General features: G+C 36.4%; 2 pseudogenes; both read right to left on the bottom strand.

Moving 5' to 3' along the window:
• Positions 1–36,931: 36,931 nt before the first annotated feature.
• On the bottom strand, positions 36,932–115,401 carry LOC140507895 (F-box/WD repeat-containing protein 2 pseudogene; annotated as a pseudogene).
• Positions 115,402–120,627: 5,226 nt separating this feature from the next.
• On the bottom strand, positions 120,628–122,391 carry LOC140509211 (solute carrier family 52, riboflavin transporter, member 3 pseudogene; annotated as a pseudogene).
• Positions 122,392–144,179: the final 21,788 nt, after the last annotated feature.

Here is a 144,179-nt window from a genome sequence, read left to right as displayed (position 1 = left end):
TCATGAGATTGCACTTATACACCCTCATAAAATATATATTTTATGAGATTGTACTTACATAACCTATATCAAAGTGTTTTTCATCTTAGAAAGGAGGAAGACAAGGGAGGGAGGAAGAAATTTTGGAACTCAAATTTAAAAATAAGAATTTTTGCTAGCTTCTTCCCACTCTAATAGTAGTTTCCAGGACTAGGATTTCTAGTCTCAATGGAGGAGGAGCTAGGGATTTTCACACAAGACTGGGCTTTGCCTAGTCATTGATAGCCCTCCATTGTTTTAGTTGAGTCAAAGTTGTCTCCCCTGACAGCTTTTCTCACATATGACCCTCAAAATATGCTGCCTCTTGAAATGACAGGAGGCATTGATGTAAAAATGGTTCTATGGTTCAGTACTCTTATGTCATGCTTTCTCTCTTGAAAGAAGGATTGAAAAGGGACTTTCAGGATTGAAAGGTTGAAAGAAACTTCAAATTTGCAGATCCTGTTGATGTCTCAGTGGTCTTGGGGATTAAAGTAGTAACAGCTACTGTTGCCTGTTGAGGATCCCAGTCACCACAGCAATTTACTCTAACAACTTTTCAGGCTGCTCAGTGAGAATAATTTAAATGTATTGGGCACTGGTGGCTTCTGCTCAGTTTGCTAATCTGAAAGACCTACACACCAGGCTGGCCTCAAAAGACCTGAGAATAGTGATGGAAGGGAGTCCAGGCCTCAAAAGACCCACAGACCAGGGTGGGGAGAATCAGGGCCTTGAGGGCCCGAGAACAAAGACAAGGGGTTATGGTGGTCTAGGTCCCAACCTGGAAGGGCCCAAGGACCCATCTACATCCTGCGGCATTTTGAAGGCTTGTAAAAATTAAAACAATCCTGAGATACCACCTCATGCCTATTAGAAATGCTTAATACTGGAGGGGATGAGGGAAATAGGCATATTAAGGAACTCTTAATGAAATAGAATTGATTCAAATATTCTGAAGAACTATTTGGAAATATGTACAAAGGACTATAAAACTGTGAGACACTTTGACCTAGCAATACCTCTACCAAGTCTATATTCTAAAGAGATAAAAAAGGAAAAAAGATCTATATGTACAAAAAATATTTATAATAGCTTTTTTTATGTTGTCAGAGAATTGAAAACTGAGAGAATGCTCATCAATTGGGGAATGGCTGAACAAGTTGTGGCATATGATTGTGATAGATTAATAATGTGCTATAAGAAATGAAGGATGTGATTCAAGAAAAACAAAAACACAAACATGGCAAGACCAAAGTCAAAAGGTTCAAAGTGAAGTAAAAAGACTAGGAGATCCTTGAGTACAGTAACAGCAATGTAATGAAAATCAACTGTTCAAGACTTGGTTACTCTGATCAGTTCAATTATCCAATATAATTCCAAGGGACTCATGCTGAAAAAATGCTATCCACATCCAAAGAGAGAGAACTAATGAACTCTGAGAACAAATTGAAGTATAATTTTCTAGCTTTCTTTTTTTTGTTATTGCCTTTTTGCAATGTAGCTTTTATGAAAATGTGTTTAATAAATTTACTTTTTAAAACATCCATCTTTATTTTTTTTAAATTAATGGCTAGGATCAGATTTGCATTGTGTGTCACCTTTGGATACATACTGAACTCCTTAGTCTTTTGGACACATTATACATTCTGTGGTTTCTATAGGTACAAAATAGTACTGAGTTATTTTAATTTCCTTTATATTTGAAGGTTTTTGTTCTCACTTGCATAATTTGTTGTAATTTTGAATTGTTAAATTGAACCATGATGCATATTGAAGTTTTTAGCATAGGATTTTCTCCCCTGGAGATGAATTATGGATACTTTCAATTAGCACATTTTTTTTCCTTCAAAGTTCTCACTGGTTTTCTTATTTCTTTTATTATGTTGCTCAAGTTTTTTTGACTTGTCATGTTCTTTTGAGAACTCTATAATCCTTAAACTGTTTCTATGAATTGTTTTGTAGAATAATATGTTTTACTTATATAGAAATCATACTTTCTTTTAACACTATTGCCTTTTCCTTATCTTCTTCTAGATTGTCCTTTATGTACATGTATTTGCACTCCCAATGAGTTTTCTCTTTTCTTACTCCGAAGAAAGCTGAAGTTTGCCACTATACATTCAAGTTTTTCTATTCTACCAATTATTTCTTCTTTCTAGTCTACAAATACTCCTCCACAATTTTTATTTATTTTTTAAACCATTCAGAAACATCCTGCAATAGTTTTATGCTTTCTTGGAATCCTCTGCTTCATCAGGTATTGATTTATTTTCCTTTATCTTGTAATATTTATTCATATATGTCTGGCTTCTTTTAGCTTATCTAGAGGCCAGATTCCTTTTTCTTATTAATATGTTTCCCCATAGATGATCTGTTTTTGCTCAAGGTTTTAAAAAATTTTTTTTCTCCTCAAATCTTTGGTAATTGCAGTACTTTTCTTTGTGATCCCCCATTGCTCATTTTCTGACTTCTCCTTTGATGGTAGTTTTTCCAGGGGTTGAACCTGAAAGTTCTCTGAGCCTTTTCCCCTGCTAGGCAATTCCTTCATTAATCTCAGTCTGTGCTCAAAGTACCCTATAGGATGACAGAAGTGGCCTGAACTAGATGACAGTATCATTTCCCTGAGACTTATTGGAAAAGCAAGCATGCATACATGTCCCAGTTCCCTTGTTCCTCAGTTCTCCAGCTAACGTTTGTTGAAGCACAGAACACTGCCATAATATTTCCCTAGCCATGGCTAGTTTCTGCCTTGCCTGAGGTTTTACTTGTGTATCCTTACTAGAGAATAGTGGCAACTAGAAAAAGAGATACTAAGTGATATTTTTAGGAGTTAGGATTTAGATTTATCCAAGGCAAGTTATTGGTTTGTTAACGTGTCAGAGTTGTGTTTTATACAGGTTTGAGCAGCTGTGAGTATTGGAGGGTGTGTCTATTCTTCTATCTTGTTGGTCACGTGACACCAGATATGGGTTAATTTATGTTCTCTGACTTCAGAGTTAGTGATCTTTTCACAAACTGAAAAAAAAAACCTATTGAATTTTTATTCAGAGGACATGTATTCAAATGTTTACTATGCTAATGTGACTTTTTCAAGTCATATTGATTTGTACCTCTCTGTATCTCAGTCTTATCACCTGTATGCATGTATAGCAGGAAATAGGGTGGATGGTAGACTTGATGAGCTATAAGATTCTCTCTACTCCGAAATCAGAGTTTATATTAAGTAAGTCATGTTGCTTTTTATATATGGATCAACTAAGGCTCATAGAGAAGTGATATCATGCTCAATGTCACATAGTAGTTAGGCAACTTTGTCTTAATAGTCCTGATAGTATTAACATGTTATACATAGTAAATGCTTATACATTTTCTCAATTAATGAAAACATGATTCTTTTGACAGCTGTGGGAAAGGGATAGTTTCCTCATTTACATGTTTGTCTGGCCAATAAACTATATATGTATTAATCATTAGTTGGTATTTTTTCTCTTTCCACAAATAATTATATTTTTACTTATGTGTTTAACTACTACATCTTCAGGGGAAAACAAAGATCTAATGTTTGTCTCTATACTCACTTTCCCACACCTCACATAGTTCCTTGTAATTAATTGGTACTTAAGAAATGAATGAATGAATGATGTCTAAATGAAAGAATTGATGATTAATGCTTAAGATAATTTTCTCTTATTACCCTCTATAAACTATTTGTTCCTTTCCTGGGTCTCCCATCTTCTCATTTCTAAAAATGAGAGTACATGCTCATAGAAAAGACCAGAAAGATTCAATGTTATCCATTAGTCTTTAGACAGTAATACTAGGATTTAATGACTTGTTGGAATGTGTTCAGATTTCTCTCAACATCCACAAAATTTTCATGATAAACTCTCAATGACTGAGAAACAAAACATGCATTTCTACACTGATGGAACATTCTGCTCTAGAGTAGGGATTGCCTTATTCCCAAACTTCTGCACATTCTTTTCTTTTTCCCAGCAGATGCTCTTCCATACTGGCCACAATTAAGTGAAAACATTGATTTAGGATCCTAAACAAGCCAAACAACTGGATAAGTAGGAGAATATCTGAATTAGGAATGGCAAATGCTTAAGCAGCATAATAATGAGGGCTATATGATATAGCTAATGACCATTCATAGTCAGAAAATTAGAAGCCTGTAAAAATCTACATATTATACAGATATTTTGTTTACCTAATCAATTCTGTATCTGCTTGGCTTTTTGAAATAGATTGCCATTTTCACCTCTCCTAGTCTTTCCCTACTTAGGACCAGACACAGAAGAATCCATCTTGTTTTAAAGTCTTTTCCCCTGTACTGTCTGTGGCCACTTGCTTCAACCGAAAAAAATAACCTATTTGGCAGATCCTGCCATTGCAAAGCTGACCAGGAAGCCCTGGGTGGTCTAAAGCAACAGCAACACTGCAAAATCTCAAGCAAATCAGCCCAGGATGGGAGTTTAGTGGAACTGAGAAAGAGAGAACTGCAGATCTCAAGGTAACTGCAGCAGCTTCTCCTGAGACTATCAGCCTACAAATTGAATATCTGCAAGTCACCTACTTGAACTTCTGGGAGTCAAGAAGATGGAGTGATTGGTAAATGTCATCCCCCTCCCCTTGTTGACCTTGAAAAACCCAGAGAATATTTCCCTAGGAAAAATCAAGGAACAGTGAGATCAGCCAAAGGAGTAAACAGTCTCTTAACCTGTGAGGCTAGATAAAATCACAAAGGGGGCTCCCCCTTGCTGTGGCTGAAGGGGATCAGTGCAAGATTGAGCTTTCCCAGACAATCCTACCTCAGTAACTGGGAGTAGATCCTGAGCCCCGGGAGATAGAGCCATAATCATCAACATCAGGACTCCAGACCTGCCCCAGCACAACCAGGGAAATTGGGAGACACTAGTGCAAATGGGGTTCATCAACCACTGATTCTATCTGTGCTTAGGAGAGGACAACTTCTGAGGCTGGACAATCCCTCCCCAAGAGCTAATAAAGCTAGCTCCAGGGTAACTCCAGGGAAACTTAAAAAGACTTCATCTGGACTCTGCTTTGACACACCAGCCAACTCAGCACCAGTTTAGCTACAGCATTCTAGCTTCTAGCTGAAAGAACCAGAGGCCACAATACACAAAGCCCCAAGTCCTAAGCCCAAGATCCATGGGACAGAGCCCTCTGTACCTCAGAAGCAGAGATCCACTTTAAAAGCCAGGAAAAGGGTGATCATCATGAGTAAGAAGAAAACCAGAAAAGGTAAGACCATAGAATCTTGCTGTGGGGACAAGGACCAAAAAAGAATACCAAAGAGGTCAGCATTGAGACTGTACTCCCATCTGAAACTTCAGAATGAAATATAAACTGGTCTCAAACCCAAATAGCATTCTTGGAAGAACTCAAAAAGGTTTTTAAAAGCCAAATTAGGGAAGTAGTAGAAAACTAGCTGATGATTTTAAAAATATGAAAAAAAGACATCATAGGAGAATTAAAAAGGAAAATTGGACAAATGGAAAAGGAAGCACAAAGCCTAACTAGGAAAACTGGACAAATGGGAAGGAAGTACAAAAATTAATGGGAGCAAAAAATTGGAAAAAAACTGACCTGGAAAAGAGATCCAGGAGAGAAAATCTCAGAATTATTGGTCTACCAGAAAGTCATGGTGAAAAAAAAAAAAGCCTGGACAAAATCATCAAGAAATCATCAAGAAAACTGCCCAGAGGTCCTAGATCCATGCATAATAATCATCAAAAAAAACCACTGTTCACATCCTGAAAGGGATCCCAAACTGGAAACACCAAGGAATATTGTTGCCAAATTCCAGAAGTATCAAGTGAAGGAGAAAGTATTACAGGCAGCCAGAAAGAAGTAATTCAAATATCGAGGAGCTACAGTAAGGATCACATTGGATCTCGCAGCTTCTACATTAAAAGATCAGAGGTATTGGAATGTGATATTCCATAAGGCAAATGAACTGGGACTGCAACCAAGGATCAATTACTCAGCAAAATTGAGCTCAATGTTTCAGGAAAGCAGATGGACATTCAATGAAATAAGGGATTTCTAGAACTTCCTGATGAAAAGACCAGTGCTCAAGAGAAAATTCAGTCTTCAAACACAAGTTTCAAGAGAGACATAGAAAGATAAACCGGGGAAAAAACTTGTAATCCAATATGGACAAGCTGTTTACATCCCCATAAGGGAAGATGATACTTGTTAATCTTGAGAACTGTATATTTATTATGATATATAAAAGTGATAAACATAGATAGAGGGACTGGGTATAAATTTAATTATGTGATGATGAAAATGTGATTTAAGGGTGCAAAGGTACTGTAATGGGGAAATGTGAAAAGGAAGAGGCGGAAAATGTAAATTACATCATAGAAAGAGGCACAAAACATATTACAGTAGATAGAAGGGGTAGGGAGATGAGCATTGTTTGAGATTTATGCTCATCTGATTTGGTTTAAGGAGGGAACAGCAAACTCAGTTAAATATACAAATCTAACTAGCTCTATAGGTAGTATGAGGGGAAGGAGAAAGAAAAGGGAGGGAAGTATAAAAAGGAGGGAAGAAATAATAAGGGAAAAAGGGAGTAAAAGGAAGGGGGCCAAAAAAGGGGAGGGAAGACTGAGGGAGATGGTGGCCAAAAATTAAATGTCCATTGTGGAAGAGAAGGGAAAAGGGAGAAATAAAAGCATAAATGGGGGAAAAGAGGATGGAGGGAAAGACACAGATAGTAATCATAACTGTGAATGTGAATGGGATGAACTCTCTCATAAAGCAAAGATGGATAATACAATGGATTAAAAACCATAATCCAACAATATGCTGTTTGCAAGAATGTCATTTGAAATGGGGGGACACACACGGGGTAAAGGTAAAATGTTGGAGTAGAATATATTGTGCTTTAGCTGATGTAAAAAAAAGAAGGAGTAGCAATCCTAATCTCGGACAAAGCAAAAACAAAAATAGAACTAATCAAAAGAGATAAGGAAAGAAACTATATCCTGCTTAAAGGCACCAAAGACAATGAAGCAATATCATTGCTAAACATATGCTCTAAATGGTATAGCATCCAAATTCTAAGAGGAGAAGTAAAGGGAGTTACAGGAAGAAATAGACAACAAAACTATACTAGTGGGGGACCTCAACCTCCCCCTTTCTGAACTTGATAAATCTAACCTCAAAATAAACAAGAAAGAACTTAAGGAGGTAAACTCTCTGGAAAAAATTGAATGGGGATAGAAAGGAATATAGTTTTTTCTCAGTGGTATATGGCACATATGCAAACACTGACCATATATTAGGGCATAAAAACCTCATAATCCAGTGCAGAGAGGCAGAGAAACTGAATGTGTCCTTCTCAGATCACAATACAATAAAAAACTATATGTAAAAAAAGGCCATGGGGAGATAAACCAAAAATTATTTGTAAATTAAATAATCTAATCCTAAAGAATGAGTGAGTTAAACAACAAATGATAAAAACAATCAACAACTTCATTTGAGAGAATGCCTATAATAAGACAACCTATCAAAACTTATGGGGTACTACAAAAAGCAGTTCTTAGGGGAAGTATTATATCATTGAATGCCTACATGAAAAAAATTGAGAAAGAGGAGATCAATGAATTGGGCAAGCAGCTGAAAAAGCTAGAAAAAGAACAAATTGAAAATTCCCAGGTAAATGCCAGGTTAGAAATACTGAAAACCAAAGGAAAGATTAATGTAATTGAAATTAAGAAAACTCTTGAACTGATCAATAAAACTAAGTTGATTTTATGAAAAAAAACAATAACATTGATAATCTTTTGGTCAATTTGATTTAAAAAAAAAAGAAAACCAAATTACCAATATAAAAAATGAAAAGGGTGAACTCATCTCCAATGAGGAGAAAATTAAAACTATAATTAGAAATTACTTTGCCCAACTGAATGTCCATAAATTTAACAATCTAAATGAGATGAATGAATATTTAAAAACATGAATTTCCCAGATTTGCTGTAAAGGAGGTTGAATACTTAAATAACCCCATCTCAGAAAAAGAAATTGAACAAGACATCAATGAACTCCTTAGGAAAAAGTCTCCAGGACCAGATGAATTTGCACTTGAATTCTATCAAACATTTAAAAAACTGTTAATTCCAATACTATATATAATATTTTAGAAAATTGGTGAAAAAGGAGTCCTACCAAATTCTTTTTAAGATACAAATATGGTTCTGATACCTGAACTAGGAAGAGGCAACACAGAGAAAGAAAATTATAAACCAATTTCTCTAATGAAGATAGATACAAAAATTTTAAATACAATATTACAAAAAGAATACAGAAACTTATGATCAAGTAGAATTTATACCAGGAATGCAGGGCTGGCTCAGTTTTAGGAAAACTATCAGCATTATTGATCATATCCACAACAAAACTAACAGAAACCATATGATTATCTCAATTGATGCAGAAAATGCCTTTGACAAAATACAACACACATTCCTATTGAAAACACTGGAGAGCATAGGAATAAATGGAGCCTTCCATAAAATAATAAACAATATCTACCTAAAACCATCAGCAAGCATTATATTTAATGGGGATAAGTTACATGCACTTCTAATAAGATCAGGGATGAAACAAGGATATCCATTATCACCACTGTTATTCAATGTGGTACTAGAAATGTTAGCTTTAGCAATAAGAGAAGAAAAAGAAATTGAAGAAATAACAACAGGCAAAGAAGAAACTAAGTTATCTGTCTTTGTGGATGATATGATAATATACTTAGAGGATCCCAGAGAATCAAGTAAAAAACTACTTGAAATAATAAACAAACTTTGGCAAAGTTTCAGGGTACAAAATAAACCCGCACAATACATCTTCATTTCTGTATATTACTAACAAAGCCCATAAGTAAGAGATAGAAAGAGAAATCCCATTTAAAGCTACAGTACTCACTATAAAATGACTGGGGTTCTACCTGCCAAAATAAACCCAGGGACTATATGAACACAATTGCAAAATACTTTTCATAAAAATGAAGTGAAATCTAAGTAAGTGGAAAAACATCAGTTCCTCTTGAGGAAGCTGAGCTAATATAATAAAAATGACAAACCTACCTAAATTAATTTGCCTTTTTAGTGCCATACTAATCAACCTACCAGAGAATTATTTTCTAGAGCTAGAAAAAAAATCAAAATTCATCTGAAAGAACAAAAGATCCAGAATGTCAAGGGAACTAATGAAAAGAAATGATAGGGAAGGTGTCCTAGACCTACCAGATCTCAAATTGTATGATAAAATAGCAATCATCAAAACCACTTGGTACTGGCTAAGAAATAGAGGGATAGACCAGTGGAATAGATTAGGTACACAAGACACAGTAGTTAATGAATTTAACATTCTACCATTTGATAAACCCAAGGACACCAACTTCTGCAATAAGAACTCACTGTTTGACAAAAATTGCTGGAAAAACTGGATAATAGTATGACTGAAACTGGGCATAGACCAATGCCTGACACCATATACAAGAATAAAGTCCAAATGGATACATGATCTAGCTATAAGGATGGATTCTATAAATAAATTAGGGGAGCAAGTAATAGTGTATTTGTCAGACTTATGGAAAATGGAGAAATTTTTGACTAAACAAGAGATAGAGAACATTATGAAGTGCAAAATGGATAGTTTTGTTTTTGTTATAAAATAGTTTTAATTCAATTCTTTTCACATTACAAACATTCTCTGAAATAGGCAATGGAATTTGTTTGTGGTCACCCTCCCCCATGAAAATGGATAATTTTGATTACATTAAATTGAAAAGTTTTTGCACAAACAAACCCAATACAACTAATATTAGGAGGGAAGCAGAAAACTGGGAAAGAGGTTTTGCAATTAGTGTCCATGATAAGGTCTCATTTCTAAAATATATAGTGAGCTAAGTCAAATATACCAGAATACAAGTCATTCCCTAATTGATAAATGCTCAAAAGATATATACCTGGAGTTTTCAGAGGAAGAAATTAAAGCTATCTCTAGTCACATGAAAAAATACTTTACATCACTATTAATTAGAGAGATGCAAATCAAAACAACTGTGAGGTACCACATCACACCTATCACATTGGCTAACATGACAAAACTAGTAGATGATAAATATTGGAGAAGATGTAGGAGAGTTGGAACACTAATTCATTGATGGTGGAGCTGTGAGCAAATCCAGCCATTCTGAGGAGCAATTTGAAACTATGTCCAAAAGGCTACAAAAATATGCATACCCTTGGACTTAGCAATATCACTTCTAGGTCTGTATCCCAAAGAGGTCATAAAAATGGAAAAGGGTTCCACATGTACAAAAATGTTTATGTCAGCTCTCTTTGTGGTGGCCAAGAACTGGAAATAAAGGCGTTGCCCATCAATTGGGGAATGGCTGAACAAGTTGTGATATATGAATGTAATGGAATACAATTGTGCCATAAGGAATGATGAACAGGAAGACTTCAGAGTGGTCTGAAAGAACCTATGTGCGCTGATGCTGAATGAAATGAGCAGAACCAGGAGAACTTTGTGCACAGCAACAACCACAGTGTGCAAAGAATTTTTCTGGTAAACTTAGCCTTTCACAGCAATGCAAGGACCTACGGACCTAAAAAATTCCCAATGGACTCTTGAAGCAAAATGCCTGCAGCATCCAGAGAAAGAACTGTGGAACAGGATTGCAGAATGAAGCAGATCATTTTCTCTTGTGTTATTTTTTGTTTTGTTTTGTTTTCATGGTTTCTCCCATTCATTTTAATTCTTCTACGTGACATGAGTAAGATGAAAATGTATTTAATAATAATGTTTGTATAGAACCTATATAAGATTGCACGCCATCATGGGGAGGAAGGGGGCAAGGTACAGGAGAGAGGGGCAAAAATCTAAGATACATTGAAGTGATTGTAGAAAATGGAAACAAATAAATTAATTAAAAACAAACAAACAAACAAACAAAATCACCTATTCTTTTTCTCCCTTTCCTGAAAACCCGGGCATTGGCTAGGCCAAACTTAATCAGAGAGGCATAGAGCTAGAAATCTTTATCACTAGTATATGCCTTCTCATCCCTGAATTCTAATCTGTCTTCCCCATTTGCTTGCTGAATTCTTCCTCAGAAATCCGATATTGCAATGGGGAATAAGTCCAAAGATCCTTCTCCCTATCTTTTCTTCAACTATTGACTTCTGAAAAGTCACTCTTGTTTTATGTCCTTTACCTGTAAAATAAAGAGTTTCATCTATATCAAAAGGTGACAAACATGGTATTCTAAGTCCATTATAGCTGCAACCCTCTCAAGTCTGGCCCAAACCAGATTAAAATGCAATAGGGACGTAGTTGACAAAATGAATAAATTAATAAACACTGATAAAGTAATGTGCAGTTTTTTCAATATTCCTGTGGGATCATTATTTATATTTTATTGCCCCCCTCCATTTGAATTTGATACCCCTGGTACCGATAATTTATAAAATTTCCCCTGGTTGTAAAAAAATACTATATGATTCCATATGACTTAATTGCTTTGAAGTTAGATATAAAGACTGAATCTATGATTTCATAGCTATAGGGAAATCCTAGATTAGAAAAAGCCTCTCTACAATTGAAAGTTAACATCTTCTTGCGCATAGTCTTACAAAGTTGCTTAGGGTATTGAGAGGTTAAATGACTTGCCCAGAGCCAGACAACTAGTATCTTCAAATATGGAACTTGCTCTATAACTATCATTCAACATTGTGTCCTTCAAACTTTAATATTTTCAATTATACCACCCACTCTGGATCCTTGTTATTGATATCAACCTAAATTTAGAGTATACCACCAGGATTAAAGACTTCCTCTCTCCTCTTCTCTCTAGTATTTTCCTTGAAAACATTGGAAGACATCACATTGATGATATCTAAGTTTCTGACCTTTCAACTCCTTCATCTCATTAATTCCTCTCATCTTCATCTTGACTGTGCCTTTGCCATTCACACAGATATAGTTTCACCTTAGACCTCAACATCACTCAAAACTGATCAGCTACTAAGATACTGAACTAAACTCCCTCCTCCTTCTTTCTTATCACCGTATCTTTTTCTTTCTTTTCTTCTACCTCCTCATTTCTCTTTTAGCTGTGTCTAACCATCAGTGTAATCTCTGATCCTACCATTCTTCTCTGCTTTAGCACAATGATCCTGGTTACAGTTGAGTCAGATATTTCAGCAATATTCTGCTTCTGAAACCCTTTGTTTTTTCCTTTGCAATTTGAAACTCTGACAAACCTTAATCATTTGCTTTTGCTCATACTCACACAAAACTATTGAAGGAATTCACAAAGCCATATTTACAGGATTTATGACAAATATATGTATGGATATATGTATGCATATATACATATATACACATAAATACATATGTATGTGTATGTATACATGTATATGTGTATATGTGCACATGTGCATACATGTGTGTGCATATATGTTTGTTTATACATATATACATATACATGTATGTATGCACATATATAGATATCTATATCTATATCGATATCGATATCTATATCTATATATCTTACCTGGACCCTAGTGTTGTTTCATAATACTTATTCACCTTTACTGCTTTCCTGTAACATTCCTAATAACATTTTGAAACATCCTCATTCTCCTTAATCCCCCACTACTCTTCCTATTTTATCTCAGAGGATGACCTTGACTCCTTTCTTGAGGCTATTTATCACAAGCTCTGACAACTCCACTCCTCTGCAACTCAAAACTTGTTCTTTTCATCCATCTCTGTCTTTTCCCATCCTGTCCTCCTTCCTTCCAGGTACATAGGAAAAGATGCTCCTTCTCCTTTCTAAAGCTATGGAGTCTAAATACTCAATCTCATTCTCGCATACCTTGTCTACTTCCCTTGTTATTCCCCATAGCTCACTTTCAAATTCTCTCTCCCCTGATTCCTTCCCCTTTGCCCTATGAACTTCTGCATTTGGAAAATACTTTTCTATGATTCGATTATTTCCCAGACTATTGCCTCAAATCTCTTTTCTTCACTGTTAAAATTTTAGGAAAATTAAATTACACTTGCTACCTCTGTTTCCTTATCATACGCTCAGTCCCTGGTGATCAGACTTCCTTCCTCTATATCATATTCAACTGCTTTTTGCAAGGTCACCACTGGTCTCCCACATGTAAAGATTCATGACCTCCTCTTAGTCCTAAACCTCTTTAATCTTCCAATAGCATTTGACACTGATAATTACTGTCTTGGATTTTTTTGTTGATGTTGCTTTTCACTGACTCTCAACTTAACCTCTCTGACTGATTCTTCTTAGAGTTCTTTACTGATTTCTCTTTTCAAACGAAGAAAACAACTGTTTTTCTCAACCTGACAGCTTGGAAAGGCAAAGTCAGAAATGTCTTTGAAACGAGCGTTGGCTCCAGTTCACACGCGTGTATGTGTTTGTGAACAAGACAGATTATGAAGGATAAACCAAAAAACTGCTGGAATTGATAGAGATTATTCTTTCTCTTAATTGGAATGATTTCTCCTCCTTCTGCTTCCTAATTGTGGGTTTTCCCGTAGGATCTATTTTTTGTGCTTTCTCTCCAGTTTTGTGAACAGCCAATCAAAAAGCATTTATTAATTACCTGCTGAGTGTCAAGCAATGAAGAATTTCATCTGTTCCCATAGATTTAATCATCACCTCTGCAGATCATTTGTATTCACAAAGTTTAAAAAACATCTAAGTTGAGCTTCTTCACCAAATGAAGAAGGTCTAGGATGGAACTTTAGAGAATATCCAGGGTGTTCTTTATTTTCACTTCCTATTAAGCTTTAACAAAATGCATCTAAAACACTAATAAGCATTTGTTAAACAAATTATTAAATAATTAAACAAATAAAAGAAATATTAATAAACATCAAAATGATCAAAGTACAAGACGCTTATTTATATAAGTCAATCACACAAATGTTTATCCATGACCTGCTATAGCAATTATGCTAGAAGAGAGAGATACCAGAACAACAATAAAAGGTAGCCTTCCCTCAAGGAGTTTACATTATGTTGGAGGATACAGCATATAGGCAGATAAGTAAATACAAGATTATATAAGAAATGAGAGAGCACTGATATTATGAGGGAAGAGAAAGGCTTCTCATAGATCCCAGTAGCTGAACTGAACCTTGAAGGAACTAAGAGAAAGAGTTGAAGTACATCCCAGACATGGGAAACAGTTTGTGCAAAGGCCCAGAGTCAGAAGATGGAATTTCTAGGGAATTGCAGGTAAGTTAGTTCAGTATGTGTACACACACACATACATCAAGGGTTACATGCACACACCTACACTCTCCACCCCACACACATATCACTGTTCTTCACATGACTTGATTGTAGGACCCCTTGCTACTTTTCCACTTTGGTGTGCTATACGATCTCATCAACTACCCAGTAACCTATATTTGAAACAACTGGGATTTGATCAAATTTTTTCTAGACATTTTTTCCAATCCTGAAAGCATCAAAAGAACAGAAGAACATGTGACCCATATAGCCTCATGAGACTAAAATGTATATTGTCAAAAGTGTCATGTACTATTGTGTTTCAGGGGTACATTTAAAAATAAAGCAGTGTTTGCTATAGAGCAGACATGCCAAATATGGCAGAGAATGATAGAATGGACAGTGAACTTGACATATGGTATATGGTGAGTTTTGTCCTGATTTTTAAATAAGAACTTTAATAAATGTTTATTGATTGATTGAATATCAGTGATTTGGAGCTGGGAACTTTTCAGCTGAACATGGCTTTCTGGGTGGGGACCTTGATGGACAATGCCTAGAGGGGAAGGCACATACAACATATCTAAGATACAACATGGACAATGAGAATTCAGAATGAAGTTGTGGAAATCTAGATGTGCTAGGTATGTGAGGTATGTCTAACACTATCTGTCTACTGATCTCCCTGGCTTCTTTTAAGTCCCAAATAAGTTCCCATCTTTTTCATTGGAAGCCTTCCCAAACCCTTCTTAATTCTAGTGCCTTCCTTTGTTAATTATTTCTTACTTATCTAATATATAACTTCATTTATTTGTTTGCATATTCTGTCCCCCATTAGATTATAAACTTTTTGAGGGCAGAGAGAGTGTTTTGTCTCTTTTTGCATCCCCATACCTTAACAAAATGTCTGGCACATTTTTTTTGGTTGTTCAGTATTTTGTGTCTGATTCTTTGAGACCCTATTTGGGGTTTTCTTGACAAAGACATGAGTGGTTTGCTATTTCCTTCTCTAAGTACATAGTAGGTACATAATACCTGAAAAGGTCAACCTAAAAAGGCCAAGGTCTCCCACTGCATCCTGCGCCAACTCCTGTCATCCTGATGAGTATCTGGTCACTGAACCCAGATGACTCAGGAGGAGAAAGTGAGGTTGGTGACCTTGCACAGCCCTCCCTCACTCAAAACAAAATCAAGTGCAAATCATGTCATCATTTCTCTGATATCATGGTCTTCTTTGGAAACAAAGGATGAACACAGACAGGCAGATAGACAGACTGTGGAAAAACTGGATCAAGGGCTAGAGTATGGTGATGTACAAAAGATTCCTTGCTAACTATGGGTCTCCAATATTCAGCCAGGAAGAGGCTTCTGTCTTCACAACAGCTGGAAAATGACTCAGTCATGTCACATAGTGAATCTGGTTCATTCTTTTCTTTGCAACTCTAATATTGGGGAAATGCCTGAACAGCCCCTTCTACAAATGACCTCTGAACACATCTGTTCCCTTGGAAGAAGTGTAATTGAGACCTTAGACCAAGGGACTGAGTGCCATGTAGTAGATTTTTATTGTATCTTTTAAGTTTTTATTGTATTCAATAAGCTTATTTTATTTTTTAATGCATAAAAATTTAGAAACAGATTAGAGTAGTAATGGCACAGGGACTGAACTATTTTTAATTGTTATGAAAAAAGTTATTATAATTGTCTCATTTTCAGCCTTAGATTCTAGGAGCAGAGGTAGAGTCTGGTAGCACCTGGTAATTTATGTACAGATCATAATCTGAATATCTATTTTATCTTTGTACGCAAAAGTATGTGGGCCTTTTCTGCTTACCTACCTCCCTTTCTATTCTCAGTGGAAAGGTAAGGACCAGGTGAATTTGTCAAGAAAACCTCATAAGGTTCCATAAAATCTTGTCCTAATTACCAATAATGCCAGATCATGCAAATGACACATACATGGACCATACAAGCAAAGATACTGTTTAGTTAAAACAGATGACAAGAAATTGATTTAAGTAATAAATATTCTCTGTACCCATGCACAAAAAGTTGCCAACTTCCATGTCTCTAGAGGCTTAATATCAAGTTTCTCTTTATCTCTGTTTCCCACAGGACTTAAGCAGTTTAGATTCACAATTGCCATGGATCCAAGACTGACTGGTCATCTCTTGTGTTTCTTTCCCTCCATTTTCAGTGGAACAGGATAGCACCTTAAGATTGAAAGCTCTTACTGCTACTCTGATCCCCTCTCTACTATGAAGTTTTCTTCCTCTTGAAGAAATCCATGGATCACAACTGTAAATCAGTGCTTCAAGCAGTCATTTGACCATTTTCAGATTTCCACTGAGTGCTCTTCTCTTCTACCATGAAACTGCTTTTTCCTTAGAGAAATCTGGTAGCAGAGTGGGTAAAACTCTGGGTCTACCGTCAGGAAGACCTCATTTCAAATTGAACCTCACTGGTTTTTTGACTTTAGATAAATCACTTACCCTCTATTTTCCTCAGCTTCCTCAGTTATGAAATAGGGATAATAATAGCACCTACCTTACATGGTTTTTGTAAGAATCACGTAAGATAATATTTGTAAAAAGCACTTAGCATAGTGCCTGGAACAAAGTAGGCACTGTACAAATGTTTATTCTTTCCCTTCCCTTCCCTTCCCTTCCCTTCCCTTCCCTTCCCTTCCCTTCCCTTCCCTTCCCTTCCCTTCCCTGCCTACCTATTCTTCTTTTGCATAAAACTGCTATCTCCATTGTGGTTCAAATTGCCATCCACCTGATGAAATTCTATATTTGAGAGCAAAGTGCCCCAGGAGTCATATGTCTCAGAGTTCTCTCCAATGAGCCGAACAACTACTCATTTCAGAATTGTGGGCAAAATGAAACTTCTGGAAAATTTATTGGAGGTAGATTGTGAAGGACTTTAAATGCCAGACTGAGAAGTTTGTATTCTACCCTAGAGGCACAGAGGATGACAACTGACTGAAGATATGTGAGCAGAGGAGTGACATGGTCAGACCTGTGCCTTAGGAAGATTAATTTGGTAGTTTCATGGGGAGGATATATGTACTGGAGAAGAGAAAAACTGTAGGGTACATTTGAGCAAGGGGTAGAACTACCTATTCTTCTTAGATGAGCTCAAAAGATTGAAACAATGACTGGGAGTAAGATCTGGAGTCCAGCTATATCCCCAAATTAACTTGATACCTGACTTTGCCTAAGTAACAGTGCTTCTGTACCTCATTTTTCTCATGTATAAAATGAGTTGGTTAAATGACATAGAAGTTTCCCTCTTCATCTTAAATTCTCAGTCTATGGTTTTAAGATCATTTATTTGTAACATTTTATTTATAATGTCTCTGCCTCTTTTTGAGACCATATTATTTCCAGTTCTGTTTATTTATCACTGTTGGCTATTAATTGGAGTGTCACCTTTCATGCAACGCAATATTCAACTTGTAAAACTGTGGACCACGGAAATTAGCTATGGTAGTTAGCATTTAATATTCTCCTCTTTTGCAGAGCAATTAGCTTGCACTAATGCAATTTAATCAGTTTGTCGCATTTCTAGAAAATCATAGTGGTAGACAAGATTTGAAATGAAGTTACATTACTTGAACTTTTCCTTAAGTTAATTTAAAATGCCAGCAGGGCACCCACTGCTGTGAAAATTAATGAATGAGCCATGGCAGTCTGTCTCAGTTTCATGTTTGAGTGATTTCACATGTAGAGAACATATGTGAAAAACAAATATACTCAACACCAGAGAAACAAGAATATATCTGCTATTTGCCTAAGCATTCAGGCCAACACTTCCTTCTCCTTTCCAGAATATTATTCCAATTCCTTCTTGAATTTGGCAAGGGAATGGCTTATGCCTCTGTACACTGGAGAGCATTCATCTCTTTCCTGGGAAATTCTTTTTCTTTCTTTTGGTGCTGGGTGTGCATTTGGCAAATTGCTAATATTTTAACTTGCAGCTTTTCCATTTCAGGAGCCCACACTTGCTCTCTACAACCAAGCTACCATGGCCCCAAATCATTCTGATGATGAAAGAAAGATGCCATGCTATCAGACCGTGAAAAACCAAGGGAAAAGCTACCGGGAACTCAGTAGGCATTGGTTAAGCTGAATCTCAATTGTGCTGCTTTACTTTTGCAGACAGTAAAAGAAAGATGCCTGCAGTTATTGCATTTAAAGCATCCCTGCTGCATTTAAATTCTAGATGTGTAATGGTAAAGGGCATTCAAGGTGCATGTTAAGGAAAATGGTATTCAAAATGTTTTCATTCTTTTTTTTAATTAGGAGGTGCTTTTTTTAGATAAGTTTTATTGATGCTTTTTGTTTGTTTGACATACCTAGTCTCTAATGCCCTCCCTCAAACTGACTCCTTTCAAGTAACCACCCCCCACCCCCAGCACAATTAAGTAAAAAAAAAAAAAAACTGATTCAGTGATCTAATCTGACAATGTACTTCTCTTTCTGCCCTTTATGGGTTAATAGTTCTAGGCTTTGTGTTTTGTTTTTCATCTCTACTGACCCAAGGGAAAAGGATATAGGTGATTTTATTAAGTCAAAATGGTTACTTCAAACAGAGGAACATTAATTTGAGGATGCATCTCCCCCTGTTTTTCTTTTACAAGAAAGGCACATTCCTCCTCTTTTTTCCTTTTCCCTAATCTCCCAAAAACTAGGTGAGTGTAAACCTTGACTTCTCCAAGGTCACATTTGAAGTAATTCATAGAGGCAAGATTTGGATTGCTATCTTGTGACTCCAAAGGTCCTTTTCATTACACCATAGTAAGGGAATTTGAATAGAGATGAGGTGACAAGGTTTTGTATAGGTCTGGGATATTGGAAAGGTGTGGAGGGAACAGAGCAGAAGAACAAGAATTTTAGAGACCAGGAGACAGGCAGGATGGGATTATGATAGTAAGAGAGTCAGTGTAATAGAGAGAAAAGAGCATGAGATTGGAAATTAAATGATTTGAGTTTGAATTCTGACTTTACTAACTGCATTATATTAGGTAAGTCACTTAACATGTCTGGGTCCCAGTTTCCTCATCTGTAAAATGGTAGGACAGAATTGGACTAGATAAATTCCAAGGTCCATTCTGGCTCTAAATTCTATGAAGTCAGAGAGATTGAATGGAGATAGAATATCAACCTCCAATGAAATTTAATACAACATTTATGTCATTGATTTTTTTTCATGTTCTTCTTAGTCTTTTCAGCCATTCATTTTTACCTCTCAAACCCTCTTTAAATTAGTGTTTCCAAACTTTCTAACTCAGCTCCTCCAGGAAACCTCCAATTGCTTCTCCTTATAGAGGTGGCAGGATATAGATTCAGAATGATGCATGCATTGTTAGACTTGGACAATAGATCGATTTGTTCTAATTAAATCATGCTGTGTTAAAAAGAAATGTTCCTTTGAGTATATAGACAGAATCATAAGTGGCAGCAATTTAAGAAATAATATCAATAAAATATTTAAAAATTATTCTTTGTATTTTTAGATGAGTGTTCAGTGTGTTTGTCCCTTATGAGTCCCTCAAGGGAAGGAACAAGGACGAAGTTTTCAATATTTTAGGACTCTTCCCCCACCCTCATCCCCAGCACGTACACAGTGACCAGCTCAGAGCTCTGTATAAAATAGGTGTTCAATCAATGTTGCTGTCTGACAAAAAATAACAGAAAAAATAAGAATCCATTTCTGTTGCAAATATTAGCAGTGTGTAGAAACAGCCACCCTGGTGTAAACGAATATTGAAATCTATATAGACATGTCATTTTGAGTTTGGAATCCCAGCATACCAATTCAGAGGTTGGTTAAGTTCTCCATCCATGATAATATGATTCTGTCCTTCTGGCCATTTTTAGCAGATTCCCATCACAGGTACTTTCCAGCCAAGCATCCCCATTCCATTCACAATGCAAGCAAAGGGGAAACAAGATTCTACACTTTTCAAAATTGCTGCTCATTAGAGAGAGGATACAGTGCATAGATTTGCACAAGTCGATCTGGCAATTGTTTCTTTCAGTAAAGCATTAGACATTCTACATGATTTGGTTACTGTTCCCAATATATTAAAACATGAAGATTATAACACTGAAAGCTCTGAAATCAATGGGAACAAAGTTTCAGCAATATTTCCTGATTATACACAGACAGACATACACATATATATGAGTATGTATACACCTTCAATCTTTATATTTTAGCGACTTAATCTCAGTTACATATTTTTGAATTCCTGAGTATCCATCCTAGAGAAGGATAGCTTTTAGCTGAATACTATCTTGAGCAATTTTAATTTTAAAAATTGCATCACAGAATAATACTCTATAATCTCCATGAAAAAAAGATATTAAGAAGTGAATTATCTTTCTTCTCTTGGTCAACTGATGTGTGACTTGGAGGTTCATATGCTGCATTTGGAGTCAAAATAAATGAAAAATAATTTATTAAATACTTATTTTGTATCAGGAATTATGTTAAAGGCTGGGGACACAAAAATAAAAAAAAGGCAGGCTCTTCCCTCAAGAAGATGACGTTTTAATCTGGGAGGAACCAGATATATAGGTAAGTTGATTGATTATTGCCCTTCATTCATGAAGAGGACCAAAATGACAACACAATGATAAAGTGAAATTTCAGTGTGTCTGACTGACTGATCACACCAATATGAGTTCGGAATGCTCCACCTTAGGTCCATGTGAATATTTGGGTTGGATAACCCAAATTTGTGCATCCTACATTTACTTTGTGCTGTCTCAATTCTGCTTTGCTCAAAGAGCACAGCACCCTTTCTCATGTGGACATGCCATGCTGAGCAGTCATGTGCCAGTGTCTCCCATATTGCATAGTCAAATCCAAAGTTCTTGAGAGAGACCTTGAAAGATGTCCTTGTATTGCTTCTTCTGACCACCAGGTGATCACCAGCTCCATGTGAGTTCTTCATAAAATAGTCTTTTTGGCAAGCATACATTTTACATTCTAACAATATGGCCAGTCCATTGAAGTTGCACTCTCTGAAGCATATTTTCAATGCTTAGCAGTTAAACTTGAGCAAGGACTTCAGTGTCTGGTACCTTATCATGCCAGAGGATCTTCAGAATCTTCCTAAAATAGTTCAAATGGAAGCAATTCAATTTCCTGGCATGCTGTTGATAGGCCATCCATATTTCACAGGCATGCACCAATGAGGTCAGCACAACAACTCTGTAGACCTTCAGTTTGGTAGTCAGTCTAACACTTCTTCTCTCCCAAACTTTTCTTCGAATTCTCCCAAATACTGAGCTAGATGTGGCAATGCATACATCAACCTCATTGCCAATGTGTACATCTCTGGAAAGTAAACTATCAAGGTATCCACAGCATTCAGAACTTCTCCATTTCTTGTAACCAATGGTTCCATGTATGCATGGTGTGGTGGCGGCTGATGGAACACCTGTGTTTTCTTGATGTTAATTATCAGACCAAAATTAGCACAGGCAGCAGAGAATTGATCCTGAGTTTGTTGCATCTCAGTTTCAGAGGCTGCATTGAGTGCGCAATCATCTGCAAACAGAAAATCATACACCAACACTCCCTCTACTTTGGCTCATAGCCTTTTCAAATTGAAGAACTTACCATCTGTACAGCAGTTGACCTTGATGCTATGTTCATCCTCATGGAAAGCATTTGTCAACATGGCTGAAAACTTCATGCTAAAAAGCATGAAAGCAAGCATACAGCCCTGTTTCACTCCATTGTTGACTGGAAAGGCATGAGAGCTTTGTCCACTATCCAGAACCCAGGCAAACATGCCATCATGAAATTGACATACAATAATGATGAACTTCTCCAGGTAACCAAATTTTGACATAATTTTCCATAAGCCCTCATGACTAACAGTCCCAAAGGCCTTGGTCAGATCTTGGTCAGATACAAATGCTGTGAACAGACCTCTGTTCTGCTCCTGGCATTTCTCCTGAAGTTGTTGGGTAGCAAACACCATATCGACTGTTTCTCGACCCTTTCTGAAGCCACACTGGTTCTCAGGTAGATGATCATCTTCCAGGTGAAGGATCAGCCTATTAAGGAGGACTCTAGCAAGAACTTTGGCATCAGTAACTAAGAGAGAGACCCCTTTGTGATTGTCTCAGGACAATCTATTCCCTTTACCTTTACAGAGATGGACAATGGAGGCATCCTTGAACTTCTGGGAGATAGCCTTCTCTTGTCATATAACCTGGAAATTTTCAGTCAGCTTTAGTATGAGCAGTGTTCTTCCTACCTTTTAAATCTCAGCTGGAATGGAATCAGCCCCAGGTGCTTTACCACATGAAAGGAGCCTAATGGCCCTCAAAATCTCTTCTTCAGTTGGAAGTCCAGTTAAGGAGGGATTGACTTCAACCTGAAGTAAATAGTCAGTGACCTCAGCATTGACTGATTGATGGTCTGTTGAGAACACTATGGAAGTGCTCAGCTCATCTCTCTAGGATCATGTCTTTATCACGAATCATTGTGGCTTCATCAGCACTGAGTATGATATGATATACCATAGGTTTTTGGCCCATAAATAGCTTTCAGGGAATCATGACAGTACTTTGGCTTGTTACTATAGGTATAAAACTGAATTTCATCTGCCTTCTTACTAAGCCAGGAATTCTGAATCTCTCTAAGCTTTGCTTGTATTTTGCTTTTGATGGAATTAAATGTTGCCTTCTTAGAGGTGGATGAACTATTCTGCTGGTATATCCTGTGGAGTTTTCGTTTTTCATTTATCAGCTTCTCTGAATTTGCCCATCATTTTTATCAAACCAGTCTTGGTGTTTGTGAGTGTTCTGACCCAGATGAGCAAATGCAGTGCTGTACACCAAATCTAGCTCCACTGTTGCCAACTATGTGCTGGCTCAACTTTTCCTCCAAGTTAGCAACAAACTGTTCACACTCAGAGAAGAGCTCTAATTTGCTGACATTAATTTTTCTGGTAGTCATTTTGCCTTGGGGGGTGGCACTTTTGATGAATGCGTATATTTAGCTTGGAAAGGATGTCTACACTCAGTCCAGCACTCTGCAGCACACATTGTCTTTGTCACTCTCACATCTTGTCTGTCTCTTCTCCTTACAATCACATAGTCTATCAGATGCCAGTGTTTGCTGGGAGGGTGCATCCATGAAGTTTTATTGCACTTAGGTAAAGGAAAAGCAGTGTTGATGATGAGAAGGTCATGTGATGCACCAATCTTCAGCAATAAATGACCATTGGTGTTGTGGTTTCCAACTCCATTCCTCACTAGGACTCCCTGCCAACTCTGGTAGTCATGTTTTGTCTTTGCTCATTAGAATTGTCCAGTGAATCAGCATGCTGTGGAGATGAATCTTGGTTCCAAAAGGATACGTTAAATAGAGAATAACCTGGCAGCTCATCTCAAACAGGAAAAGTTTGGGGTATAGGACCAATAATGATCTATAGCTACACCCTAATAAGTTTAAATAATGAATTTCATGAAATATCTGCATTATCTGAATTTACACTATTGAAAGTTACATGTGAAATATGGTAATTTGTTCCAGTCCAGTGGAAAAATGCAGTATGAATTTGAAAAATGTGACCAGTTTATCGGATTCATCACTCTCCCTAAATGGAGTCTAGGTGTACATCTTCCATCTCTTTCAACTAAAGGCTAGTGAACCTTAACTTAGACTTGTTAATCATGAGTTAGCTGGTCACTAGGTGATAAGTTGGTCAATATTGTCATTTTGCTCCAGCAATTCTTCTATCTCCTTTACTGAGATGTGAAGGAAAATTACCTCTGTTAGAGATCTCCAGCCCAACTGAATCAAATATCCTTAAAATAATAAAGTTAAAGTTTTAGTATTTAAATGACTAACTATACACAGTTGACAAATCCATTTTAAAAAGAGTTAACACATCTCACTTTTAATGTGTCAACATTACTGACTTTCTAAATATTTTTTTGCATCTGTTATCCAAACTGATCCTCAAAATAACTCTTTCAGGTACGTAGAGTAGCTGTAAGGTCTTTATGCTCTAGAGGTAGAAATGGAGGCCCAAAGAGGATAAGTGATGGAATAATAAAATAATAAAAAAGATAAATAATAAAATAGTTAAAAAAAAAAGTGATGAAGAGAATGGTATCAGAGAAACCTGAGACTTGTACGAATTGAAGTAGAGTGAAGTGAACAGAATCAGTACATTTTAATCCCATGATGTAAAAACCATAAAGGGCACACAGCATTGAAAGACACAGGAAATTTGCTGACCAATCATGGATCCATAGGATTTTGCTACTCCCTTCTTTCTAGAGAGGTAAAGGACTCTGAGTGTAGATTGAGGTTTTTTTTTCACCTGGCGGATGTGGAAGTGTTTTCCTCAGTTATACATGTTCATAAGGCATTTTCTTTTTCTTTTTTTTTCCTCAATTAGGGGAGGGGTAAGAGAAAGAAAAAGCAGATATTTTTGTTGATTAAAAAGGAAATTTAGTTTTAAAATATATATATACAATTATATATTTGTATATAATTATACATATGATATATATATATATATATATATATATACACATATATAATAATTCAGAATAAGAAGCTACTGATTGGGCAGTAAACTCAGTGCTAATAGTTGGGTCTCGTCATTGCTGACAGGGGCATGCCAGCAGAATCATTCAAAACATATCCTCCTTTGGGAACTCTGAGGCTACATTTTTCCTGATAACCCACTGTGAGAGAATAAAATGCCCAGGCTCCAAGAGCACAGGACTGCTTTCCCCCTGGAGACAGTTTCAATGCTGGAGGTACATGGGGAAAAGATTCCTTACATTTTAGTGGGAATGAATGCTCTCTGTCTTCCTATGTGAACCACCAACCACTTCATCCCCTCCTCCTGATTACTGCTAATATAAGTTTATTTATCTGCACCACTGTGCTTTGGGCTCGTCTGCCCAGTCATTTCTCTTCCAGGTACTCCCTTTGCAATGTTAATAAAGAGTTGTGGTAGTTGGCGGCAATTGGCATTCAGTGTCCCTCTTTCCTGGAGGAATTGAAACCCAGGGAGACTAGCTTACTTTCTCCCTCACCTTGGACAACACTAAGAGAGCTCTTCCTTGTCTTTCCAGTGCCTGTAGCCTCCCAATCAGAAGCTTTGTGATAAAATAGAGGACTCTACCTGCTTCCTCCACTGGGTTCTCTCCTAGACTTTACCTTATATACATGCCCACATGCATAAACTGAATTGTCATGAGTGTCAAAACTGCTGCTTTAGTTATGTTGCTTAGTCTAGACTTTGGAACTATTCTGGGGTAGAATGAAAAGAGAGAGGGATTGCAGAGTGATACTATTTATTAATGAACTCCAAACACTTCCTACATTAACTGACAATCATTTCACTACACTATGGCTATGAGCTGGAATGTATTCTTTGGCCAAAGAAATTTCATGCTTACAACAGGTTGTTGCTACTGTCCTTTTGCCAATGTGCTTCCTGGATTCTCAGAAGGAAGTGGACAAAAGAAGGCAGATAGTCAATGGAACTCATCCCCATTACTAGAAATACAATTCACAAATCACATTTTATTTGTTAGAAGTGATGTCATTTATGAGAGAATATTGTGGAGAGAAGTAGAGACCATATAGCTAGGGTCATGCTGATGAACGTTTTATACTCAGCTCTCTGAGAACACTTGATACCTTAAAGTTTTTTCTTCTTTATTAACTTTTCTCCATTACTATCTTAAATCTAGATAATCACTAAAACAGTGGTCAAGCCTTGATTTGTAGGTTTGCCTGTTTCAAAGGTGTAAATGCTTACTCTGAAAACTTAGCAATCAGCTCTTGGTTTAAACTGGCTCTAGCCATATTACTGCTATAGCCCTTCAAGTCATTCAGAGTGTACAATGTCAGAGATTCTTTCAAGAGACTGGATTCAGTGATAACACATAGAGATCCAGATGCATTCTGAGTCATGGTTAAGTCAAGGTATTTCATTATTAGATGAAAAAGGGGATTTATATATGCAACAGTTTGTTCTTCTTTAGTTCTGGCCTCCCTCTGAAGCTCTGGCTACTTATGGCCTGCCATTTTGATAAAAGGCCTACTTCCCAGTTAATCATGTCTCTGACCTTCTGACCCAGAATCCTTAAATATGATAATATGATCTTCATACTATAGTCAAATGAAGGTACAATTTTGGAAGTGTCTTTACTTCTCTTTCTGAAATCTCTCCTGTACCTGTGGGGTGATACCTTGCTATTGCTTGACATTTATTCTTTTGGCTTAAGAGCTTTGTCCTAATTTTAGTTTTGGACCAGATTTGTGATTTCATTGGTATAGGAAACTACCAAAGTCTGTTAGTACTTTATATACAATTATAATCGCAGAGGATTTTCTGGGATTTTCAGGGCATTGAGAGGTTAAATGAGTTGACCAGAGTCACCTGGCCAATATACTTCCAAGGCAGAACTTGAACTCAGTTCTTCCTTACTTGGAGGCCATCTCTTTATCCAAAGACTCTAAGACTTCTTATAACTTATTAAAGGCCAAACACCCAATTATTAAAACTCTTTTCATAAACATATGCCTCTTCAACATATATTCCATATGTTTTGTGAACTTGGAATCTTTTTAATTATGGTAATAATGTGACTTGGCAGAATGCACCCAATAATTCACACCCTCCTGGGTCCTTTCCTTGAAAACTAGAGTGTAAAATGATGAAGCACACAATTAAAATATTTATTGACCAGAATGAGGGAATTTTACCTTACAGATAATTGCTCATCACAATGAGAATTAGCTCTATAAAATGGCTGCTTTTTATTAAGAACAGTGCTTTAATAAATTCTGGAAAATCATACATCATAGTGCTAAGCTCATTGATTTAGAGCTGGGAGAGACATTTGAGACCCTTCAGTTCTTTTTCCCTTATCTTAGAAAAAGGAAATTGAAAATTAAGGAACTTAAAGTGACTTGTTGAGTTCCACACAATGAACAAACATCCTAGGCAACTTCTGAATCTAAGTCTTCTTGATTCTAGGGTCTAGGCCTTTATTTACTATGCCATACTGACTCAGAGGCAGAAAAAGATATATACATAGAAAAGAGATACACAAGGCTAAGGTTCATGAAAGAGAGAAGACAGACACACAACAAGCTAGAGTATTTGGGACAATAGCAGTGGGGGCAGCAACTTGTAGTACTTATATTGATAATATATCTGGGAAGATTAGATCGGTATAGATACTGCTCCCTCAGTTACATCAGACCACTGTTGGATCAGATAGAGAAAAAGGAGAAAATTCATTAGCCACGTAAGCCCCTGAAAGGACACAAAGGTGGTTGTCTTTTGAGTTACTCTCTAAGTTAGAGAGAGAAAAAACCAAAAACACAGAAAATGACACCTCCTCAAAACAGGACACAACTGCAGTAAGAGCCTACTCCTTCCTATTTTTTTCCTCCATTTTTCAATTCTAAGCATTCTTTTCAGTATATATGTACTTTGTGTGGACTATAAAATTCTTGGAGGCCATTGATAGTTCTTTCATTGTCATGGTAAGAATGTATAGGAGAGGGGGCGGAGCCAAGATGGCGAAGTAGAAAGACGCACATACACATAGCTCCGAACCCACAAATCACAGAATGGCTACAGGGGACCAAGCAAGGGCGAATTCTGCACCCAGAGACTACGGAGTATTGGAGCGTGGAGCGAGGGAGATTTCTGCTCCGGAGAGACCTGCGGACCCCTTGCGGGGGGTCCTTCGCGCCACGGACTGGGCGCCGGGCCGGGGAACGGAGTGCGGCCCTGCCGCGGCCGCGACACTGAGGGGAGGATATCCGAAAGGGCTACGGGGACGGGATCTCCAGCGGCCACGCGGGTCCCCCCACCCACAGAGGGACCTGCAAACCTCTCGCAAAAGGTCCGTCGTGCTGCAGAGGTGGAACCCAGCCCGGACCTGTGGCGGCGGCAGCGGCGGCCGCGGCTCCGAGAGGCACAGATCTGAAAGGGCTCTGGAGGCGGGATCTTCAGCGGTGGCACGGGCCCCCCCACCAACAGGTGACTGACGGGGGGGGGGTGAGAGAGTCTCTTTGGAGGGTTGAGAGGGGAGTGGGGTGCCCCCTGGCTCGGGCCCCCCTGGGAGGTGGGGGCTGAGAGGCGGCTGCGGACGGGGGCTCCCCAAATGGGCAGGAGCCTGGATCCATTGTGGAAGGTCTGTGCATAAACCCCCTGAGGGAACTGGGCCTTAGAGGCGGCCCTGCCCCGACCTGACCACCTGAACTTAATTCTCACACTGAATAGCAGCCCTGCCCCCGCCAAAAATCCTAAGGCAGGAAGCAGCACTTGAATCTCAGTCCCCAAATGCTGGCTGGGAGGACCAGGAGGCGAGGTGGGTGTGAGGAGAACATTCAGAGCTTCAGCCCACTGGTTGGAGAAAATGCCAAGAAAAGGGAAAAGAAATAAAACTATTGAAGGGTACTTTATCGGAGAAAAGACACTTCCTCCCTTCCTTTCTGATGGGGAGGAACAATGCTTGCCATCAGGCAAAGACACAGAAATCGAGGATTCTGTGTCCCAGCCCACCCAATGGGCTCGGGCCATGGAAGAGCTCAAGAGGAATTTTGAAAATCAAGTTAGAGAGGTGGAGGAAAGACTGGGAAGGGAAATGAGAGGGATGAGGGAGAAGCATGAAAAGCAGATCAGCTCCCTGCTAAAGGAGAACCAAAAAAATCTTGAAGAAATTGGCACCTTGAGAACTAGCCCAACTCAGCTGGCAAGGGAGGTGCAAGGGGCCAATGAGGAGAAGAATGCTTTCAAAAGCAGAATTAACCAAATGGAAAAAGAGATTCAAAAGCTCACTGAAGAAAATAGATCTTTCAAAACTGGAATGGTACGGATGGACGCTAAGGACTTTTCGAGAAAGACAGATATCTCAGAACATACCGCGCAGATTCGAAAAATGGAAGATAATGTGAAATATCTTATTGGAAAAACAACTGACCTGGAAAATAGAATCAGGAGAGACAATGTAAAAATTCTGGGACTACCTGAAAACCATGATCAAAAGAAGAGCCTAGACATCATCTTCCATGAAATTATCAAGGAAAACTGCTCTGAGATTCTAGAACCAGAAGGCAAAATAAATATTCAAGGAATCCGCAGAACACCGCCTGAAAGAGATCCAAAAAGAGAAACTCCTAGGAGCATTGTGGCCAAATTCCAGAATTCCCAGGTGAAAGAGAAAATATTGCAAGCAGCTAGAAAGAAACAATTCAAGTATTGTGGAAATACAATCAGGATAGCACAAGATCTGGCACCCTCTACATTGAGGGGTAGAAGGGAATGGAATAGGATATTCCAGAAGTCAAAGGAACTAGGACTGAAGCCAAGAATCACCTACCCAGCAAAACTGAGTATAATACTTCAGGAGAAAAAATGGTCTTTCAATGAAATAGAAGACTTTCAAATTTTCCTGATGAAAAGACCAGAGCTGGAAAGAAAATTTGACTTTCTAACACAAGAATGAAGAGAACCATGAAAAGGCGAACAGCAAAGAGAAATCATAAGGGACTTACTAAAGTTGAACTGTTTACATTCCTACATGGAAAGACAATATTTATAACTCTTGAAACATTTCAATATCTGGGCACTGGGTGGGAGTACACACACACACACACATGCACACAAGCACACATACATAGAGACAGAGTGCACAGAGTGAATCGAAGAGGATGGGATCATATATTAAAAAAAAAATTAAATCAAGCAGTGAGAGAGAAATATTGGGAGGAGAAAGGGAAAAGTTATATGGGGCAAATTATCTCTCATAAAAGAGGCAAGCAAAAGACTTATTAGTGGTGGGATAAAGAGGGGAGGCAAGAGAAAAACATGAGGTCTTCTCTCATCACATTCCACTAAAGGAAAGAATATAATGCACACTCATTTTGATAGGAAAACCTATCTCATAATACAGGAGAGTGGGGGACAGGGGCACAAACAGGGTGGGGGGGAGGATGGAGGGGAGGGCATGGGGAGGAGAATGCAATACGAGGTCGACACTCATGGGGAGGGAAAGGACCATAAGAAAATAGAAGTAAAGGGGGACAGGATAGGATGGAGGGAAATATAGTTAGTCCTATACAACACAACTAGTATGGAAATCATTCGCAAAACTAAACAGATATGGCCTATATTGAATTGCCTGTCTTTCAAGGGGAAGGGGTGGAGAGGGAGGGAGCTAAGGAAGTTGGAACTCAAAGTGTTAGGACCAAATGTAATGTTCTTACCACTGGGTAATAAGAAATACAGGTTAAGGGGTCAAGAAAGCTATCTGGTCCTACAGGACAAAAGAGAAGACGGAGAGAAGGGCAGGGGCAATTAGAAAGCTCGGGTTTGGGGGGGGAGGGGATAAAAGGGGAGAAAATTTGTAACCCAAAATTGTGTGAAAATAAATAAAAAAAAAAAAGAGAGGCACTTATAAAAAAAAAAAAAAAAGAATGTATAGGAGTTCTTTGTTCCAGGGTATATCTTCCTATTTAAGTCTTACCTTGAAAACAAACACAAGTTAGAAAGGTAAACAAAGCGTTACTGTAGAACACTTAAATATCTTCTTCAAGGACCATTATAATTTACTGTGGAAGATGGGGAGAGGGTTTTTGTTCGTATTTCTGTTTGTTTCTTTTCAGTCTTGAGAGGACACTTGTGACAACCTACAGTAGATTATTCTTTGCCAAGTTTTTGATCTAAAAACTACAGACTGACCTTGAATGGTTTTTCTTGGCAGTACTGTATTGTAGCACTGTTTTAATTCAGGGTAAAGTCTGGTAATCCATGTAAAATATCTTTGTTTTGATCAAGGAGCACAGCTAAGGAGTATTCCCACTTTAACCTGTCCTTCCCACTCACTTCTCCTAACTGTCCACCTATATTGATTCAAATGTAGCATACAGAATCATTGTTATTGTTTTATCATCTTCTTTGCCATTTGATAACCCTTCCCCAGCAAAGCCTCAATGTCAATGAGTTTAATAGTATTTTCTCAAGAACAGTTTTTGATAAAATGGATAAGAAAGAAAGCAAACAGGTCCTAGTGTAGGACTGAAGAGGATAGGCAAGGTATGAGAAAGGGAGAAGCAAGATATGAAGAATGAAGGGGAACATGATGCTAAAGAGACAGATTTACTGTGCTCAAAGCAAATGTTACCCACTTTACCAATTGGCATAGAGAAGGAAGTATTGCTCATGTATATGAAAACCCTTTAGAAAATCTTCTGTACAAAGAGGCTAGGCAATTTATTTAAAGTTACATTGCTATTTAGTGGCAGGTTTCCTGACTCCCAATATTTTATTTTCTGTACCCAATAATTTTAATGGATTTGAAAATTCTTAATTTGGTTGTTTTAAATTTCATTGTTCAAAGCAAAGTATTGTTGGAACAGCTCCTCTTATCTCCATGGGTACAAAAATGGTTTCTCTTCTGTCTAGCCAGGAGGCATCACAAACACATTTCTGGAAGTAGTAGTAAGAGACCTGTACTTTCAATTAAGGGTGCCACATATCAATTATTTACAAATTCTAAATGACAACTATCTCAGAGAAGGATCCCGTAAATTGTCCCAAAAAGGTGGCCATTTTTCTATGAGCTGACTGCAGATATTTTTCATCTTAAATCGCTTTTGAATAGATTGCAAAATGAAAGAAAAATGAATGTCCTCATGTTTTCTGGGAAATGCCGATGGACAAATTAGTAGCTGGCAGTGACAAGATATGATGTTACATTTGTCTACGGCTGCAAAGGCAGATGGGAGGACATAATAGACACACTATCATCCACACACACACATATATATGCATACATATATATGTCTGCTGTATGAACACTAATGATGAATGTTCTCTGAAACAACACATTAATGTGATTCCATTCAAAATATTCTCTTAAATGCCTTCAGTTTATTTTTTCATTAAATGAAGTTCTCAGAGTGGTGGCTGTGACTTTGTTGGGCTAATGATAGTGGAACACGAAAAAAAATAAACCAGTCTTTGAGGAGATGAAAAGACAGGAGCCTGGAAGATAAAACTGTGAATGAACAATCATTTCTAATAACACATCCCCCCTGGAAAGCTGAAAAAAGTTTCATTTTTGCCAAAAAAAAATGGTTTTTAAAAATCATTCTTTTTTTCTTTTAGTTTTTTTTCTGATCTATGCAGAGCTCACTCCCAAAGGGAAAGTTGAGTTCAATCTTTCGTATACCAGGCTTTCATGAAAAAATATACGAGAGATTTCGCTTCAACTTTGGGGGCAGCCAAGTTTCCTCATTATCATGCCAGCATGTTCCCAGGGGTGGGTGGGTTGAAGTGTTTCTTGGTTCAAGAGACTTTTCAAACCAACCCTGCTGCCAAAGTGCCAGTGATCTCCTTAGGAACCTCTTGCCTTCCCCCGTTATTGCCTTGCCATGGTTAGCAAGGGTAGAATAAAGGACACATCATAATAGACTAGAGCAGTTTTTTGGAATGTGAGTTTCTACGGGATGGAGAAACTGTTCTTAAAAAAATCTCTTGCCTCTCATGAGCTTTCCAAAGAAAAATACCATTAGGAAATAACCCAACCCCCAGAGCTGGCTGCTGGGGAAGAAGAGATAGAAAACTGACAAGTTGACAAAATGTTTAATACTCTGATTTGTAGTATAATTGTTCCTCCGACCTTGAAAATGTAGAAATGAAGACAGGATGGCTCCATTTGCTAACAGAAGGTACTTACCAGAAGACTAGATTCTCTTTGAAGACAAATATACTGAATGTGAAAAAAAAGATTCAGAGAAACCCAACGATCATGTACTAATTAGGTTCCTCTAACTAGACTGGAAACTATTTGAGGGCAGGAAAATAGGATTCTGGGAGATATAAAAAATTGTTAAATACAGTCCCTCCTCCTCAGCTTAAAGTTAGTAAGAAGGACAATATATTCATACTGTTCAAAATGGTAATGGAGCATGTGAGGCAGTATGTGACACAGCTTAATGGATAGAGAACTGGCCTTAGAACCAGAAAAACCTGGGTTCATGTTTTGCTTCTGTGACATACTGGTTGTATGACCCTGGCAGATCTCTTAGCCTTTTAATGATATAAAATTGTAGGCAATTCTTTAAAGTTACAATTTGCAGAGAAGATGCCATTCAAGAATTCTCTATACCCATGAAATTCCAGCTATAGTCTTTATTCCTGTCCCTTACGTCCTTCATTATTGACCATATCTACTGATGAACATTGAACTTAGGTATCATCACTAACTTACCTTGAGCAGCACACTTAACTTCTTTATTTCTCAGTTTCCCCAGCTTTGTAATAGAGATAATCTTCTTTGCTAACCCTTTCTCAGAAGGTTGCTATCAGTAACAAATGAACATTTCCTATGAATATGTTACCTGCTAAACTGCAGTCCATATGCCCATTGGAAGGAGGAAAGGGAAATCCTGCAGGAAATGTTGGCACATTTTAAACAAGCATGCAGAGATGACAATGACAGTATGGTATGAGCACAAGCTGTGCAGATCTTGGTTGAGAAAGAAAAATTGGAAGAGCAACGACTGGAGGAAGAGCTCCAACTATGGGTATTCAGCTTGTCTGCCCCTAGTTAAGGGCATGGTGAGGGTCAGTCCTTAACTATAGATAGAAAATTTGAAGTAGAAAGAAAAGAGAGAAATTCTGGAAAATGGACCTATCATGGAAAGGGAAGGTGAGGGTGGTGAGGGACAAAGGAAGCATAAGAAGAAAGAAGAGGGAAAAAGAAAGAAAGTAGATAGACGATTTTTTTCCTTCCAGTAAAGTAAAGAGGGAAAGGATGCTGTATGAAAGAAAACAAAAAGATGAAGGAAAAGATCTGGGTTTCAGTTCTGATTTGGCTATGTATTAGCTGCATGATCTTCTAAAAGTCACTTAGCTTCATTCAAGTCAGGCTTGCTAACTGTACATTTTCCCTAAGTCTCTGTCCTCAGTCCTTTTCTCCTTCTACACATTTCGCCTGATGATCTCAGCCCCCATAAAGCCCATTATCATCCCCTTGAAGATTGTTCTCAGATTTATCTAGCTCTAACCTCTCTTCTGACATCCAGTTTTAGATCTCTATCTGCCTGTTATTCATCTTGAAATGAGCATACTTTGACATCTCAAATTCAAATGTCCAAAACTGAAATCATGATCTCTTTTTTTCCAAGCCCTCTTTTCTTCCTAGCTTCCTTATTATTGATCTCAATTAGAGGTCATCCTCTACTTCATACTCTTATCTCACTTCCCATACCCCAAACAATTTGTTGCCAAGACCTCTGGATTCTCCATTTGTAGCGTGTCTCACAAATACCTCTCTTTATTTTCTGATGCTGTCACCAAACTGGTACAGGTCCTAACAACCTCATGCCTGAACATTTTTCATTAGCTGGTTACCCTGCCTCAATTCTTTCCCCAATTCATTCTATCTTTCACTTACCTCTCAATGTGATTTTTCTAATGTTCAAGTCTGACCATGCATAACTTTATTAGACACCAGTGTGCCCAGTAGTTTCATTACTATTTTCAGTATCAAGTATAAAATACTTCATTTGTCATTAGCATTAAAATTTTTCAACATTATATTTTATTTTCTTTCAATATGCCCCTCCCTCTCAACCCTATTCCTTAACCATAACAAGTACAAAATAAAAACAAAATCCTTGTTACTAACATGTATAATCTAACACAACAAATTTCTGTATACACACTCTCTCTCTAGATATTCATGTATGTGTGTATATTTGTATGTGTGTATATATTACACACACACACACACTATATATATATATATATATATATATATATAAAAATTCTGCACTTTAAGTTCTTCATACCTGTATCAGGAGGTAGCTAATATATTTCATTATTCATCTTCTAGAATCATAGTTTGTTATTACACATCAGAGTTCCTAATACATTCACATTTGTTAGTCTTCACCATATTATTGTCATTGTAGAAATTGTTCTCCTGTTTCTGTTTAGTCCATTCTGTTAGTTCATAAGCATCTTCCAAAGTTTCTCTGACAACCATCCCTTTCTTAAAGCACAATATTCTATCACATTTATATCCCATAACTTGTTTAGTCATTCATCAGTGGATGGGCATCCCTTCAGTTTCCAATTCCTTGCCAGGCCAAAAAGACATGGATTGTTTTGTATACTTGGCTGATGTTTGTTTCGCTTAGGACTAAACCCTTCCTTAACATGTTCTTCTCTTAGTTTCCTCTTCTGCCTTTTCCCTCATATTTCTCCATTGAGTAAATGTATTTCCTTACTCAAACTCTGCATGCGTGAATTCTTGTTTTCCTTGACTAGTCCAAATAAGACTGAAGTTCAGGTGTTAGCCACTCTTCCACCACCCTCTCTACCTTTGTATAAACAACTATTTGCACAGTTTTTGATTTTATGGGATTATTTCCCCTAATCTTGCTTTCTCTTCCCCTCTTTGGTATATTAATTTTTCCCTATCTTTTCATTCTTCTTTTAAGATCATCAAGATATAACAGAACATTCTCAGGGGTTATTTCTTTAGACTCCCAACATTACCCTAGATGATGATATGGTTCGGAAGAAACATATGTATCATCTCCCCATTGAATATAAATAAGTTATCTTTTTTTAGTCCTTTATGATTGTTCATTAATTGTTGACATTTTTATATTTTTCTTAATATCTATATTTGAACTTCAAAGTTTTTTTACATGGTCTTTTCGTCAGGAATCTTTGGAAGTCCTTTATTTCATTTTGTTCTCAGTCATTTTTTAGTCATATCTGACCTTTTGTGACCCCATTTATGGTATTCTTGATGAATATACTGACATGGTTTGTCATTTTCTTTTCCATCTCATTTTATAAATGAGGAAACTGAGATAAATAGGGTTAGGTCACTTGCTTAAAGTCACACAGCTGTAAGTGTTTGAGTCTGAATTTGAACTTAGAAAAACTAGTCTTTGTGACATAAGGGTCCATGATCTATCCACTGCTTCACCTTGCTTCCTTTTTCATTTAAGACTCATTATTTCTCCTAAGATTATAATAAATTTTGCTGAGCAAGTTAATTTTGCCTGTAAATCTATTTCCTTTGTCTTATGAAATATCTTATTCCAAGCTTCTTACTACTTTATGGTTGTGGCCGCTAAATCATATCTGAGGCTCCAGGTACTTGGTACTTGGTCTTTCTGACCGCTCACAGTATTTTTTCTTTGACCTGAAACATCTAGAATTTGACTATGATGTTACTGGGACTTTTAATTTGGAAGTTTCTTTTAATGTAACTTAGTAATGTCTTTATACTTTTTAGACCCCAAATTTGTACTTTTATAATGACAAGCATAGCTAAGCACCAATGAGTTTCATTTGTGTAGACTGTTAGCATGCTGCTTTGCAATATGTGAATAAAATATTCTCTTCCCCTCCCATATTTCTCCGTATCTGGGAAAAATAATGATTATTCATTTCATGATGATACCATTAGGTATGAACTGTGGTTTGTGAAAAATTGGCTCCCACAGAAGCCACATTACAACTGGCAGCCTCAGCACCCAAAGTCATATTTTTAGCTGTTGCCCAGATACACGTTTTTGTTCATCAGACTTCATAGCAGCACAAGTGTGGGTATGGATGCCATATATGCACTGTCCTTTATTCATATCCTAGAGCTTTGTGGAGCAGTCATTTAACCGTCTGGAGAGAAGTCTTTCTTTGTGGTAAAGTACATTTACTCCAGCACTATATTCAACTAAGGTCTCATTGGCTTCTTAGTCTTTCAATGCTTCATTCTCAAAATTATCTTCAAATAAACTTTCTTTCAATATAATGCATCAAAAATAGAGTCATCAATCTGCCCACTTGAGTTTTTACAGTCCAAGTGCCACACCTTTGTAGAGACACTTGGAACCTTATTCCACAGCTCAAGATTAGGTAGCGTAACATCTGAGGATTGAGGCATTTTAATAAATAAAAACTGAATTTCAGGGAAGAAGTTTGAGGAAGTCTCACTTGATCAGAGTGTCTTGATTATTAGAGAGATTCCTGACCTACATTGCTCCATTTAGACTAATCAGGAGATCCATACTTTTATTTTTCTGCAAGTCTGTCATGGAAAGAAATATAATAGAAATGTTATCAAGCCATGTCTTAAATTTAAAAAAAAATCTTTTCTCTCCACAATGTTATGTAAAATACACCTAAGGGAGCACTCTGGGACCAGTGGACTGAAGAAGGACACACACAACCTGGGCACCCAGAGTCAAGATATCTGAGCCTCTTCAGCAGCCATGGTGTCTGTGGTTGCTTCTTGAGCTCTACAGGCTCAGAAGGGTTGTGTCTTTATATCTTTGCCTTTCCATTTTGTTCTCTGGTTCTAAGGGGTCTGGATAGTTTTCTTGAAAGATTTCTTGAAATGTGATATCTAAAACATTTTTTTTTTGTCATGGTGTTCATATAGTCCAATGATTCTAAATTTTTTCTCCTTTCTCTATTTTCCAGATCAATTGTCTTTGCTATGAGATTTTCTTCCATTTTCTCCACTCTTTTAACTTTATTTTAATATTTCTTGTTGTTTCATGGAGTCATTGGTTTTTGTTTGGCCCATTCTAATTGACAAGAACTTCGTTGCTTGGGCAAGGGTTTGTACCTCTTATGTCATGCTGTTAATATCTTTTCTAATTCTTTCTTATATACCTCCCACTTTTTCCTTCCAGCAGATTGTTATTGATTAAAAAAAAAAAAAACACCACAACAGTCTTTTAAAGCTAATTGTCTAATGCTTGCTTCTTACCTTTCAATAATTGTAGTTTAATTTGTTCTTAAGCTTTTTTTTTTTTTTTGAGACCTGGCATGTAGATTTTTTTGAATCATACCTGTCTTCTTTGTGTCTTGGGTTTGCCTCTCACCACAATAGCTTTCTTTGGTGGGATTCCCCCTCTTCCCTCTCCCCTTTCTCTTTCTCTTTTGTAGATTGTTCCAGGCTTCTTCCTGACTTTGGATATTTTGTTAGGGTCAGACTCTTTGTGTTTTGGAAGGGAAAGTCTTGACTGGTTCTCTTAGTGCTTTCCTATGGTATTCAGTGCTGTATTATTCCAGGATCTGCTAGACAGCTCAGTTTGGGGTCTTGGAAACTTTCCTCCTTATATCCTCAGTGCTTAGTACAGTAATTGGCACAGAGTAAGTGCTTAAGAAATGCTTGACTATTATTAGAGCTATGGAAAAGTGGCTTTATACATATTAAGAAGTAATATGACTTATTTTCAGCCATGGATTTGGTATCAAGAAACTAAACCTCTTCAGTTAGCTATATTACCCCAAGAAATTTATGGTTTATTTGGGTCCAACTTTATTGATATTTAAGATTGAAATAGTGATCCATGAGAATTTTTGCCATGAGAATCAAATGATACAAGGAAAAAGGAAAGATCTTTGAAAGGGATAGAGAACTGCACCAATACAGTAAATCACTTTCAAATGTTAACATCTTCTCCCACAAGAAGTGATCACTGAATTTAGGGAAAGAGACATTCTTCCAATAACCACTGACAAACAGAAAAAAAAAATAATGATCACAAGGAGCTAATAAGCTATTTAATTTCATTTATATTTTTAGGGAAAGACACATAAAATGCTAATTTTTACCTGAATTATGAATGGAATAGAAAATATAAAACATCATTTAATAAACACATTTAAATTCTACATTCTGCTAACTAAAATAAGTATTATCCAAAAATGACACTCTTTTCATATTTTTCCAATTAATGGGCAGTATATATTGTGTTTCTGGTTCCTTACTACAACAAGTGAAAAAATGGTACAAAAATATTGTTATATGTATGAACTCTCTCTGTCCTTGACCTCTTTGGACTGCCTAATGGTAGTATCACTGAACAAATAGTATTATAACTTAATGACTTCTTGAATAATATCTTGAATTATTTTAAAGCAAGACTTAATATATACACTTTTCCTCCAAGTGTGAGTTAGTGTACCTCTTCTTCCATGCTTCTCTATCTGTTATATTCTCCAAATTGTCAAGGATTTTCAAAAGATGAAGATAGCAAGTTATTGGAGGGGTTATAGAGTACATTCTCAGAAGTGGCTAATGTATTCAGTGTTGTTTTGGACTATCAATATTTCTTTTTAGAGGCAGTATGACTTAATGGTCTCAGGACAATTTGAATTATACTATACGTACTGATGATGGACCCTGGTCAAGTAATTAAACCTTTTAGCACTCCAGGAAACTTTACAGCTCTCCAAGTTGCAGAAAATGGGCTGAATTGCACTGATAGAGGGAGTTTTCTAACTGAAAATTCCCTATGTGAATGAAAACATAGTTTCAGTGCCTTTCCTGACACTTGTTAGAAGGGAGAGTTTCTACTCATTAGAAAGAAAGGGAAAGTAGGTTAGCGAGTATTGATAGATTATGGATAAGGAAAAAGCATCAATAAGATACTTTTAAAGGTAGAATAGAAGAAAACCAAAAAAAAAGTATTTGATATCACAAAGAAATTTTATTATCTTGCTATATATATATAAACACACATGTATATCTATATATAAATATATATGCATATATATGTATATATGTGTGTGTGTAACTTAGAAACAAATTAAAAGAAGTTTAATATTTTAGACAATCTTCTGGGTCTTCCTTTGCATATTGAAAAGTTTGTTTGATGATAATTAAGTTTAATAAAATACAAAATTTTAAAAAGACAAAAAGAAAAAAGGATATTATACTTTTACAAAGATGATGTTACTGATGTGCTTTTATTTCTATTTTTCTTATATTTGGGCCATCCTTACTCTTTGTCATTTCTTCTTGCAACAAAAGTTCATATTAGTAGTACGTGCTATGTAGTAAGTAGCATTCTTGACTACTGAGTCAGACAGAATTAGGGTATATAATCTGTGACTGCTGGAGAGAGAAAAAAAGTTAAAAACAAAGAATGGAGAGAAAAAGATTGATTTGAAAATATAGGAAGCTGGAGAGAGCGAAACTGACAGAGAGAGGGGGAGGAGAGAGACAGCGAGAGAGAGGGAGGGAGGAAGAGAGAGAGAGAGAGACAGAGAGAGAAAGAGAGAGAGAGAGAGAGAGAGAGAGAGAGATACAGAGACAGAGAGAGATACAGAGACAGAGAGACAGAGAGAGAGAGAGATACAGAGACAGAGAGAGATACAGAGACAGAGAGACAGAGAGAGAGAGGGAGAGAGAGACAGAGACAGAGACAGAGAGACAGAGAGAGAGAGGAAGAGACAGAGAGAGAGAGAGAGAGAGAGAGAGAGAGAGAGAGAGAGAGAGAGAGAGAGAGAGAGAGAGGGAGAGAGGTAGAAGAAAAATATAGACAGAAACAAAGACTTAGACAAAGCCAGGGGTAGACAACACATTCAGTGAGCATAGTGGACAGAGGGGAAAAAGTTGGAAAGCTAACCTCTATTTGTTTCACCGAATTGTTCAGTGGGATTTTCTGCTTTGGAATGTTTCCATTTCTTAACACTGCCCTTTGAAGTTGAGTTGACTGGATTAACCATTACTCCTAGCTCTTTTAATTGCTTTTCACCTGTAGCCTTTAGAATCTTTACTTTGACCAAAATTGCAGCAGTAGCAGCAGGAGACCAGAAGTGAAATAAATGACTGCTTTAGTGAAAGAGCCAGAGTGATTCTACTTGCTTCAACCATCAGAAAATGAAATGGAAAATGCTTATTAAATAATATTTATATTTCCTGGTCTTAATTTATAATTCAGTCAAACAGTCTCTTATGTGTCTCTCTGTTTTGTTTTGTTTTTCAAAGAATTTTTTTTTTAAGAATTCAGTTCATTGGGATTCTATCCCAAAGAGATCATAAAAATGGGAAAGGGTCCCACACGAACAAAGATATTTATAGCAGTTCTCTTTGTGGTGGGCAAAAACTGGAAATCAAGGGGATGCCCATCAATTGGGGAATGACTGAACAAGTTGTGGTATATGAATGCAATGAAATACTATTGTGCTATGAGAAACAATGAACAGGAAGATTTTAGGGAAGCCTGGAAAGACTTATATGAACTGAGTGAACTTATATGCTGAGTGAAAGGAGCAGAACCAGGAGAACTTTGTACAGAGCAACAAAGGAATTTTTCTGGTAGACTTAGTACTTCATTGAAATGCATAGACTTAAAAAATTTCCAATGGTCTCTTGAGGCAAAACACCTTCCACATCCCAAGAAAGAACTATAGAATTAGATCACAGATAGAAACAGACCATTTTCTTTTGTAATATGTTTTGTTTTGTTTTATGGTTTCTCTGATTCATTTTAATTCTTCTATGCAACATACTTTTAATAGGAATGTATGTGTAGAACCTATATGAGATTGTACGCTGTCTCAGGGAGGGTGTGGGGAAGGAGGGGGGAATGAAGGGGAGAAAGTGAAAAAAAATCTAAGATATTTGGAAATGATTGTCAAACACTGAAAGCAAATAAAATAATTCTATTTAAAAAAAGAAAAAAGGGAATTCAGTTGATTGCTTTTTACATACCTATGGTCCTTAATTGAGTTTTTCCCTCTGTTGGTTAGTAGACCTTGATAGAATGCCCCTGTCCCCATAGTCAGAGATCACTTTTGTGGGAAAATGTGAACACTGGAAATGACCTCCTTTGGAAGGCACTCAGATTTTTTTGGGGGGGATGGATTTCTGTGCTTGGGAAGGGAGCTTTCTTTTATTCTTTTCTCTCTTTTTTCAAGTGTGTATTTTCTCAAACCTTTCCCCAACTAAGTTTGACAAGCTGTAATTTCAAGGAGATTTTTTTTCTTCTTGATCACTTGATTTTTACAGGTAATGGTTGTATCATTGCAACAGAATAAAACACTTTTGAAGCAAAAATGAAATCTGTACAGACTTCTCTTTGAACAGTCCGCCTGATATTTTGTTCTAATTCTGAGGCACTATAATTGTCTTAAAGATCAGAATTTCATTGAATTTCCATGAATCAGAATGCTGCAAATTCATTATTGGTGTCTGTAGGGAAAGTTGAGAGTAGGGATAAATGAAATCCAAGGATAATCCTTAAACCACATTTTAATGATTCCTTTCAGTTTCTTCCTCCAATAAACCTTCTGCCCAAGATCCCAAGTCAGGGAAGGCTTGATTGGCTGGAACTTTACCTTCTCTCTCTGCCCTTCCTCACCAACTGTCTTTGCTTGGAAAGGTTTCAGAGTGCAATGGCAAAAGGTAGTTGATGAGGGCATAGAAGGGGAAGCAAGGAGCCTAAATAATCCATAGAATGTATCATCAGCTGCTGTATAAGGATGAATTGATTATACATATAAGCCCTAGCAAGGCTATCAAGTTGCATCATTATCATCACCAAGCATTTATTGAATGCCCAATTCAGTATGCTCAAGATGATGTCCTAGGCACTGAGGGGAAAAACAAGTACAGTATATAACCCAGCTCTCAAGGGCCTTATGCCTTAGTGGAGATAGAGGCTGCACACTCACACTCACACACACACACACACACACACACACACACACACACATACATAACTAACAACACAAGGCAGTGAACACTGAATGCCAAATGAATGGTACAGATAGTAAATGCTACAGATATGGGAGTTGAAAACAATCATTAAGATGAGGTTGAGGGATTATCCATGTATTTAATTTATCCCTGCTCTCCCTCTCTGCCTACAGGCATGAATAAATGAGTTGCTGTTTTGACTTATGGAAATTCAAGGAAATTCTGAACATTAAGACAAGTCTATCTGTTCCTAATAACTACTGAGAGGGAAGTGGCGAATTTCAAGTCAGAAGGCCTGTTTTTCAATTCCAGCTCTACCACTCATGTAAGGAATTTTAAGCAAATCACTTAACCTCTTTGGGCCTCAGTTTACTAATAGTTCTGGGTATCTGATTGTTTTGAACTGATGGGGGCTGCTAGGGGTTGAATAACAAAAGGTGAGTGTCCAGAGTTCTGATGATGAGGCACACTACCTGCCTCCTGACAGAGAGGTGATGGACTCAGGGTAAAGAATGAGATATCTATATTTGGGAGATACAGCCAATGTAGAAATTTATTTTGCTTGACTATACATATTTGTTGTGAGAGCTTTTGTTTTTTTCTTTTATTTCAGTAGGAGGGAGAGAAAGAAATGCTTACTGATTAAAAAAATATTTTAAAAATGAAACCAAGATCTTTCAAGACAGGAAAAAAGGCATAAATAAAACTACACACATATTATATATATATGTGTATATATACATATACACAAACATCCAATTTTAAATCATAGATTCACATTTCACATATGCATATCACAGGCATATGTATATTTTTGCATCATATTTGTATAAATTCCACATGTATGTATGCATATGTACATATTTAAATTTTAGTTGACAAGGTGGTTTGGAAAAGAAACCTAGAAACCTATATATATACATATATATATAAAGGTATCAATAAAACATGCACACAAACCTATTTAACTTTATAGTAAAGGAGGTATGCATATACATACATACATATACACACACACACACATGTTTTATTTACAGATTTTTCTTTTTTCTATTTATGGAATGACTCTCCCTGCTGCCAATTTGCCATCACCCAGTGTTTTTTGGTAAAGAAAATAAATTTTAAAAACCCAGTACAATAACTATACCTGATAGCCTGTGGTTCCTCAGCTTTCCAAGGAAGAGAGCTATGCAAATCTCATTAATCTGCAATTATTGTTCTTTACATTTACAGAGTGATCAGCTTTATTTTAGTGTTTCCATCTTTTTTTGTTACTCCAGTCATCCTCTGTATACATGGAGCTATCTGTCTATCCATTTATTTTGTCTTATTTATTTTGTTTTATTCTACTGGATGAACTACCAGGATAAAAGTCCCCAGTTGCCAGCAGAATCATGTCAGAGCAAGAGTTCACTTGAAATGTCTCAGGGTTTGTGAGTGGCCCTGCTGGAGCTGTCCCTGTCTGTCTGAAACCTTACTGATCTTACCTTGTTTGACATTGGATCCTACTCTGTTCTGATTGTCTGTAGCAGTGAGAATTCATGCCTATCTGACCTCAGATTCAGGCTAGTGCTATTACATTATAATGACATAGAACAACTTGAATGGCCACTTAGAGAATAAAAACAAGTGCCCCAAAGGTTTGGAATTGGCATTAAGTACTATAGTAACCAGGAATGCAAGGGATTATAGTTACTCTCAAAGGATTAACAAGAGATCGCCTATGCTGTGAAATAAGTACTTGGAACAAAGACAGATGTGCTACATCTTTTTTGTTTTTCTGGTTGAATAAGTCAAGAAAGAAAACCTATCTCATTTGATGTCATTCCAAGTGGAAAGATCCAGATAACCTCAGCATGATAAGAAAGAATTCAGAAAAAACAATGATAGTCTCAACTGGAAAAGCCAAGTCTTCTTTAATTTTTAGTGAGTTCTTTCAGTGTTCTCTAAAATGAACTCTAGAGACAGCAAACAGATTGCAATTTGACGAATTAAGGCAGAGACTGCATGCTTATCAAAGTTTCAGGTAATAAAAGGCTGTGAGGAATTGCTTACATGTGAAATGAATCTTGATCCAAATGATATTAAAAATCTAGGGCCAAATCTAATAAGATACACACGCTCACACACACACACACATACACTATACACCCACCCACCTAAGCATATATTTATATAGACATACACATTCATATATAGTTATATGCACATTTTGTATCTCTGTCTGTCTGTCTCCCTGCCTGCCTACCTGTCTGCCTGCCTGTGTGTCTGTCTATCTATCTATCTAGGACTTGTGATTTCACTGGTGCAAGAAGTTCCTTTACCAATGCAGCTTCTCTGAAACTTGATTTCCTAGAAATTGCCTAGGGACACTGAGTGGTTAAGTAGCTTGTCTAGGATTACAAAACAAGTATACATCACAGCAGAGTTTTGAATCCAAGACTTGTTTGCCGTTTCTTTTTTAATTTACTATTTTCAGTTCCAAATTCTCTCGATCCATTCACCCTTCCCCCACTCTTTGAAAAGGCAATAACCATTATTCTTATGAAGTCATAAAAAACATGATTCTGCAATAGCCATGTTCTGAAAAAAGCATGAGAAATTAAGGATAACATATTTTAATCTTCACTCTAAGTCCAACAGTTCTTTATCTGAAGGTCGATCACATTTTACATCATGAATCCTTTGGAATCACCTTAGATCATTGTATTAATTAGAATAGCTAAGTATTTCGCAATTGATTATCTTTACAATATTGCTATTACTTTGTATGGAAATATCCTTCACATGACCTTACATATAGAAATGAAATCAAAGTGATTTCTCTCTTAAAGGCAGGGGAAGGGAATCGGTGCTAGAGGAAAGAAAATAATTTGGAACTCATATTCTTAGAAAAATGATTCTTAAAAGTTTTTTTTTTACATGTAATTGGGAAATATCTAACAAAATAAATAAAAATGATTTTAAAAAATACTGAGTTCATACCACAATACATGAGACCTTTGGATTTATCAAACACTAAGTTACTCTGCTCATTTGATTCTATAATACAGGTCTTCTTGACTCCAAGACAAATTGCCCTTTCCATTATGCTACACTGCTTCCCAAGATGGAATTTAGTAGGCATCAAGATAAAAGCCTAATCATGGGTTTAAAAATGAACTTCAAAAATACAAGATGGAGAAGCATGTCTGGATAGTGTCACTAAATAAACATTTTCCCCTAGTGCTTTTTATGTTCTGGGCATTATGTGCTAAATTCTGGGGATACAAAGAAAAATAAGAGAAAATTTCATTAAAAAAAATCTGGATGGGTTGATGCCTCACAGCTTAAACTGGATCAACAGTGTGACAAGGGAGACAAAAAAACCTGTATGTCATCTAAGACTCTACTAAGGGTCTAAAACAAAGACACTAATAACTTCGTTGTGTCCTGTCTTGATCAGGTCACACAAGGACATTTGCATTCAGTTTGAAGAACCACATTTCAGGTGTTCATTTATAATCTGGAGAGCACCCAGAGCTCAATGACCAAAAAAGTATCTCAGGATTATACCATAGCAGATTGATTGAAGGAACTGGGAATGTTTAGCCTTGAAAAGACATGGCTTAGGTAGGTAATGATAGCTGTTTTGAATGTTTTAGTTTCTCTCACATGAAAGAGGAATTAAATTTGTGCTGATTGACTTCAGAAGCAGAATGAAGAGCAAGGGGTACATTTTCTTTTCTTTTCTTTCTCTTCCTTCCTTCCTTTCTTTTTTCCTTTCCCCTTCCTTCCTTCCTTCCTTCCTTCCTTCCTTCCTTCCTTCCTTCCTTCCTTCCTTCCTTCCTTCCTTCCTTTCTTTCCAGTGTTCTACAATCACTACCATACAACATAGATTTTTTTCTTTCACTACATCCCCCTCCTTCCCCCCCTCCCTCTCTCCCCTACCTCCCCAAGAAGGCATACAATTTTATATAAGTTCTACAAATGCATTTTTATTAAATACATTTTCACCATAGTCATGTTGTGTAGAAGAATTAAAATGAATGAGAGAAATCATATAACAAATCAAAATAAAATACAAAAGAAAATGATCTGCTACATTCTGCAATTGAATTCCATAATTCTTTGTTTGGATGTGGAAGGCATTTTGCCTTAAAAGACCATTGGAAATTTTTTAAGTCCTTACATTACAATGAAGTTCTAAGTCCACCAGAAAAAATCCTCACACACTATGGTTGTTTATGTGTATAAAGTTCTCCTGGTTCTGCTCCTTTCACACAGCATCAGGTCATATAAGTCTTTTCAGACCTCTCTGAAGTCTTCTTGTTCATCGTTTCTTGTAGCACAATAGTATTCCATTACATTCATATACCATAATTTTTATTCAGCCCTTCTCCAGTTGATGGGCATCCCCTTGATTTCTAGTTTTTGGCCACCACAAAGAGTGCAACTATAAATATTTTTGTACATGTGGGACCCTTTCAATGGGTACATTTTCAGACCATCTTTATGTCAGGGAAAACTTATCCTAGTAATCTGGCCCATCTAAAAGTGAAATGGGCTACCTTGAGATTGAGGGAGTGGGATTTCCTCATTAGAAGTCTTCTAGCAAAGGCAGGATTACTCTTAGTTGGCTATGTTACAGAGTGGATGCTTGCACAAGTGGATTTAATGGCCTGTAAGAATACTTACAACTGAGATTTTGTGATTAAAGAGTTTATTTTTAAACACTTACTGTGTACAAGGCACTGTGCTAGATTCTGAGTATATAAAAGCAGAATTGACATGGTTATTATTCTCAAGGACATTGCAGTTGAAAAAAGCGGAAAAATAAGCACATATGTAACTAGGCATGTGATAAGTATAATATCTAGATCATGTCTTTTAAGGATTTTAAGAAGATAGCAACAGCTTTCATGTGGGGAAGAGGTCACAAGAAAGATAAGGAAATAGGCACTTATATAGTACCTGCTATGTGCTAGATATTATGCTAATTGCTTTATAAATATATTAAAACCCCTGAAAGATAGATGCCATTACTCTCCCCATTTTACAGTTGAAAAAACTGAGGCAAACAGATGTTAAATGACTTGTTCTGGGGCACACAGTGTCTGAGTCTAGATTTGAACTTATCTTCACAACTCTAGACTCAGCTTACTATCTTTTGCACCATCTAGCTGCCTCAAGGATGAGATGTCCAGAGCTGAAGGGAACCTCATAAGACATTGAGTCCCAGAGAAGTTAAGTTGTTAAGTATTAAGTATTTTTCCCAGGGTCATCCAACTAGTAAGCAACACAATCAGCACTGGAATCAGGTCCTCTGGCTCCAGAGCCGATGTTCTTTCCAAAGTGAAACCTAAGTTAGATTTAATGATAAATGCAAGATTTCTGGAATGGAAGTAGTATATAGAATTACACAAACAATGGCCTAAAGATGTGAGATGGCAAGGTAAAATTAAGACATTATGTATAAAATATGAAAGATATGTGCAAAGGGGTAGTATGAAGTAAGATCAGAAAGTCAAGTGGAAGCCAGATTATGAAACTTTGTGAATATAAGGATAAAAAATTTATTTTTATTTCATAGTCAATGAAGAGCAACTGAAGTTTTTGAGTAAATAATATGATTGGGTATTAAATCCATTATGTGGATTATTGTATTAGAGATAGATTCAAGGTCTAGGAGGTTGGAGGTTGAAAGAACAGTTAGGATGGTAACAATATGATTAAAATAAATGAGGTCTTGAACTAAAGTAGTTTCAGAGGAACTAGAAAGAAGATTGTCTGATAATTGAATTGATAGGACCTGACAACAGATTTGATTTATATGGTGAGGGAGAGGGCAGAATCAAAGATCACTGGGGTTTTTGGCTTGGCTGTGACTGCATAAAGGATGGTATTATCAAGAGTAGCAGAGAAATTAGGGGAAAAAAGAGAGCTTGGATGTGCTGAATTTGAGGTGCTAGGTAGGGTGATGATATCAGGATAAAAACATTCATTCAGTTGAAAATGTGGTACTAGAGGTTATAGCTCTGGCATAGAAAATGATGATGTATGTAGGTGGTAGCAGTGACCAGATCCAAAGTGGGGTTGTCCCTGACCCCTGATGCTCTCTTGGAAATCTAATAACCAGAAATTAGTGCAACAAAGAGAAAAATAGAAGTGACATCAAGTACAGAAAATGTCTCTTCATTCTATCCCAAATGACATTTTAAAAAAGAAAGGAAGAAGGGAAGGAAGGAAGGAGGAAAGAAAGACAGAGAGAAAGAAAGAGAATCATTTGTTAAGGGTATGCTGGGAAATGTTTAACAACTGACTCTCTGGGAAAATTGTACACATGATATGCTTTTAATTGCAACCTGCATTATTAATATTTTTTCTGTCATTTTAAAGGCTACAAATTAACAAAAGAATAAATCCAGTCCTCATTTTGTAGCATTTTTCCATTTCCAACGTATAAATGCTCACACTAAAAATTTAAGAATCATTTGTCTCAAGTTGGTATGAGCTAGTTCCTGCAAGCCACTGATTCTTTGACTCAGGAAAAGGGTAATCAATTTCTCATTGTCAAGATCATAAGAAATTGTTCTGCCAGTCTTATTTATCTATGCATGATTTCCCAGGACTTAGGATCTCCACAAAGACAAAATAAGACCAGCAGAATGTACACAAATAAAATGATACACTAAAAATACAAGAATCCTAGACATTGGTGGGAGTATCCAAGAGTAGCACTGAGTTGGAATTAGAAACAAAAGAAGAATTTGATAAGAGACATGAATTACTGAGGCACACAGGAATATTCTCCTGAAATTTCGTAATTGTTAGTTATGCATCATGGCTACATCAAAAGGCAAATTAGATGAGAATAGAAAGTTAGCTCTGTATTTATTCCTAGGTTCTATCATGACCTGTCTTCTCTTTCACTTGTGACTTTTTTTGCATCTATGACTTCAATCATCACCTCTCTGCTAACTACCAAAGCTGTCTGTCTATCTTTCTATCATCTATCTATCTATCTATCTATCTCTCTCTCTCTCTCTCTCTCTCTGTCTGTCTGTCTGTCCATCTGTCCATCTGTCCATCTGTCTGTCTGTCTGTCTCTAGCTACCTAGCTATTGTCTATCCAATTTATCACCTTAACCCTGCCCTGAGCATAATCTCAAATCAACAGCCTGTTGGATATGTTGAACTGAATTTTATTTATTAGTATCTTGAACTCTGAGTGTGTGTGTATTTGAGTGTGCATGTATATCTATATACATACTATGTATATGTATATGTATGTGTATGTGTATGTATATATATATATATATATATATATATATATATATATACTCACTGTCTTTCCTCCTAAATCAGGGATTCTTAACCATTTTGTCATCCTTTAGCAGTCTGGTGAAGCATATGGACTCCTCGCAATTATGTATTTAATGACTAAAATTGAACATGTAGTTTTATAAAAGTAATGAATTATATTAGCTATGGTTATTGTTAAGGGTATTATGGGAAGATGATGGAGTAAGTCAGACTTTTCCAGGTTCTCCAGATTTCCTCCACAAAAAGACAGAAAATCACCACGAAATCAAGATAACACAGCAAAAATAAAGGAGCAAAGCAATTGTCCTCCTAGGACATCTTGGGAGGACCTCAGGGAAGACTCCAGGGGCTGAGGTTTGGCCTGAATGAAGTGTAAACACTTCTAGACCAGACCGACTCCACTGAAGCAACAAATAGTGGACCCAGAGGGCAGCAGACTAAACTTCACAAAATTTCACCTCAGGAACTTTCATCTCATGAACTTTTAACTCATCAGCTTTCATCTAAAGAATAGAAGGTGCTGAGTGAGGGAAGATTGAAAGATCACCTGCTGTTTCTTGAAGTCAGGCCTGGTAGTGCTGACTAGATATGCTACCTGGCTGTGACTGTGGATGAAGAGGAGTGATCGCAAGCCAGTGAGAGTCTAATGTGCAGTGCTGTAGAGAGTAAGAACATTTTTGAGACAGCATGACTGTGGTTTAGGGGGAAAAGAGAGAAGTCTCAGAGTTTGAACCTCTTGACAGAATTCAGAAACAATATTGAGAAGGACTTGAGGCCTAGCACAACATTACCCACAACTTGTGATTAAAAGTTGATATTGATAATATTAAGTTGCTAAAAATAAAATACAAATTAAAAAAATGAATAAACAAAGGAAAAAGAACCAGCCATCGATAGCTAATTTGGTGTAAAAGAAGATCTGGGTTTATATTCGGAGGAAGACAGTGAGGTAAGAAAAAGCCATTCCTACACTAAAAGTAATGTCAAATTGTCACAAGCCCCTAAAGAAATCTTTGAAGAGCTTTAAAAAGGGATTCAAAGATCAAATATGAGAGAATGAGTAAAAACTGGAAAAAAAGTTAAAAGCAATTCAAGAAAATTATGAAACGATAGTTAACCAATTGGAAAAAGAGATATTACATCTTAAGGAGGAAAATAACACCTCAAAAACTAGGTTTGGGCAAGTGGAGTGAATGACATAAGATACCTAGATATGATAAAACTAGAAAAAATAGAAGAGAATCTGAAACATTTCATTAAAAACAAACTCACCTAGAGAATGGATGGAGAAGAAAACATAGGAATTGTTGGACTACCTGAAAGTTATGAAAAAAACAATATTAAAATATTATTAACATTACAATTGGGGAATGATTTGCATTTATATTTATTTGAGTACATATACATTTATGTGTGTGTGTGTGTGTATGAGTGTACACTTCATTGTCCATGATACCTTTTATCAAAATGTACTATATCTCTTTTATTACCTATTTTAGCTATATCTTTGAGCTCATATTTCAAAAATTATTAAGGAAAACTGCGTTGAAGTTCTAGAAAAAGAAAAGATTAAGTAGAAACAACCCACTGATCACCACCTGAAAGAGACCCTAGGAAGAAAACTTACAGGAATTTTATAGTCAAGTTTCAAAATTCCAAGATTAAAGAAAAAATATTGCAAGCAACAAGAAAAAAATATTGCAGAAAGCAATCAGGATTTCAGAAGAACTAGCAGCTTTTATACTAAAAGACCGTAGATCTTGGAACATTATATTTCAAAGAGCAGCAGAGTGGGGATTGCATACAAGAGCTTATCCAGAAAAGCTGAGTATTAATCCTGAATGAGAAAGAAAAGGATTCTTGATGAACTGAAAGACTTTAAGGTATTTGTAACCATAAAACCAGAACTCAGAGGAAAATTCAATAAAAATGATCTGGAAGAAATACAAGGAAATCATCAAAGACAAGTCATAAGGTAATGACTAATACTGAAATGTTTACTTAAGATGTATGAAAATATTATTAGTAATTATTAGTTCTTATTATTCATAATAACATTCTTAAAACTTTTATCATTGCTAAGATAGTTTGAAAGAAAGGTTCGATCTGTATTGTATATGATGAGAATATTCTAAAAACCAAAATTGGGTAGGAAAAGGATAAAAGTAGAAATTACCTAAAAAACAGGGTATGAAAGGAAGACCTAATACAGAAGAAGAAGAATTGGAAACTTACTGTCATCTTTGTTGAAGACCAAATAACATATATATCTGAAGAGGTTTAGAAGTCTCCTGAAATTCAAAAGAAGTGAGAAAACTGGGGAATATGATGAGGTAATGACTTTTAGAAGATATTGATCAAGATTAGGAGGAAGGGGTAAATAGATAAGGGGGAGACATAGAGAGAGGGTAAAATAAGAAATAGGATGAGAAGGGGAGAAGATTAAGTAATAAGGACAGGGTAAAAAGAGAGGCTGAGAATGCAAACAGTGAATAAAAACAAGGCAGAGGGAAATTCACAAATAGCAATTATAACTTTGAATGTGAATGGGATGAACTCGCTCTTAAAATGGAGATACAGCAGAATGGATTAAAAATCAGTATCCAACAATATGTTATTTACAAGAAACATTTAAAAATGAGAGATAAACAGTTAAAGTGAAGGGTTGGGATAGAATGTATTATGTTTGAACTGATGAAAAAAGGTAAGGGAAGCAAGTATGATCCCAGACAAAGATATAGCTAAAATAGATAGAATAAAAGAGATAGAGCATATTTTGATAAAAGGTACCATGTACGATAAAGTGTATGCACACATATGTAAATATAATATTCAAATATATAAGAATATAAGTCTTTCCCCAATATATGAACATTCCCAACGAAGAAATTGAAACAGTGTATAGTCACATAAAATGCTTTAAATCATGATTGATTAGAGAAATACAGATTAAAACAACTTTGTGATATCATTTTATACCTACCAGATTAGTTAAAAAGTTAGAAGGGGAAAATGACAAATGCTGGAGAGGATGTGAAAAAATTGGGGTACTAATTTATTGTTGATGGAATTATGAAATTATCTAACTTTGGAGAACAGTCTGAAACTATATATAAAGAGTTATTAAACTACTTGTTCCCTTTGACCCAGTAATACCACTACTTGGTCTGTTTTCAAAGATAATTAGGGAGAAAGGAAAAGAACCTATATGTTTCAGAATGTTTATAGCAGCTCTCCTTGTGGTAACAAAGAACTAGAAATTTCAAGGATGCCAATCAACTGGGGAATGACTGAACAAGCTTTGGTATATCACTGTGAAGGAATATGACTGTGTTGTAAGAACTGATTAGTTCAATGATCATAGAAAAAAAACATGGAAAACTTTGCATGAAATAATGAAGAGTAAAATGAGCAGAATCAAGAGAATATTTCATACAGTAACAGCAGTCTTATTTTAAGAACTACTTTGAGTGACTAATGTATTTCGTATATTATAAATACCCAAATTAACTATAATGGACATATGAAGATTGACACTATCTGCACACAGAGAAAGGATTGATAAAGAGAAATATGGATAGAATAATTTTACATATACTTACTTATTTGTGTCTAATGGTAACTGTCTCTGGGGTGGAGGGGCAAGGGAAAAAAAATTACATAATAATTTGGGTGTATACTTGAAAAAGAATAGAAAGTTGTACATAGTAGATTTGCACTTTCATGTACAATCATTGTTTTTCTTGTACCATGTTATGGAAATACTTGTTTATTCCATAAATTAAAAATAAAATAAAATAAGAAAAATAAATATAGCCGTAAAATATGTATGTTTTAAAGCTACAAGATCAGGGACCCCAAATTACGAGCTCCTACTGTACCCTAACCTAAACCAGCTCTCTTCCGAATTTTACTAGTCCTGTAACCATCCTTCTAGTCAGCTGGGTTTATAATTTTGCTGTCCTTTGGGTTTACTCATTCTCCCTCACTCCACAAATCCATTCAGTTGCTCCGTCTAGTTTCTGTTTCCATAAAATTGTGTGTGTGTGTGTGTGTGTGTGTGTGTGTGTGTGTGTGTGTGTGTGTGTGTGTATTTATTCACTTGTTTCCCCTCACAGGGATAACACCATAGTTCAGGCCCTTTTTCTCTTTAACTTGCACTGTTGCAATAGCTGCCTAATCAACTTCCCTTTCTCAAGTTTCTCCCAATTCCATCCTCTCTACTCAGTTGTTAAAGGGATTTTTAAAATTCAACAATTAAACAGTCTTTTCCTACCTTCCCCGTCTCTGGACACATAATTCCCTTCCACTTCCTCTATGGTTTAGCTATACCTCCCACACACCCCTGCATATCTTCCTGGAATGCTCTGCTTTTGCTTTCTCACCTCCACCTCTTAATATCCTTGGCTTAAGACAGAGCTCAAGTGCCCCTTTCTACTGGAGGCTTTTTCTGGTCCCCCATTTGTTAGTACTTCCAATTTCAAGATTAACTTGGCTAACAGCCCCTTTGTACATACATATATTCATACATACAGAATACTTATAATAAACACATAAAGAAGTATATACACATATTTATGAATATGTATGCACTTTATTCATATACATTTATGTAGGTATCTTGCCAAGGCCCAGGCTTCCATGCCACTTCCTTTATCATTCCATGTTGTGTATCACCCTATTCTTTTATCACTTTTTAAAAAAATTATCTTCCTCTGTTAGACCATAAATTCCTTGAGTTCTTGAAGGGAGCTCAGGGACTATTTTGCTTATTGTTTGTTTCACTGGTGTTCAGTAGAGTGCCTGGAATATAGTAAGCATTTAGCAGATGATGTTCTTAAATCTAGTTAGCTAACTATCCTTATTCCTGGATGTCATACCTCTTTTACTGAAACGTGAAAAGGCTTTGACATTTTTTGTGGTCATAGCACCCAAGCCAACTACCCCTGAGACATCGTGAAACAAAGACCATTGTGGTAAACATTGTAGGTATATACCAGTGAAAATGTGCTGTGTTTTGGTATCATCTGTAGATTAATGGTTAAAAAATATGGATATACAGATGGAATATCATCAGAAAGCAATTTTGAAAACAGTCATTTGCATTTGTGCTCAATGTTGTATAAAATGAAAAGATATTCCTTGTGCATGAAGAAAGTACAATTTATGATATCACATACTCAAATGTGTAGGACTGCTCTTAGAGGATATAAGACTCCAAGAAAAATTACATCATGTACTTTATGTTGTCCCCTTATCCTACTTCTTCCCAACAAATATATTTATAAAGATAGGATCATATTAAACCAAATATCACACCAGTCCAAAGAAATCAAGGGAAGCTCTAAACAAATTTGAAAATGACAAAATACAGTCTGAAGGATGGATTTCTAACAAGGATGGTTTGTTACACCTGCTTTGCTTTCCTACTCTTGGGGAGATTTGCTGGCCCATTTTATGAGTCAGATAATATTTCTTTTCATTAATAGTCAGCTGGAAGTCATCTCATTCATCCCTTAACTCTTTTAGTCATGGCAGAAAAGTGGTCTGACAGATGAATGACCACAAATATAGCACAGCATGTTGTGTGAAGTATGGAGACCCTTATCAATGAATCAGAGACTCAGAGCAAAAAGAATAGTTCATTAATTGACTTTCTCGAGAAAGGGCTCCCTCAGAGCTCCTGAAAGATGGCACCAACTGAAGAGAGCTGAGGTGTGATCAAATCAGCAGATTATATAGGTCCTAACTGCAATCCTTTCCTCCCTAACCCCCTTTCTCAGGGCTCATTGGTGCAAACCCTGAGGGTACTATCTATTCCTGGCAAGCTACCCCAGCAACAGAGAACAGACAGTTTCACAAACTTGCCTGGAGACAAGGACAGGTGGGAAGTTGGGGAGGAGGTGTTATTCCACTCTTCTATGTCCCTAAAAAAAAGGGGGTGAGGAAGTGTGGGAAAGTACAGAATATGTTGAAACATTTCCTTACAAGGTTGACCTGCTGCAAATGTTTCAACAGGACAAAAAACAGTTAACTCTTTGAGGAGGCTTCACTCCTGAGAGATCCTCAGAGATCGTCTCTCACAATGTGAAGTCAGAGGGTTGGAATTAAAATGCCAGCTCTCTTTACTACCTGTAGCATTTACTATCTGGGGTTATTCCTAAAATGATCCAAGGCAGTTTTCTCATATATAAAATGAGGGGACTGGATTACATAATTGCTGTGGTCTCAGCTCTAAATCTATAATCAAGTCATCCCAAGGTAGTAATAAAGGTAGAATAAAGGATAAAGGTCCTCTGGGGTAGTTTATCATGGCAATTCTTGATTGCAACAATGTCTTTATTTCAAAGACCTAATGATCTAGATTTATGCAATGAAAGTTGTTCTAGATGGAGTGAGCTTTCCCTGACTCCCAAGTATTACATTGTGTATTTGACAGCCTACTTTGATAAGTTTGGCTCTGGTCAGAGTTTTTGGCTGTCCACTTAGAATACTCTTGATTGTCTTGGATTTCTTTCTTTAGTTCAGACATGGCTTTGACCTTCCCAATTCACTGTTGGCATGGTCGTAGTACCTCAGATCACTGATTGCTTCATTTATATATATTGAGCTTGGTTTGTAGTGGTCACTCACTAGGACCCTCTGTGAACTCCTTTAAGCCATGATTATTTGGAGACAGCTGCTCTGTGTTTGAGCCACTTTGGGAAATGTCAGATTTTAAATAGTAAGCTTGATCTGCCAGATCAACATTCTCCCCGCATCCAAAGGTCTGAAAGGTGCTGTTCATCTCTTCATTAGAGACTGGAAAATAGCTTTTAATTTAGTGTGAGAATGGGGAGGGAGAAAAAGGGGTGAAGATTTTATTATTGTTTTCAAAGAACTACATCATTTATCTCTCCTAGACCTTAGTTTGGTACTCAAGAATGCTGGAAAGTTTGTTGAGATCTCTGTCCAGCTCTGACAGCATTCTGTCTAGATGAATACCATTTCTACCTTATGGGACCCTGGGGTGAGAGTATGAAAATAACAGAAAAAAAATCTCTTTATTGAACTTTAAGTCCCCTTTATCAAGAGATAAAAAGGGTGAGGGAAGACCTGCAAATATTACAGCCTATATCTTTTCCCCTGTTCCTTCCCTCCTACTATCTCTTAACACAAATAACAGCTAACACTTATATGGCACTTTAAATTTTACAAAGTGCTTTACAAATATTATCTCATTTAATCTTGACAACAACCCAGTAAGGTAGATGTTATTACTATCCACATTTTCAGTTGGAGAAAGTGCAGCTCAGAGGTTAAATGACTTGCCCAGGGGCCTCAGCTTGAAGAGTGAGGGAGGATTGAAAAGCAAGTCTTCCTGATTCAAAGTCCAGCACTCTGTTCATCTAACTGTTCCCCAGCCCCTTTCAGATGGCTGCAATGAATCTTTCCTAAAAAGAGAAAGGAAATGTCACTTAGGAGACCCAGAATTGGTGCAAGAAGTTTTCCTGTAGGCATTCTTTCCCTTTCCCTATCGGCTTGGTTTAAGTCTATCTTGGCAACAATCAAGAGAAGCAAAGATCAGAAGGAGATTTTAGAGGGAACTGGAAGAACAGAGTGTGGTTCTGTATCTAGTTTTTGCTGTGCTGCCACTATAATGTAAGCAGTATAGGTACTATCATCCCCACTTTATAGGCAGTGAAACAAAAAGGAAAGCAAATATTTATTAAAAATCTGGTAATAGTTTGTGCTAGTACTATATGATAACTCCTTTATAAATATCCTCACAACAATGTTATTACGTAGATTCTATTATTATCTTCATTTTAAAATGAAGAAAACTGAAGTAGGTGGAAGATAAGCCAGAGTCAGCTGGTAAGTGTCTGAGGCTGTATCAAGTATACACACACACACACACACACAATACATATATGTATATGTGTGTATATGTATGTATGGATAGATTTACATTTTCGTATGTATCTATCCATATAACCACATATCCATATCTATGTGTCCATGCACACACACACACATCTTCCTAATTCCAGACCCAGTGATATATCATATATATATGTCACTTAACTTCCAAAAGGATTGTTTCATGTCCTAGCATGCATATGAATCCTTACAGAATCTGGGAGTAGAATCTGTGTAATGCTGGATCACAGGAAAGTGATAGATTAGGGAAATTAGACAATCAGTCAAGACCCTAAGGAAGAGAGTAAAAAGAAAATGGGTACAGTAAAGTTGAAGGAAGAGTTTAAATCAGGGGTAGGGAACCTGTGGCCTCAAGACCACATGTAGCCCTCTAGGTTTCAAGTGTGGCCCTTTAACTGAATTCCAACTTCACAGAACAAAGGAATACACACAAGAACAGGTGACCAATTGGCTAATTACCTGATAAAAACCATGTCCCACTGATAAGAGGACCATGAAACCGAGGCAAAACATGCTTCAAACAGAAAAAACTCCTCTATTGTCTTACTGATTTAACAAGGACAATGATTGTCTTTAGGGTACATGATCAACTTGGAGACTAAGAGATTAGCCTGATATCATAAAAGAGTTCACTAACCGGGCTGCTCCTCCCTGCCTCCCACCTTGCCCTCTTGACTGAAACCCCAAGCACTTTCTCTTAGGCCTTCTAAATAGTAAAAGAGAAAGATACAAGATCTGAGATTTCAGTGGTACAGGGAACTCCCAGATGTTCCTTATGCATCTACCAATGCGAATCAGCACCTTCTTTGCAGCACAGTTTACATAATATTGCTTAGAGTACTGAGAAGTTGACTCACTTTTCCAGCGTCATACAGTTACTATATATAATAAAACAAGACTTCTTTCCTGGCTCTCTATCCAGCATGTCATGCTTGTCTTTCTTGAACTGTTCCACCATTTGGTATATGATTACTGTGAAGAAAAAAAAGATCTTTAAAAGAATCAATTTCAGACAAAAAACTTTAAAAGTTAAGTCCTACTGATTTTACACGTTAATTACTAGAGGGACCAAGTTTTTTCTTTGGATAATTTCTGAGTGACTGACTACAATTCTGAATGTTCTGCTGCTATTCTGTTATTAAACGTAAGACACAGCTGCTGGTACAGTGGACTGAGTCAGGAAGACGAGTTAAAATGCTGTCTCAGAGACTTGTTAGCTGTGTAAATTACTTAACTTCTGTTGAACTCAGGTTTCTCAACTGTAAAACTGAGCAAACAGATGGCACAGCAGATAGAGTGCTGGAGTTAGAACCAGGAAGACTCAACTTGCTGACTCAGCAAGTTGTAACTTGTAGACTCAGACATTTGCTAGCTGTGTGACTCAGGCAAGTCACTTGACCCAATTTGCCTCAGTTTCCTCATCTGTAAAATGACCTGGAGAAGGAAATGGCAAACCACTTCAGTATTTTTGCCAAGAAAACTCCAAATGGGGTCACAAAGAGTTGCACATGACCGAACAAGCAAAAATTATGAGCATAAAATTTCCTATCTCTTAGGGTTGTTATGGGGATAAAATGAGATAATATTGTAATAAGCTTTTGCACAGCATCTAGTACATAGCAGATACTATATGAATGCTTATTGCCTTCCCCTTTCCCTTCCCCTTATTAACTACTGGAGAAGAGAATAACCTATGACTATCATTAGATATCTATACATTCTTGTACCTTTAAATGAATTAGCTCTCTATGAGCTCAGAGGGAGAAGTGGAACTTTCTTATCTATAGCAATGTTGTAAATGAGCCTGAATTTTACAGAAATGAGCGCAATTGCCTTAGAAAGCCTTGCAATCATTTTCTCGAATTAAATTACAGAACTAACTTATTATTTCAGTTTATATAATTTGGCTAAGCTTTTTTGGCTAATATGTAATTTACACTATTAACCATAATAATAATTTATTAAAAGCCTACAGTGTTCTGAGGTCTCTACATAAATTCCTTGGGTCCTTCTACCAAGGACTTTATACTTTAAAGAGATAATAGTAAAACATACACAGTTCATAAAAGTAATGTTTCAAATTCTGCTCTCTCAGAAAAAAAGAAACCACTTCATTTCCAGATATATAAATATGTTGGTATATGTGGCTGTGTGTGTGTGTGTGTGTGTGTGTGTGTGTGTGTGTGTGTGTGTGTGTGTAAAGTAGTACTCCGTTGAATCCATGATCTTATTAATGTGGACAGTCCTTGATTGTAACAGAATGAAACCAATCAATAACTTCTCATTCTGCAGGATTCTTGTCCCAGTCCTTCTACACATCTTTTGTACAAAATCAGCTGAACTTTCTGGAAGCTTTCTTCTAAATCTTTTGGTATCCCATGGCTACTGGTATAGTATGTTGTTATCTGCTTTTGTTAGATGGCCATCCATTTCATTTCTAATCATACTCTACCTGGATTGTTGCCTAGATTCTCTTAATCATTGTTGGAAATACGCAGTTGTGTATTTTCATCAGCCGGGGTCTGCGTTTTCACTGCCTTCTGGGTCACTTGCAATTTTAATTCTTTAGAGGTTGTAGTTTTCCATGACTCATAGCTATACTGCATCATTAGAAGAATATTGATGTTATTTGGTAGATTTTTGTGTTAAGGAGAAGCTTGAGATTGTTGAAAATGCTATATAATTTCCTAAATACAATCTAAGCTTGATTACTTCCTCCTGTTTAATTTGGGGCCTGTGCCTTCTCCACATTTGTATATTAAAGCCCTAACTCATTAAGCTGCCAAACCAACTTCATTCTTCATCCACTGGCTTCATCTGGCCTGCGGGATGGAGAACTTTTCTATCTTTTGAAAATCCCTCTCCTATTTGGAGTTGGAAAAGTGTATCTTCCATGGAAGTGGCAAATATATTTGTTAAACCTACATTTTCTTTTATGTACTCACTTGACTTAGAGAACCAGAATATTACTGAAAAAAGTTACAGCTATGATTGTATATATAAATGATACAACCTTATAGCCATACAAAGGCTAACATATTCATGAATGACGACCTGTTACTGGAAGAGAGCCTTATGTTTTATTCTCTCTCTCTGTCTCTCTGTCTGTCTCTCTGTCTGTCTGTCTGTCTGTCTCTCTCTCTCTCTTCTATCTGTATACATATATGCACGTAAATGTATACACACAGGTATGTAATCAATGAAAAACAAGCTCAGAGAGATCTTGTATTCTCTATAACTTTTGGTCAATTATGTAAAGAATTATTTTCAGAGCATAATTTTTAATGTTTTCATATTGCCATCATATTGACTAATACCCTCGTTATGTCTGTAGTTCTTTCTCATAAATATTGTAAGCATACATACTTGTAGTTATTGAAGTCCTCCTGATCACTCAAAACATATAGTTTACAAGCTTGTTTTTGCTAATCATTTGTTATCTCCCTCTTTTCAGATACCTAAAAAGACTTCATCTTCTTGAGTGCATTTTTCATTCCTTCATATGATTCATCAAGTTATGAGATGAAAGCCTGAATAGAATGTTTCTGCTAAAAATAAAGAAAAGTCCATTCTATTTTTTTTCATTTGTCCTTCCAGTTTTATTGCTAAACACTTTTTGGTTTCATCTGACTTATTAATCCTAATGCTAAACTTTATGTCATTTTGTTTTCCATTCATCCATACCTCAGGCCTTCCCTCATCTAGTGAGGTAAGATATTTAGGAAGCAATGACAATGCCTCACTTCAAACTTCAGAAATAAGTGATAGAGAAAAACCTCACAAAGCCGTACACACATTCAAAGTTAAATTACATTGATAATACACATATTGAAATTTAAATTGAATGACAGTACAAGCCACTATTACAAGAAGTTCTGTATAGCAGCATGAGTGCCAGCCAAATGAGAGGTACAAACAAGAAAGACTGAAATTTCAAAGGAGGGATGGATGGCTCAAGGTCAGCCTAGGTCATCAGATATTATTTACTTAATCTGGTGCTATTTTATTAACAAGAAAAATCTTTTACTAATTTAGATATGGGATTTATTTCCCTAGGCTCTTGTCAACTTAAGTTTTTACAGGAAAATTTACATTTTTTAGATTGAGGTCAATATACTACCTAGAATAATACTGTAAATTTGGTTTAAATATATTTCTTACATTTTGAATAAAGCTAGAGCTATTCTAGTCTGGCTCTTCTTAGAAGGGAGCAAACATTTATTAAGCACCTACTAAGCATTTTACAAAGATCTCATTTGATCTTCACAACAGTTCTTGGAAGTAGATGCTATTTTTATTTCCATTTTACAGTTAAGGAAACTGAGGCAGAAAGAGGTTAAGTGATTTGTCCAGGATCACATCATTATTATGTGAGGCCAAATTTGAAATTAAGTTTTCCTGAATTCTGACACAGTGTCTCATTAACTGTGCCTCTCCATGGAATATGAACTCCCGTTTGGAGGGTAAATCATAAAATTGTCTGTATACTACAAAGTTCTGGATGTGCCACAAAAATGTAAGGCATTTATGTTTTTACATACTTTCAATTATATTGTTGCATTTTTTCCTTCCAAGAAGTGTGAATATTAAATTTATTTACTTAAAATACATTTTTACCTTTATTTTTATAGAATTGCTCCATTATTTGTTTGCTTGGTGGTATTGGGGAAAGAATAGTAAATATATTTATTACGTAATTTTCTTTCTTAATCAAATACTTAAAAAAACTCAATGGCAAATGTTGGAGATGATATGGAAAAATTGGGACACTAATTCATTGTTGGTGGAATTGTGAAATGATCCAACCATTTTGGAGAGCAATCTGGAATTATGCCCAATAAGCTATTAAATTATGCATATACTCTTTGATCCAGCAATACAATTACTAGATCTCTTTCCAAAGATAATTATGGAAAAAGGAAAAGAATCTAAATATTTTAAAATATTTGTATCAGCTCTCTTTGTGGTGGCAAAGAACTGGAAATTGTTGGAATATCTGCCAATTGAGGAATGACTGAACAAGTTGTGGTATGTTATTGTGATGGAAAACTACTGTACTATAAGAAATGATGAGCTCAGTGATTTTAGGAAAAAAACATGAAAAGACATAGGTTATACAAGTGTAGTCATGCAAAACACTTCTATAACTGTCATGTTGTGAAAGACTAACTCTATATCCCTTCATTCTATCCTGCCCCTCATTTATTCTATTCTCTCCTTTGACCATCCCTCCTCAAAAGTGTTTGCTTCTGATTATCCCCTTGCCATATCTGCCCTCCCTTATATAAAATAGGAGTTATAATGCCAATTACAAGTAACAGCATGCACGTTTCTCATGAGGATCAAGTAAAATGTGTGAACTCTAGTTACTGTAAAAATGTCAGTCATTATTACTGTCATCATTAATGTACTAGAAGACAAATTTATTTAAGATATGTAATCAGTGATTATTTGCCAAGCAAGGTTCCCAAATATGCTAATTAATGGAATTTGGATATTCATGTCTCTCAACTATGTTAGACAATATAGCATTATTAAAATGTGGGTAACATGTTGAGCTTATTTCTAGGAAGGGAAACAGTTATTTGATTATAGAATTCCAACACAGATGTTACAAATTGCTCTAATTTTTACATTTGACATATTTGAAATCCTCTTTATCATATTATATCATGGCATTGTTTTGTCCATCTCCACATCAGGCTGTATGTACTGTGCTTATCATCTTTATTTCCTTCCACCATAACCTTAGACTTTGTCTTTGGGGCACTGGGCACCGATAGGTGAGCTTTAGCCCCATCTAGCCTAGATACAGGGCTCCACACCATTTCCTTCCCATCTCCACACTGCACAGGTTACAGTCTAGTTATCTTCTTCATTTCCTTCCCCTTGGAATCTCAGAACCTGCCCCTGGAAAACTAGTCTTTCATATCTCTTTGGTATATTTCTAAACTCTTTTGCAATGTAAACTTCTCTATTTTAGTCTTACCCATTAGAATTTTAGTATCACACAGAAATTCTGTTGATTTGAGAAGGTGGCATCTTTTTTTTTTTATCTTGCTACTCTTCAAAGTCAGCCACTTGTTCAGAGTCAGTTTGAGTGTGACCCAATGTTTAAACGTTGCTTAAACATTGGGTGCATGTACCACCAGCCTACACAAAAAGGCTTTCTGGAAATACTCTTGCAGATATGGGCTAAGGTGGCAAAAAAACCTCATCTTTTCATGATACATGTAGCAATAAGCATAGTTTTACCACTGCATGAAAGTTACTTACTCTTGGCCATAAAAACTGGAATGATTTTAAATCTGTGCCCAAACTCCAATTGCTTGATGCTAGTAGAATATTTTTGATTTTCTTTTCCTGAGTTGCCTCATTGACCAGAGCGAGACGTGAACCAAGATTTCTTTTAACACAATTGCATTGAAGTTAAAAATTATCTTAATTAATTACTTCATTGATTCTTTAGTGGTTACTAAACAAGCTCTCATGTCATGATAGTCCCCGACCTTTGACAAGGTATATTCTAAGTCTAAAATGTGTATCATTCTAAGGATCCATGATTCTATTTATGGAGACTCTTAAGTTTAGCAGTGAAAACTGAGAGATTGTTATCCATGTCCTCATAGCAAGTCAAGTCAAAAAGCATTTATCAAGTGCTTACTATGTATTATACACTCTGATAAGTTTTGAGGGTACAAACAAAGCACCCCCCAAAACATTCTAGACAGAAAGTTCATGCCACACAGTCTTCTTTCTGTCTCTTGGAATCATTTGAAGATACATACAGCTTTCTCACTCTATTATTCCTCATTTCTGCTACATGACTAGTACAATTCTTTTTTCCTTCATGCATCTCCTTGATAATCTCTTTAACTGGAATTCATGACTGTAAATTATTGTGCTTAATAGTATATCATAGTTTATTTTCAATCAATCAATCATTCAGGCAAACTTTATTAAACACTTACTAGATTCTCAATATTATGTTGGGTGTTAAGTACAAAAACACAAAAATCAAATAGTTCTTGCCCCCAGGGATCTTACATTCTCTTGGCAATTGAAGGAAACAATATGGATATTTATGGTATTTACAAAGTATATGCAAAGTAAATACAATGGCATTTCATGAGTAGAAGGCAGTACTATTTGGGGAATAAGCAAAAGTCTCATGTAGAAGGTGTCATATGGGTAAGTGTGAATATAAAGTGGGAGTACATTGGTGAAGCTTATGTAAAGACAAAGCACAAAGATAAAGGACAGAATGTTGTTTGTGAGAATCTACTTCTGGCTTTCAATGGAAAAGGTTGTGGGAGAGACAAGAGAAGAGAGTGGATTTGAGCCCAATAAGGAAAAGGCCATCAAAATATTCTCCTCCCAAACTCCTCAAAAACATGTAAAAATGATTCTAAATGAATTTTAGAGCGGCACAAGCCACAAAACAACAGGCTGAAGCATTTTTACTGAAAAAATCAGAGCTGAATAGAAAATTTGACTTTCAAATACAAGAATCAAGAAAAGCATGAATAGAGAGAGAAAGAGAGAGAGAGAGAGAGAGAGAGAGAGAGAGAGAGAGAGAGAGAGAGAGAGAGGAGGGAGGAGAGAGACAGACAGACAGACAGGGCAAAAGGTGAGTTGAATATGGAAGGGTTTTGTCTAGGAAAGAAAGTTAAGAGAAATGTAGTAGGAGAAAGAGAAAGGGAGATGTAGAATGTAGTAAATCATCTCACATTAAAGAGGCAAGAAAAAGCTTTTACAATGGAGGGGAAGGAGGGGAAAGTGAGAGGGAATAAGTGAACTTTCCTTTTATTGCACTTGGCTTTAGGAGTGAATAACATACACAATCAACTGGTTATGGAAGTTTATCTTACCCTACAGGAAAGCAGGGGGGAGGGGAAGGGATAAGAGATGGGCGATAATAGAATGAATGGCAGATTGGGGAAAGAAATGGGTAATCAGAAACAAACACTATGGTAGAGGGATAGGGTCAAAGGAGAGAACAGAATAAATAGAGAGTGGAACAGGATAGAGGGAAATATCTTTCACAACATGACTGTTATGGAAGTGGTTTGCATGACCGTACATGTATAACCTTTATTGAATTGCTTGCCTTCTCAATGAAGGTAGGTGGGGAAGGGTGGAGGGAGAGAATGTGGAACTGAAAGCTTTAAATATGAATGTTAGAGGTTGTTTTTACATGCAACTAGAAAATAAGATATACAGGCAATGGCATATAGAAATCTATCTTTCCTTACAGGAAAATAGAAGGGAAAGGGATAAGAGTGGTGGTGGTGGTGGTGGCAGTGGTGGGAGGGCATATTGGAGGAAAGGGCAATCAGAATACATGCTGTTCCAGGGTTGGGGTAAGGGAGAAGAAGTGGACAAAACTTTGAAAATCAAAATTTTTTGGAAGTGAATTTTGAAAACTGAAAATAAATTTATATGAAAAAATATTTATTTTAAATATTTCATTCTTTTAAAATCTTGAGTTCCAGATGCTCTTCCTTCCTCCCACTACTCTCCTACCCACTGGGAAGGCAAATAATGTATCAATTATATGTGTGAAACCATGCAAAACATATTTCCATATTATTCATATCGTTAAAAAAGCAAAAAAAGGACAAAATTATACTTCAATTTTGTACTCAGAATTTATCAGTTCTCTCTCTGGGGATGGATAGCACTTTTTCATCACGAGGCCTTTAAAATTGTCTTGGATCATTGTCTTCATCACAGTTGATTATCATTAACACCATTGCTGTAACGAAGCACATTGATTTCTTGATTCTTCTTACTTTACTTTGCATCCATTTACATAGTTCTTGTTATGTTTTCCTGAAACAACCCCCCTAGTTATTTCTTACAGCCCAAAAATGTTTCATCATAATCATATGCCACAGCTTGTTCAGCCATTCCTGAACTGATGAGAATCCCCTTGATTTCCAATTCTTTGCCACCACAGAAAGAGCTGCTATAAATATTTTTGTACATAAAGGTCATTTCCCTTTGGCATATAGATTTAGTAGAGGTATCGCCAGTTCACAGGGTTTGGGCAGTTTTAAAGACTTTTGGGAGTAATCCTAAATTATCCTTCAGAATGTTTGGACCACTTCACTACCACACCAGCAGTTCATTAGTGTCCGTATTTCTGACTCATCCTCTCTAGTATTTGTCATTTCTGATAGGTATGAGGTGTTATATCAGAGTTGTTTTAATTTCCATTTTTCTAATCAATAGTGATTTTAAGCATTTTTTATGAATATAGGTAGCATTAATTTCTTCTTCTTAAAACTGCCTTTTCATGTCTTTCACCATTTGCCAATCGAGGAACAATTCTTATTCTTATAAATTTGACTCGCTTCTCTATATATTTGAGAAACAAAGCCCTTATGAGAGAAACACTGTAAATTTTTTAATGTTGCATCGTCTATGGTACCATTTAGCACAAGGTAGTTTTCTTGATTAGCTTCTTCAATTAGGTCTAATCTTGCTTTTGCATCATCTGAGATCACGATTCCACCCATGCCCTCTTCACTTCAGCTAAAGAATAATTGACTGCTCCAGCCCATCATTTAAACTATGTGTGCATCTGTCTCAAGTATGTCTCTTGTACACAACATATTTTTGGATTCTGGTTTCTAATCCATTCTGCTATCTGTTCTGTGGGTTAGCTCATCCTATACTATTGTCAGATTTATTTTCTGTGTGTATAGATCTGATCTGATAATCATACTACTCTTGATGAAAAGTAGTCAGTGACTCCTTGATGCTTCCTCTAGCTTTTCCTGCCCCCTTCCTATTCTCCTTTATTGGAAACAACCTTTACTTCTCAGACTTCACATAGCACTTTGTTCAAAACTCTAATCTTTTCTTTTAACCTCTTTCAAGGCTGTGAGGAACACTCCCTGTGCTGATACAAGTCTTTATGAATCCTCCAGTGGATTTACTTAATCTTGTATCTTAGGCTTTTTTTTTAATATATTGTTTAAGTTCCTAAAATGTAAGGATGACCCCTTATGAATACTCTCTGGTACGGAAAGTGTGTATTGAATTCTGGATGTTTTCATTTTTATATCAATTTCATTTTTAAATCCAGCTCTCTCAACTCCCTTCCTCAGAGAGGTATCTCTTTTAACATAGAATTAGAAGAAAAAAGAAAGAAAAAGAAAGGAAAAAGTTCAGCAAAACTAAGTAGTATATCAGCAGAATCTGAAAATAAATATGATGTTCTGTATCTGTAGCTCCCACTTTTATAAAGAAGAGGGGTGGGGTACATTTCTGTCTGTCTTCTTCAGGATCAACCTTGATTGTTATTTTTTACAGCATGCAATTAGCTGCAATGAATTCTAAAGTTGGGTAAACAAATTGGATTTGACTTTGGGAGCTAGTGCCACAATTTAGGCATTTCCTTTCATTTGACAGTTTTCAAGGAAGAAAATTACAACAACCACATGGAGAGGCAGGTGCCGTATGTAATCATAGGGCACTGATTCTCAGTCTAAAGTAAACCATTAAATTAGTGGTTATTATTTGCTTTTTTTGAAACAAATGGATCAAAAAAGATAATTTATGTAAAGCACTTTGCAGACCTCAAAGTCTCATATATAAGTGATGATCACCACCACCACCATCATCACAATTTATTATTACTACTACTAATATCATTATCATTACTATAATTACAAGTAGTAATAGTGGTGGTGGTGGTAGTAGTAGTAGTAGTAGCAGCAACAGCAGCAGCAATGATACAATTGTGATAGTAATAATAATGGAGGTGTGGGTGAAAGAAGAGGAAGAGGAGGAGGATTGCAGAGGAAGAGGATGAAGAGTAATAGTGGTGGTGGTGTTGCTAACAGTGATCTTAATATTAGTGGCAGTAGCAGTAGTAACAGATCTCCTAACTGTTGCTGGTTTGAGATAAGAACCAGAATAGGGGCCCTGAGGAAGTGAGTTGATGCTCCTTCAGACTACTTCTCTTCCTTGCCCACAATGCATGTTCCCAGTTTAACTTTTAAAAAGAGATCTGGGACTTGACAAGCATCTAGTGGCTTGGACATGCTTTTTGTCATACTGTCACCAGTCCTTGATCAAGAGGAGCAACTCAGCAGGAAAATTCACTGCACCATAAATTTATAATCCATTTTTCTCCATATGCTCTGACCACCTTATGATGTTCATAATTAAAACTTTATACAGACTTACAGCTACTGAGACAGGTTGATTCAGTGCTGGCTATGGAATCTAATAAATCACTGGGACTCATAGTATAATTGTGTCTGGATAATTATTCCATCTGCAGTATGAAGGGCTAACCCTGTGCAAAATTATGAGGGAGGAAATGTTTGTCCTTAGTCCCTCTCCATCATTTCTGATGTTTCTTATGAACTTGTGGCATCTTCCTTTACCCCAGAATGTATTTTTTGGCCTCAGGCATACTGCTAGTCTGCTCAAAGCTCTTAACTAATTTTCCAACTTTCTAGAACCCATCACATCATCATTTCAGCCTTCCCCTTTGTCCTCCCTGCAACTCTCACCTCCTTATCACAGTTTACCTGACCTTTACATGCAGGAGTATGCTAGAGGGAGCTTGATTTGGCTCATGAGAACTGATTATTAACATTTTTGATATGAGCATTTATACCCCAGAAATTGCAGGGCTTGATTGTTTTATTGATTGTTAACTTTAGAAAATCATAAGGATAATGTTAATAATTCAGATTAAACTCAAAAGTGTGTCATTCATAACCCCCTCTTCCCATTTTAGACATTTACCAGAATATCCTATATCTCATTTCCTTGGGGATTTGTTTTAAGCTCAAGGTTTCAGTAGAAATATCTTCTGATCAGAAGGGTCTTCCCTCCTCTATATTTTTTGGGGGTGGGACATGAGATTGAGGGCAGATAATAGTACAAAGGTTATAAAGAACACAAGGGAAAGCTGCTTATGGTGAGAGAAATGGCTTTAAGATAAAGGAAGTACTTTTCATCTTTGGTTCATTCAGGAGAAAATTACTGAAATTCACGTCTCTCTAAATGTAACTTTGCTTTCTACATCACTGGGTTACAAACTTTAGCAATAACAATGCTCTAGCAGTTCCCTCTTCAATTAAGTTACTGACCAAGTAGATATTTAACAGGGTATTACATGTTCAACAACTGAATCAAAGAACTTAATATATTCCACTGCCTAGTCAAGTATAATAGGAAGCATTTAAAGGAAAATGGATGTGAATAGATTAAGATAAAGGATATGAGGAAACCATAGTTGTTATCCCAAGAAGATGCATTATGATTCAATAAACATTTATTAAAGAGCAACTGTATGCAACTGTTGAGGTTTTGTGGCTAGAATGCTGCTTTCAAAGAGTTTATATTTTGGAAGGAAGGATGAGAACCTAGCTGATTCCAAAAAATACAATTTACTAAACATTTCTTAAGTATCTACCATGAGCAAACTAGATGTAAAATTAATAAGTAGAAAATGATTAGATATATGGAAGTAGTGACATAGATTAAAGAAAAAGCAGAATAAAAGAAGGAGTTTATTTGCATGTATGGTGGAAAGTGCTGATCTAAATCCAATTTCTATCAGAGTTATATTCCAGCTTTCCCAGAAATTTGTAATCAAATAGTCAGTTCTTATACCAGAAGTTCTGGATTTATTGTACCCTATTCCACTCTTTTGGTTGTTTCTAGGTATTATTTATCTAATCTTTTTCATTCATCAGCAGTTAAATTTTTCAGAACTGGCACCAAATTGTTTTTGATAATTATTGATTTACAGTAAAGTTTGAAATTTGGTATTGACAGACTCTAGGAATTCCTACTCTTTTATTAATTATCTTAGAATTCTTGACCTTTTACTCCTCCAGATAAATTGTGTTGCTTTGTCTATATCTATAAAATAAACCCTTGGAAGGTTGATTGATACAGCATCAAATCTGTAGTTATTTAAATAATACCATTTTTATTATATCGATATGACCCAATGATGAGCAATTAGTATCTCTCGAGAAATTAAAGTCTGAAAGAGGATTTCAATTAAATGGCATGGATTAGGAGAACATTCTAGGCAGATAAAATAATATGTGCATATTCACAGATGGAAAAGGTAAGGGAAAAAAAACTGAAAAAGGGCAGTAGTTAGAGTACAAAGTTTGTAAAAGTGAGAACCATGAAATGAAAGTGGGAATGTAGGTTCCAGCTAGACTGTGGAGGGCAATGAACAAGGAGAGACAGAGAAAGAGAGAGAGAGAGAGAGAGAGAGAAAGAGAGAGAGAGAGAGAGAGAGAGAGAGAGAGAGAGAGAGAGAGAGAGAGAGAGAGAGAGGGAGGCAGGGTCTAGTAGTCCTGTGGTATAGGCATACCCAGGAGAATAAGAAAAATCTTTTAAGGTTGTCAAGAAAGTAGCTCATGTTGCCCTTATGATATAGTTCTAATTGCCTGTCCCTGAGTATTTTCAGTGTTTGTGAATTCTGGCAGTTTTAGCATTTTTCCACACAGAAGACTTTTTCCAAGGATTCATACACTACCAGGGAATGCAGACAACAGAAACACAAGCTAAGTCAGTCAGGAGTAACAGATTCCCTTAGCCACACCACTTTGATAGGAGGAGGTCTCACCTAACTTCCATAATTTCTACTTGCAAAGATAATCATTTTTAACTGTAGCATAATGGGCTAGTCAAAAATTCAATTCTGACTTTTCTAGTTTTATGCATTTCTATAGGTTGTCTAACTCAAAGAGAGAAATTGAACAGTGTCCTTCTTAGGGCTCCAAACAACCACTACTGTCTTTGTGACACTAAAGATCAATTGTCATGTCTTTAAGATTGTGGTAACAATCAATTTAACAGCCATATGAAGGTTGGATTAAAAGGGAAGAGATTAGAGTGAAATTTGAAGAATATTACAATACTGTGGAAAAGAATTAAGGAGTATCTGAAAGAGGATAATGGCTATGAGAAGTGATGAATGTGAGAACTATTTTGCAAGTAGAATAAAGAGGGATGAGGCAATGATTAGATTCAGGGAATGAAAAAAAGGAGAAGAATGAAAGGTTTCAATCCTTAGGTGAATGATTGAATTGTGGTGCCAAAGGAAGAAGTAATAACACTAGTAGGAAGGTCAAATTTTTGGAAGAAGGTGATGAGTTCATTTTGGAGCGTGTTGAATCTGGGGTTATATGAAGCCCCTAGTTAGAATTTTCCAGTACACATATGGAAATCTATGATAAGTTGAGGTGAAAGATGAAGATTAATAGCTATCTGCATAAGGTGATAATTGAAGTCACAGGGGTAGGTGAAGTAATTAAGTAAAAAAATGTAGTTAGAAAAAAAACACTGAGAACAACTCTGGGTCAATCCCAAATACTGAAAGAGACGAGGACAGAACGAATAACACATAGAAAGAGACAACATCAAAAACTACAGTAATCAATAACATCAATGGCCTCAGATCTGTATATATAGATGCACAAATAAGACTAGATGGGATGGGGCAATAGGACTGGAATATAACTCTGATGGGGCAGAGAGGTGGCACCCCAGATAGAAAGCTAGGCATGGAGTCAGGAAGACTCTATCTTCCTGAGTTCAAATCTGGCCTCAGATTTTCTTGCTAGCTGTGTTACCCTGGGAAAAATACTTATTCCTTTTAGCCTCAGTTTCCTCATCGATAAAATGAGCTGAAGAAGAAAATGGCAAAACACTATTTGGCAAGAAAATCCCAAATGAAATAATGGAGAATCAGACATAACTGAAATGCCTTAACAACAAAACAACTCTGAAAGAGATTTAAGTAGTCAACAATCCCCAAAATATTTAGTGTCAGTCAATAAGCACCTAGGCTTATTATCAGAGACACACAACAACCCATAGTCTTTGTTCACTCATGATGGTCACTTCAGGGTAGTTGGAACTGAAAAGGGCACCTCTAGACTAGAAGTGTCTAACTGAAGTCCATGGACTCTTTCTAATGAGACTTGAACTAGATATAATGACAAAAATAAAAATCTCTCTTGTCAAGGAGCTTAAATCCTATTGGGAGAGACAATATGTATATAACATTAGCATACATGGCGTTTCAAAAACTTTTGGTACAGTATTAAGCCTTAATAGTAATAAAATTTCACAAAGATTTTTGTATTAATCAAGTAAATACAAGGTAAATAACACTTTTGGCGAGAAAAACAAAACAGTTGGAGGATCAGGAAAGACTTAATGTTGGTAGGTGGTACTCTGGTTGGATTTTCGAAGAAAATAAGATATTCTAAGAGATAGTGGTAAGGATACCAAACACTGAAGAGGGTCAAAGAAAAAAATGACAGAAATGTGTCAGGAACAGTCAGAAGGACAGTTTGGTTAGACCATAGAGTGTGGGAAGGGGAGTAAGGTATAGTACAGTTGAAAAGGTAAATCAAGGCCAGTTTTTGAATAACTTTTGTAGGGAAAAAACAAGTTTAGATTTAATTCTAGAGAAAATAGGGAGCCTTTGGAGTTCATCAAATAGATCAACGACAGGATCAAACCTACACTAAGGAAAATTACTTTGGTGGCTGTGAGGAGAATGAATCTGAAAGGAAAGACTGGAAAGAGGGAGATCAATTGAGAAGCTATTGTAATAGTACAGGAGAGAGATAGGGTAGGTAGGGTGGTAGCCATGTTTGTATAGAATAAGTATTGGTTAGGAGAGATATTGTGGATGTTCAAGCAACATGATTTGCCAGCTTATTTGATATATGGGAGATTAGGGAGTCAGGTTCCCCTGGTTTACTTTTAACTAATGCCAAACTTTTGATGAGTTCACAAAATGAATTATCTTTCCCACTAAGCCTACCCCACTTCTTGTTATAAATCTGGGTGACTGGAGTGATGAAGTTCTTGTAAAAGTAGGACAATTTCAGAACAGTAGTGAGTTTTGGCAGAGAGATAATGAATTTGATTTTAGACGTGTTTGATTTAAGATACTTTCAAGATATCTGGTTTGAAATATGCGTTAACCAGTTGTAGAAGTGTGGTTGGAACCCAGGTAAGAGAATAGGGATGGATATACAGATTTAGGAGTCACCTACAAAGATATGATTCTTAAACCTCTTTACCATATATACTCTAGTCCTATAATAATTTCTGTGGCCCATTAGAACAAAATTATCTTCCAGATAAGGAGGACAATCTGGAAATATTGTCAAAGTCGTCTTCGTTGCATTTCATAATTCTTACCCATTATTAAGAACTTAAAATCTCATTACTCAGGTATTTTGAAAGGTTATTAAATATAACTTATTACTTTTAGTAAAGCAAATCTCTACAGTCATCCATGACAAGTGGTTATTGTACTTTTGTAAAATAAGTAGTATTAGGGCCCCCACAACCTTATGATATATTAAAATGATTATCTTTGCTATCAAGAATGCTACTTGCATGCAAACCAAAAGTTTCTTTTCAAATGTACTGGGACCTCAATATTAAATGAGAATTGCCCTTCTTGTTAATCCACTTTGTTTTAGAGTGCCTATTGGAAAGAGAAGTAGCTGAAAATCCTATTGGAAGCATTTGTAGGAGGTACACTTACACTATTGTTTGATGCCTGCTTGATATGATTTGAGAATTTAAAAAGACCCAAAATAGATCTCCTTTAAGCTCACCTGAAAATCTTGGCATCCTTTATCTCCAAAGGTCTTTGTTGCATATTATCTGGAAAGGAGCTAAGTTTATACATAGCTAATGTACAAATATAAATTGCTTTCTTTAAAATCACCTAAGCTGTTGATACCTTTGGCCCTAAGAAGTTGAGATACAGAATGGATTCATTCCATGGAGGAGAGAGAAAGGGAAGAAGGCTCAAGTGGAAATAGGCAAGAATGAACACAAGGATGATACAGAGTCAGTAGCAACAGGTATTGAGTGATGGGGAATCTAGGCCAGCCATCAGACACACACATACAACCCATGGTCTATGTGCACTTCTGCTGGCCACTGCAGGGTAATTGGAACTGAAAAGGGCATTTCTAGATCGGAGGTGTCAAACTCAAGTCCATGGACTCTCATTAATGAGACATGAACTGGATAAAAATTGGAGACTGTTTAACCAAACAAAAACATAATACAAAATAGGGTAATGTTAAATTGTGGTTTTTGAAGTTAGTATTTGATCTTCAGTGATCCATTTCCACTTGAATTTGACATCACCGATTTAGTGCATACTCTATCTATGCCCACTCGTGCTGGAACCCTGAGGGTAGCAGGAGCTGAAAGGGTTTGTTGTGATTTGTAGGTAAAATGTTGTAGTAAAAAGAGCAGTGATCTTGGAGTTAGCTCAGGCTTTCATCTCTCCCTCTCTCCCTTCTTCTCTCTCTCTTTCTCTCTCTCTCTCTCTCTCTGCCACTTACCAGTTGTGTCACTGTGTCACTTACCCTTTCTAAGTCTCCAATTCTTTGTGAAATTGGATAACAGGGTGCATTACTTATGTCAGTTTTGTTAGATGAAAACAGAATGGAAGCACATATATCTTCCAGGTAGCGTGCAGTAATGGACAGTTAGTCTGCCTGTCCCAGAGTAAGACCCACCTGGATTCAAAGCCTTTCTCCCACTTATGTTGTATGTCTTTGGACAAATGAAAAAGCTTCTCTAAGACTATAAAATGCAGAATAGTTGCCTCTTTATTTTGGAATGGAGGCTTCCTCAGAGAGTGTTCTTTACATGAATGATAGCACAGCTTTGTACCTAACACAAATTGCACAGAAATGTAAGCTATATTGTTTTTCTTTTACTTCACCATTTTTCCCCCTAGAGCAAGCACTGCCCTCATACTTCCTCTTGAGATTTTAAAGAATACTACAGATAAGTAAAAGTGTGCAGAGTTTAGAGTCTATTGAAAAATTATATATTTAGCCATTTGGGATTACATGCAAAAATAGTTTTATGCAAATATATGCAGAATTTGTGCAAAAATGGCTTTATGGAAATATGTAGAATGTTTCAGAGGAGGAAATAAACTTTAAAATGACAGTGTAGCATCTCCTCAGTAAACCTCTTAACCCCATTAAAAAGGTCTTGCCTCTTTCCTGACTACATTGGCAAAGTGATGCATGAACATGCCTGTCTTTTTTTTCTGTTTGTTTTGTTTTTGTTTTTTTCTTTTTAAATTTATTTATTTATTTTAAGTTTTCAACATTCATTTCCACAAAATTTTGAGTTCCAAATTTCTCCCCATCGCTCCCCTCCCCCCACTCCAAGACGTCAAGCGTTCTAATTACCCCTATCACCAATCTGCCCTCCCTTTTAACATCTCTCCCTTCCCTTTTTCTCCATCTTCTCTTTTGTCCTATAGTGCAAGATAAATTTCTATATCCCATTACCTGCAGTTCTTATTTCCTAGTTGTATGCAAGAACAATACTCAACAGTCATTCCTAAAACTTTGAGGTCCAACTTCTCTTCCTTCCTCCCTCCCCACCCCTTCCCTTTGGAAGGCAAGCAATTCAATATAGGCCAGATATATGTAGTTTTGCAAATGACTTCCATAACAGTCATGTTGTGTAAGACTAACTATATCTCCTTCCTTCCTATCCTGCTCCCCATTTCTTCTACTCTCTCTTTTGAACTTATCCCTCCCCAAGAGTGTTGACTTCTAATTGCTTCCTCCTTGCATTGCCCTCCCTTCCCTCATCCCCCCCACCCTGCTTATCCCCTTCTTCCCCACTTTCCTGTATTGTAAGATAACTTTTCACACCAGAATGAGAGTGCATTTTATTCCTTCCTTGAGTCAAATGTGATAAGAGTAAGCTTTACGTTTTCTCTCTCACCTCCCCTCTTTTTACCTCCATTGAAGTCTTTTTCTTGCATCTTTTATGAAAGATAATTTGCCCCATTCCTTTTCTCTCTTTCTCCTCCCAATATATTTCTCTCTCTCCCTTTAATTTCATTTGTTTAGATATGATCCCATCGTATTCAACTCACCCTGTGCTTTCTGTGTGTATGTGTGTATGTGTGTGTGTGTGTGTGTGTGTAACCCCACCAACTACCCAGATACTGAAAAAAGTTTCAAGAGTTACAAATATTGTCTTTCCATGTAGGAATGTAAACAGTTCAACTTTAGTAAGTCCCTTATGATTTCTCTTTGCTGTTTACTTTTTCATGCTTCTCTTGATTCTTGTGTTTGAAAGTCAATTTTTTTTTTCAGTCCTGATATTTTCATCAAGAAAGCTTGAAAGTCCTCTATTTCACTGAAAGACCATTTTTACCCTGAAGTGTTATACTCATTTTTGTTGAGTAGGTGAGTCTTGGTTTTAGTCCTAGTTGCTTTGATTTCTGGAATATCATGTTCCATGTCCTTAAATCCGTTAATGTAGAAGCTGCTAGGTCTTGTAGTATTCTGATTGTATTTCCACAATACTTGAATTGTTTCTTTCTAGCTGCTTGCAATATTTTCTCCTTGACCTGGGAACTCTGGAATTTGGCCACAATGTTCCTAGGAGTTTCTTTTTTTTGGATCTCTTTCAGGAGGTGATTGGTGAATTCCTTGAATACTTATTTTGCCCTCTGGTTCTAGAATATCAGGGCAGTTTTCTTTGATAATTTCATGAAAGATGATGTCTAGGCTCTTTTTTTGGTCATGGCTTTCACGTAGTCTCATAACTTTAAAATTGTCTCCTGGATCTATTTTCCAGGTCAGTTGTTTTTCCAATGAGATATTTCATCTTATCTTCCATTTTTTCATTCTTTTGGTTTTGTTTTGTGCTTTCTTGGTTTCTCATAAAGTTTTTAACCTCCATCTGTTCCATTTTAATTTTTAAAGAACTATTTTCTTCAGTGAGATTTTGAACCTCCTTTTCCATTTAGCTAATTTTTCTTTTTAAAGCATTCTTCTCCTCATTGCCTTTTTGAATCTCTTTTGCCAATAGTTAGCTTATTTTTAAAGGTGTTATTTTCTTCAGAATTTTTTTGTGTCTCCTTTAGCAAGTTGTTGACTTGTTTTTCATGCTTTTCTTGCATCTCTCTCATTTCTCTTCCCAATTTTTCCTCCACCTCTCTTACTTGATTTTCAAAATCCTTTTTGAGCTCATCCATGGCCTGAGACCATTGAATATTTATTCTGGATGTTTGAGGTACAGAAGCCTTGACTTTTATCTCTTTCCCTAATGGCAAGCATTGTTCTTCCTCATCAGAAAAGGTGAGGGAAGATATATGTTCACCAAGAAAGTAACCTTCTATAGTCTTTTTTTCCCCTTTTTTGAGCATTCTCTCAATCAGTTACTTGACTTTTGGGTCCTTTGTCAAGAGTAGGGTATACTCTGGGGATCTGTAAGATCTCAGTTCCTCCAAGGTGGCACAGTCAAGCCTGTGCACTGGTCTGGGAGAAATCAGAAACTTTTGTGCCCAGAATCTCTGAGTAATAAAGATTCCTCTCCACTGCCACCTGGTCTTCAGTTCCACCAAGTCAGCTCTGGAGGCTGACATTCAGATAAGCTGCTCAATTCCCCCAGGGGCTTTTGGTAGGGGCAGGACCATTACACAGAGCTGAGGTAAGAATTAGCTGCTCAGTTCCCCCAGAGGTTTTGCAATCCCACAATGAATGTGGTCTGTTGTGGGAGCTGCTGCTGCCCCATGTGGCCTCTGCCACTGCCACCTGAGGCCACAGCTATGACCAGTTGAAGCAACCCTCTTACTGACCTTTGGAACCTGTGGGTAGAGGAATCTGCAAACCACTGTTACTGCTGCTGGGGATTCTGCCCCTGAGGTCTGCTCGGGTCTTCCTCCACTGCTGTGCCTTCCAGTCAAGGCTGGGCTGGGCTCTGCTCTGCATCTGGTGTGACAGACCTTTCCTGTTGGCCTTTCAGGTCACCCTGGGCTGAAAATATCCTCCACTCTGTTGTTCTGTAGCTTCAGCTGCTCTAGAATTTGTTGAGAGTATTTCTTCACAGGTATTTTATAGGCTGTGGGGGAAGAGCTAGTGTATGTGCATCTTTCTACTCTGCCATCTTGGCTCCACCCCCACATGCCTATCTTATTAGAAATTATGATGAAAGGCAAATAAACACATGACTTTAAACATGAGGGTCAGACATCTGAAGTGATATTTGTGATTATTTTGATGGAGAATCCTTCCTCTAATCTCAAAACATGTATCAGATTATATCAGAATCTTAATCATAAGCATTTTTTACTAATCCAGATAAAGCATTGCTTTTAAAAATTCCTTTGAATGTTACTTACTGTGCCATTTGTAATCTGTTGTTGATTTTGATGTAGTAGGAATAATTGAATGGAGAAACTTCCAGGATGCATAGTAGTTGCCCGACTATCCAGTGTTTGCAACATAAGGAGAGTAGTCTAGTATGAAAGTATTCTGAGTGTTGTGAGATTTAAAAAAGTGGAATGGTCAGCATGAGAGAGGTGGGAAGGGAAATGGTTTGATTGGAGAGATGATCAATCAGAATTCTGGTTGGCATAATTAAGGGGATAAGTAATGTTGCCACTAAGTCCCTGATCATAAGAAACCTTGAAGAGCTCTGATGATCTCATGGAATAACCTGAGATATGTGCCTGCACCATAGAAACTTTAGCAGATCCTCATGGCAGTTGTCAGGAGTGGAGCAAAAGTTGTAACCATGAGGTTTCAGCCAGGAAAATTTTTCCAATTGTAAAAAAATAAAGCTAACTTATGCTGAGGGCTAAAACCTTCCTAAATGGAGGAGAGTATTCTTTTTTGTGTATGGGTGCTGAGGTTGCTTGACATTTCATAGAATCAGGTATTCACTTTGTAATTCTAACCCAATTACTTACCTTGCCAGTTAAATTATGATTATTATCTATTTTCTAAAAAGTAATAGGATACCTAGACTTGAACTTGACTTTAATCAAGGTTCTTAACCCTTGATCACTGAACCTTTTTTTGAACAATTATTTCTAATATATTTACTTTCTTTTTATTCCTATGTATTTTATTCAAAGCATTTAAAGGCATAAGTTTAAGATCTCATCAATAGGCTTCACCCAACTCCCAAAGGAGTCCATAAAACAGATAAACATTAAGAAGTCCCTTGCTTTAGAGGTTTTGGGTTGAATATGTGTGTCTTTATGAGGAAACATATATATATATATAATGAGGAGAGAAATGTATACTTCCAAAATACCCCCATATGGCAACACAATTAATGTCTTATTTTCAAGATAAGTTGCATGTGTGTGTATGTAAATACACCTATACACACATATACAAATATGAATGTAAACATATTCTATTTATTTTTTATAGCTGTACCTACCTAATATTGCAATCTTCACTCCTTCCCCCTTCTTTATTACAAAGAAGTACAATTAAGCAAAACAAAATGACACACTGACCTATATTCATAATCCACAACTTCTCTCCTAAGAAGAGAGGATGGAAACAAACATTTATTTAGGACCTGTTATGTTCCAGGCACTGTACAAAGTACTTTACAAATATTATTTTATTTGATCTTCACAACCCTGGGAGGCAGATTCTGTCATTATCCACATTTTGGAGTTGAGGAAAGCAAAGGAAACAGAGCTTAAGTGACTTGTCCAAGCACATCCAGCTAGCAAGTGCTGGATTTGAAGTCATATCTTCATGATTTTAGACCTACTGCTGCCTCCACTGTACCACCTAGCTGCCACTAGAGCAGGTATGTTTCATCATCCCTACTCTGAAATGAGGTTGGTCATTACAACGATTTGAATTCAGCTGTCTTTTCAGTTTCATTTTGTTTAACATTGTTGTGCTCATTCTTTATGTTTTCTTTTGCTTCTGCTGGGTGATGCAATGGACAGAGCGCTAGACCTTGAAGTCAGGAGGCACTGAGTTCAAATCTGACCTCAGTTTACTTAGTAGCTTTTGATTGTGCAGACACTTTACTTGCATCTGTCTTGGTTTTCTTATCTTCTTCCTCTGTACGATGAGTATAATAATAATATTTACCTACAGGATTATTGTGAGGATAAAATGAGTGAATAATTTGTAAAGCACTTTGCTTCAAGTACTCATATACTTAAAGTACTATATAAAGGTGATGATGATGATGATAACACTTTGTTCTGCATTAGTTCAAACAAATCTTCTAGGGTTTCTCTGAAGTCCTAATATTGGTTGTTTCTTGTAATATAATAATATTCCATAGCATTCACATACCAAAATCTGGTCAAACATTCTGAGTTAATGGATACCTAATTTATTTCCAGTTTTAGCTAATAGAATGGGGCTGCTATGCATATTTTGCTATATATTAGTCTTTTATTTTCTTTTTACCTCCTTGGAAGATATTTTCCAGCAGTAAGACTTCTGGGTCAAACAATTTGAACAACTGTTACTTTATAAAAAAGTAATTTTATCCAGAAAATTGGATCAATTCACAGTTCTATCCACAGTGCATTAGCATCTTTGTCTTCACGGGTTTTTTCCAATAGTCACTGTTTTCCTCTTTTATAATGTTCACCAATTTGCTGAGAGTGAGGTGAAGTGTAATTTTTGTCAAACTGTTTCCAAATTTTTTCTCATATTTTTTTCAGATAGGGAGTCTTTATTCATGGTGTTTGTGTCCTTTCAAGTTAGTTAAATAAAAGACTTGCTTTTCGTTACCTAATACTAAAATCTTGATGAACTCATTTTCTTTCCACCTAAAGTTGCCTCTCTTCTTAACTATTACTGTTGAGACCACCATCTTTCTTGTTATATAGGTTTACCATCTTGATATCAACCTTGACTTTTCACTCTCACCCACCCCAAATATTCAATGTTACCAAAATCCTGTAGTTTTTATCTCTACAATTCTCATGCATTTCTCTATTCTCATATAGTCCCTATCCTAGGTCATGCCCTTATCTCCTTTTGCCTGGTCTATTTTAATAATCTTCTATATGGTCTCCCTACCTCAAACCATTTCAACTCACCCTCCACACAGCTGCCAAAATGATATTCCTAATGTTTAGTTCTGAGTCAATAAATTCTAGCACTCCCTTACTACTTCTAGGATCAAATACAAACTCTTTTGTTTGGCATTTTAAGTTTTTCATAATGTTCCCTGTTCCTGCCTTTCCAGTCATCTTTTATGTAGCTCCATTCCACCCACTTGATGGTAAACTTGTACTGGTCTGCTTGCTGAGATGCATGCATTATTTTTTTGTCACCCATTTCCAATCCTTTTCACTGTTACTTCATACATAAAATGCATTTCTTCTTCACCACCTCTGTTTTTTGGAATCCCAGGTTTCCTTCAAAACTCAGTTCAAGTATTACCTGATCCATGAGGCATTTCCTCATTCTCCCCGGTTGCTAGTGACTCTCTCCAAAAGTTACCTCCTATTAATTGTTGCTTCTCCTTGATGTACACTTACATGTCTATATGTACACACTGTCTTTACCATTATGATATAAACTCTGAAAGGACAAGGATCATGTCACTTTTGTCTTTGTACTCTAAGCAGTTAACACAATGTAGTGTACAAGTTAGATTCAGCTGGATCTGAGTTTCAAAAACTTATTAGTTGTCTGCCCCTGGAAATATTATTTTTTTCTCTTTCAGTCTACATTTCCTCATTTGTAAAATAAGAAAAATAATAACACAACTCCAGGATAATTGCGATAATAAAATGAGGTTTTATATGTACATATGTGTATATGTACACATATGTACACACATATGTGTATGTGTGTAGGTATATACATTTATGCATACATACACATATATACACATATGTGTGTATGTGTATATGCATACATATGTGTGTATATATATGTGTGTGTACATATATATATGAAGAGAGAGAGCATTTCACCAACTTCAGTACATCAGTGCTATGGAAACAACATATATCACTTACTACTACTACTATTATTATTGATAAGTGTTTGTTGGTTGAGTGATTAATTGGAAATGATATGTCTCCATGTCTACGTTTAAGAAAGAATTCAGTGCTCCTGAAAATCTTGACATTTTCTTCCTCCAAATTAATGTTATTACATTATATATCTCTACAAAGAAATATCTACATAATTTAATGCATATAGCATTACATTATTGAATTAATTTAGGGAATATTACTATTCTGTTGCATTAATTTGATTCGACCATCAATGATGAATATCTGGAGCACGTATCACACAATCATCTTTATTTGCTCCTATTTCCTTTGAAAAGTTATTGTCTGTTTTGAAGGAAGACCTTTAAAAATTATTGGAATACTTTCTTTTGACGGATATTTCTCAATGAATCCCTCCTGTGCAGGGATGGGGGGAAATCTTAAAGAAAAATCACATGAAAGGGGAATTCATCTTAATTTTAATTGTATGGTATTAACTTTGATCAATTTACTTTACCATAGTTTTTTTTTTGATTGTTCCCTATTGACTCGATTTACACTGTTAAATTCATTATGTTTCTTTTGATTTTGCTGTCTTCATTGCACATCACTTCATTCACATCTTACCATATTTCTCTGAATTCTATATATTTTTACTTCCATTATATTTACGCAGTATAATTTTTGAAGCTGCTGCAAAATCTTTGGGCATATATTTTGTTTTCAGCTTTTTGTCAGGAGGAAGAACATTTAGATCAAAACATTAATTACCTTCTCTGCGTTTCAAGGTGTTGATTAGAATGAAAGAGAAGGTTATCAAGACATCAAGAAAGGGCATCTCTACTGAGAGAAAGAGTGTTTCAGACCAAACTGAAAAAATGATGCTGTCTGTCCACAGTGTGAAGCTAAGGCAAAAATCACAGAGCAAAGTGTAAGGAATGAAAAACAGAATTATATTTGTTTGCATCAAATTATTATAATGTGACTTTAGCATTTTGCTTAAATGATTATGAACAACCAGAAATTTGTAGATATCCAAATTCTAAGAAATATGAGAGTCCAAATTCTAAAGTCAGAAGCAATATCTTTTTTGATGGTCTTCCACTGCTTCATTATCTATGCCATCATTAAACCACTTTTGTGTATAATTGAGAGATGGTTGAATTTTCATAATCTTTATATATAGGGTAGAGACTTTCTTCAATGTTTCATTTAGTTTCTAATTAAAGGAGAGAACTGGACTGGGGACCAGAGAACCTGGGCTATTGTTCTGACTCTTCCAATGGTTCATAATGTGACCTGAGGGAAATTATTTTCCCTTTTGAGAATAAAAATTACTTACCTGTGAAGCTAGAAAATTGGGTTAGAAAATATATATGATTCATTTTCCATCTTAACATTATAACTCCATGAACTCTACAAGACCCTTAGTGTCAACAGAGCATTGTTCTCATCACCTGAATAAGAGGTGGTTCATGACTCTCAAAACTTTCCTTTTTCCTTATTCCTATTGTTATATATTACCCTTAATCATTTTTATTCCTATATGTTTATATTAATTCAGCAACATTGTATTTAAACTTACCTAAGCACTGATTTTTCTTTCAAAAATTTGCATTTGTTCTTTCAATAAAACTTGAGTAGTGGGGGTAGGAAGGGAATTCTTTGCTTCAAATTGACATATTAGAAAATATATTTAATCTGTAATAAAAAATACTAAGTATGACCTACTTCTTACTCTGAAAATCTCCATTAGTCACATCATTAAAATATTTATTTATTCTTCTCTCTTTCCTTCTTTCCCTCCCTCACTCCATCTTTTCTTCCTTCTTCCTCATTCCTTCCTTCCTTCCCTCCCTTCCTTCCCTATCTTTTCCTTTTATTTATTTATTTTTTTAGATTGAGTGCATCTCCCTGTTTCGCTCAGGATGGAAGTGCAGTGGTCACTAATGAGCCAGACTGCACTTCTGATTAGCATGTGAGTTTTTACTGTTTTGTTTTTGTTTATCCTGAGTCAATTCAACCCTTCATTTTCAGCCTAGTATCCCCAGCTCCTAAGGGCTTACCATATTGGACCAGACTTAGTGCGGACTTTGGAATAGGTCAGTTTTAGCCCTAATCTGTGTTAGAGATCCTGAATTTTACTAGCTTTAGCCTCCTCAGAAGCAGGGATTGTAAGCATACACCATCACAACCAGCAAAAATATTGTTTATTCAAGTACCTTATTAAATTACACTTCTAATATAGTGTGTTATTAAACATTTTTCTTTTTAAAGTACAAGGCAATCTTTGACATCTATATCACTTGAACTATTTTATGATGTTGAATAACGTTCTAAAAAAACTCCATGTGTACCCTGTCTCCAAACCCAGAGGTTATCCACTGCACTCAGATGCTGCTTGTAACCTAGTACATGGTCTTTGAGAATTGGAATTTTCTTTTTTCCCATTTAATAGAATTTTGTTTCCCCTTCCCCAATTACATTTACAGATAGTTTTAAACATTCATTTTATTAAGACTTTGAATTCTAAAGTTTTCTTCCTTCTTCCCATCCCTACCCCCTCCTCAAGACAGCAAGAAATCTGATTTAGGTTATACATGTACAATCATGTTAAATATGTTTCTTCACCTTAGTAATGTTGTGAAAGAAGAATCAGAACAAAAGGGAAAAACTATAAGAAAGAAAAAAACAACAAAAAAGTGAAAATAGTATGCTTTGATCTGCATTTAGACTCCACAGTTCTTTCTCTGGATGTAGACAGCATTTTCCATCATGAGTCCTTTGGAATTGTCTTGGATCATTGAATTATTGAGAAGAGCTAAGAGTATCATGGTTGATCATTACACGATGTTGCTATTATTGTTTACAATGTTCTTCTGGTTCTGCTCACTTGACTTGGCATCAGTTCATATAAATTCTTCTAGGTTTTTCTGAAATCTACCTGTTCATTTCTTATAGCACAATAGTATTCCATTACATTTATATACCACAACTTGTTCAGACATTTCCCGATTGATAGACATCTCTTCAATTTCTAATTCTTTGCCGCCATAAAAAGAGATGCTATAAATATTTTTGAACATGTAGGTCCTTTTCCCTTTTGTATGATCTCTTTGGGGTACAGATCTTATTGTGTTGTGTTTGTCCTTCATTCTCGAGGAGGATCATGACATCAAGATGATGACAGGACTTGCAGTTAACTTTGATTTGAATGAGGGAGGGCTGTGCAAGGTCACCAAGCCTCGCTTTCTCCTCTAGAGCCATCTGGGTCCAGTGGCCAGATATTCATCAGGAGGACTGGAGGTGGTTGAAGATGCAATGGGAGACCCTGACCATTTTAGGCTAAGGTCTTATGATATTCTCACTTTGAGTGAGATACACCTAATCCAATGAATAGGCTTCTTTAAGTAGTTATTCAAGGGTTGGCCCCTTTAATAAAAAACAAAAACAAAAACAAAAAACAAAAAACTAAAATTGGGAGGGGAAGACCCTCAGGTCTCCTGGGTAAAGAGAAACAGTTACTACAGTTCTAGTAGAGGTACTGATGTATCGAAAGTTATGTCCTGTTTGATTGCCCTTTGGGTATTCCTGGTATAAATCCTACTTGATCATAGTGTATTGTCCTTGTGATAAATTACTGTAATCTCTTTGCTAGTATTTTATTTAAAACTTTTGCATTAATATTCATTAGAGAATTTAATATGTGTATATATAAATACAAATATATATACATATATGTATACATAAGAATACATATGTATATGTATATACATATATGTATGTATACACATACATATATGTATACACACACACTGCCTTGCAGGTAACTTGGCAATGACTTTCTCCAGGTTCATTTAATTTTGTCTTCAGATCTCACACATTCATTCCTTTACTAGGCCTGAATTCAACACTTTCCCATTTTGATGGGGCCTCTTAGACCTTTTTCTCCACTGGCATAAGCTTTAAGAGCCCAGGACCACTTATACCTTGGCATAGAATTTTATTTTATTTTAATATTTTTCAAATGTATTTACTTGTTTATTTTCAATTTTCAATAATCCCTTTCATAAATTTCAAATTTTCTCCCCATCCCTCCCTCCTCCTCCTCTTATGGGCTCTCCATATACATTCTTATTAAACACATTTTCACATTAGTCATGTTGCATAGAGGAATGAAATTCAATGGAAGAAAGCACGAGTAAAACTAAACAAAACCAAAAATAACAAATGAGAAAATAGTCTGCTTCATTGGGCGTTCTGAATCCATAGTTCTTTCTCTGGAAGTGGATGACATTTTGCATCATGAGTCCTTTGGAAATGTTTTAGGTCCTTGCCTTGCTGTGGAAGACTAAATCTATCAAAAACAGTCCCCACACACTTTGGCTCTTACTGGGTATAGGGATCTTCTGGTTCTGCTCACTTCATTCAGCATCAGTTCATATAAGTCTATTCAGATATTTCTGAAGTCCACCTGTTCATCATTTCTTATGGTACAATAGTATTCCATTACATTCATATATCACAACTTGCTTAGTCATTCTCCAATTGATGGGCATTCCCTTGATTTCTAGTTCTTGGCCACCATAAAAAGAGCTGCTATAAATATTTTTGCAGATATGGGTCCTTTTCCTATTTTTGTGATCTCTTTGGGATACAGTCCTAGAAGTGGTATTGCTGGGTCAAAGGGTATGTCATTTTTTAAACATTTTAACTTTTTGATGGACTGTATCTAAAATGTACTGTAGACTTCCTTATCTAATTGAGCAAAGTCCTCTAAACCCTCTTAATTCCAAGATCTTCCCTCTGTTATTTCCTATTTGTCATGCACACATACATGTGCACATACATACACACACACATTCCCATACACATATGTATGTATATATGTGTATGTATGTGCGTATGCTACTTTCTAAAAATTTATATGTTGTCTCATCTGTTAGATTATAAACTTCTTGAGGGAAGGTACTTACTTTTAACTTTTTGTATCCTCAGAACTTAGCATGGCGCTTGGCTTATAGTAGGTGTTTCATAAATGTTTATTGATTATTGAGAGAATCCTCAAACAGTAATAGAAGTATGAGTCACTGATATTATTCTGTACAAGGCTTCTTGAGTCAATACTAATTGCCCCCAAAGAAGTGTGATTTCTATTTCTTTTGAAAAGGTGATCTTTGACTCTTTAATGTGCTGTGAAGTGGGTGCTCCAATTGCACAGGGTCAGAATATTAGAAGAGGCACTGGAGAGCAAAAAAGTGGCATATGTGTATAAGAAATACTTACTGACCACTACATCGTTGGCATGCCTTTATCTTGTTCTCCAGGTGGAACAAAACCCACCTCTGGATTCCAAATGTTACTGAATCTTCATTACTTTCACTCCTAGAGGGTTACAGGATTAGGACCTGAAAAGGACCTTAAGAATCCCCCAGTCCAGTCCACAATCTTACAAGTGGAGAAAAGCGACTAGTTAAAGATCATGTAGATAATAAATAGCAGTGCTAGGATTTTAACTCTTTTTTTCTGGATCTAACTTCTTTGTTATTTCTTAACAGTATTACATAACTGTTTTCAGACTCCTTTCCTCCACTTCACAGTACTGGTCCATGGCTTTCCTTAGTATAAAACCTTGATATAACTTACTTATAGGTGAAGGCTGTAAAGAACATTTTATTTGTACTTTTTTTACATACTGCATATCCATGTATTGCCCAAGCTACAATTTGAAGGACTACTCATGGGGCTTGTCCTACTTTGACTCATTCTGGAAAATATTTCGTTTTTGACCTGGGTCAGTTTGTATCTTCGTAGGTAACTTGGTTCCTCCCTCTCCTTCCCTTCTTCCACTTCTGGGCTCTCACTATATTGGTAATGAACTTAGTATTGACACAATAGGCTTTGCCAATTGCAGATCAGACCTCTTGAGCTTAAGAGATCTGCCAGCCTCAGACTTCCCAGCAGATGGGATTGTTGTTGTTGTTCAGCCATTTCAGACATGAAAACCTCTTCATGACCTCTTTTTTGTTTGTTTGGGAAAGATATTGGAGTAGTTTGCTGTTTTCTTCTCCAGCTGGTTTTACAATGAGGAAACTGAGGCAAACAAGGTTGAGTGACTTGCCCAGGGTCTTCCAGCTAGTAAGTGTCTGAGGCAAGATTTAAACTTATTAATATGAGTCTTCTTGCCTCCAGGTCTCATGCTTAGTCCACTTCACTTTCTAGTTGTCCATGTATCTGGCATTACAAGCATGTAATTTGGACACCACGTCTGCCTCAGTGAAGAACTTCAAAAGCCCGATGAGCTTATATTTTATCTTAGAGACAATATGGAACCCTTGGAATCTGTAGACTAGGGCAGTTTATGAAAATCACTTTGGCATTTATGTGAAAGATGGATAAGAAAGGGGAAAGACATGAAGCAGGGAGACCAGATAGGAGGTTATTGCAAAAGTCTAGGCAAGAAATGATGAAGGCTGTCAGCTGATTTAGAAATGCTACTAAGACTAAAGTGCGGATGGGAGGTTTAACATCTTTTGAGCATTTTGTAACTTACAAGATCTTCCTCTTGTGAGGAAGGCTCTGTGAGGTAGTGGTAGAAACCCTAGGTTTGTCTTGGCAAGTAGACTCTCAAGTATTTTATATTATGTGCAATTATTTTAAGTTGGATTTCTCTTTTTACTTCTTCCTTCTGGGTATTGCTGGTGATATTTAGAAATGCTGATGATTTGTGTGGATTTATTTCATACCTTGTAATTTTGCTGAAGCTGTTCATTATTTCAACTACTTTATAGTTAATTCTCTAGGGCTCTCTAAGTGTATCATCTTATCATCTGAGGAGAATTATGGTTTTGTTTCCTCACTGCCTATTTTTATTCCTTCAATTTCTTTTTCTTATTATTATAGCTTGCATTTCTTTTTCATTTTATTTTATTCTAAATTTATGAAATTAAAAAAAATGATTGTACATGAAAATGCAAATCTATTATGTACAACTTGTTACTCTTTTGAAATATATGCTATATTGCAATTTCTTTCCTTTTTTTTCTTCTCTGTCCTCCCCAACCATAGAGATATCTACCATTAGGTGTGTATATGTATATATGTGTGTGTATACACACATATATACATACATACTTATGTTTATATATATATATATACACATATAATATGTATAAACATTGCATATGTACTTTGATTTTTCAGTTCTTTCTCTGCATGTAGATAATATCTTCCTTCATTTTGAACAATAATGTTGATAATGGGCATCCTGACTATGTCCCTAATCTTACTGGAAAAGTTTCTAGTTTATCTCATTATAGGTAATGCTTAATCTTGGTTTTAGATAATATAACTTATCATTTTAAGAAAGGTCCATTTATTGCTATGCTTTCTAGTGTTTTCAATAGGAATGGGCCTTGTATTAAGCTTTTTCTGCATATATTGATATAATTGTATGGCTTTTTGCTATTGATATGGTCAATTATATTAATAGTTTTCATAATATTGAACCAGCCCTGTATTTCTGATATGCATATATATGTAAATGTATATATTTATATATGCATGCATGTATGTATATGTATATATATGTATATGTGTGTATTCCAGCTAGTCATGGTATATGATCTTTTTGATATATTCAGCAAATAAATTTTGATTGATTGAGTGAGTTATATGATTGCTTTCTCTAAATGAGATAAAGGCACTTTATTCATTTAATCCATCACTTCTCTCTTCAATAAAGTTTTAAATTTCTTCCCATGAATTTCATAGTAACCATGTCCAAATGTTCTGGTAATACTAATCTTGTTCAAACATGCTCCACTGATACTTCCTGAGAACTACTTACTAGATACCTGGGAATTTGGGCTCCAAACTTAGAGGCATCTTTGAAGAGTGTTCTAAACAATGAATGACAACACCAGGGAGAGGGCTTAGCCATAGCACTAGTACACTGCCATACAGATTTGAAACAGTAAATCAATCTCTCTAACTTGGAATAAATCAAAACAGGCTAGATTACTGTGCTCAATTCTAAACACCATAAATTAGGAAAGACATTGATTAAGCTGAAAAACTTTCAGAGAAGGGAGACCAGGATGGTGAAGGTCATGGAAATCTGTCCATATGAGGATCAACTGGAGAATCTAGGAATGTTTAAACTGAGAAGACTCAGTCTTCAAGTTTTCAAGAACTGCCCCATGGAACAGGCATTAGACTTGTTTTGTTAGATACCAAAGAAAAGAAATAAGAGCAATGAGAAGAAGTTGGAAACAAAACAATTAGTCTTGAAGTTTAAAAAAAAAATTAAAGTCTAAGAATCTAGAAGGAGAATGTTTTACCTCAGGAAGCAGGTGATTCCCTTCATTTGAGCTTCTCAGGCAGAATATACACATAAATGTACATATACATATATATATATATAATACACATACTTGCATACATGCATATATGTTACATACACATACATTCATATATACAGAGAGAGACAGAGTCAGACAGACAGACAGAAAGACAGAGATTCTTTTTAAAGGTATAGATTGACTTAGAGGGCCACTGAAATCTTGTCCAACTTGTGGTTCCATGAGACTACTGCAATGAGCCAATTTTGAAGAGACTTCTAGAATTGCAGTTAAAATAAACAGTTTTTTAACTGCAGACTTGTGGATGGATTTTGCAGACTGACAGGAGCAGAACTATGACTGACTGGTAGTGAAGAAGCTTATAGAGCTTAGAGTGTGACATTATGTCACATTAGAGCCTTGTTATTTACTAGGAGCTATAATTACAACCTGGTAGGTACATCTGGAAGGAAAGTATTAATGCCCCCTCAGAGGTTTATAGGTATGAGTATCATATATATGTGTATATATCTATATCTATGTCTAGTTAAAGATATATGTATATGCACAACATAAAACCATCTATACACACATCTATATCCATATTATATCTATAGACAGACGTCTTATTTTCCATTAGCTTTATTTCAAAAGATAAAATCCCTTTACCCTACCCAGAGAGTCACCTCTTGTAACAGAATAAAAATGAGAGGGAAAAAGAAAAATTTAGTAAAATTAAGCAAGGCATTAATCAAATCTGATAGCTCATGTATTGCTCCGTACCTGTAGCACTCTTTATACCCCACCCCTTTTTTCTGTATTTTCTTCTCTATTAGACCAGGTTTGATCATTCATTAATTTTTTACCCTGTTTAGTTTCCCTTTTTTGTTGGTGTTCTGAGTTTTGTTTGGTTTTAATATAATAAAAATTATTCTATGAATATTTTAATATATACGGGATGTTTCTTTTGAGGTCCTTAGTGTATATGTCTGACAGGGAGATCTCTGAGTAAGACAATTTGGGTCATTCTTTAACAAGATTCCAAACTGCTTTCTGAAATGTTTGGACCAATTCACAGCTCCAGCAGCAGTATATTGTGGCCATCATTCTGAAACTTCACCAACGTTACAAGTGAGGAATTCTTATAAAAATTTTTCAAAGAAGAAGATCAAGAATTAACACAAAGGAGTCAAAATATAGAAAACTCAGTAACAATAGAATCAGATTTTGGACTTTTCCACTGCTGGTGAGTTAAGATTGAAGTTCCTAGATTCTGTGGTCTATGGGTAGTTCTTCGCTAGTACTCTATGGGTAGTTCTTAGCTAGTACTCCTATGGATAGAAGTTATACAAGTAGTGGGACCTCAGAATCAACATTTTTCAGTGCATCCTAACAACTTTTAAACAATGGCCTCTTTCCAACCCATAATTTTTAACGTGCAATTATCTGGTTGAAAGCCTGAGGATTGTGCACTTTTTTTGTGTGTGTGACAACTACTTTCCAGTCTAGTCAGAGATATATTGTTTACTTCTATGTCTATTCCTGTATTGCTGGTGATTACTGTTGCTAAAAGAATGATCTCTTGGTGAATGGGATATTGTATTCATGAAGCTGGTTTATGGTTGTTGCTGACATGTTACTGAGTTTTTTCAACTATGGACATATATGAAACTAAGTCCTTTGCTTCTAAATCATAAAGAATTCTAGATTATAAGTTCTACCCCATACAAATATATTAAATAATCCAATATGAAAAAAGCAATCATTTTGCTTCTATTGCTTAAAGGGACATTAATTATCCTTTTTCAATAGGATCTTCTTTGGGAGACAGTGAATTGCTATGCATGAAAATATGGCAGACTCAGGAAAGGGAAAATGTGTTTATTATAATAGAGTTAAAATACATGAACTTTTTATTTATTTATAGAGTAGGGCTTATTCCATCTTATAACTGAATAGCTCTTGGTTCAGGATTAGAATTGAAATTACAGAAACTTTTCCCTCCAGTCATTCCCTATACAAATTAAATAAATTTCTTCTCCTCTGTTGCACAGACAGCATGGTCTTTTATTTCTCATCTTAGTTGTATTTTTCCATAGATCAGTCTTCACTGTTCTTCACTATTAGATGTCTGCAATTCCTCAGTCCCTTTTAGTCTCTTTTCCCTCAGCTGCATTGATTTTCATACTGATGTCATATTTTCACTTTCCTAATGGATTCCTGTTCACTGCTTCCACAGATAGATCAACGATTTTCATACTTTAGAAATCATTGATAAAGATAGCAGGGAAATCTAGTTTCTTTCCTGACAGGTATCATTGATTTGATGCTGAAACTATTTTCTGTGGTAATTCCCATTAGACTTTATTTGGGTTTTGGAGAAGAAACTCCCAAATGTCATTTTGCTGTTGTACTGCAGACAAGGTGAATGCTCTCTTTGTTATGGATTCTTTATTCACTGTGTGACCTTGGATGAGTCCCATAGCATCTCCATGTTGCTGGAGCCTCTTGTGACAGAGATGAAAGAAAGTCCCCGAAAAGGCTAGACATCAACCTAAGGATATCATCTTATTGGTCACAGTTCTTCAGTTTGTGCTACCATAGCTTCTATACCTTGGAAAAATTCAAGGACAGTTTGCTCAGAAACCATGGGAGAGTTATACTCCAATGCAATGTTGGACTGGAATAAGCTGATGAGTTACAGTCTAGTCATGCAAAGAGACTCAGTTTTTCACAGTATGGTTGATATATAAGGTCTTTTGATTTCAGGTCTTTGTAACTCATTTTCCACTCACCTCTGCATTTGAATGGATGTAAGAGCAAGGACCCCAGCATACATAGGAGAGTCTGCTGTACAGGTTCTTGGATCTGCTTTTCTAAAAGGAAAACAACTTTTGAGGGATCAGCAATCACTTTAATCAAGCACATATATCATTCATTTAGTTCAGTAGAAAAAGTCAGCACCCTGAACCTCAAAGAAAATACAGAGGAAACAAAGATCAACAGATCAACAGACAGCTCCAACTGTCTGATCATAGACATACCGTTACCAGAAGAAGTAGCACCAATATCTGGGTTTTCAAAGCTAGGGGGCTCCTTAGCAGCTGCCCTGAGTCTTGTCTGGTCAAACAAACACTTCCAATGAGTAAGCCCCAAAATAAAACCTCACCCCAGAGTATTTATGCACTTTTCAGAGCTGGAGGGCAGAACCTTCTAATCCAGTGTCTTATTAGAAATTAACAAAAGGTGTGTGCCTTACAACAACAACAACAACAAAATCCCCTAATCCAACTTCTCTTAATGGACAGGTCCATTAATAGGTGGGGAAGATCTTTAACTCTTATTAACAATATAATGGATTATAAAGGTTCAATGTAATTATTTCAGAAGAGAATGCTAATTTATTTCTCCTAAAAGAAAAGAGCTTCCTAGGAATTGCTTAGGATCTTCTAAATTTAGTTTGTCTCTCAATAACAGGTCCTACTGCAGCCATATATTAAAATGGCTTAACTTGGAGAGAATTACAAAGCAAAACAAAAGAAAAAATTATCAAAAAATTCCCACAGAAGTTTGACCTCATCCAGGTCAAAATAAATCCAAAATGGTGTCAATTGGGAAGGGGGAGGAGCTTCTCTAATTCCTGGATTCACTCATCTGTGTGGAGCACTGTTGTCTTTGTTTAGGGAGCATTTATCATTTGGATATATTTGATGTTGAGGGATTATATCTGAGCAATATCTGACATATGAGGAAGATATATGTTTAAATGATGCCCCCAAATTGTTTAAAATTCATTAATATTTAGTATTCTATCAGAACCTAAGGAGACTGAGACATAGTCTGTTGGACCCTTACTTCCCTTTGTACTCCTTTGTCATTACAATTGGACCTTGTATGGAAGTTTATTCTGACTGAGGCCTTGAGAGAGAGACTTAATAGTTAGGAGACAACCTGGAAGAGTCTTTTCCAGTCTGCGAAATGTCACTTGGGAATTTTTCTCAATAACTCCTTGCTATGGGAGTTTCAATATGTAAAGCGAATGATAAGATCATAGGACCTTAGATCTGGAGTTGAAAAACACTTTAGTGCCCACAGGTCCAATCTCCTTATGGTAGAAATAGCACCTGTTGTTTTTTGGAGGTTGGGTTGGCTTCCTTTTAAGGGGACAGGGTCATTGTTTTAGATTCACCTTTGGTTTGGCTTTCTTGATAACTGAGGCAAAAAAAAAGGGCAAGCCTAAAGGGAAACTGATGTTATAGCAGGAAATCTTACTACTTTGTCATTCAATACCTTCCTCACCAAGTATGACCAGCTGTCATGGATAACAGTCATTATATTTAAGTTAACATCTTTTTTAAAGTTAGTAATTATATCCTTTGTAACCTTTCACTCATGATTTTTTAAAAAAACATTGTTATGTTATGGTACACTACTGTTTCACTTTGTCCTAATCCCAAGTATGAATCAGTGTGCTGTCCTGAGTTAGGGCTAATCCAGAATACCCTTTATTTTCTAGATGAGTAGATCAAGCTCAGAGAAATTAACAGATTTGCCCAAGGTCATATTTGCCCAAGGTAGTAAGTGATAGAGGCAAAATTTGTCTTCAAAGACAATATTTTTTTCTATTGTGCCACTTTGTCTCTTGAGAGAGGCCCCAGGCTTCTTTAGTTTCCTCCTTGGCATAGCTCAAACCTAATCTGTGACTGTAACTACTGCTTGTAAAGTTAGCTAACACTCATCCCACTTAGGCTTTGAATGAAGCATAGGGAAAAGGTGTGCATGTGTGTGTGCGTGTGTGTGGTTTTCATCCTTACCACCTGTCCCACCCATTCCTGAATTAATCTGCTGCGTACAACATTTTTATCCAGCTGTCTTATAGCTGCAGTACATTCTTAGATCTGGCACTACGTCATGTACATAAAAGATAGATTTTGCACACCTGGATCATAGTCTTCTCCTAATATATAATGACTTGTATTTCTATTTGTAGATTACTAGGAATACTGTCTCATCTAGAGAGCCAAGTCTAGTTGGATTTTTCTTGTCCAGGTGTTTCTTAACAGCCCAACAATATTATTTGTACAGGAATATTTTAACACTAAAATTAAAGTAATGTTTACTGCTAATAGGTAAAGTACCATATTATGTGTTTGCTTATAGAGAACATCAACAACCATATAAAATTATGGCATTTTGTTTCCATTATGAGCAAGCAGAAGCTCCTTCAGGCAAAGGAATTATTACTTAATTTTTCTAGCTCTTTTATTTCAGGAGAACATGGATCAGATTACTAGACAAACAGAGTCAATCCTATGGTGTCCTGTAAATCAACTTTCAAATGTTGAGACAATCTTTTTTTTGAGAGATTTTTTTATTATTAACTGGGGTGCATTACAAATGCACAAAATGTGAGACTGTGCCCCTAAAGAGAGACTACATGTGTCTAGAAATTTACCCAAGAAAGCAGAACAATGTAAGAACTGTGAAACAGGAGCCAGGAGTCTGGGGTTCTAAGCCTGGCTGTGCCAATAACGGTCTGTGCTGCCTTGGATGCACACATGCTTATTAAGTACCTTCTTATACTCAAGGCATTGTGCTGAGCACTGAGATACAAAGATTAAGAAAGAAAGAGAAGGGGTTTAGCAAGCAAAGATGGAGAAGGAATACATTCCAAGAATGGAGATTAGTTTGTTCAAATGTACAAAAGCTATGTGTGAGGAGAGATGATAGGTCTTGTTTAGGGAAAAGGTAATGGTCCTAAACATCTGGCACATAAAGTACATGAAGGAGAGAAATATGAAATTACTAGAAGATTAACTTGAAGCCACACTGTAGAGTGAAAAGATATTATGAGAATCAAATGAAATAATGTTTGTAAAGCACTTTATGAACTTTTAAGCATTTTATAAATTCCATTTGTTTTTATTGTTTTTAGCCTGCCATGACTCCAATTTGGTGATGACTTCATTCCCTGAGCCTTCTACTTCCTTCCTATTGAGCTCAAGCCATGTTTATAGAGCAATATTAGAGTACATTGGCAAATGTTTAAAGGGGTGGAATGGGGAAGAATACATGCATTCACTTTTAAGTTTAATCTGAATTATTAACACTTTCTTAGGTTTAGATAATCAGCAAAACAATAAATCATGCCATGATTTGTAGCAGTCACCAAGTTTGGAAATGCTGGTGCTCTCGTTAAATATATTAAAAAAATCAGTTATTATGAGTTTTTTAGAGTTGGCTGCACTATACCCTTCATGGAAAAAGTTATGTTCCAGGACAAGGAATTCATATTTTATTTTAGATGTAATAGAGAATCACTTAAAGTTTTAGAATAAAGGAAACAAAGTGGACAGCCATATGAAGAGTAAAGATCATTTCAGTAACTCTTTGAAAATTGGATTAGAGAGAAAAGAGGCTTGAGGAAGAAAGATTACTACTGATTTAAAATAGTGGAAGTATTGGTGGACAAAAAAAAAGAAGTTATGAAGATTGTGTCATCTCTTTGTGTATCATTTCCCTCATTTGTAAAATGAGGTTGTGCTAAATGAGGTCAAAGGTCTCTTCCATCTCTAATATGCTAAGATTAAAAGTGGTAGTGACACCCTATAATTAAAAAACAAAACTAAACAAAGAAAAAGAATAATAACATAAGCATGCTCCATAGATCATCATGCTGGTCATATCACTTAGCTATAATGTTAAATTTTCCCCAATCATCTATGAGTCTCACGTGTTGACTTTTCTCTGCTCAGCTCTCCCTCATGCCTACATACCTCTTAGAAACTTGTTTCAACTAAATCTGCATTTTGTAGAAACAGTGAATTGGTGAGTTGCACCTCAAACTTTTCCATGTCTTCACCCATACTTTTCTCCTTAATTTCAGTCACTCTTCATAAAAAACTCTCCTCTTTCCTCTTGGACTTCACTTCCCTCCATCTTTGATTTCCCCTTTTCTTCTAACTCCTTCCATTTTTCCAAGAAATATTGTCAAGGATCCACTAACTTAAAAAAAAAAAAACTTCCCTCCTCTCTTCTTTTAAACTGTCCTACCATAGCTCTTTTTTCCCTCTAATCTTCTAGAAAGAAAAATTATCATCACCACCTCTGTTTACTCACTAATCATGCATGTATCTCAATGCAGCCTGACATTCATTGTATCCACTCTATTAGCTGCCCTATTGCACTGCCTATCCCATTGTATTTTCATTCCACCAAAGCCCCAATTATTTTCCAAATGAATTATTATCTGGTAACACATCCCCCATCTTGTCCTTCTGAAGTGAAATTTTTATTGCAAATGTAAGACTTTATGTTTATGTCTACTAATTTCATCTTATGTGATGTAACCCAGTGTTCTAATCTTTTGGAATCCTTAATCTTTCATCAACTGTGTTACTTATTATTTTATTGAAGTAATTGACAGAAATGTCAAGTGTCATCAACACCGTCTCTGGGAGGCTATTTCCAAACTGACATGGGAACATAATGACTTCTTCTTCAGTGATTTTACTGAAATTTCTCTCTCTAAGGTAATTGAACTTTTCTCAGGCTCATTTACTTAATTTATCAAATGAAGATAGACTAAATCATTCAGTCAATATGAAGCATGTGCTATCTGCCAAGTAATGTGCTAAGTACTGGGGAATCCAAAAAAAGGCACATAGTTCTTGGTCTCAAGAAGCTCATCATTTAACGGCTAGACAACATGTAAGTAACTATGTGCAAATAAGCTATATATGGGATAAGTCAGAAATCATCAATATTGGGAAGGCATTAGAATTAAGAAGGAAAGGGAAACAATTCCTATAGAAAATGAGATTTTTAGCTGAGACTTGAAGAAAATCAGACGAGCCAAGAAAGAGAGATGAGGAGGGAGAGCATTCCAGGCATGAGGGATAGCCAGTGAGAATACCTGGAATTAAAAGATGGAGCATCTTGTTTGAAGAACAGTTTGGAGACCAGTGTCACTAGATCACTGATTATTTCTAAGATCCATTCCAATTCTAAATCCTGTGTTATTTCTTAGGACTATATTTTCTCACTGGCAACTTCAGTATATATTTTTAATTTAATTTTAATTTTATTTTTTCTCAGTTACCATGCTAACAAAAATTTTTTGACATTCATTTTTTTAAGATTGTTACAAATTTTTTCCCTCTCTTTCCCCCTTTTTGAATAGGCAATCAATTTGATATAGATTATACCTGTATATTTATGTCAAACATTTCCTTATTAGCCATATTGCAAAGGAAAACATAGACAGAAAACCCCAAGAATAAGAAATAAATTTTTAAAAAGTATGTTTTCATCTGCATTCCTATGCTATCAGTTCTTTCTGTGGAGGTGGATAATATTTTTCATCATAAGTCAGCTTCTGCATGTATTGATTGACAGTTCTCTTCTCTCTGGCATGCTAGTACTTTGACTAGATTCTGGAAAACTCCTTCATTGAGACTGACTCCTGCCACAACCAGCTTCCCATTTAGTCAGCCTCATGCTTAGTTGCATCCTTTAGATAGAGTCAATGGAAGAGGACATTATTTTAGTAAAGAATGTACTAAGGAGCGAAATAGAAACACAATCATTACAATAAGTAAAACCGAAGGAAGATGATCAGTCACTCATTAATTCCATAAATTTTAATTGTGTCTGTAGTCCAGATTCCTACAGGGAATTGACCCTTCCTCAGATGTTGTCATATAGATTGTGGGAGGGGAATGGTGATGCAGGAATGCTAGTACACATATTACCCTCAGTTCCCCAATTTTCCAGGGTTACTTGACCTTGACAAAACTTCCTTCCATGAGAAACTTGGGAAGAGTGGTGGTGTGATTCTGCCTGGGTCCATGCTTTTCCTGTCAAGCCCAGCTAGGAAACTGCTTGTTGTATTTGATCTTCATTCTCAAAGAGGGCCATGAAATCAAGATGATGACATGGCTTGCAGTTGACTTTGATTTGAGTGAGGGAGGGCTGTACAAGGTCACCAACCTAACTTTCTTCTCCTGAGCCATCTGGGTCCAGTGGGCTGATACTCATGAGGACAACTGGAGATAGCCCAGGATGCAATGCGAGACCCTGACCCTTTCAGGCTAAGGCCTTATCTCATTCTCACTTTGAGTGAGATACAACTGTTCAATGAACAGGCTTCTTTAAGTATTTACTCAAGGGCTGGTCCCTTTACTAAACAAAAAGCAATCAAACTGGGAGGGGAAGACCCTCAGGGTTCCTGGTTAAAAAGAGAAATAGTTACTGTTTAGTGATTAGGAATATTACTATTTAGTAATAGGAGACTGGTAGATGCATGGTGGCCCTTCCATTGCCCAAACTGAAGAACAATTAAAGATAGACTGGGAAAAGATGTGGGGTGCTGACCATACCAGAAAAAGATGAAGAACATCAGCAGACCAGAGGAATAGAGAAGAGGTGGAAGCAGCCAATGCTAGTAACTGATGAGAATGAATTTCAATCCATGGAAAGTTTCTTCTTCCTACTTGAGTGCTTCCTGGAGAAGTTTTTGTTTGACCCCTTTCCTCCCATTTCTGATTTCAATGCAAGGGTATGAAGGCCATCCAGGGTGAGGAGACATTAGACATCCCCATGTGCCAGCTGCAAGCTGTATTGTATTCGGTTTATCTGTCTTTTTATACTATTTGATACTATGATATTAAAGAACATTTTGATCAATAATGATTTTTATCCAAAACAGCAAGTAGATGGTGTGGGGTTGAGAGGTGGTTTGAGGCTAAAGCAGAGGGAGAAAAAAAATTCTCTTTCTTCAAATTACTTTGCAATTACTTATTTATGGAAATGTAATATTCTTTCATCTTTTTCCCAGGTAGAATGAAAGCAGCTGAAGGCAGGCACTAGTTTTGTTTTTATCGAATGCACATCAGGCCTTTAAAAAATGTTGTTTGAGTTAAATGGAAAAGATCAGCTTCATTTCATTTTTTTTTACAAGTAACATCTTATATTTCATCATCACAATATGATTTTTAATGATTCATGCAAATAATGGCTGTAAATTGCTGTAATTATGTCTTTTCAGTTGTGACAGCATTTTTTGGGGGGATAGTGAAGTACTTCCTTTGTGAGTTCTCTCAAATGTGGAACTTTTACATGAACAAATGACACCTTTAAAATGTTGAGCTGGATATGGTTCTACACTAAGAGGAAATGCTATTTTCTTTGGTTTCCAGCTGTTTCACTTAGCCTTTTTACCCTGTACAAATTGCTTTAGAGAAGATATTTACAGTCCTTTTCAAGGGAAGAGGAAGGAGAGGAAACAAAGGTGCAACCTACAGAGGCCCTTAAAACACTAAGTCACATGGCTAAATTAAGGCCAGTGACAGATATCCCAGGATATAAGGGAGTTACCAAAAAGATGAAGCAAAGGGGAAGGGGAAGGAGAAGGAGAGAAGAATCAAATAGAACCTCTCTATGTGAGTGAAAGATCAAGAATGTCTATCTTGGAAAAACATTTAGCAGGAGCCACATAATGCCATTGATCTCAAATATCAGGTAAAATATTCAAACTGAATTGTCCCTGTGGGCTGTGCATTCCTTGCCTCATTTGAGCTTGTTTTCCCTGCTGTATTGTATTTAAACTCACATAGAACCAAGGAAGGTCATTCCTACTGAATGAAAATTAAATGAAATTTGGATGAAAATCAAATGGGTTAGTGTCATGGGTTCACACTGGGATGTTTAGAAGCTCACTAGCCACTTTATCCAAGGTATTTCAGACTGGTTGCTTTTGAAGACAATTGCCCTATCATGTTACGTATATATAATATCGAAGTCTTTTATTGATTAGTGTAGGAAAGGAAAAATTGCTGACTCTTGAATTAAAATTCCTGGATTAAAATTGTACCTCTCATACTACTACCTATGTGACCTTGGGCAAGTCACTTAGTCACTCTGGACCTCAGTTTTCTCATCTGTAAAATGAGAAAATTCAACCAGATAGCTTCTAAGATTTATACCTCAGAGACTGTGATCTTGTTACTATGTCCAGCTAGTTTTTATATATGATTCAGAGAATTATAAAATTCCCTGCATGGAATGAGAGAATTGGAAGAGAACATCCTCCTTGAATTCTCAAACTTTCTTTATCATGGATCCTTTTGGCTTGAATCCCTAGTGAAACGTTTGGAGCTCTTCTCAGAATGCTTTTTAAATACATAAAATGAAACTCATAGGATTACAAAGGAAAAGAATTATATCAAAATATAGTCATTAAAATACTTATAAAAAACAATTTAAAACCTCCAGGTTAAGAACCATTGACCTAATCTAATACCTTCATTTATATTATTAGGAGACTGGATCTATTATTTCATTGATTTAGGAAGCTTCTAGTTGAAGAAACTCTCTGTACTAATGCAGGCTGGCACGTTTCCTACAAACTAAAGTCTGCGAATGTTTCCTCTGTAAGGGCTTTTATGGTCTATTTCTGCCTTCTTCCCCCCATTTCAGTTATTCGAGTCTTCTCCTGTCTCACTATGTTCATCTATGTTCTTCCTTAGTTCTAATTTCAGTGTTGACAGGAACAGGGAAGAGGCAATATGGGTAGCATGGTGGATAAAGCAGTTGGCCTCATTTATAGGGGAAGAAATTGTCCAACTTGTTAATGACATGGCCACATTTATAATGCAGTGCTTTATTTCTACTTCATGCCATCATTTCCTAATCTCACCATTAACCTGGTTACTTTAGGAAAGGTGTTCTCACACCAGCTAACGTCATCCAGGTAGGCGAATATCTATGCCCCCTGAACCACTTCATTCAGACTCTTGGCTCGATTATACATTAAGTCTGATTGAGGCTTGCAAGTTGAAGATGGATCTTGCTTAAGGCTGAAGAGGTGAGCATCATTGAAAATGATTGCTTCTTTTGGAACTACCTGTGATGCCACTAGAAAATAATACCTTTTTCAGAAGTGCTTGAAATGACCCTCTTTGCATGCTTGAGCATAAGCAATTTGCCATGCTTTTTATGTCAGTTCATAAACAACTCAAATGCAAGCTCATACATATGTGTATATATGCATCATCTCTTTGAATATATTGTTATGGTATTAAGTTGTGAAGAATTAACATGATTAAATATGCAAATTCACCACTGTGGTTTTTGTCCTTTCCCAATTACCCTTCTCATTCCTGATACACATACTCTTATATAAATATATATGTATCTATGTAACTATGTATCTATATGTATATGTATATGTGTGTATGTCTGTATATGTGTATGCACATATATACATACATATACATATATTCATATACATACACAAGGGATATAGGGAGTTTTCTTTTCTCCAAGAGTTACCTAAATTAATAAAGTTATGGGTCTGATGTTAAAAAAAAATGAACTTTTTTTCTTTTAATAAGCAACACATGTTCTTGAAAAAATGGAAAAATAGAAGTATGTAGAATAAAGTAAAGAAGTGGGCAGTGTTAAGGTGGACAAAAGAGTGTGGGATGATGTGACAGTAGTCTTCAAGTCTTCTGAAAGTTTATTATGGGAAGGATACTCTGGAAGAATAATTCAACATCAGAGACAATGATTTAAATCTACAGCAGGTAAGAATTCACTTAGATAGAGCTACCTTTAGGTCATATCCCTGAACCAGAAGGCTTTTCAAAGTCCTTCCTTACCTTGAAATGCTATGAAAGATATTGAAACAGCCCACATCACTGATTCTTAATGTGTCACTCCTCCCTGAAACTTTTGCTTCAATCATCTACAGTGAACAATTTTTGTGCTAAATACCCCACTTTATGTGTATATGTTAATATTCATTTAATTCTGTTAAATAATAAATAAATAACTCTCCCTGCATCTAGGGCCATATCTTATCGTTCTGATCTTTATCTTGCCACTGGACATAGATGGGACCAGAAGAGAAAGTGAAACTGGTGACCTTGTTCAGCTGTCCCTCACTTAAATCCAATTCACTTGCATGTCATGGCATTACCTCCCTGAGATTACCATCCTCTTCAAGAACGAAGGACAAACACAGCAACAACAACAACAACAACAATAACAACAACAACAACAACAACAACTCTGTTTAAAGGTTGTAGTGTATAGTGTTGGTCACAATTAATACTTAGAGATCATCAGTGCTCTCCCATCACAAGGCAGAATATGGAGGAAAAGACATCCACAGGTAATCCCTAAATCTCCTCTTCCCTCTCCCTTTCTTCTTTCTCCTCCCTCAATATTTGGCTTAATAAAGATAACAGATATGAATTTCATATACTATTTGATCACTCAGTGGAAGATATTTAACAGTGAAATGGATCCACAGCTGGCAGTAAGTGAAGTCATAGAAATAGGACTGGGAAACATATTAGATTTCATCTAGCCTAGGGATTCTTAGTCTAGAGTCCATAGACTAGAATATCTAGCAATCTATTGTTCTATCTACATATTTACATATATGCAGACATGCAGACATATACACTTGTGTATATCTGCATGTCTGCATATGTGTATGTATATATGAAATAATTTACAATGAAAAACACATCTATATATTTGTACGTATGAGATATATTTATATATCTACCTATATGAAATATATGAATATATTTAGATAGGTAACTATTTCAATATAATTAGTTTCCATTATGACTTTCTGTATTACATTTTATGCATTGGAAAATGTTATGTAGAAAATCTAATGAATACAATCTTCACCATCGTGACACAAAAAAGGTTAAGAGCCTCCAATTTATCTCATATGTTTCTTATATGTACCTAACTGCTTGAATGTAGTTTCCCCCATTAGAATTAGAACTTAAGTTCTGTTTTTGCCTTTCTTTGTATGCCTAGCACTTCATTTATTGCCTGGCATATACAATATGTACTTAATAAAGAAGTATTGCCTTGTTGAAGAACCCTTGACCTAATCCAACATTTTCCTTTTGCAACTGAGGAAGCTTGGTCCCATAGTAGTGAAATTGTTATATTTCACCTCCCACTCTCTATATGAGTTAAATTCTGTTAACTCAGTTGTGAACCTTCTTTTCTTCTCTTTTTACCCCCTCTCAATTTGATCTTATGTGTTCCAAAAGGTTCAATTTTCTTGCCTATACAGATGACGCCCAGATCCATAAATCTAGCCACCCCATTACCCTGATCACTCCAAAAATGTTCTGAGTGAGTCCTGACTCAGACTGGTTTGATGGTTTAGTTTCAGGCACTGGAAGAAAATGAGACTTGTGGAGTATTTAATAATTAATAATACACACTTCACAGCATGGGAAGGATAGTCAGAAAGGATATAGTATTGATTCATTTGGACACATGTTCATTGTTTCCACATTTCCCAAGATAAGTCACATCAAAGACCTGTGATACTAACTGTTCTGTTATCTACACTCACTCACAAAGTGACCACACTGATTCAGATACTCACCACCTGTCACCTCTACTACTATAATACCTTAATAATCAGGGGTGGGGGACCTGTGGTCTTAAGGTCATATGTAGTTTTCAATGTCCTTAGATGTGGTCCATTGATGGGATCCAAATTTTACAATGAATAAAAAATTAGGTTCACTCAAAAGGCCACACTTAAGGACCTAGAAGTCCAAATTTGACCTTATGGTCATAGGTTCCCCACCCCTGCTTCCTAATTCGTATCTTTGCCTCCAACTCTATCTCTCTCCAATTCATCCTTCACACAGTGGCTAAAGTGATATGCCTTAAGCTCAGTTCTGACTGTAACACTTTCAAAAAATTCAACAAGCTTCAATGGTTCCCTACTATTTCTAGGATCAAATATAAACTCCTCTGCTGGACGTTTAAAGCTATTCACAATCTTCCAGCACTCTACCTTTTCAAACTGATTTTTCATTACTCCCCTTCATACACTCTATGCATGATATATTGGCTTACTTCTTATTTTCTGTGCATGTTTTTCCACCTCATATTTTTCTACCTTTGAACAAACCATTTCTCATGCAAGAAATGCTCTCTCTTTCTCTTCTCACTTCTACCTCACTTAATGTCTAGCTCATTTAAAGATTCAGCTCAAGGACCACCATTTATAGAGGAGATTTATTTTGATTCTCATCCAGTTTTTAGTGCTTACAGCCCCTCCAGAAATTACTTTCCTTATCTATTTATTTGCTTTTTTGTCCATTAAGAACAAAAGTTCCTTGAAGGTAGCAACTGTTTGTTAAATTGAATACAAAATCATACAAGTAGTTTTTCTGTTTTGTCATGATGCTTTTCTCATGGTAGGAGGAGGAACAATTAATTAAATGCCATTCTCTATATCCCTTCTGATTATCTAGTCTGTATCTAGCACTGGGCTCAGCGCTTTAGAGATTACAAGAAGTATGACATAATTGCTTCTAATAGTTTTCTTTAGTTCCTCTCCACTTGTTAATTATCCTTTTTTGTTTTTGATGTTGGAAATTTGGTTTTCTGATTTCTTTTTAAAATTTAGGTGAACTAATAGTTGTTCTGTTTTCTTAGTTTGAAATCATTTGACAGATAAGTTTATCAATTCAGTTTTTAAATTTAAATTTTGTTAGTCATATTTTGATCATATTTTGCTGTTTTATTAATTTGTTGGTTTTCTTTTGGGGGAGAAGGAGGAGAAATTGTTACATGTTCAATTAATTGATCTGTGGCTGTTGTTGAGAAATATACAGTTTTTAGTAAAGATTGCTTCAACTTAAATCCAAAATTCCGCTAGGTGATATGGCAGATAGAGCACTGGGGTTGTAACCAGAAAGACTTATCTTCCTGAGTTCAAATCAGGCTTCAGATATTTCCTAACTGTATGAACCTGGATAAGTCACTTACCCCCATTTGCTTCAATTCCTCGTGTATAAAATGAGCTAAAGAAGGAAAGGGTAAACCACTCCAGTATCTTTGCCAAGAATACCCCAAATGGGATCACCAAAAATTGGACATCACTGAAACACGACTGAAGAATAATTCTGATATGTCATTTTGTCTTATTTTCCTTGATGAAACAATCTATATTTCTATGATTTGTTCTTTGTTATACCCATTCCTTAGGATTAAATTTTTTAGCCTCTATTTAAGTTTGATTTCTTTCTTTAATGGTCTTCGATGGATTATTTTTATTGCATTGAAATCAGTAAAATATTCTTTTTTCTCTAATTCTGCATTTGTTTATGAGGTTTTTAAGACCCTATTAATATACTGTCATTTCTCACAAAAGTGACATCTGAAAAAAACATATCTACTTTTTACTATTCACCTTAAGTAATCACTGGATATCTATCATGTCTGACCTTTCTAAAATTTTATTTAAGAACTTGTTATTGTAATTATCTATTTTCTAAGATTTCTCTAGGTGAAAGGGAAGCATTTAAATTTCCAACTACTGTACTTTTGCTACATATTTCTCCTTGTATTTCAATTAACTTAATGATACTTAGCACAATGCCTGGCAGATATTACACATTTAATAGATACTCACCAATTGCTCAGTTGCATGCTATGCCACTTGGTGAATACATAGTATGTACTTGTATCACTTCACTGTATGTGATGGATACCTTGAGGCATAGTGAATTCTAATATTTTCTAGCAGTATTTGGTATCTTCTGTTTGCTCCTATCTCTCATTGCTTGATAAGAATTTCATGCTCGACCAGCTTCAGCCCCCTTTCATGTTCTTGTAAAGGTCCTATTTAGTTCTGACTTTGATTATGCTCTGACTTCTACCTCAATTGGTTGATCTGAACTCAATATTATCAGTCTTCCTCTACACACTCTAGGTTTCTCATTCCAAGTATTTTACAGGCACCAAATGTCACTGGGGTATCAATGGCTTTAAGTGCTGACAGAATTATCTTGCCTATCTATTCTTATCCTGGCTTTCTTGGTGAAGGTCTCTCTCTCTCAGACTTGTGCATAATTTTTTGTGAACTCTTGGACTGAATGAGTATGCTTATTATAGTTTCTCTTTCAATATTTTGACCATTATCAGTCTCATGCTACTTTTAGATTTTTGATTGAATATACATGAAAAAGAAAACACTGGATATCTTTCTGCCATCTTGAACATAATTCTTCTATGTTTCTTTTAAAAATTTAATTTGGGTGGTCAATTCTCTGTGTATCCGTATGGAACTTCACAAACTATTTCCTCTTTTCCTCCTAACCTTTTAGAAAACAGCTTTTTATACCAACTGAGATTTCTAAAATATCAGAAATAAGTTTACGTGGGAAACCAGAAGTAAGTATTAGATCATGTTACTAATTGAATACAAATGACCAATTTTTACTAAAGTTAGATAAGTCATTGGTCAGGAAGGAATGATGAATCCTAGCATGGGTTCCCTTCACAGAATGTGAAGAAGAAAGAGACAGGGAGGGAGGAATTGGAAAAAAGTAAAGCTGGGGGCATGATCAGATTTAGATAAATCTTATAAAATTGGAGAAGAAGAAATGTGGAGAGTCTTAGGTCAGGGGACATATAACGATATATTCTTTTCTCTTTATTTTGCCTTGGATTAGAGAGAGAATCAAACTAGTAGTGAGGAGTTAGAGAGAAATACATTCTCTGAACCATAGCTATTTTTCCCATGTACTGGAAAAACTGGGATGTTAGGTTGTAAAAGTGCTAAGCATTGTAGATTAAATAAGAAAGCTCACAGCAATCAAAAAATTCTCACAACTGAACTCATAACTGGGAACTATGAAAAGATAGAAAAGTTTTTTGAGAGCCAATGGGCCCAACATCTAAAAAATTGTGGATAAACCCCAAATGCGGACTTGTGAAATAAATCTTCAGGGCAAATTAGAAAGAAACATTTTATATAAGTCTGGGGAGTGGGTTTAAAGGATAAAGGAATGCTGGATCAAAATTAGATTAAGAAATAAGTGATTGGTAGCAATTAGAGATCAAGGAGAAAAGCATTAAATATTACTTGATCATTCATTTCTTTGACTTTTAATCTAAATTGGTATATCTTTCTTAATAAGCTGACAATTAAGCTTAGTTCAATTCCTTCCCTCCTCAATAAACAGAACAAAACAAAATTTAAAAAAAAACAAAACACCACAAACACTCAGTAACATCTGTCCTAGTCAGATAATATCTGGAATGCTGTGTTAAGATAAGGAAACACTATTTTAGGAAGGACAGTGATAAACTGGAGCATGGCCAGAGGAGAGAAACAAGGATGGTAAAGGGTCTTGAAATCATACCATATGAAGATTGGATGAAAGAAAAGAATTGCAGAAGATAAAACTTAAAGGAGATTGATAATTATTTTTAAGTATGTGAAAGAGGAAATAATAAATGGAAATTTCGAAGCTCCTTGATAATTCAAACTATCCAAAGGTGGATTGGCTGTTTTTGGAGGGAATGTTTTCCTCTTTATTTAAGATCTTTGAGAAAAAATTGTATAACAAATCACCATATATTCTGTAGGCTGTGTGTGATAAGATTGTCTAGATGGATGGGAGCAAGCTGTAACACCTAATGAAAAAATAATAATGAAGAAAAGCAAATTAAATGATCTCACCCAAGACATATATGATCCAAAAGACAGTCTGGTCACATGGTAAAAATGAAGAATAACTGGTAAATAGCCCATGTGCTCCTCTACTAACTTCTTGATTTTAGAAGAAAATGACAAAAGCAGGCCCCTATGACATCAAGTTTACCCTCTGTGACTAACTGATGGGGGGACATAAACAAGAGACATATGAGATGGTGAAGAATGAATGGATTGCCATTTGAATCATTGGAGAGAATGCCCTCATTGATAAAATCAGATTCCTTTGTGTATTTGAGTACATACCAAGCGAGATAACCTCTGAGGTCCCTTCCAAATCTGATATTGTGATTCCAGAACTATATTCAAAAGCTGTATTGGTATTGCTAGTTGTGTTTGACAGTTTAAATGCAGTTGTATTTTATTTTCTTTTTTATTACAAATAAAATAACATAATTATTGTCTCAGTTAGACATACCTATTGAAAGACTGATTGTTTGGATCTCAGACTATTACCAGAAGGCACCACTACTCACGTGATAGAATTTTACATTAAATTTAAACCAATCCAATGCAGTTCCATGAAGCCAAGCACTTAGGAAGAAATAAATGGAAAGGGAAAAAAATAACAAGCACTTACTATGTGTAAAGTTCTGTGTTAAGTACTGTGCAAATAGTATCTCATTTGATTTTCACAACAACTCTGGCAGTTTAGTTTTATAATTATTCCCATTTGAGAGTTGAGAAAACTGAAGCACAGAGAGGTTAAATGACTTGCCCAGGAAGGGTCACACAGGTAGGAAGTGTCTGAGTCTAGATTAGAACTGAGATCTTCCTGACTCCAACCCTAGAGCTCCATCCATTGTGCCAGCTACCATTTATTTCCTTAGAGAATGAGGATTGAGAATCCTGAGTACTCTCATTGAGAATTGCCCGTGAGAATTCACTGAAAATGCCCCATAATTCTTCTCCAATCTAAGAATGCTCAGCTTGGAGAGTCAGTGTAGTGTAGTAGAAATTAAATAGGCTTTAGAATTAGGAGAGCTCTGAGTTTGAAGTTAAATTGCATAGTAGTAGGCAAGCCACTTAGTCTTTCTGGGCCTCAGTTTCTACATTTGTAAAATGGGGATAATAGTGCTATATACCTGTTGTGTACCTTTGTACGCAACATTGTGGTGAGGATCAAATGAAATGCTGGAAATGAAACCCTTTATAGTGCTATATAAACTATGGCTATACAGATATTTAATACAGCTAGGAGGAATTCCCTCTATCGATGCACATTGAGCTGGAAAATAAGTCATCATTGGTTATTGCATGAGACACCTAGAAATTAATGACTTGGCCAATATCACAATCTAGTAAGCGCTGGAGGCAGAATACGAATCCAGATTTTCCTGTTTCTAAGCCCTTAACTCTTTTCTTGACATCTCACTGTTATCGTGTAGGTTTTGATGCTGCTACTGCTGACGCAGATGTTGCTGTGATTTAGGCACTGATTGCCATTAGAAAAGTTAAGGGCTGACCTTCCTGTTATTCATACTTTATAATCCTTTTTTTCTAGGTTAAATTATGTCGGTTTTGGGAGAGAAGAAGTTGGTTGGGGGGAGTTTGGCACTAAAATATTTTTTTTTCACTTGGAGAAATTTGACCGGCAATTTAGTTTGGTCTTCTGTTGAAATAAATATATCACATATTTATTGGCCAGTGATTCAACTGGTTGGAGCCTTGCTAGCATACAAAGTCAAAAGTCTCACTTGTATCACTTATGTAACTAAAGCTAGCTGAAGCCCTTGAAGACTTATTCAATTTGAATATTAAAAAAATGTTACTATTTGCCTAGCATAGGCCAATCATCTTTACTCAGGTGTCTGACTTTATTGTCTCTTTGGCACTAAGGTCATTTTATCTCTTCTGTTCCAATAGAACCCTTCCCCCAAATATGGATTTATGAGGGGTTCCTATGTTGTCCACAAGCTGGATTTCTATCAGTTAAACAGAACAGGAAAAGTTATAGCAACATGGTGACAGGAAAATACTGGTGGGTCTTTCCTCACTTTGGTCTCATATTTTTTCACCTTGATCTGTTCGGATTAGGCAAGACAATCTGGACCTTCCCAGTCTTATATTGTACTCAAGCTCCTGAAATGAATTGGCAATTTAGAGTGAATCAAGGATAAATTTTTGTTTATAACTTTCTTTTCTTTTGGTTTCTTTTCATTTTGTTTTATATTTTGCATGTTACTTTAACAATTTGCATTCTAAGACTGCTGCTCTGTTTCTGAATCAATACCCTCCAGAACTTACCTGGTCAGCAATATATATTCCCTCTGCTGCCAGTCACTCGGAAGTTAATCTACTCATATTTGGAGCGTCTGATCTAGGGTACAGCTATCTTGATTAAAGTAGGCCACTTATCCCATTAAATCTAGTTGCCCCAGTCAAACTTCAATTGCACATCCCATCCAGTGTTTTATCCATCGCCATCATGCCATCTGCCTGCCAATAGACCAATTTTCCTTGACCACTGCCATCTCTCCTGTAGCTCATGGGACTTTTCCAACATCCTATACTAACTCTATCCTTGGTCTTTGCTTTTGGTCTCTATTTTTACCCCAGAAGTACCCTCCCTCTCCCCACCTACGAGCTTTTTCAGCCTCACAGTATCACATTTTACCTACTTATCAAACTCTTTTAGGTCATACTTCCCTTTGCCCCTACCTGTGATAAGGTTTTGAGGCTTGTAGGACCTCATAGAACAAATCCAAACTACTTTCCATGAGGCTGGATCTTAAAGGAGGACACTGAGTGGTCTAATCACCTGCCTACCTTAACTGACCCATGTCCAACGAATGTTATGGTGCCAGGACTCATTCCTCATTAATTAGCAAACTTACACTTTCCTCTTTGTTATATAAACTCCATTCTCCATTTCTAGTTGTTTACTTCCTCAATATTATTCTCTTAAACTCTACTTCCACAATATTATACTACAGGGTGGGTAATTCTTCTGTGCCTTCTGGAATACTTACTTCATAATTTAAAGCTTAAAAGCTTTTCTTTTTTCATTCCTTCCATCCTATGCAACTCAATGAGACCTAGTTCTTTCCTGATAACATAGTATTTCTGGCCATTCATTCCATTGCATTTTCACCTATGCCTTTTGATTTACTCATTGTCACTTCCAGATTTTCTACCTTTATCACTTTTTTAACCTCTCCTCCTCTGGGATTCATTTGATCCACATTTATCACTCATCCATATTCATGTACTTCATATTTATGAACCTTATGGCATTCTCTTTCCTTCCTGAATGACTTCAGTTTCTGACTTACAATTTTTCTCTATACCCACAACTTTTATCTTATATTGGGGACATCAACATTTATATTAACATTCCTTTGAATACACCAAGTATTCAGTTCCTCAAATCTATTCGGTTTATATCACCTACTCTTTACCTCACATCCTTGATCTTGTCATCACTGACAAGTGTGCCACTTCCATATTTTGTGAATTCTGAATTTTCTTTATATGATTGTAACTTATATAATTTCATTTTCCCCTATGTGTTATCATCCCTAACTCCATTTTCATTCTCACTATTACTTTCTGTCACTTCTCCTTTCAGTTATTTCCTAGGGCATGACCCTTCCATTGACTGCACTCTATTTCCTTACCTGTCTTGATCCATAAGTATAGCAGTTCATCCCCTAAGGGAAGAGACTAAACACATGACTTAGTAGTATAAAGTTTAAAGGGGTTATGGCAAATAATAGAGACAAATTGGACTTGTGATTTCATTTCTCATTCAGTGTGACACCTTCTCTGTGACTTATAGTCTTAGAGAGTTGCTTAATGCACTTAGAGGTGAATGGTCTTGCCCAGGGTCACATAGTATGTAGTAATAATAGAACTACACTCCATGTCTTCTTGGCATCAAAATTGCTACCCACTACATGTTGCTTATCATGTATAAAATAATAGTAAAAATAATAAAAACAATCACATCAACAACAATATAAGAAAATTTATTCATTGTTCACAAGATCCATGATAGATCTGTTGTAACTGATCGACTAATGATCTGGGCACAGGACAGAGCTCAGAATCAGGGATGTTGGCATGAAGGCAAAGTGGGACCATAGTCTTTTGAACAGAAAGAGAAACTCAGTTTGGAGGTGGAACTGAGTTGATAAGAAATGGCTTAGCTGTGATAACAACAGTAACTTAAAGAACATATTCCCAGAGAATCCTAAAACCCCAAGGAAAGGGGACCCAAATAGAGAAACCAACTGCAAAAGAAGGACCATGACACTTATTGTGCAAGAAAGGGTATTTAGAAGGCTGGGGCATCATGATTTCTAAACAAAGGGGTGGGATAAATCTTAATAGATGGCAGGGTGGACTATAGCAAAGCTGGATGTACTCAACCTCCTCATATTTCAAATAGGAACCTGATTCAAGTCTCTGTCCAGAGGTAGCTTCTGAACAATAGGAGAGGATTGACTTACAGATAAATTTCTAGTTTCAATTCTTTTGGGAGAGTTAGATGGCACAGTGAATAGACAGCCAGGCCTAGATTGAGGAAGACCTGAGTTCAAATTTGTCCTCAGACACTTACTTACTTGTGACTCCAGGAAAATGACTTGAATTCTGTTTGTCTCCTTTCCTCATCTGTGAAATGGGGATGATAACAGCATCATCAAATGTGAGAATTATTAGAAAGGACTTAGCATATGCCTGATGTTTTTTTCTTTCCAAATCCTTATGACATGGACTTCAGTGTTAGCCAAGAATGCATGATTCTGGTATATTAAGCTATGATCCATCAAACCAAATATCATTTTCCAACACAATAAGTTTCTACAATATAGACAACTGTTAACTTTCCAAACTGTTTTATCCCCTGCTATAGACTGAACTTATAAACAGAAAGAGAAATTTTTAAAAGTCCCACATTGGCTCTTTTCCTACCTTCAAATTTTTCATTTTCTAATAACCTTGAGAAAAGCCTTTCAGCATTTTTTCCTGGTGCCTGCATGAATCATTAGAAAAAATTTCATTTGTTGGGTTTGATGATTCTCTGAGCAGATTCTCTATCAGAGATTGTATTCTTACTATGAATTTAAGGAAAGCACCAATCCTTATGAGATCCTGGCACATAGTAAGCACTATGTGATGAAAGATGTTATTATTATTAATTACTTTGTCCATGAAAGCCCTTTTCCTCCATCTGATTCTGTGCTTCTTGTAACTTTGCCACAGGTTCCCCATCTCTGAAACTATCTGATACTATTTCATGAAGTTTTTAACCTAAATTAATGTTTCAGCCAAATTTAGGTACTCTATATCTGACACATAATTTCTTTTTCTGAGGCTTTTGTGCTGGAGAAGTCTACAGAAAACAATTTCACAGTGGGCTTATCGCTCACATAAGCCTCTACCCACCTATTTTTTGTGTCATGTCTACTTCCTCAGGCAGTGCCTTTCGAGCTGTAAAGTTAGAGTCCACTCTAGTGGGTGGATTCACTGTACTTATATACTAAAAAAGCTTTTTATAAAATATTTACTTACCTTTTCTCATGATATTTGAGCTTTCGTTCTATTTCCATTTTCATCCTTAAACACCCTTGGATGACTTATGAGACTCGTTGATTTTGTACTTTTTCTAAACTAGTTTTCTCTCCATTGCTTCTTGATCTCTGTCTCTGTCTCTCTGTCGCTGTCTCTGTCTCTCTGTCTCTCTGTGGTTATTTCTCTTAATCTTAGGCCATTCATCTTGTTAAGAGTATACCAACAAGATAAGCTTGTAATCTGGTAATGCACTTGACAGCCATAAAAAATAAAGACTGAAACAACAACAAGCAATAACAAGGTGCTTTACTTAACAAGAAAACACATCACAGTATTTTTATGAAGTAAATGTTGCACAATAATAAGTGATGAGTGCCTAGTTAAGTTATTATATTAAGAAAGAAATTGTAACAAATTCTTTTTTTTTTTTCATTTTTGGAACAGTAAGTTTATTTTTCTTTTTTTAAAATATAATTTATTTATTTTTCAGTTTTCCATATTAAATTTCACAAGAATTTGAATTCAAAATTTTCTCCTCATCTCTCCCTACCCCCACCCCAGGACAGCATGCACCCCCATCCATCCCTTCCTCCAGAAGGTCCTCCCTTCTGTCACTCCCCTGCTTCTATCCCCTTCCCCTTTATTTTCCTGTAGGACAAAATGGATTTCTATACCCCATTGCCTGTTCATCTTATTTCCCAGCCATATGCAAAAATAATTAACATTCATTTTCAAAGCTTTGAGTTCCATATTCTCTCCTGTCCTCCTTTCTCGCTCACCCTCACTGAGCAAATAAGCAATTCAGTATAGGTCATACTTGTGTAGCCATGCAAAATACTTCCATAATAGTTATGTTGAAAAGACTAACCACATTTACTTCTGTCCTGTGCTGCTCTCCATTTATTCCATTCTCTCCCTTGATCTATCCTTCCACAATAGTATTTGCTTCTGATTATCCCTTTCCCCAATTTGCTGTCCCTTCTGTTATCTTCCCTTTACTATCCCCTTTCCCCATGCTTTCCTGCAGGTTGGTCCTTCCTTCAACTTAATTCCATGAAAGTAAGGCTCACTTAATCCTTTTCATTTCCCCCCCTCTTTGCCCCCATTGTAAAAGCTCTTTCTTATCTCTTTTATGTGAGATGATTTGCTATATTCTACCTCTTCCTTTCTCGTATTTCTACACCCAGCAATAAATTTTATGTTTTAGATATTCTCCCTTCATTTTCAGCTCACCCTGTTCCATTTGCCTATGTATATACATATATCTATCTACATATATGCATATGTATACATATATAGATAGACGTGTGTGTCTATATATATATATATATACACACACATACACACATATGTATACCTACACATATGCATATGTGCCATCATATACACATATAATACATATACATACATACCCATACATACCTATGTATATCTATATAGCTATATATAGATATAGATATAAGTTACAAGCAAACACACACACAGACACACACACACACACACACACACACATATATATTCCTTCTAAATAACCTAATGCTGAAAAAAGTCTCATGAGTTACAAATAGCATCTTTCACTGTAATAATGTAAGCAATTAAACTTTAATGAGTTCTTTATGTCTTCTCTTTCCTGTTTAACTTTTTATGTTTCTCTTGATTCTTGTATTTGAAAGTCAAATTTTCTATTCAGCTCTGGTCTTTTCAAGAAGAATGCTTGGAAGTCTTCTATTTCATTGAAATTCCATTTTTTCCTGTGAAGTATTATACTCAGTTTTCCTGAGTAGGTGATTCTTGATTTTAATTCTAACTTCTTTGACCTCTGGAATATCATATTCCAAGTCCTTCAGTTCCTTAGTGTAGAAGTTGCTAAATCCTGAGTTATCCTGATTGAATTTGTACAATACTCGGATTGTTTCTTTCTGGCTGCTAGTAATATTTCCTCCTTGACCTGTGAACTTTGAAACTTGACTACAACATTCCTAAGAGTTTTCCTTTTGGGTATCTCTCAGGAAGTTATGGGAGAATTCTTTCCACTTTTATTTTATCCTCTGGTTCTTGAATATCAGGGCAGTTTTCCTTGATAATTTTAGGAAGATGATGTCTTAACTCTTTTTTTGATCCTGGTTTTCAGGTACACCAATAATTTTTAAATTATCTCTCCTGGATATATTTTCCAGGTCAGTTTTTTTCCAATGAAATATTTCACATTGTATTCTTATTTTCATTCTTTTCATTTTGTTTCTATAATTTCTTGATTTCTCATAAAGTCACTAGCTTCCATCTGGTCCATTCTAATTTTTAAAAAAAAATTACCTTTTTTATTGAGCTTTTGAATCTCCTTTTCCATTTGGCCAGTTCTGCTATTTAAGGCATTTTTCTCTTTGGTTGTTTGGATCTCATTTGCCATTAACCAAAATGACAAATTTTGCCATTAACCCAAATTTTTAAAGGTGTTTTTTTTTCAGCATTTTTTGAGACTCCTTTAGCAAACTGTTAACTCATTTTTCATGATTTTCTTGCATCACTCTCATTTATCTTCCCAATTTTTGCTCTTCTTATCTTGCTTAATTTTCAAAACTCTTTTTGAGGTCTCCAATAGCCTGAGACCATTTAACTTTTTTTTGGAGCCTTTGGATGTAGGAGCTCTGATATTGCTGTTTTCCTCTAGTTGTATGCTTTTGTCTTTTTGTGATTGTGTATTTTGATCTTCCTCATTCAAAAGCATGGAAGAAAATACCTTTTCCCAAAGAAAATCACTTCTATTGTCTTATTTTCTCCCTTTTTGGGCATTTTCCAAGCTAATTACTTGAGTTTTGAGTCCTTTGTCAAATGGAGGGTACACCACCCCAGGCTTCAGAGGTTTTGTGCAGCTGCTATCTGAGATATCTCTAGGGACCTGAAAGTCTTCAGCTCCTCCAAAGTGGCATAGTCAAGGGAGAGCTGTTTGCTCCTCTCCTGACCTGTGATCTGGTCTGTGATCAACCACAACAACAAGCACTCTTTTCTGCCTTGGAATTACAAGTAGAATTCCCTCTCCATAGTAGCCACCATCTCTACCACACCAGCTCTCCTCCTCACCTCAGATCTTCCACACAGAACTGAAATCCAAATCAGTAGCTTGATTCCCCCAGGGTCTATAGGCAGAGAGATCCAGAAGCACCCACTGCTATAGCAGAGGCTGCCTCTGTTCTTGGTTGGGGTCTGGATCTGAGGTCAGACCAGACTCCCTTCTCACCTAGATGAGACAGCTTTCTCACTGACTTTTGAAGCTATCTTTGGCTTTTGTGGGTTGAGAAATCTGGCAACCAAGGCAGCTGCCCATGATTCAGCTGCCTATTCTAATTCACTCTGTGCTGGCACAGCCCATGCTGGGCTGTTCTCTGTTTCAACCTTGGTGCAATAGACCCTTCCTGTCATCTTTCCAGGTTGTCTTGGAGAGGAAATCTGTTTCCCTGTTTCATTTTGTGGCTTCTGTTGCTCTAGATTTTGATTAGATTCGTTTTTACAGGTATTTTAAGGGCTTTGGGGGAAGATCTCAAGGAGGTTCATCCTTCTACTCTGCCATCTTGGCTCAACCCAGCAGTTAAATTCTAACGTAGTTTTTAACTCTAAATTTCTAGGAATAGTTAGTATATTATAAGAGATTAGAAGGAAGGAAGATTACTTCTGCCTAGGGGTAGTCAGAAAAGATTACAGAGACTGATTTTGATGAATGAAGAATATTTGGATAATGGTTGGAATTCTTGTCATAGGAAATGAGGATGATAAAAGGACCAGGCACCTGTAGTGTAACATTAACAAAATAGAATAATGGGTAATAAGGTCAGAAAAGTGAGTTAGGTCAAATTTTATATGGTATTATATGTCAGGAAAAAATGAATTTCATCTTGTAAACAACAGAGAACCCTTAAAAAAAGCCATGTGGCAAGAGTTGGGTGATAGAGGAAGAACATATGATACCACCAGGAAGAGGTGACTTAGAAAATCTTGTTTGATAAGAATAAAATGTTTTGTATTTGAATAATAGTGCTGAGATTTGATATAATGGAAAAACAATTAGAATACATGTTAGAAAATGTGTTTTCTGATCCTAGACCTAGTTGTGTGACCTTTAGCAAATCATTTAATTTCTATAGGCCATGGTTTCCTCATCTGTAAATGAAAGGTTCTTAGATAATTTCTCAAGATAATTTTGCCTATTAAATATCATGCAAAATGATAAGTATTCATCTTTGCTTCTACAGCAAGAGAACTACTCTACAAAACATATAGCATTTCATTAAATATCCCCTTGAAACAATACATCTATCTATTCTGAAAGCTTTTAAATCTCTGAAAAATAAATATCCATCTTTACTGTTTCAGTGAATAATTTCACCATCTTTCAAAATCAAGTACATTGTAACAAAGATTTGGTACACAAAATGAATTGTGTATACCTGCTGACATGGAATAAAGTGTCACTTTAAGGCTCTGTCAGAGCTTTCTTCAAGAGGTTGTTGTTCAAAATCCTTGGACTGGAAGCTGGGGCATCTGGTTTCTAGTCTCATAATTTCTAAGAGCCATCTTTATGACCTTGGGTAAGCCACTGAATAATGAGCACTCTGATCTATCTGATTTCTAAAGTTTGTTACAGCTTTGAATTTCTAAGTTCTTATTGCATGAGATACATCTGAAAAGATGTATGCAAAATATTTTAATTTATTTTTCTCATTTCTTTCTAAGTGCTCAGTAAAACACATTTAACACATGATTTTTTTATCAGTCTTCATTCTCCTTGACTTCTCTGCAGCCTTTGACAAGTGATCACTTTCTTTTCCCTGACATTCTCTTCTTTTTAGGTTTGTGGAACTCTCCTGGTTCTCCTTCTACTTGACCACTTCTCTGTCTCCTTTGCTTGACCTTCCTCCAGATCATCCTCTATAACTGTAGATATCCCTCCAAGTTCTGTCCTAGGCCTCTTTTTCTTTCTTTTTTTTTTTTTTGCACTGAATAAGTAGAAAAATTTTATTGATCTCAGAAATGAATGCATGAACTTATTTGAAATACAAAAGCAAAGAAGTGTGCTGTAGTGGATAGAAACCAAGTCTCAGGAAGACCTGGGTTCAAGTCTTGTTGCTGTCACATACTGGCTTTATGACCCTGGGCAAGTTCCTTAACCTCTCAGAGTTTTAGGCAACTTGACCTGTGGGCTAGCCTATCTTCCCCTAGAGGTTAAGCACAGACCCCAAAGTCGATAATGGTAGTTTCTAAAAACACTGACCAAGGTCCTGACTACTTAATGGTGGAATTTGTGGCTGTGACTCTTGGAGGTGGGGGGTCTTCCCTGATGGCTCAAGTTATGGAAGCTTTAATCCTACTGGGGGTAGAGGTGGGAGGAGAGGTGGGAATGTCTGTGCCAGTGTCTGAGGGAAGCTTGGATGAGGATGTGATTGACTCTCCATGGCTGTGGCTCTCCTGGCACAGTGAAATTCAGTCCAGAACAGTTGTCTTGGTGCACAGATCAGCTGGGACACTGGATGCTTCCATCGGCTGACTTAAAAAGGTGCAACACGTTGACATGAGGAAACATAAGTATCGCCCCAAATGCAGAACCCACTTGTTCTGCTGCACCACACCACATGAGGGCGCTGTGACTCAGGTCACGCAGGTGCACTCCAGTCATCACCTTCACATAGCTCAGGGTCCCGGTGAAAAGCACCCAAGAGATAACAATGATGGCTTCTCCCCAGTGGGAGCCCTGCAGCAGAGGGCAGGGACTCAGAACAGCCATGGCCATGTTGTAGGCTCCCAAACTGGTGCCTACCATTGTGATGACTCCCAACCACGAGAGAGACCTGTTGGGCAGGAACATAGCCAGGAGACAAGCGAGGGGATTGGCCATGGCACTAAGTGCTGCAGACAGATGGTAGGCCACAGAGCCATAGGACATGCAGGAGTAAGTCTGAACAGAAGGGAGGATTCCATTGGTGAGGGCATTTGTGAAGACCACCAGGGTGTAGATGAAGGCTAATTGGGCCAGTAGCCAGACAGTGGTCCTCTTCTCCTCAGGCAGGGCCACTGATAGGCAGCTGTCTCGGTTGCTGCTGGCTGAGGCTTCCTGGAGCTGGAAGGATCTGAGAGTCACCTGGCTGACCAGGAGGTCTTCAGTAGAGAGCTCCCACTGCTTAGGGAGACAAGTCAGGCCAAAGTAGGCAGGCAGGCAGCAGGCCATCATGATTGTCAGCAGGAGAAAGAAGACAAAAGGGGAGAAGTTGGCTGGAAGGTGGCAGGTCTCCAGCTGAGGGGTGCTGGTGGTAAGGTCAGGGTTCAGAGTAGTGTTCAGAGACCCAAGGGTGAAGGATGCTTTAGTGATGTTAGGTGGTTCAGTGGTTAAAGAGTTGTTGGTGACTTGGTCACAGGTGTTGAGCCCTGAGCCCTGGGCCAGAGCCACCAGAGCAGGGAAGAGACCACTGAGCCTTTCCCCAACAAAGAAGGAAGTGAGGTACTGGGCTGGCAGATGGGCCATGAAGGGCAGGAAAGTGACAGAGGAGGTACAGTCCACCAGGGCCAGGAAAAAGGTGAGGATCAGGAAAGCTGTGCTATGGGGAACACCAGCCACCACTGATGTCTTTTCCCACAGGAAAGCAAAGAGGAGGCATGCTGTGGTGCCCAGGGCCAGCACAGAATAAATGACTGGGACCTCAGGGAGGTAGCCAGGCTGGAATCGGTGGAGCAGGGTGATGAGGAGTGGCCCAATATTGGCTAGCTGGATGATGATCGTGAGGTAGGAGGGTAGGTACCAACCCTCAGGTAGTTTTGTTACCAACAGAGGCAACTCTACCCAGAGTCCATTGATGGCCACCCAGGAACCAGAGCCAAAGATGCAGACTAATAGGTGGGTGAGCAGAGCCATGGAGTTTCTTTCCCTGGGCTTCCTTGGGGACTTCCAGGATTGTCTAGGGGGCCACCTCTTGAGACGTCACAGTATAATGGATAGGATTCTGGATTTGTTATATCTGGAAGACTTAGGTTCAAATTCTTGCCTCAGAAAGTAGCTGTGTGATCCTGGGTAAGTCACTTTGCCTCTTTGTGCCTCAATTATTTCATCTTAGGTGCCTTGTCACAACTCAGAGCTCCTTTCCAGGGAGCTACTATCACCGAAAGACAAGTCCCTTCCCTGGATCATGTCCCTGCATCCTACACGGCTTGGTGATGTGGTGAAGAAGAAAGACACGGGAGGCAGGAGAAGAAAGACCAATTCTCCCCTTTTTCTTCTCCATCTGTACTAATTCACTTTGGGATCTCATTAGCTCCCATGGATTTAATTGCCACCTCCATACGGAGGATTCTCAAATCTATCTATCCTGCCACAAATTTTCTGCTGGTCTCCAGTCTTGAATTTCCAACTATTTTTCAGATAGCTCAAACAGGATGTGCACTAGAAATTGTATTATGTTTATGTTTAAAATAGAACTCATCATTTCCCCCCTTTGACCCTACCTCTTTCGCACCTTCCCTGTTACTACATAGGATAACCAGTCCTCCCAGTCCCTCAGGAGTTACCTGAATTTCTCACAGTCTGTCATCCCCATATCTAATCTGTTACCAAGACCTGTCAATTTTACCTTTGCTATATCTCTTGTGCATGTTTCCTTCTCTCTTCTGATGCTTCCACCACTCTGGTGCAGTTCTCCTAACTTTACAACTGGATTGTTGCAACAGCTTGTTACTAGGTCAATAGCCTGCCTTAATTCTCTTGTCTAACCTCCAATCTAACCTCCACTCAGCCAGTAAAGTGATTTTCCTAAAATGCGGATCCAATTATATCACCTCTCCTCCAGCCTCTCTGCCCAAAACTCCAGTGGTTTCCTGTGGCCTCAGTATCCAATGAAAAATGCTCTCTTTTTGATTTCAAAGGCCTTTATAACCTAACCTTCTCTTACCTTACCAGACTTCTTATACTTTATTTCCTGACACATACTCCTCTATCCAGAGACATTGCCTCCTGGCTGTTTTATGAAGACATCCCATCTCTTGGAATCCTCTCTCTGCTCCACTTTGCCTCCTGATATCCCTGTAAGTCTAAGCTACAATCCTTCTTCCTACAAGAAGCCTTCCTCCACCCCTCTAAGTTGCAGTGCCTTCCCTCTATTAATTATTTCCTATTTATCTTGTATATAGTTTGCTTTGTATTTGCTTGCATGTTGTCTCCCCAATCAGGACTGTAAGCTCCCTGGGGACAGTCATTGCCTTTTGCTCTTTTCATCTCCTGCTCTTAGAATGGTATCTGGCACATAGAAGATTCTCAAGACATGTTTATTGACTGACTGAGAGATTTATAATCATTGTGAGAATAAACTTAAAATGACAAAAGCCAATAAAAGCTTAATAAGATATCTCAAAGTAGAATGAGATACCTCAGAAGAGAATGGGGTCTTTGTGACTTAGCACCATTAAGAAGAGAATAAATAATCATTTTGGGGACATTATTCTTCAAGCAAGGTTTGTACTACATGACCTCCGATGTCAGAAAATGTCAATAATTCCATAATTTAGGAAACAATATACCATGTAGTACTAGGTGTATTACAGGTATAGCTGACAGACAAACACGCAAACAAAAAAAGCACCTTATTGTAAAGATTTGTGTGGCATAGTGAACAGAATGATAGACTTGGAGTCAGGAAGACCTACCTGGATTGAAAGACTCTTATTGTATAATCCTCAACAAGTCACAACTTTTTAAGCCTCATTTTCCCCACATATAAAATTGGGGATGATAATAGTGCTTCATTCCCATGGTCGTTATGAAGATCAAATGAGATAATGTAAAGTGTTTCACAAACCTTGAAGTGAATGTAGTCATGCAAAAGTCTAGATCAAGCACTTACCATGTGGCAAACACTGGATATACAATACTATGGTTTTTCCTCAATTGCGTTTTTTTTCAGCCCTAAGATTTTCATGCATTTGAGGGCTCTACCATAAGCCACTGGAAGTCATAAGACATAAATATTATATACCAGAGTTTTGGGTAATAACTTTACAGTGTCCCAAGATCAATTTTGTCTTTGTTGTGCTAGAATAAACCTAGACAATCTCTGTGCCTTGATGACACATGGTAAATCTTTTTCTGTTCTCTAAATTGTTTGTGCCAAAGATTTCAAGATCCCAGTGCATCCTTTAGACTTGCAGTTCTCTTCTGGTTCTTAAACTTGAGTCACTTTAACCAGTTTTTTTAGGCACTGTGGGACTATTCCATTGAACCATAACCTAGACCTCCTACCTTGCTTCTGCCCTAACCCTCAACCCAGAGCTAGGTCAACTAGACCAAGGTGTGTCACTCTTGAGTACATAGTACTTTCTTCATCTCTTTGCTCTGTCCAGAATTCCATTTACTTGATATATTATGTGGACAAGTCTGCTAGGCCAGTTTTGTTTCTATTTGTTTTTGTCCACTTAGCAACCACTGAAAGTTATTTCTAGTAGTTTACTCATTTTACTAAAATAATATTATACAAAAACATGTTGAACGACCCTGGAATTCTTTATAATAGATCTTTCTCTTCTTGCACTTAATGCTTGAGGATAAGTTGTACATTATTCAATGTCCCTTTTCTCGTTTGTTCCTTCTTTAGCTGAGACTTCTTAAGCTTTAGACACAAGGATGGCATAAAAAGTAACTGGATGTTCAGCTACTGATTAGTGAAGAAATACTTGTCAAATATTTATTCTGAATTACTTATAACAAGGCATTATACTCCCTCCATGTATGAGATTCAGTCAAGATTCTGTTTGTGATACTGTGTACACATTGTTCTCTGGTGCCATTCTTTATTAAATCCTGTTAGAACACAGATTTTATCATGGCACAGAGATTGTCATGGTTGGTTATAGCATGAGAGACAAAACCTACTGCCCTACTGGTAATTTATTTTGTATTGTTATTCATCAGGACATCTTGAGGAAAGTTAAGTGAACCTTGTAATGTTACTACTTAAAAGCATGTATTCCATTTTGTAAACCAGGCCAGTGAGTTGTCCTTGAGGAGCTACCTAATCATCTGCCACAACTCATCTTAGGAAGCTAAATGGATTTTCTCTAGGTTGTGCATGGGATAGGACTTCGTTTTATTTTGGGCAAGATACTTCTTTAATTCAATCTAAGATCACATTAGGCTTTTCTTCCCCCACACAGTATCATGCTGTTGACTCTTACTGAACTTCTTGCCTGCTAGGTTGATTACTGGACTTAAAATCTTAAAGACTAATTAAATCTAGTCTCTGACACTTAACTAGCTGTTTGAATGTGAGTGAGTTACTTTTCTTCTCTTTAAAATGGTGATAATAATGTTTATAGTACCTACTTTCTGTGGTTGTTGTGAGATTTAAGGGAGATGGTGTATTTAAAGTGCTTGACAAATTGAAGTTTATAAAGATGTCTGAATGCTTGCATAATGTTCAAAGACCCAAAACATCTTCCTCATCAAATATCCTTGTTTGTCCCCCTCTACTCCCAGTATGTACTTAGTACCTTGTCTTCCTTCTGAAAATAAAATTTCATATATAGGAGGCTCTCCTCACTTATTGGGAGTAGTTTCTAGAAAACTCCAGTCTGAGAATTCTGTGCTCTGTGTGTATGCTTTTATTTATTTATTTATTTTAGAAAAGCTTAAGGAGGAATTATATCGTGAGGTATTGACAAGAGATATTCCCTCCTAACTCTGCTGTTGAAAGTTACCAGATGAGTAATTATGGGTGAGCCATGACTTCTCTCACCTCAGTTTCTTCATTGAGGTGCAGGAGGGTTCAAATAAAGACCAGCAGAACCACACAAAGATGACAATTATCAAAACTTTATTCCTATTCACAAGGAGAGAACAGATGCCAACAGGCAGCAGTCTTAATGTGTAGTCCCTATTTATTGCCCCTGGACCCAAGTCAAGGGTAACACACAGTGGCTGTGGCTTTTAGTCATGGAACTATGCAGTTTTCATACTCTGGTTGAAGTTTCAGAACACTTTAGCACTCAAAACTTATATAGAGTTTTGACAAAAAGCAAGCTATATTCAAAAGGAGACTGACTTGTCATCTATAGGGGAAGATATCATTTGGATCAAAGCCATGTGAGTTTTAAATTGTCTGATGAGGGGAGAGAAATGAGGAACGGTTATTAGCCTTAATTTTGCTAGTCCATCAGGAGTGTGCACGTGGCAGTGATGACAATGCTGAATCTTTCATTTTCAATAGCCTTGCCATGCATGTGTCCTAAAGGACTGGGGACTATACCAGTCAAATTGGTTTTTACTGGTCAATAGTCATCTGGGAAATGGAAATAATATCTATAGGATTTCTGCTTCCACAAGATTGTTGCAAAAGATTAGATGAGGTAATGTGTCTCAGAGCTTTGGAAACTTTAAATAGTTACACAAATGTAAACTACGAGTTGTGTGTCTGTGATGTTGATTACTTCTGGTTGTTATGTGGGATGGTAGATGTACAAAAACATGACTTGCAAAATTACAAATTGGGAAACTTTCCTATAGTTTCCCCTCTATCGCCATAGAATCAATACATGATTCCTGTTAAAAAAAAAAAAAAACACAAACAAGACAGCTTTTAATCATTTTAATAAATGTGGTGGTCTAATTGGAAACACATAATAAATAAACCAATGGATCTTTAGAGCTTAGAGTTTAACAATAACAGAATTGATCTGCAATCATAACAATAAGGTTTTTCCGGAGATGTAGATCACCCATTCCTATTGACCAGAATTCATTATGAACAGATAGGTTCTCTTATCATTTTCCTACTTATCTTTGGTTTCAATTCCTTGTTAGCCATTATTACTCTATCTCTCTCAAGCAGAAGGCCATTGTCCTTGTTAGAGAAAAGAGAAACGAGCACTATTTTGTTAACCACTGCCATCATCCCCTCCATCCTGAATAATGGTCCTATCTTTCCTTCGAGTTTACTCTTGCTTTCAACATAATTAAAAGTAACTTTTTTAAAATTGTTGTCGTCAGCATTTATCACTAACCTCATTTCACTCTCAACTTTAGAGATCCTAAAACTTTTCTTATATGTTTCCATTATTTTCTGTATCAAGTTTCTGTTTCCTATCCATATTTCTCTCTTCTATGTATGACTTTCAAAAAAAGTCCAAGCTTATTTACCATTTCCCTATGCTTCCACAGCACCCAAGTTAGGGCATCCTTCTCTTCTGTCTATTCTCCCTCATCACAATTTAATTTTTAAGAACGTCCCATTCCTCTTTATATTTGTAGAATTTTAGGCTGTGGTCTGTCATCAATTTATTCTCTGGATTCCGGTAGCAGTTTTCCTAAATTCTAGGATACATGTTAGACTATATGGTTTTCCTCTATTTTCCCAACATGAACTCTAAAATGGAGTGGTCATTTCCTTCCATGGTTTCTAAAATTTTCATATCAATAACCAGTTATTCCTTATCTATTAGAATTGCATTTAGAATAGTAGTTCCCCTGGTTACTTCCTCTAACTTTTAAAGAAATAAGTGATCTTTAAGGCAAGTCAGAAATTTATCAGCTGCTCTGTTTTGAGCAAAGGGAAAGCTGCAACAGATGTCCAAATGTCAATGTCCCCCATCACTACTCTATATTCTTTTATGCCAAATTTACCATTCTGTTTCCCATACCTTTAACTATATTAGAAGCCTGTCTACTCAGTCATCTTTGGCAATATCATAATTACTACTGTCACAAAGTTATTTTCTAGCTATTTGGATTTTTTTTAAATCAGAGATGGTACAATTACTGTTCCTTCTCTTCTTGGCACTAACCAGAACAATCCTGAGCCTTAACACAAATCACGTAAATGGACTAAGGAAGCAATTTGCCACTTGTTAACAGAGTAGGACCTCCATGATTCAAAAGCACCCTTCCATTTGAATTGGGATAACTGTACCGGCTCCCAGAAGTTATAACATTGAACTTATCTCTATCTTCCAGTAGGGAGGAGCTGAGGAACAGCCTGAGGGACTAGCCTGTAATAATTTGGAATAACTTCCCTTTTGTACCTCCATTTCCTCTTTTAGTGAACAGAGCATGGAATTTTCCTTTCTTTTGAGTGAATCCAAAGGGGGAGCCCTTTGAGCCTAGGACAGACACTGATGAATAATTTCTTCCCTATTTCCAAGAAGGATTACATGTCTTATGTCTTTGGGATTAAAATTAAGGATTCTATAAACTTAAAGAACTTATGCTGATGTATTTGTATATTTGTATTAAATAAGGAAAAATATCAGAAAATTGCCATGGTATCAACTACTTCTACTGAATAAAATTTTTATATTTATTTATTGTAGCTCAGCCCATCAGTTGTTCCACTGGTCATAAACAAGGAAAACTAACCTTTAACAGATTTAATGAACTTTACTATTAACACATTGCCTCTGTCTGACTGCGCCATCTGTAGCATAGTACATACAAAATGTCTCTTCCTAGATTCTGCCAAAGCTTTTTATATTCCTTCACCAATTTGTTAATTTCCTCACATGATAATAGTTTCTTAATAAACACTAGTATTTCTCTCCCAATTATCTATCTAAGTTCTACATTCTCATGGTCATTTTTCAGGCATCAATCATCTACTAAAAAATTTCCGTGATATGAAGTAAAATTTATGTTGATGCTTTAAGTTCATATTGTTTGTTATCTCTACTATATGTATTGAATTTTACCCTCTGAGGTATTTTGTTTTATTGCTTCCCTTCTTCTGGAATAATGTCTCCTATTAATTACTGGTCCTTTTTGCTGACATCCCTCTTTCTCTCTTATATGAGCTGTAAGTTTCTTGAGAGTAAGAATTACTTCAGTCTTTGCATATTAATCACCAGCATTTAACACACAGTAGACATGTAGTTCATTTTTTTATTTGGTTTGGCAGATAATTTTCAATTTAAAGCCCCATTGATAAGATTCTCATGCCTACAGATAAAAAATTTAATACCTATTAGGGTCTTACTGGTCAAGAGTAGATCATCTTTCTATTTGAAGCTATGATCCAGAAACTCAAAATGCTGTTCTTAGCCACTATTTTCTTCCTAAAAATTATTTATTTTGTGAAATATTTCCCAATTAATGCATATTTTAAAATTCATTTTTAAAATTTTGAGTTCTAAATTTTCTCTCCCTCTTCCTCCTTCCCCACTCTTTGAGAAAGCAAGCGAAATGATATTTATACATGTGAAGTCATGCAAAACATATTTCTATATTAAACATGTTACAAAATACCCACACTTAAAACCAAGATAAATACAGAAATTTTTTTAAAAAAATGCATATTTCTATCTCTGCTCAGAGTTCATCGGTTATCTCTTTGGAGGTGGATAACACCTTTCATCATGGATATTTTGGAATTGTCTTGGATCATTATGTTGATCAGAGTAGCTAAATTGGCCTAAGATAATCCCAGCTGATCATCATTCAATATTGCTGTTACTATGTACAATGTTCTCCTGGTTCTGTTCACTTCACTTTGTATCAATTCATATGAGACTTCCCAGACTTTTCTGAAATCATCCCATTCATCATTTCTTATGACATAAAAATATTCCTTCGCAGTCCTATAACACAACTTGTTCAGCCATTCCTCAACTGATGGGCATTCCCTCAATTTCATTCCTTTGCCACTACAAAAAAGCTGCCATAAATATTTTTGTACTGATTTTTATCTTTATTAATTCAATCATTAATTCATTCAAGAAACATTCACCTCTATTTGTGCTCTACTGCTGAATTCCTAATCTTTGAAATACTATGCAAACAGACTACGGCCATAGAGGCAGCTAAGTGATGCACTGGATTGCACTGGGCCTGAAGTTAGGGAAGCCTTATCATCGTTATTTTGTAGTTGTATCACCCTGGGCAAGTAACTTAACATTTGCTTTTCTCAGTTTACTTTACTGTAAAATCAGGGTAATAATGAAATTATATTTATAAAGCACTTAAAGAGACTGGTGTATAAGAGGGGTTTAACATATGTGTTTCCTTTCTCATACTGCTCTATACCTGAAGTGTGGCCTGGCATAAAGAAGTGTCTGCCCATCAAGTTCCTTACACCCAGCATCCTACCCTTTAAGACACATCAATATATAACTCTATGTATCTACGACAAGGCTGCTACAACTGGCAGTGGATTAGGTGAGGGGTCAGCAATCGAATATAGAAGTGTGACTGCACTTGTAGATGGCACTCTTCCACTTCTCATTAGTAGATGCATTCCTCTATCCCCCTTCAGAGGAATATAAGAACATAAAAGAAAAAAAGTGGGGCGTAGATTTTTATTATAGAATTGACATAACTAGTGAGACTCTGGATGTACTAGCAGGGCAGGTACCCAGAATATGGATGCTTATATATCCCCCTCAGATTCTAGGTATACTCTTGAGAGTAATGAGGTTCATTTAACACTATCAGCTTGAGCTTATATTCCAATATATTCTCCACAATATAAATTGCTAGTGATTATCACCACTGGCAATAACATTTGCCAGTGTCAATTACTATTTTCCCAATATCAACTTAATTATTTGTTTTTCTCAATTTTAATTAAACAATTAGCATCAATTAGCTTCAGCAAAGAGATGTTTCCTAAAACAGCAAAGCAAGACCAAAAGTACAAAATGTCCCATCCTGGATGTATTTTCTCTTTTTTAATTTCATTCCTGGGAGAGTAGGCTCATAATTAAAGTGGTAATTACAAGTAAACTTTATACCTTTGGGTTTACTTTGGGCTGTGGCATGACAATGGACAAGTTGATCTTTTGCTTGTAGGACAAAGGGCCTTCACTGCCTGATCAGTCCACTGTTAGCTGAGTTTGTGATTGACCCACTGCTTAGGTCAAGCTAGTTGATGCTCAGAGTTGATCTTGTTTACTAGACTTGCTATCAGGCGAATATGGTATGGACTATAACTCTGGAATTCTGGTGGCTCTTCCAGCCTTTTGAAGCTAATGAGGTCCTTCCATCTCCAGTACTCCACCTAAAAGTAAGAAAAAATGAGATACTTCAAAGACCAAAACAGCATTGCCCCATGTTTATGATGACTAGGTGACAGTGACACTGAAGCACCTCTCCCACCTGGAGGGATAATAGTCCATAACTAGAGTTCCACTAAGGAAGAACACTAGATTGGACCATTTACAGCTTTTGGTATGCACAATCAATATTGAGTCAGGAGTAAATCAAAAGGCATTTTTTTTCACTAAGCAGGAAGCATCCAGGAAACAATTGCAGAATGCCTATATATGCTCTCAATTGAGCAAGCCTCCCTCTATTTCATATCACTATAGACTTCCAGAAGGAGGCCACATGGGATGGTAGTAGGCAGAGATTAATATACAAGTTCCCAGAACTGGGCCCTCAGTGACCTTTCCCCATTAGTCATGTTGAGTACAGTGGTTATTTTTGAAGGATTCTTTATGTTTAAAGCTTTTAGAACAAGCAACTTGATTGCTAAATGTTCCAAACATTTTTCAAAGAAAAACATTAAAATCTGTAAGCACATAACTGCCTACATTCTCAGATCTGTCCATGTTCAGGTAGGTGGACCTAATCTCTCAGTCAGATGGGCCTTGCACAGGTGACAATAACCTTTGAAGATCCTTCAAAATGAATCAAAAGAATCAGCATATGAGTCGAGACATGCTGAAGTATATAAATGCAAATGTCAAGTTACCCTCTTCTGTCTGCGAAGTAAAACAAACAGTCAAGAACACTTAGAAGGTACGATGGAAATATTCCTGCTTTGATAACTTTCTTTTGACTTTGAAAGAAAAAAATAGTAGAACTGGCTCTCCTTTGGCTAGAAATTTTGCTTTCTCAGTTTATATATAATTGTTCCAATGGTTATGAGGTTTCGAAATGTTTCTTTGAATTTAACCAGAAATTTATAGGTAAGTATATATTTCTATAAATGAATAGATATGAAGCCACATATGAAACTATTATTAATACAGTGAAAATTTAGTAAATTAGAATGATTTCCTGCAGCACCACTCTGGTTAATTGATATCCCTCACCATCACAGAATTACAAAGTTGGAAGGCTAGTAGTCAACCAATCTTCACCTGGAAATATCTGATGAGGGAGAAACCACTCCTTCCCAAGGCAGCTCATTCCCCTTTGAGGTAATTCCAAATGTTAGGAAGTTTGTCCTTTCCTTTAGCTGAAATTTACTTTCTCACAACTTTCATCCCTTGCTCCTATATGTGCCCTTCATGGCCAAACAAAATAAACCTAATTTCTTTTATATAAAAATCCTTCAGGTACTTGAAAGACTGATCTTAAGCTCTACTCCACTTTTTTTTTCTTTAGACTATCTTTAATTTTTTCAGTTAATCCTTGTATAGCATAGTTTCCATTCCTCTTATCATCTTGTTTACTTTCCCCTAAATAATCTCCAGCGTCTAAATGTACTTCCAAAAATGTGGTACCTACAACTGAACAAAATACTGCTGCAGATGTTGCCTGATCAAGGCAGAGAACAGCAGGATTATTGCTTGTTTTTCATTTTGAAACATACTTCCACATCTCTTGATACAGTTTAAAATAGTTGATTAATGGCTACATAACATATTGACCAATTTTGAACTTGATGCTGTATATTAAAATGCTCAGATCTTCAGAGAAAGGAGGAATCATTGCCTATGGGGCCACTCAAGAAAAATTACACTGAAAAGATGAATTTTAAAGTGGATCTTAAAAGATAAGTTGTTCTTAGATTAAAAAAGAAATGAGGTCAGGAATTGGCATTTTAAACATGGGAAATGGTGCAAAGATACAGAGACAGGTGTGGGCAAGATGTGTTTGGGGAGTAATAAAGGCGGCACTCTGTCTGGAGCAGGGTGCGTATATGAGAGAGTAATAGGAGATAAATGAGAAAACTCAAGTACAGAAACAGAGCTGAGTCTTGAAGGAATGAAAGGGTTAGAAGAAGTAAAAGATTCTATATGTTATAGGTGGTTCCTATATGATTCCATTAGAAAAATGATAATGATAATGACATTTATATAACTCTTTAAGGTTTGCCAAGCATTTAACATGTATTCCCATTGCCCATAAGGTCTACTGTTCCTGCACTTCTTGGAATTCTCCATTATGCCTTTGCTCCTTAGAGCATCCATCAATGGTGGATTGTTTTCGTTTTACCAGAAACTGAGGATTTTCCCCTCCCAGACTGTTTCTTTTGTAAAGGCAAAGTAGGCCATCTTTTGCCTCCATTTCTCCATAGCTTGTAATTGAATAGGTGTTGCCTCAGTCAAACTGAGATCTGGGAAAGACCTAGCTTAAAAAGGCCAAGGTCTTTCACTGTGCCTGGGACCATCTCCAGTCATCCTGACTTCTATCTTGCCACTGGATTCAGATGACTCTGGAGGATAGAATGAGACTGATGAGCTTGAACAGCTTGGCCTCACTCAAATCCAATTCCCTGCAAGTCGAAACATCACCCTCCTCATGATGTCATTGATCCTCTTCAAGGATGGACGAACAAACGTCAAAGGGAAATCTCATACTGTTAATTGAACGTGCCTACTACCCACATTTCCTCAGAACTATTTGTCCCTCTGATTGGAACCTTTGACTTGATGGACTAGACCATGGGCTCCAATTATCTACTTAAAAAGGACACTTAGCAGAGTTTTTCTTCCCATTCCCCACCAGTTAGACTGATTTTGGACTTATTTGGAACTCTCCTTCATGCCCCTCAAACTGGGGCACCATCCCTTCAACTCCCTTTTGCTTGTTGTCTTCCCTTTTTAGAATGTAAGACCCTTGAGGGTCAGGATTATCTTGATTTTATTTAAATTCCTATGCCTAGCACTTGGCATAGGCCTGGCACATAGTAGGTACTTAATAAATGTACAGATTGATATTATCTCATTTGATTCTTATAGTAACCCTGTGAGATAGGTGAGATTATTATCCCCATTTTGTAAATCAGAAAACTGAGACTGAGAGACTTTAAGTGACTTGTTAAACATCACACAGTTAGCAAATGTCTAAGGCAGAATTTGAACTGAGATCTTCTTGACTTCAAGTTCACTGGTTTAACCCACTGTATCACCTATCAATATATGTATATGTGTATGACCAGCTGAATACTGATAAATCTTTAACAAGCTATCATTCATAAAAATATACATACACGCAAATATATACACATATTAGACATATAAGGTTATATTTATCTATACATAAATATACATATATGTGTGTGTATGTGTATATATGCCTACTGTAAAAGTTTTATCAGTTCACAGCTAGGCACATACATGTGCACATATATGACAAACATATATACTTACACCCACACACAGATACGTGATTTTTATTATACATACATATATGTGTCTGTATTTGCGTAGTTGTAGTGTATGTGCTTATATTTATATGTGTGTACATGCGTGCGGACACACATAATATATACACACATAAATATATGTACATAAACACACACACTCATACCATACTTGTAAGTTAATTCTCTATTATTAAAATTTTCTCCCTCACTTTTTAAAGTGTTGACAACCAACAAAGTAATAAAGCAAGTCCCAACTTGAAGCACTGGCCAATTTTCAAGATAAAAATGCTCACAATGAAAACTTAACAGTTGGCCCTGACGAGAAAGTTGACTCCAGTTGACTCCAGCACATCCCTGTAGTATTCCTCTCTATTTGTGTGAAAATGCAGTGAGTCAGAGCCAATAAACGTTTATTTAGTACCTACCATCTGCCAGGAGGAAGACAGGTGGTTCAGTGGATAAAGAGCTGGGCCTAGAGTCAGGAAGGCCTGAGTACAAATCTGACCTCAAACATTTCCTAGCTGTGTGACCCTGAGCAAATCACTTAACCTTGGTTTGCTTAATCCACTGGAGCAGGAAATGGCAAATTACTCCAGCATCTTTGTCAAGAAACCCCCATGGACAGTATAGTCTGTGGCATCACAAAGAGTCAAATACGACTGATCTTCAACAACAATCTCCCAGGCTCTACGCTAAGTGCTCAGGAAACAAAGAAAGGCATAAGAAAGGCCCTCAAAGAGCCTGCAATCTAATGAAGGAATATAGCCTATAAAAAAGCTAAAAAACAGGATGGAGGGGAAAGGGAGAATGTGATGAAGCACAAGAGCATGATGAAACCTTTCAGCAGGGTTAGGAAATGATCTGGAAAGAGAGTGGTAAGGTTCATTGATCTTGCCAAATGATGAATTCCTAGACATCATGAAATGCAGAAGTAGCTAGGTGAGAAATGATCTGTAGCATACCTATGTGCTTTTGTGCTAATGAATACATGCATAATACATACACATATATATGCACATATCCACACACAATATAACTATATATATCTGTATGAAGATATGTTTTTCTCATAAGATAATAGATTAATAGGCTGATGAGTTAATTTAGTCCAGGAGTTCTTAACCTGAAGTCTACAGTCTAAGAAAAGATTTCAGGAAGACACAGAACTTGGATGGGGGAAAATTATATTTTATTTTTATAAACATTAGTTGAAATTGAGCCTTTCATTCAATTGCAAATATAGGCAACCAACATTATTTTGAGAAGTGAGCCACAGGCTTCACCAGGCTGCCACACACCCAAAAATTACGAGCCCCTGATCTAGTCAAATACCCTCATTTTATTGATAAGAAAACAGATCCAAAGAAATTTCCTAGAGTCACATGGGTAGCTAATGGTGCAACTGAGAACTGAAATTAGAACTTTTAAGGAAGTAGTTTTCAAATTTTTTGGATTCAGTATTCTGAGACACACTCTTAGAATTTGTTGGGGAACCCCAAAAGAGTTTTTGTTTCTGAGGATTATATCTATCAATATTTAGTAAATTAGAAATTAAAAATCTTTGTATCATTGTCAACATAGTTTTGACTTCACAGATCCCTTGAAAAGGGCTTGGAGACTTCAAGGCGGACCCAGTGCACGTTTTGAAAACCACTACCATAAGCCCAAATTCGGTGTTATTTTGATGACACCATCAACTTCTTAAACAGAGACTGAGAAAACTATTACAATCTTTGATGGACTGCATTGTTTTGGAAAACACTGAGCTAAGGTGTTTGTCCCCACAGTGGCCCTTACCAGTGAGGGAAAAAGAGAGGCATGTTTCTGTCAGCAGCATTTCTTTGAGAGTTCCCCAGAATGGGCTGAACTCCTTAGCCTCTTTCAAGCTGAAACAATCAATACATTCTAAGCAAAGGCACCTGGGAAAGGTCCTGTTTTACAGTTTGATTGATGTTCCATTAATGTTACTGGGAAATGGTTTTCTAGACAATTCAGAGACATAAATATGAATCAGAGGCATAAGCATGAATGTCAATGCTCACATTTCGGGATACGTTCCTCCTCGTCAGCTGACATCTGTAGCAAAGTATCATTTTCCTGTCCTGGGGAGCCTAACTGAACTCAGATCACAGTGTGTGAGAGCTAAAGTCTCTTGAACAGGAAGGAACATAGGAGATGTTCAGTGGTTGTTGACCCATTAATATCCTTGTGGAAGGCTGATGATAATTGTTAGTTTGCCTCTTATTGATCATACTGGGATTACTACAAACAGTTCTATATTTTTTAACAAGTCCCTACTATATTCAGTTCACCTGGCTGGGCAATGGGAATCTGAAGATTTTAAAAAACCAGTATAATCTTTTCCCCTTAGAATTGTAAAAGATATTAGTGTTATCAGGAACATACACAGATATGTTTGGCAAAATCTAAGTCACATCAACAAACATTTACTAAGCACCTACTATGTGACAGGTTTTGTGCTAAGTGCTAAGAATACAAAGGTTAGAATGTAATCCCTGGGGGAAAAAATGAAAAATATGGGAAGGAAAGGAGCCTAGTAACAATCAGTCTCAAATAATATACAATAATCCTTAAAACAGTTTGGTACCAGTAAATTTTATCACTAAAACAGGTTAAGTATACAACATATGCAAGCATAACTATTGGCATAGGAATTTACTTTTTCACAAAAATTATCAGGAAAACTGGAAATCAGTCCAGTAAAAACTACACATAGAACAACATTTCACATTTTATACCAAATAATCTCTAAATAGGAACACGACTTAGATACACAAGGGGAAATCATAAACAATTCAGAGCAGGCAGGAAAAATATTATTTACCATATAAGTTCATGACTGAACAAGGGATAGAGATAATCACAGTAGGTAAAATGTTCTTAACCTTTAGTTCCTTCAGATTCATTTTTAAAATTGTTTTTCTAGCTTTCTAAAATAATCCTTTGATGGAGGAAAAATAGCTAGCAATTATAACTGTGAAAAACATTTTGAAATAAGTTTTCCTAATAAAAGCTTCATTTCTCAAAGTATAAAAAACTGAGTCAAATTTATAAAAACAAGAGCCATTCCCCAACTGATAAATGATCAAAAATGATGCTTTCAGAAGAGGTAATCAAAGCTGTCTATAATCATATTATAAAAAGTACTCTAAATCACTATTGATTGAAGAAATGCAAATTAAAACACTTCTGAGGTACTATCTCATACCTATTAGGCTAATAAAACAGAAAAGGAAAATGACAAATAGTAGGGAAAATGACAAAGTCATAGGGAAAATGGGGCATCAATGCACTGTTGGTGGAGTTATCAAAGAATTCAACCATTCTGTAGAGCAATTTGGAACTATGCCCAAAGGGCTATAAAATCAAGCATACTCTTTGACCTAGCAATACCACTAAGTCTGTATCCAAAAAGAGATTTAAAAAAAAGGAAAAGGATTTATATGTACACAAACATTTATAGCAGCTCTTTTTTGGGTGCAAAGAATTGAAAATGGAGGGGATGCCCATGAATTGGGGAATGGCTAAACAAGTTGCAGTATCTGATTACGATGGAATGCAATATTTTTAATTTAACTCTACTGTTACTATAAGCACTAAAAGAAATAATGAGCAAGATGCTCTCAGAAAAACCTGGAAAGACTTACAGAAGCTGATGCAAAGTGAAATGGACTGTGTACAAAGTAAAAGCAATATTGTAAGACAATCAACTGCGAATAAATTGTTCTCAGAAATACAGAGATCCAAGACAACTCTGAAGGACTTATAATGAAAAATACTATCTATCCCCAGAGAAATAACTGATGGTCTCTGAATGTAGATTGAAGCATATTTTTTTTGCTTTATTTTCCTTGAGTTTTTTTATCTGTGTTTTCTTTCACAACATGACTAATATGGAGATATGTTTTACATGACTACACATATATAACCAGAATTGAATTGCATGTCTTCTCAATGAGAGGGTAGGAAAGGAAGAAAAGAGAAAATTTTAACTCAAAGTTCTGTAAACAAATGTTTAAAATTGTTTTTACATATAATTGGAGAAAAATAAGACACTAAACAAGATGAATCAGTTAAAAATATGATAATCCTTTTGTAATTTGATTGGTAGAACACTGAATAAGCAAACTAATTTAGATAGTATTGCCATTTTATTATATTGACTGTAATGAAATATTGCATGCTTTTTATAAAGTATTTATGTGAAATATACTTTGCTTGAAGAGAGACTTTAAAAATACATTTTATTTCACTTTCTCGTTAATTAGAAATACTCCAAATATTCTAATGCATTCATTACAAGGTATCAGCCCAACATTTTTCAGGTCTTCTTCACTTTCTCCTGGTTCCAATTGAATACTCTAGTTGTTCACTGTCATCTTTCATTTTTGCTGTATATCACATCTATCTTTCTTCCTATCCTACAGTTCCTAGGTAACATCTTTTACTCCTGTGAAATTTTCCTTCAAGTTCCTCATCAGTTACATATTACAGCCTGCTTACACCCAACATATTTCTATCTCTGGTGCTCCTTTTTTTTATTCTTCAAAGACTTATATTACATGTCATGTTGACATATAGCATTGTTGAGAGAATATTAGTACGAAAAAATGAGCATTTTCTTTCACAAGGATCTTGGAATCAGTAAAGGAGCATTGCAGCTTCCCCAAGTCAATTAAGCCTGCTTTCTTTTTCCATTCTGGACTTATTATTATCCAATTGTACTGTCTGTACTGTACTCTGTTCATACAACCTGACGAGTCTGATAGGGCATCCATGCACAGAGAATTCTGGATAATATATATTCTTTATCTATTTGACTTTTCCTGTGTGACTGGAAAACAGTAGAGTTAAATTAAAAATATAAGATAATAGTTCAAGAGAAATATACAATGTAATACATAACTAAATATCAAATAAGTGTTATGAATAAGGGTGAAGTTCTTTTTTATGCCTATTTCAAATAGCTGTTGTCGGTGGTTTCAGTGATCAAAGATTTGTATCATATTGATTGTTAATGTTGTGAAACTATACTTGTTTTTTTTTTTAAACTGAGAGGAAGTTTTTAAATGACACCCTCCATCCACTTTTCCATGGCATGGACACAACTGGCTTCTACGATAAGCTTGGGGGGCAAAGATTTTCCTTTGGTGCTTCTTCCACATTGTTCATATGATGAGTTTAAATTTATAACAAGAATAAAAGTTATGACCTTTGGTCAGAGAGAGATGACTCAATAAGGAAAAGGCCTACAAATTAGATAGTAAGGATCACATTTTGTTCTGTGGTTATTTGCAGAATTATTACTGCTGTAAGTTGTCTACCTGAATGACTTCCTAAGCTCTTCCAGAGATTTTTAGAAAGATAAATCCACATTTAGAAAGATAAATGCACATACCATTTTCAAGGGTACATAGCAGAAGAACAAGAAAGAGGGACTCCACTGCTTAGAGAATTCATAGCCCTTGAGGAATTCAGATGGAAAGAATTCAATCTATAGTTTATTAACAGTGTAGTAGCAGAACTATTTTTGTGTATTATCATAGCTAGTATTATGGCCAGAGCCAACCCTAGGTTGCAGTTATGAAGTAAATTAGAAAGGCAAGCATCTTCTCCCTCCCTATAATGACAAGCAAAGTAGGGTTTTTGCTGTTTTTGCTTTAGTGCAATCAAGTGCCTCTGATTGAATAATGTGATTAAAGATCTTCCCTACCCATTAATGGTCCTGGGAAGATTTGTACAAGGATCCTTTTGCTAATGAGGCACTGGTTCTCAAGGACTGTAATGCCCTCAGGCTCTAAAAAGTATATAAAGACTCTGGTGTGGTTTTACTTTGAGGCTTAGTTTTGGGAAGAAGCTTTGTGTGCCAGATGAGTCTCTGGGAAACCTCTAAGCAGCCCTCTGGCTTTGAAAACCCAGATGTTGGTGCTTCCCTCTCTGGTAACTATGTATGTATGTAATGGTCAGACAATTGGATCTGTCTTTTCATCTATGATATATGTATTCTTATGTCAGACGGTTGGAAGCATGCCTGTTGATTTTGATTTCTCTGTATTTTCTCTGAAGTTCAGGATGCTGACTTTTTCCTCTGAACTAAGTGAATGATACACATGCTTGATTAAAGTGATTGTTGACCCCTCAAAAGTGGCTTTCTTTTTAGAAAAGCAGATTTCTGTGACAGCATCTGTGACAGAACTTGTGCCAGCAGACCCTCCCGTATATGTTGGGGTGCTTGCTCTTATACTCCCCAGTCTTTGCTTAGACTTTCAATACTCTCATAGACAATAAAGTTCTGAAGGCATTCTCTAGAATAAACATAGTCTGTGATTATTTTGTTTAATGAGATTTTCTCCTCATATCCTACAAATCATTTTTTTTAAATATAAATTTTAGCACCTTCCAGATAAAGCATAATTGTAAGCAATGTAAACGGTAAATTCCTAAAGAGTGTCCTTTAAGTGTAGGCATGAAGTGAGGAGGTGAGTTTATGTGCTTTGAGGCAAAGATTGGAACTTTTTGGGTCCACCCTGAATTAAAGGTGAGAGCTCAGTCACAGGCAGCATAGCTAGACCGTCCTTGAATGGAGAAGCGATAACTTTCCAAGCAGAGGTAGAGTAGGTCAGCATCAGCCTTGCAGAAACCTTAGCATACTAATATATTTTTATATGTATGCTACATAGATAAGTAACTTTAAGAAAGATAAACACACACACACTATATATGTATATGTATGACTTTTATGCATTGTGATCATGATGCTTTGTCATGGAGTCATTTTTTAATAAAATTATTTGAACATTTTTTTCAGTACCACCAGGTGCCAGTAGGCATTAATCTCTGAGGCAGCTTTCAGGGGGTGAGTAATCATGAAATTCTGTCTCCTGATCTGATTTTCTTGTTGCTATAAAAAGCTTTGTCTTCAATACAATGGCCAAAAAGAGATGATGAATCAATATAAGGTGAATAAGACACATGGAATGCAAGACCAAAAGAAAAAGAAATGACTATTTTCTCCCCTAAGTCCCTTTAAAAGTTAATTATTTTTCTGAGTTACCTAACCAATCAATTGAGGGCATGGGAAGAGAGATTTCATTCATTCACTCATCCCATTATTTATTTATTCATAAATCATTCCAAACTTTTTGTGTCTCAGAGAGTCAGAAGTTTCACTGTAGCTCCTGATCAGTCACTTACACATGAGTTTTTCTCTGTCTCTTTCTGTCTTATTCTCCATCTTAAGATGGTAAACTAACCAATGTGACTCTTCTTATCTATCAGTCATTGCTTTTTGAACTCTCTCTCTCTCTCTGGTTTTGCCTCTCTTTTGTTTCTTGTTCTCTCTGTCTCTCTCTGTCTCTGTCTCTCTGTTTTTCTCTTCCTTCTCCTTAATCTTCAACATAGAAAAAAAGTAAATATTTGTAGATACCAACTAATAAGAAGAAAATACAGAACAAAAATATTTGGTAACCAAGGATAAGGCTCATTTTCTTAGTATAATTTTAACCCGCACGTTCTCCTAGGTCAGGCAAAAGATGCGAGAGGCATCTAGGCCAGACATGTGTGAGGGAGGAGTGGAGCCCATTTTTAATCCTGGTGCCCATGTAAGCACAACCAGCTCAGAGTTCATGTTCCTTTTCACCTAGTAAATATCTGAGATTTTGGAAACCAAATTACATAGCTTCAAAAAAGAAGTTTTACACCTTAGGCTAAAGTGATTCACTTCAGGGAAGAAAGGCTAGTTTTATTATGTGCCATATGGAAAAACATGAATACTGTCTCCATTGCCATGGCAACTGGACTCCTTTTCTAATAAGTTAGGAACATAACGACTTTTATATGAACTGTTCTTCCTGGGGAGGGGAAAGGACTTATTCTCTTGTCTCAGATACCCTCTCTTTATGAAATTGCATATTCAAATAGCATTATTTGCTTAATAACATCAAGCCAGGACATTGTATTTCTAGATACCTTTGCTGGAAGTCAGTGAATAATGCCCAGCTGGTTTATTACAAAAACTCACTTCAAAGCTCCCTTGGGTATAACATAGTGAAATGGGGAACACACTTTTTTTTTTTTTAAAGAAAAGTTATCACCTTAACTGCTTAACCATAGTTATTGCATCTCAACAATGTCACAGTGTCACTGTCATATCTGTAAACTAAAATACCTCAGGGTATATTGTTCCCTTTCCATCTTAAAAGCCTATGTGTATATACATACACACATACACATATATACATGCACACACATTTATGTATATGTAAAAAATAAATGTATATATAATATTTATACATATCATGTATACACATATATGTATATATGAATATGTGTGTGTATCTGTATGTATACACACAGATAGACATGCACACGTATCTATCCCCAACCCCCTTTCCTCTTCACTTAATAAAGCAAAAGCTCCAACTTCCTTTTCAGGCAGCCTGATCTTCTTCAATTCATCATCAGAGGGTTTCATCTGGATGATGCATTATCCTAACCCATCACTGGAGTCCAATCCCATTGGTAATATATTACACACTGACAAATGCCAGCTGGCAAGAATTGCTTTGTGATTCTCAACAAGAGTTACCTCATTATTTAAAACAATGAATTATTTTTGAAAGGATAACTACTAGTTGGAGAAAGGGAGAGTGTGTTAACACCTGGTCTGGGAAGGTACCCAAATCCAGCCAAGACTTTTAGAAGTCTTTTCTTTAATGAATCGGCACAAATTCATCTTTCCATTTTGGAAAGTGAACAAGCCCTTCTGGGGAGAATAGAGAGAAACATTACTCTTCTTGTTTGGAAGGGATTCAAGGACAGTAAGGAATGTATACCAGCTCCTGGAAGTAGCACAACTATAGATACTCAGGAGGTACAGAATTGTTCAAAAGGATAAACCATACATTTGCATTGTCTTGAAAGGGAGTTGATCCCTCTTTGGGGATGACAGATATTTTTCATTTCTCGAGAATATTCATTTCTCTACTTGACAGAATGATAGTAAGAGCTAGTGTTTTTCTCACAGATACTCTGTGTGATAAGCTTTCCAACTTCTTTTATTACTCCTGTTTTAAAGAAGAACTAAGGTTCAGAGAGGTTAAGAGAATTTTCTATGGACATGTAACTAGTAAGTGGCAGAAACCAAAATCAGGCCTCTCCTGGAAGGGGCAGTTTTCTATAATATTTTGTTGCCTCTTCAAGAGAATGTTGCTGAGCAGATAGCTGTTTACTTTGGCTTCAAGAATGATTTGAACTTTGTTCCGGTTATTATACTGTTAAAAGAACAGACTGAAGTAGGCAATGTTAATAACAAAATCTTTCCCCCTCGCTTCTGGGGCTTTAAGGATTATAATTTAGGCCAGTCCAGTCATTCAGATTTGGAATTAGAATACAATGAGACACTCATGGACAACAGGCTATTTAAAAATTATAACTTTGCTCATCCATTAACAAAAGATGTAACAAAAGTATAG

The sequence above is a fragment of the Notamacropus eugenii genome, chromosome 5 (genome assembly GCF_028372415.1).
Source record: "Notamacropus eugenii isolate mMacEug1 chromosome 5, mMacEug1.pri_v2, whole genome shotgun sequence".
In the NCBI taxonomy this organism is placed as follows: Eukaryota; Metazoa; Chordata; class Mammalia; order Diprotodontia; family Macropodidae; genus Notamacropus; species Notamacropus eugenii.
The sequence above is the reverse complement of the archived record's forward strand: the minus strand, read 5'-3'. Positions and strand labels throughout refer to the sequence as shown.